This window comes from Chiloscyllium plagiosum, unplaced genomic scaffold (genome assembly GCF_037043375.1).
Source record: "Chiloscyllium plagiosum isolate Xiang-an unplaced genomic scaffold, Cpla_swu_hap1 HiC_scaffold_37, whole genome shotgun sequence".
NCBI classification, from domain to species: Eukaryota; Metazoa; Chordata; class Chondrichthyes; order Orectolobiformes; family Hemiscylliidae; genus Chiloscyllium; species Chiloscyllium plagiosum.
The window spans coordinates 6,417,238-6,539,499 of record NW_028270175.1 but is presented as its reverse complement, the minus strand read 5'-3'; the positions used below and the strand labels follow the sequence as shown (position 1 = coordinate 6,539,499).

The 122,262-nt window shown below is 40.8% G+C and overlaps 2 protein-coding genes across 31 annotated transcripts in view; both read left to right on the top strand.

Moving 5' to 3' along the window:
• The first annotated feature begins 1,264 nt into the window (after positions 1-1,264).
• On the top strand, positions 1,265-85,021 carry ube4b (ubiquitination factor E4B, UFD2 homolog (S. cerevisiae)). 2 transcript variants are annotated; one of them, XM_043676206.2, is made up of 29 exons: positions 1,265-1,508; positions 15,931-16,111; positions 25,693-25,828; positions 28,011-28,098; positions 29,561-29,705; positions 30,207-30,435; positions 35,995-36,411; positions 37,493-37,624; positions 41,413-41,548; positions 43,431-43,531; positions 46,618-46,732; positions 47,319-47,402; positions 48,625-48,681; positions 49,612-49,728; positions 50,937-51,035; positions 56,353-56,466; positions 56,968-57,166; positions 57,308-57,443; positions 57,764-57,863; positions 62,664-62,791; positions 63,876-63,974; positions 65,843-66,078; positions 67,411-67,537; positions 67,947-68,091; positions 69,248-69,382; positions 70,118-70,309; positions 74,883-75,057; positions 79,741-79,887; positions 80,687-85,021. In XM_043676206.2, exons 1-29 carry the CDS (start codon positions 1,485-1,487, stop codon positions 80,755-80,757), a joined length of 4,065 nt encoding a protein of 1,354 aa, XP_043532141.1. In that variant the 5' UTR covers positions 1,265-1,484; the 3' UTR covers positions 80,758-85,021. The 2 variants fall into 2 exon arrangements, with proteins under 2 accessions (XP_043532141.1, XP_043532143.1); XM_043676208.2 differs by lacking the exons at positions 35,995-36,411; positions 37,493-37,624 and having other exon boundaries at positions 1,266-1,508.
• A 26,204-nt stretch (positions 85,022-111,225) lies between these two features.
• Positions 111,226-122,262, top strand: part of kif1b (kinesin family member 1B) — a 216,768-nt gene continuing 205,731 nt past the window's right edge. For 14 of the 29 annotated variants that reach the window (XR_015753427.1, XM_043676220.2, XM_043676210.2 and 11 more), the window contains exons 1-2: positions 111,226-111,589; positions 112,849-112,996. Coding sequence is in view for 28 of the 29 variants with exons in the window: in XM_043676220.2 (XP_043532155.2) it covers positions 112,891-112,996 (106 nt within the window). In the remaining variant the exon portion in view is untranslated. The remainder of the gene's footprint in view (positions 111,590-112,848; positions 112,997-122,262) is intronic. The other 15 variants (XM_087980270.1, XM_043676224.2, XM_087980268.1 and 12 more) reach the window with 2 other exon arrangements.

The following is a 122,262-nucleotide window of genomic DNA, read 5'->3' as shown; positions in this document are numbered from 1 at the left end:
GCAGTAGGAGGAGGTATCTGCGAGCTGGCGTTTGGCCTCAGCAGTGTAGATACAAGATAATCCTCAGCATTGTTTAATTCCTCACACTAGCAAAGATGATCATGAAGATTTCAACTTTTCCCCTCAGCTGAGGCACAATGACTCTCCAGTTAAGCCACCAACAGCTATCTGTCTCTACTGAGGGTGCAGGACTATGACGACTTTACATTTTACTTTGGTGGAGGGGGCTGTGGCGGTGTTGGTTGTGATTATTCTTTGCTACCTACAAAAAAAAGACTTGCATTCATGAGGCACCTTTCATTACCACACAAAATCTTACCAAATTTTACAGCCAATTAAATTATTTTGAAGAACACAACAAGCTCTTTCACACAGCAATTTTAAAAGAGCCCAAATAATTTGTCTTGGTGATGTTTATTGAGGGATAAATATTCAGAACTAAGAGCAAATTACTGCAGATGCCAGAATCTGTGCTGAAAAACTAAAAATGCTGGAAGTCACAGCTGGTCAGGCACCACCAGTGGAGAGCAAGCTAACACTGGGTCTCAATGACTCTTCACTAGCTCTGACCAAGAGTCCTCTAGACTCATTACATTAGCTTGCTCTAGGTGCATGGATGCTGCCTGACCCACCGTAATTTCAGATTTTTTAAACTTAGAATTGGATCAGACAAACTTTTGTGTGCACTGTAAAGGCTCGAAGCATTTTAGTTCTCATTTCGTCTGAAAGTGGGCATCTCTAACAATGCAGCACTCCCTCAGCGTACAGGGTGCACTCAACTCTCTAGGAGACTTCCAACGAGTCATTAGACTCGAAACGTTAGCTATTTGTCTATCTCTTTCTCTCCATAGATCTGTGTATCTCTAGCACTTCCTCGAGAGAAAAAGAGCCGGGACTGAGGCCGTTACCCACCTAAGCCATAGCTGTACAAACAAAAAGGGGGAAAAGAGATGCTGAGAAGTCATGGCAAATTAGAAGGTGCATGGATGCTGCCTGTATCACCACTAGAAGCTGCCTGCTCCAAACCTCAATATTCAACCAACAACACTCCTCCCCTCCACCAGCGCGTCCCACTCCGGGGACTCTGGCGAGGTTCCTGTCACGCTCCTCGTCTTTAGCCCATTTCTGATCCAATCGGAGCCCGGCGCGAGCGGCGCCCCCTCCTGATTGGCCCGGGTGGCGAAGGCGCGCCCTCGCGGGGCCGGCCATTGGCTGTTGCCGCCGGGGGCGCGCGCCGCGTCACGTGATCGATTCAAAATGGCGCCGGTGTTGTTTTGATGAATAAGAGACTTTGTGTCAAAGGCAGGGCCTCCCTCATAGAGGCCACGGGACATTGGGGAAAATAAAAGAAAAGCATCTCCCTTCCCCACTTTCCCTGATCCGAAGTAACGTTTATTTATGTTTGTTAAAATAGTTTGAGATAAACTATGCACTTTTGTTGAAAAAAGTAAGGTTTTAACGAAAAGGAACAATATACTGAAAGAATGGAAGAACTTAGTGCTGATGAGGTGAGGAGAGACCTTGTGTTGTCCTGTTTCTCATCTGTGTAACGTGCTGTTTTGGTTTTATTTTAAGGAAACGTACTTTTTTTATTTTAAGAAAAAGAACTAAACTCATTGCATGCCCTTTTGCTGAAAGCTCGTCAGCCTCATTGAAGTAGTCGACTTGTGTAGGCCATTCTTGCTAGTTCCATGGTTTAAATGTTTATTAGACTCTTATTTATTAATGTTGCTTTACAGCTTTCTGTTCAGTAATTTGTGCGCGAAGTTGCTTGTAAGCCCGGTAATTGCGAAAGTGCGTGCTCCTCAAAAGTGGGATAAAATGCGGTTTTTGAATGTATGTAACTGATTTCTGTTTCTGTATGTGTGTATTTCTTATAAAAGAAGAATCTGATTCTAAGAAACGCTTTCTGAGTCCAGAATTTTGTACCTCCTCCAAAATAATTTATGCATTTCCTGCAGTATGTTGTTAAAGCTAATGACACTTTTTGGCTTTTACACTGGGGGTGTAGGCCTCTACTTTTCTTTCAGGGAGTGTGGGTAGGAGAGGAAAAGAGCATAAAAAGAAGTTTCTTTCAATTAGGAATTGGTTGCATGTGCAAATATGTGTATGATTTTTCTCACTTCTATAATTGATTCATAATGCTCTCTGTCAATAAATGAACTGAACATTATTGGATAATTTTCAGTTAATTGTGCTAATTTTGATACTGCCTGCAGGTTATCGTTAGTGAACATCAACTTACTTAATTTTGCAGATTGAAGCTTGGCATTTTTTTAATGCTTGGGTTTTTATTTTTTGAGGTATGAGAAAATCAAAGTTTATGTGCATAATAACATCTGATAATTACCATGTTTAACCACAAATAGTCCTGGTTTATCTGGTTGATAATATTTAGTTTTAACTGCTTTGGTGGTTAATTTTGTTTCATTAACTCTTTTTGTTTAAAGAACCCAACATTATTTTTTGAAATAAGCATCTTGCATTCGATCTCGGTTTATTTCTAATCTGTGGTGACTCTTGCAAAACTAAAGTTCTGAAATCTCAGACTTTGAATAAAATTGAACTGGCTGAGGAGAAGGATGTCAGGTAGGAGAAAGTGAGGACTGCAGATCAGAGTCAAAAAGTATGGTGCTGGAAAAGCACAGCTGGTCAGGCAGCATCCGAGGAGCAGGAGGGTTGACGTTTTGAGCGTAAGCTCTTCACGTGCAAAACGTCGACTCTCCTGCTCCTTGGATGCTGCCTGACTGGCTGTGCTTTTCCAGTGCCACACTTTTGATTGAGAAAGATGTCAGTTCAATCTAGCAGTTGCAGCAGACATTGCAGTAGGGTCAGTACAGTGTTCTCATTAGTGTGAAAATTTTGTGTGACTTTGACCAACTAATTTTTGAATTACAGCAGCATTCCATCCTATACTTGTACAGAATGGTATAATCATAATTTTCCTCAAATCATTTCCATTTGACTTTCTGCTCTGCTTACAAACAATTGGTGTGAATGCTTCTGACGGAAACCCATTGCATCATCAGCGTCTATTAGAGAAAGGATGATTGATTTCAAAGATGTGCGTTTTTCATCTAGGGAAATTGATTAAACTTAACTAATATAGTTTTGACTTATATTGCTCATTCATCCATGCCAAAATCCTGGTTTATAAATTTGTAACTGGTTATACTTAGAATGCCAACTGGCTGACCTGCCATTGTACCTTTTCCAGTTTATTGCAATCCTGTTCAGCTTTATTGGACACTGTAATGCATCAAATTTACTCAGGAAAAGTACCATAATGCTGACCTCTGGCAACAATATTGCAAAATCAGTGCATTTTTGCATTGTTGACTGTGAAAGGTGCAGGTCTCTCAGATTTACTGGTGATTCTATTTACTTACCACTTTAAACTTTTGAGGTAAATATTTTGAAATTCCCAACTCCTCTGTCAATGCCCCCCTGCCCCGCCCACCAGTTACTTGCAATATGAATTATTTATTTGTTTTTTTTCTTCTTGTAAATTTTCAGAATTTGCTTAAACATTCAAGTTCCCTGTCCCCTATTTTTAAATTATCCACTCTATCCTAAACTATTCTGGTTTTGTTTCCCACACAAGGTTTATAAGTTTTTGCTGTTGATGCTCAAGGAAGCTTTTGCTAATGTTCAGTTTTCATTGAGTAGGAAATAATCTTTCGTAAGCCTAGTTGACTGAACTGATTTTACTGTGACTGTCAGCGTGATTACATTAGAAATGTTTGTGTGTAAATGGGAAAAAGTTTTTGTTTCCAGTTGTATTTCAGTTATTTGTAAATGTACTGCTAGCATCACTCTCTGCTGCAGTTGATTATAGTTCTATAGAAAAAGTGAAAAGTGCAACTTCCATGGTTGTTCTTGTTCAGTGATGATGCCCCTATCTCTGAGGCAGGAGGCCTGGGTTTAAGACATACCTGTTCTCGAAGTATGTAATAGGTTGACTAGGAATATAATGAACGTTGCCATTCCATAGATGAGAGTGAAAATAGCCTTTTTCATGCATCTAAGACTCTTGCAATTTGCCTACAACAGTCAAAAACTTTGGAGCAGTGAAATTTCCAGCTGAATTCCAGATTACAGTCTGACCAATTTGTGGGTAACACTTTGCAGTGAGTCCCAATATTAATTTATTAATTGTATCTGTAAGTTATCTGTGATTTTAGTTTTCATTCTACTTACTTACTCTTAGTGTTGAGGAAAAAGGAATTAAAGAAGATCTGAATGATCTCTTTTTTGAATGATTTGAGTTGTTCCTGGTACTTGCTACTTAATGACTATAAATAGTAGATTTGAGTGGGGAGGAATAAATTGCTGAGATTTCTCTTGTATGCTGATACTATAGTGGCAGTTACTGACTGAACAACCTTTGCGTTCTCATTTCACACAACTCTTTAACTCATTAAACATGAACCAATCATTTAATTTGACAGTTATATTACACTGATGCAGAATGCATAATGATAGTTAACTTCAAGCATTTTAGTCAGCAACATGCATTTAATAAATTGAATTCTGTGCTTTGAGAAGGAATGCTTTAAACCAGCAACCTAAGCCTACCCTCTATAGTGAATAAAATTGTGGGTATGGATGAAACGTATTCAGACAGTTAGAATCTAACTTTTATTTATGTAATCTTGTTTTATTCCTGAATTCATTAAATGTTTTGTTTCTGACTAGGATGTATCTACAAAATATGGATCAGAGCATTGAGGGGAAAATAGAGGACAAGGGATTGAGATAAATGTAATGAAATGTAATAAAGGAATACATGCAATAACTAAAATGTATATTATTATGATGCTGTAAGCATAGGAAAACATCCAAGGCTTTTCATGGGCAACAATAAAGAAAAGTTGACATGGCTTAAGGAGAAAATATTTAGTGTGATGCTTGAATGATTGGCTGAAGGCTAAGGATTCAGGGATTAAATTCTAGAGGATAAGGCCTAGGAAACTAAAGGCATGGCTGCTGGGCTTGGAGCAAAAGGAAGAAAGGATACATAAGAGTGGGGTTCTATAGAGCTGGAATGGTAGTGAGGAGCAAAACCACCCAGGCAAATGTTTATTTAAAATTATATGCCCACTTCCCATTTGAAGTTTGTTATTTAATCCATTTCCAACATCCAGTGTGAGCAAGATCAAACAAATAGTGCTGAGAAAATTTGATCAAAACTGCCACTGTGGTATGTGTAAGGAATAGTTGTCTTCCATTGGTACCTGGAAAAATAATGGTTTTTTAAAAAAAAATTTGCCTTCATATTGTCAAATGCACGTAGGTACAGTGAAAAGTTTTTTTGTTTCATATGCAGTACAGGCAGATCATACCATACAAAGTGAATTAGGGTAAGAGAACAGCACGAAAAATACAATATTAAGGCTGCAGAGAAGATGCATGAAGCACAAGATGACCATTTAATTGAAAATTTGAAAGGTCCATTCAGATCTCGTGGACTATAGAGAGAACTAGCCATTTGGATACAGAACTGGCTCAAAGGTAGAAGACAGAGGGTGGTGGTGGTGGAGGGTTGTTTTTCAGACTGGAGACCTGTGACCAGTGGAGTGCCACAAGGATCGGTGCTGGCTCCACTACTTTTCATCACTTACATAGATGATTTGAATGTGAGAATAAGAGGTATAGTTAGTAAGTTTGCAGATGACACCAAAATTGTAGGTGTAGTGAACAGCGAAGAAGGTTACCTCCAATTACAACAGGATCTTGATCAGCTGGGCCAATGGGCTGAGGAGTGGCAATTTAGGTAAATGCAAGGTGCTGCATTTTGGGAAAGCAAATCTTAGCAGGACTTGTACATTTAATGGTAAGGTCCGAGGCAGTGTTGCTGAGCAAAGTGACCTTGGAGTGCAGGTTCATAGCTCCTTGAAAGTGGAGTCACAGATAGATAAGATTGTGAAGAAGGTGTTTGGTATGCTTTCTTTTATTGGTCAGAGTATTGAGTACAGGAGTTGGGAGGTCATGTTGCGGTTGTACAGGATATTGATTAGGCCACTGTTGGAATATTGCATGCAGTTCTGGTCTTCCTATCGGAAGGATATTGTGAAACTTGAAAGGGTTCAGAAAAGATGTACAAGGATGTTGCCAGGGTTGGAGGGTTTGAGCTACAGGGAGAGGCTGAATAGGCTGGGGCTGTTTTCCTTGGAGTGTCAGAGGCTGAGGGGTGACCTTATAGAGGTTTATAAAAACATGAGGGGCATGGATAGGGTAAATAGACAAAGTCTTGTCCCTGGGATGGGGGAGTCCAGAACTGGAGGGCATAGGTTTAGGGTGAGAGGGAAAAGATTTAAAAGGAACCTAAGAGGCAACTCTTTCACACAGAGGGTGGTATGTGTATGGAATGTGCTTCCAGAGGAAGTGGTGGAGGCTGGCACAATTGCAACATTTAAAAGGCACATGGATGCGTATATGAATAGGAAGTGTTTGGAGGAATATGGGCTGGGTGTTGGCAAGTGGGATTAGATTATGTTGGGATATCTGGTCGGCATGGATGAGTTGGACCAAAGCGTTTGTTTCCATGCTGTACGTCTCTGACTCCAGGTCTAATAAAGTATGGAAAACGCTGTTCTTGAGTCTGTTGGAACATGTGTTTAAGCTTTTGTACCTTTCTTTCATATTGGATAGCCTAGATGTTTTTTGTGACCTTTAATTTAAAAGAAAATCTGCAGTCAAAGCCTAAGTGTGGATTTTTGTAAATGAGATTTGTAATTTGGTGCCTTAGCGTACAGGCTTTATCAACAGCTGGGAAGTAATTTTACATTTGCTGTCAAAATTACTTTTAACTTGGGGTGCATAGGACATTTTTTTCAAAGTTCTGAGTGCTTTATAGATAAGCTTTGTGTCAAATCACTTTCCAGTATTGTGTCCAGATGGCTATCCTTTGTGCATATCGAGGTGGAGAATTTTGTAGAGGATTTACCTACAAAGGTTGTCCTTGGTGAACCTGTTCTGCTGTCAGTTAATGTCTATATGTTCATTATTTCTCTCTTTTGTAGGGAACACTGGATAGCCATCTGGAGTTGAAATCTTTGCAGTTTGTTTTATGTTGTCTCTGAGAACAATTACAGCGCCTCTGCAGTTCTCCGATCCATTAGCTCAGTGTAGACAGACGTTGTAACCCAGCGCCACTCGGGATGAATATTGGGTGCAGTAACTGAGCTATTGGAGAGCTCTTTTTTTAATCTTAAAAAGAAACTTCTTTAAAATTGTTTCCAACCTGCCATGTTTTACAGATGTGCAATAGGCCCATAATGGGCTCCTCTAATAGCTTTTATTGGATAAATGAAGCAATGGTGATGTGGTGGTAATGTAAGTGGAAGTGTAATCCAGAAGCTGAAGCTAATGCCCTTGTGACAAAGGCCATATCCCATCGTGGCACCTTAAATTGGATTGCTTAAAAAGTCTGGAATTCAAAGCTTTTAGTCACTATGACCCTATCATTAAGGTCGTAAACAACCACCCTGGTTCACTAATGTCCCTTACGGAAGGAAATCTGCCGTCCTTATGTGACTCTATACCCACAGCAATGTGGTTGACTCTTGATGGTCTTCTGAAATGGGCTATAAGCCACTGACTTCATGGGCAATTAGAGATGGGCAACAAATTCTGTCCTTACCAGGTGAGAGACCCTCATCCTGTGAAGTAGTAATAAAATTGTGGCCTTTGGGTGAGACTGAAATCAGAATTGTTTGTGCAAGCCACTGCAGTTGAATTATACACCAAAACTCTGTCAAGTGAGGTATGAAAGAATGACCAGCGCCAGTGTAATTATTACTTGTTGCAAGAGAAATGTTAAAGCTGGGTGGGGTAATTAAGTGTTAGTAGTCAGTGTTCCTCTGTGGGTGTTTTGTGTTCCCAATAACAAGACGTGAATGCCATTCCATCTTTAGCTAGCTGAATTAACTAATTTGGTCTTTATCTTTTCAGATGGACAATTAAACCTTTTGAAGGGGTGGTTTCTTAGCCGTGGCTGGAGATTTGGGGAAGGGAGGAGTACACAGGAAAAGCTTGTCTGAGATCAAAATTACTAAGGCAAATGGTTCTTCTGCTGGAGATGAATAATGTAGATCACTAATGTACGGAAAGGGATAAAATTGCAAAACAAAGTTTGTAATTATTTTGTTGGTACTCGTTGCAGATTAAAAATATGTTTGAAAAGTTAAATGTATAAAAATTTCATGCACAGTTCTTTCAAGGGGAAAGGGAAATAATTTCAGTTTCTGGGAAATTTAATTGCAGGTTCATTTTATTCTGTCTTAAATGAATATTTGTTTTATAGAGTCATAGTATAGAGTACAGTATGGAAACAGACCCTTCAGCCCAGCTTATTCATGCCGATCAGATATCCTAAATTAATCTAGTCCCATTTGCCAGCATTTGGCCCATATCCCCCTCAACCCTTCCTATTCATTTACCCATTCATATGCCTTTCAAATGTTGTAATTGTACCAGCCTCCACCACTCCTCTGGCAGCTCATTCCATACACACAGCTTCTCTATGGAAAAAGTTACCACTTGGGTCCCTTTTTAAATATTTCCCCCCCTCACGTCAAACCTATGGCCTCTAGTTTTGAGCTCTGTTACTTTGGGGAAAAGACCTTGTCTATTTATCCTATCCATGCCCCTTATGATTTTATAAACCTCCTATAAGGTCACCTCTCAGCCTCTGACGCTCCAGAGAAAATAGCTCCAGCCTATTCAGTCTCTCCCTATATCTCAAATCCTCCAACTCTGGCAACATTCTTGTAAATATTTTCTGAACACTTCAAATTTGTGGAAGACCTGTACATGGTTAGGAAGTAGTGAGGATAATAAAGGGTCTGTTGAAGGGTATGGATAGGTTATAAGGAATGGGCATAAATCTGGCAGATAGCATACTATGTGGGGAAATGTGAGGTTTTGCAATTTGGCAGGAAAAATAGAGGAGCTGAATATTACTTAAATGGAGAAAGACAGCGGAAAGTACAGGACAGGAACTTGGGAGTCCTCTTCTGTGAATCGCAAAAAGCTAATGTCCAATTTCAGCAGGTCTGGGGGAAGGCAAATGGCCTTTATTTCGAAGGGAATAGAGTATCAATGTCAAGAGGTTTTGCTAAATCAGTATAAGGCAATAGTCAGACCACAGCTGGGAAACATTTAACAGTTTGGGGCTCTGTATCTAAGGAAAGGTAGGGCATTGGAGGCAGTCCAGAGGAGGTTCACTCAGCTGATCCTGGGTATGGAGGGATTGTCTAATGAAGGAGGTTGAGTAAATTGGGCCTGTCCTCACTGGGGTTTAGAAAAATGAGAAGATCCTTAGAGAAACTTGACAGGGGAGATGTGGAGAGAGGTTGTTTCCCCTTGTGTGGGAGAGTCTAGGACCACAGGGGCATCGTTTCAGAATAAGGGGGAGTCGTCCATTGAAGATAGATGAGGAATTTCTTCTGAGGGGAGTGAATGTGTGGAATTCTTTACCACAGAGGGCAGTCAAGACAAGGTTATTAAGTGAATTCACGGCTGGGGTTGAGCGATTTTTAATCAGAGAGATTGAGGAATAAAAAGCAAAGAAATTGGAGTTGAGGATTATTGGATTGTCTATGATCTCATTGAATAAGGGCTGAATGGCCTACTTTTTGCTACGTCTTACGGTCTTGCAGTCTGTCAAAAATAATCTGAACCTCTCAGGATGAAGTAATATCCTTAAATAAGGTGTCTCATACGATACATAGTACTGTTGATGGTTTCCTGATGGTCCCATGTGTAATTGAAGTATTAAACCAGATTGCCCCCATCCTTTCGATAATCTTGGCGTTGATTAATAATGTTTGATTAGGTAGTGGCTTGTACTGTCAGATTCTCTGAAGTGAAAGAGCATGAGACATGGACTGACAGGGACATGAAGAGGGTAAACTGATGGCATTTGCATTGTACCCATCCCAGGATTCCCGAAAACCACGAGAGTTATATCTTTCACAACATCCTTCCTATATTAGGGAGACCAGCACAAAAGTGACCTAACCAATATCCTGTACCATCGCAACTTGACCTCCCAACTCCTCTACTCAATGCACTCACTTTGATTCTATCTCTCAACAGAACATTAGTAAGAAGAGCTGCACTCACTTTTATTTTCCCTTCAGTAAATGTAAACTACAGATAAATAAGATGGCAGCAATCAAACAAGCTGTTGAATTTAAATAAAACTTTGGAAATTAATTTCTTTTCATAGAAAAGTAACTAAATATGTAATACAATGAAAATTAATTGCTAAATTTTGCTCAAGTTATAGAATGGCATTCTTTTATACCATAATAATTTGGCTCATTGAACCTGTTGACTTTGAAAGAACAACTTGGCTTGCCCCACCCCAACCCCCCCAACTCACTGTGTCCTTTCTCTATAGTCCTACAAATTTTTTTTTCTTCTTATGCTTATTCAGTACCTTTTTGCAAGTCATGGTGAAATCTGCCATCACTACCCTTTAACGTAATGCTTTTAAACATGGAACACATCCACTATTCAATGTGATCACGGCTGATCATTGAACTCAGTATCCTAATTCCACACTCCTTGACCCCTTTAGCCACAAGGGCTATATCTACAAACTTCTGAAAACCCACTTTCAGTGGTACTGAATTTCACAGGCTCACTACTCTCTGGGTGAAGAAATTCTTCTTATTTCGGTCCTGTAAGGTTTACCCATTATCCTTAAACTCTGACTGATTGTTCTGAAGCCCTGCTTTCCCCCCCCACCCCCCATCAGAAACATCCTTCCTGTATCTAACTTGTTCAGTCTTGTTAAAAACAAAATTGCAGGTTTCTTATAGATTTCCTGTCATTCTTCTGAAGTCTAAACTTTTGCGATGTACCACTTATTGTTGTAAATACATTTTTTCTCTTGTTTGAAATTTCTTTTTCGAATAACTGATTCTTCAAATGTTAATTATTCAGTCTAATAGCGATCTCAATGCATGGAGTTTGTTCAAAGAAGCATTTTAGTATTACAATGCAGAAAGATTGAACCTGGATCAGTAAGATGTGAGCATCCTTATTGTGTCATAGCCACTGTTTTAAAAAAAACTTTTTATATAAAAGCAGTATATTTATGCAACACAGAGCAGCCGTAAAGTTCTTCACTAAGTAGACTGACCATTTGCCCATCATTCAGAAGTTTAGAATCAATCGCCTGTCACGATAAAACTTGTGTGCACATTTTAAAATAAAGCATGAATTCAGATTATTGTTTTTATCGCAGTGGGATAAAAAGGGGTTACAAATTTCAAGTGAATCTTCTGAATGAATATACAGAGGCTTTGCAAAGCGGTGGCAGATGTTAATTGAATTGACATTCTTTCAGTGATGATTGGATTTGGACTTTCAGTTTTACTGCTTTGTCTTGTTCAGCTATGTTATTTATTGCAAATGTCAAAAAAATCACATTGTACTGCTTGGTGTCTACCAACATAACCTGTTTGGGAATTATTAGACAGGGCACTATTTTTAATCTTGTATGCATCTGTTGCTGAAAGCTTGAAAACTGATTGTTAGAACCCGCAACAGCTTTGACAATCTCTAATTTTGAATGGAAGCTAAGTTTAATTGAAATAAACTGAACCTTAAATACTAATGTCTAAAAATAGATAGTTGCTTTCTATAAAAATAACTTGTTGCCTTGCTGCTGAGGAATTATGTGAACCAATCACTGTCTCTCTTCAGCTGACATATTTTGATTCTTGGAAGATTATTGTAACTTCTTCAAGCGGTTGTTTTTATTAGAAATATTAGTAGAGGAGCAAATGAGTTAATAAAAACTGAGAGGTTATACTGTGCACAGAAATCCTGTAAGATTTAAGATTGCTATTTACAGACTTAATAACATGTTATTTTCTTTTTAAAAGATGTTCCATGTGGAGCACAACATAGTGGCTTTGATTTTTATCCCTTTGCCCCCTTCCCTTTCTCACCAGCATACAGGAAAGAGTTGGGTGAAGTGTTAAACATTTGGGAAAAATGAAATTTTGTCTTCAGTCGTCTGATCCACTTAAAGCAAAGTGGATCCACTTAAGGCGGCATGGTGGCTCGGTGGTTAGCACTGCTGCCTCACAGCGCCAGAGACCCGGGTTCAATTCCCGCCTCAGGCGACTGACTGTGTGGAGTTTGCACGTTCTCCCCATGTCTGCGTGGGTTTCCTCCGGGTGCTCCGGTTTCCTCCCACAGTCCAAAGATGTGCAGGGTCAGGTGAATTGGCCATACTAAATTGCCTGTAGTGTTAGGTAAGGGGTAAATGTATGGGTGGGTTTCGCTTCGGCGGGTCGGTGTGGACTTGTTGGGCCAAAGGGCCTGTTTCCACACTGTAATCTAATCTAATCTAATCAAAGTGTGCATCTACTCGAGATGTTTAAAAAGTCATGAGCTGATGTTGTCTAATTTGATGTTAACAGCAAGCTAGGGGAATTCCACACTCCGCTTTCTGCCAAGAGAACCATGGGGGGGAGGGGGAAAGAGGAGGGGAGGAGCCAACTGTCCAGAAGAGAACAAGATAAATGTGCAAAATATATTTTTCATTCAGAACCCTTTTTTATTTCTGTTGTGCAAAAGCGGAAGAGCTCACTCCAGACACTTCAGGGAACCTGGGGCTTCCGTGCGTATTTCCCCTGCTCCACTTACCCAGAACGTGAATGAGATATCACTTTCTTTGAGTTATGCTACCTGTAACTCTCGTTACTGTTGCCTTCCTCTGTTTTGTGCACAGCAATTCATGGAGTCAGGCTGGGTGAAAGATTAAGAACATTGTTTCTTACTGGGAGTGAGTTTCAGAATTTGTGGTTTAAATTTGAAAGTTTATATTAAAAAACTCACTCCAGGCTTTTGAATGAGAGAGGAAATTCAATTTGTCTTGCTGTTATGACACGCATTTCTTGAGTTGTTTTGCCAGTGTTGCCACTGTTATTTACCAAAAAAAGAGAAAATATCTCATTGAGAGGAGGTAGCACTAATGCTGGAGACCAGGATTTAAATTACTTCCCTTTTCTCGAAGGGATACCTGAGCTAGGGAATCTCCTGGGCTGGGAATAAAATATTAATGTTTGAAGTGTCTAGACTTTGATGACTGATATAATTGAATGTAAAATTGTCAGGTGTCAGAAACAACCTTGTTGACATCTCTATCCTTTTCTACCACTCTGCTATTTTCAGTTGGTAACATTGAGTATTTGTTGTGTTTGCTGAAATTTCACCATTTCTGTTCCTCATGACTTCAATTATACTCTGGTAAAGTTATTTTTAAATTTGTTGTGATATATATTTGATTTTCATATGCAATGCTCATGTATGACTGTTGAAGTTACAGAAGGCTATTCAGCCCATTGTGCCTGAGCTGCTGCAAGATCTTTAATTTCCAATTCATTATTTTCAAAGTATTCGCCAACCTTCAAGTCATTTTACTTGACCTTCATTGACCATCCTCCATGTGGACTAGTCAACATATTGATGAACAAATTAGTCCTGCATGCATTCTAAGAACTTTTCTTCATTTTAACCACTGACCCTTGTCATAGAATCATCTAACTTCGATAGTTATGGTCCTCATTGCTAATATTTCAAGAGCATTTTGCCTACATATCTCATTTTTGATTTCTTTGCCATCCCCTTGTATTTTGCATTCTTGTATATGCTTCTTCTATTGAAAGGTCTTCTCAATTTTCATTGCAACATCACAAAAAAAGCTTATTTGTCTTTATCACATTGCTGTTTGTGAAATCTTGCCAAGTACAAAATGACAAAAGAATTTAATCAACTTTAACATGAGTTGGGAAATCTTGATCATAGAATCCCTACAGTGTGGAAGTTATTCAACCTATCGAGTCCACACCGACTCTCCAAACATTATCCCACCTACACCCATCCTCCTGTCTTAACCCTGCATTTCCCATGGCTAATCCACCTAGCCTCAGCATTATGGGTCAACTTAGCATGGCCAATCCACCCAACCTGCATATCTTTGGACTGTGGGAGGAAACCTGACCATCCGGAGATAACCTGCACAAACTGGGAGAATGTGCAAACTCCACACGCATTTGCCTGAGGCTGGAATTGAACCCAGGTTCCTGGTGCTGAGAGTCAGCAGTGCTAACCACTGAGCCACCAAGAATTGTCATTATAAATCTCTGTTCGTAAACTATCCCTCTAGTGTTAGAGTCCTTATCTCATCTTTAAATCTTTATATTTTGACCGTTGTAATTCTGCTTCATTTGTGTTCATTAATTTGTTGTCCGTCTATATTATTCTTCCCTTCAGTGGATATCCTTTGATCTTCTCCCTTATTTACCAAACATGATGTTCCTCTGCTTTATGCATTGATGTGTATATTTTAGAAAATGTTGCAATGGAAGAAACTTATTTTAGATCACACTTAATCTCATCTCAACCATTGGTATGAGGTCCCTTGGTGTAGAAATTGCTGTGTACAAACAGGATTCTACAGCTTAAAAGATTTAATTTTTCTTTTTTTTTGGAAAAGTAGCGTTTGATGCAAATGTTACAAAATGACTTGTAGAAATGCAGTAGTCTGTGCTGTTTTCTATTGTAATCAGTTGGAAATGGAGTTGTAATGGATTTTAATCAATCATGTCTTGAATGGCTATGTCATGATAGACTATTTAGTTGACCAATATAGACCAAGAAATCGAACACTATCTCTTTGAAATTAGATGCAAAAAGTAGTTTTCGACAGCAATAATCTTAATGAGTAGAGGCAATCTTGTAGTGTATACCATTATTTGCATGCTGAGATTAAATTAAAGCTTTGAAATTTCACTTCATACTATCTATTAGAATTGGTGCATTATGATCTTGTTTATTCTGCACATGTGCCAACCATAACTGCTAGTTATTGAGCTAGAAGATACAACCTTTGGTCCATGCTGCAAAAATCCCTGTCTTAACCACTGAGCATTGAATCTGAGCTGAAAAATGTGTTGCTGGAAAAGCGCAGCAGGTCAGGCAGCATCAAAGGAGCAGGAGAATCGACGTTTCAGGCATATTCCTTTCTTCAGGAATCTGAGCCAAGCATTTCCCATTGACCCTGAGCTGAGCTCCTAATCTTGTATCTCCTCCTTCACCAAAACCATCAACTTCCACTTCTGTAGTGTTGCCTCTCTCAATTCTCTTGTCAGTAAATGAGCTCAAAAAATCCTCTTACAGTGTCTTTATCACCAAAAGGCTCAACTATCTAGTACTCTTCTGGTCAGTCTCCTGCTTTCTGTAATCTTGAGTATATTCAAAACCTTTCTGTCTGTATGCTAACTTGCATCATCCATCATCTCTTAGATGTTCTGGTCCAGCAGAATGTCTGTTATTCTTAAACTCTGATCCCTGTTTTCAAATCTCTTCAAGGTCTCATCCTTCCCTATTTCTAAGTAACCTTTTCCAGCCTGGCAATCCTCTGATAAATTCACTTACCCTCATGAGTATCCCAGTTTTGGTTGATCCATCAGAGATGATCATGCCTTTTGGCTGCAGAAATTCTAACCTCTAAATTATCTTTCTCAATCCCACTGCCTCTCCTGTACTTCCTATAAAATGCTCCTTACAAACCTATTTTTTTGACAATATTTATCATCTGCCCTATAATTTACTTTTGCATTTGTCAAATTTTGTTTGAAAATGCTCATTTCAAGCAATTATAGTTGTTCTATATCCAAAGTTATTATTTGCTCTGTGCCCTTAATGCATGGTGAAATTTATGGAAAAGGGGTTTATTATCTAAAATGTCACTACAGTTTTATCAAATCTGCAGCTGATTGCTTAGAACTTTTCAGACATCCGTGCTGTGTTTTGAGTTGTTTTGGCAAGATCTGCAAACTGATGTTTCAGCACTGGTACCATTTTGAGCAGTAACATTTTCTGTCTTTTTGAATGTAGATTCGTAGAAGACGTCTGGCACGGCTGGCTGGTGGACTGACTTCACAACCCAGCACTCCGCTTACCTCCCCACAGCGAGAAAATCCACCCGGAGTGTCTGCAGCAACACCAGGCATATCTCAAAATATGGCCCTGAGTGTACAGAGCATGACTCCTGCCACATCCCCTATTGGAGCAACAGGTATGACTGTGTGAAGTGGTTGGATCTGATTGAGCTAGATTGCAAGCAGTTTTGCATTTGGCTTGTGGGGTTTAATCTTGATGTTCATTCTGTAAAAGCAATACAGAGAAGATGGAAACTTTTTTTCCCCCGTTTATCTCAAGGTTGTAAGCTGATGGGTTATTCTGGTAATCAAGTATACATTTTGTTTATGGTCAAGTTATAAATTTTCCTATCTGATCCAAATTGAGGCAGCAAGCATACTCAAGTGCTGTGTTTAGTATGTCACTATGTATGGGAGAAACTGGGGAGTTTCAAACATGGATTGTAGAAAACCTGTTGTGATCTGAAGTAATTGAAGTTTTACAGGGGCACAAGGGTTTTCCATCATTTCAAATGCTTTATTTTAAATATTGCTTCAGTTTACTGATAATGTTTACTTCATTGTCACCCTTTTAATGCTTCATTTTTTTCATTAAATAATTTGGTTTTCTGTGTGTACAATGAAATCTGTATAAATGCATGCTCCCAAAAGCATAATCACTCCTAACTGTTCCAAATAGCTTGTATTGTCAAATAAACAAGTGACGTTTTATGGTTCTGGATATCTGCAGAGTCTGGATTGCAGCAAATGAAAGTTTAGAACTTGACCATAAATGTACAAAAACGGGAAATTTCTATAGCACTTTTTGTGATTGTGAGGTCCCTAGGTGCTATGCCCCCAGACGTTGCAACCTAAAAGTGTAGGACATGACTCGATAGCACCATTTGAAACCTACAGACTGTATATATGATTCTGAAGCTCATTCTTTCCAATGGATGGATGCTGCTGAATCGCTCTTATGCCTCTTTTGGTATCCAGAGTTTGAATCTGTCACACTCCCTTCAATTATGATGTCCGCAAGTGTCCCAAGGTTTGTATTTCCCCTGCCAAACGTTTTATCAGCATATAAACCCTTCCCCTCCAAATATAACATTCTTGCTACAGTTGCTGTCCCTGTTGTTAGCAGTTTTGAATCCCCCTTGCAGTTGCTATTACTATCACTATACAGTGACCATATTGAAAAGAGGAATGCCCGTATTAATGAAAAAGACGTGGTCACGAACTATCCTTGGATGTTCACACTTTATAGGTTTGATTGTGCTTTAATTCACTTCTTGATTTTTGAATCTTTTCTCTATTTAGATTTTTTTTAAAAATCCAACTGTTTAAATGGGTTCTTACCAAGGGTCTAGCTATTTTTATGGTTCAAAGTTTGTGAGAAGATTTGTAGCTCGGGTGCTCGTTGTTGTGGTTCTGTTCGCTGAGCTGGGAATTTGTGTTGCAGACGTTTCGTCCCCTGCCTAGGTGACATCCTCAGTGCTTGGGAGCCTCCTGTGAAGCGCTTCTGTGATGTTTCCTCCGGCATTTATAGTGGTTTGTCTCTGCCGCTTCCGGTTGTCAGTTCCAGCTGTCCGCTGCAGTGGTCGGTATATTGGGTCCAGGTTGATGTGCTTATTGATTGAATCAATAAGCACATCGACCTGGACCCAATATACCGGCCACTGCAGCGGACAGCTGGAACTGACAACCGGAAGCGGTAGAGACAAACCACTATAAATGCCGGAGGAAACATCACAGAAGCGCTTCACAGGAGGCTCCCAAGCACTGAGGATGTCACCTAGACAGGGGATGAAACGTCTGCAACACAAATTATTTTTATGGTACTGGTGTTAACAGCTGACAGTAGATGGGAATTTTTCTCTTTCAAAAATCAGGTCGCTGATAACTTAACAAATTGGTACATGAACCTACAACTAGTCAAGTGTTGAAATGAAAAGGTTTAAGTTGGTGTTTATCCTTGACTAAGATCTGTCTTAGGAGCTGTGGTACCTGGCATGTAGAACTTGTTCAACTGACTGCAATCCAATATTAAACGTATTTTGGTTTATTGGAACCAATGGCTGGTAATAAGATAAAAACAAGATTAAAAAATCATTTTGATTCAAAATGTTGATACTTTTGTCAAAATGATGTAGCCAACTCCACAATTTTGATGTCTTGAAGCTGGTTTAAATCATTCTAGTAGTTCAAGTTGCCATAGAGCCCAACCATTACAATTATTTGTTTTTAAGCTGACGTGAAATGAAAATGCATGCAATAAGGCCTGTCTAAATAACATAATTTGAGCCACTGCATCAACTAATTTTCATGAATTTAGGTGAATAAGATTTTTTCTTATCAAGAAATGAGTGGAATGTCTTTTTGCTCTGTAACTTGTTGCCACTTGACTTAGCCACGTCAACATGCTTGTGTTTACCTTCGACACATCGCCTTCCAGAATTTTCCACCACCTGTGATTGCTCTTTCATTGAAGTTTTATAAGATGCAAGTTTGATAAAACAAATGTTTGAATAAGTTCTCCTCTCTCAGTGCAACTGGCAAAGCATGAAACTTTTGCAGGTCGTCTGATTTACTTCTTTAAAATCCCAGTGACTATATGAATTGCTGGACTTTGTTGGCTTTGACTTCCTAACACTGAGGAGATTTGTTACGACACTGAAGAGAAGTGAGTGTTTGGAATCGAGTACTGCTACTCCCCAACCATGAGCTGTTGAAAGTGTAACTACTTTATTTACCAAAGCAGTCAGTTTGTTTCTCTTTACCCATTATATCCAGAACAAAAGAGGCTTGCAGCTGGTTTCTTCAATAAACACAAAAATAACTTGTTTATTTTAAGTAAACTTATTCTTTCAAAACTAATGACTACATAACTATTTGGAATTGATCTGTATACTCTTAATTTCAGACATGTGCATTCACATATCTGACGTGACCGTACAATTCTGTAGAAGTGATACGGGTCATTTCTTAAGGCCAGTGGGTAGTTGATGAAATACCCTGGTGCATTAAGCATTTGAACCCAAACATTACAAAAATCGGAGACTCGTCACAGGCCAAGTCAATTTCCTGTCATTGAGATAGCAATTGGATCGACGTAGAATCGACACGATTTCCAGAACAGATTTCAGTTCAAATGAGAGTCAGTTAGAAGTAACCAATCAGCTTCCAGAGGGAGTTAAAGGTAGTGATTTCTGGAAACATGGGTTCCTGGAGATTCTTTGCCGAGAGAGATTTGAACAGCTTGTCCTGTTGTACAGTTTCTTCTTTTCCAGGTGGGAGAAAGATCTCTGTTTGCTGCCAGCTTGGAGGGTTTCTTTCCTTCAATTGACCTAGGTGTGTAGTGAAACAGCAACTTCAGTTCAGAGGCTAGATAACCTTCAGCACAGGGCTTCCCAAATGCGTCTGTCCACAATTAATATCTTAAAACCCACCTTTATATATTTTTTAAAAGCTTTGCTGTATCATTTCTAAGTTTTTTGATTTTGAGCAAAAAGAAGCTGGCTAACAGTCCACATTCGACTTTTAACACAACTTCTAGAAATCGCAAGTTTTTTCAAACCCATTTCAGTCGGGACTGTCCAAACAGTTCATGCTTCATTTCTTCGTAGATCTTCAATATAAATATGTATTCTCAACAGAGTTTCCTTTGTAACTTTTCAGCTGCTGTACATGTGTGAAATTCAAAAGTGCTGATGTATCTAGAAGTTGGTATGCTTACTGATTTGGAAAACTGGAAGTTCTTGTTTTCACTTTGCCACCTTAAGTTTGTTGAATTTGGAGTCTTTTAAGCTCTGGAGCATTTAATATCACCTGTGGTAATTCAATTCTTGGCAAGATTTTATATAAAATATCATCTGTTACTTAATTTGACTTAGAATATAGAATTTTTAAAAATGTATTTTGTTTTCAGTATCTGAAATATGGTGGGAAGTATTCTTTGTAAATCCATTCAAACAATGGTACTAGATTATCAATTTCTTCATTCACACTGAGACAGAGACTGAATGCGTGTTACTAAATATGGGCTACTATTTGTTGTAAACGTCTGAGCAAATGCAGAATGGGTACAATGTTTGGCAGACTTTTTTTTGCGATGTGGTACAATTTAGTTTTCAATGTAATTATTCAGGTTGTAAATTTTCTTGTTGAGCTTGTAGATTTGTCCTAAGATGTTTGGTCATCATTCCAGGTAAGATCATCAAACTGCCTCCGTTGAAGCGCTGGTGTTTAGTCCCGCTATTTAAGTGTCTTGGTCTGTTGTGGTGGGTGATAATAACTTCCAGTTCTGTTTCTGAGGTTGGAAAATCAATGTGTTTGTTGTTGGAATTCCGGTTTGAATGCCAGGCCTCTAGGAATTCCCGTGTGTGTCTTTGTTTAACCTGTCCCAGGATGGATGTGTTGTCCCAGGCGAACTGGTGTTCTTCATTGTCTGTCTGGATACTAGTGATAGTCGGTCGTGTTGTTTGGTGACTAGTTGGTGCTCTCCAAAGAGGAAGAGAACAACAACAGACTCCCTTCCTAGATGTCACAGTAGAACGAAAAGCCACTAGAGAACTGCAGGCCAGTGTCTACAGGAAAGCGACACACACAGACCAAATACTCAAATACAGGGGCAATCATCCCAACACCCAGAAACGGAGCTGTATCAGGATATTATTTAAACAAGCCACAACACACTGCAGCACCCAGGGGCTATGAGAAGCCTAAGGAAAACACCAATAAAATGTATTCAACAATGATGAATATCTGAGAAACACGGTCTGTTGATTCTTTAAAGAAAAAACCTAAACAAGAAGACAACACGCCCAGAGACTTTAGCCACACTACCATACATTAGTATGAGATGACGACCAGAGTACTCTGGACCCTTAGCATTATGGTAGCCCACAAACCTACCGCCACACTGAAACAGCTACTGATGAACATAAAGGACCCTGTACCAACAACCAGCAGAACAAATGTTGTATACAAAATACTCTGCAAGGTCTGTAACAAACATTGCGTTGGGCAGAGGGGCAGGAAACTAGCCACCGTGAGCACCAACTAGCCACCAAAAGACACTACCAACTATCACTAGTATCCTTACACACACATTGAGGGACACCAGTACGACTGGAGCAATACATCCATCCTGGGACAGGCTAAACAAAGACTCTGGAACTCTGGAAGGCCTAGCATTCAAACCAGAACTCCATCAACAAACACATCGATTTGAACCCCATTTACTAACCTCTGAGAAACAGAAACAGAACCCACCACAACAGAGCAAAACACAAATAAAAAGCGGAACAGAACACCAGTGCTTCAATGTAGACTCACTGATGATCTTACCTAGCTTGGTGTTGAAACGTCTGAGAACAAATCTTCCAGCTCAGCAAGCAAACTTACAACCTGAGCTACAAATCCTCTTGAAAATTCATTCGATATTGCTAAATTTATAAGGAATATGAGCTATAAACCTGAAGGATGGATCCCAGAGGATTGGTAGGTGAGGACCATTGGGGCCCCGCCCCTCCAATCGCCACCGGGCCGGGGCCCCACTGGTCCTCACCTACCACCCTGCCGACCTCCATATACATCGTATCATCCGTCGTCATTTCTGCCACCTCCAAACGGACCCCACCACCAGGGATATATTTCCCGCCCCTCCCCTATCAGCGTTTCGAAAAGACCACTCCGTCCGTGACTCCCTAGTCAGGTCCACACCCCCCCACCAATCCAACCTCCACATCCGGCACCTTCCCCTGCAACCGCAAGAAATGCAAAACTTGTGCCCACACCTCCCCCCTTACTTCCCTCCAAGGGATCCTTCCTTCCATATCCACCACAAATTCACCTGCACCTCCACACACACCATTTACTGCATCCGCTGCACCCGATGTGGCCTCCTCTATATTGGGGAGACAGGCCGCCTACTTGCGGAACATTTCAGAGAACACCTCTGGGACACCCAGACCAACCGACCCAACCACCCCGTGGCTCAACACTTCAACTCCCCTTCCCACTCCACCAAGGACATTCAGGTCCTTGGACTCCTCCATCGCCAGACCATAGCAACATGACGGCTGGAGGAAGAGCGCCTCATCTTCCGCCTAGGAACCCTCGAACCATAAGGGATGAACTCCGAATTCTCTAGTTTCCTCATTTCACCCCCCCAACCTTGTCTCAGTCCCAACCCTCGAACTCAGCACCACCTTCCTAACCTGCAATCTTCTTCTTCCTGACTTCTCCGCCCCCACCCCCAATCCGGCCTATCGCCCTCACCTTACCACCCTCACCTTAATCTCCTTCCACCTATCACACTTCCAACGCCCCTCCCCCAAGTCCCCCCTCCCTACCTTTTTATCTTAGCCTGCTTGGCACACTTTCCTCATTCCTGAAGAAGGGCTCATGCCTGAAACGTCGATTCTCCTGCTCCTTAGATGCTACCTGACCTGCTGCGCTTTTCCAGCAACACATTTTCAGCTAAAGGTTACCTACTCCTTGTTTCAGCTTGACTGAAAGTCTCATCCCCATCAGTGCCTCATAACTGGTCTTTGAAATAGTTACCCCAAGCAAATGGTAGTATAAATGATATAAACATGTATAACTTGCCAAGGACCCCCACTTTCTTAGATTGAATTAAAGGCAAATGTATCCTCCATCTATGACATATCAAGCACTAAACAAATTGTGTATTGTCAAATCATTGCTTGCATATACTACATGCTAGACATTAAAAACAATGCCACAGGAGATTGACTGTCTGGCATGGAATACAAGATGAAATGTTAAAAATGTTGCTTTATGAAGAATCGGGAGACATTTTGCAGTGTTTTCTGCCAGGAAATTATTTTGATTTTGCATGTTGCAGGACAAACAGTACAAGATCTGTAGAAGAAATGTGCAAATTTTTATTTTGTTTTTTTAAACTGTGTGCCCCACATACTTGCTGACTAGGTTGAGTACCAGCTTTTACCAAAAGTGTTTGGAGTTTCTTGGATGTACAGCTCTGTCTTTTTATTTTTTCCTATATTTTTACTTCACTGACCTGCTGCCCTTTTGTCATTTACCTGACTCTCAATTAGTTCAAAGCTGTGAGGGGAATAAACCCAAGGTGCTCCTGACAGATCCACATACTTTCTGTTTGTCTCTTGAGAAATGCATTCAACCTTATAAACACAGTTCAGAGTTTAGCTGAGTCGGACGTGAGGGTGAAGAGGATGGCTCCAATGTTAGCAACGTACTGTTGCTTATTCAGCTAAAAGCTACGCATCTGGAGGCAAATATTTGGAAACCCATCTCCAGAGGAGGAGTTGGCTGTTCAACCTTCAATTGTCTCCTAAAGCATTACAGGTATATCTGAATCTGCTGTTATGAATTAACTCGATTTTGACCATAAGACATAGGAGTGGAAGTAAGGCCATTTGGCCCATCGAGTCCACTCTGCCATTCAAGCAGGGCTGATGGGCATTTCAACTCCACTTACCTGCATTCTCCCCGTAGCCCTTAATTCCTTGTGACATCAAGAATTTATCAATCAATATATTAACCTTCCATTTCCAGGCATATCAGTCAAAGCCAACTTTGCTGCCTTGATTCTGGCCATTCCATCGAGGGAGGATAGTCATTAGGAAAGTGACAAATGTGGGTTTGGGCCCTTAAGTGAGCAGCAGGTACATGAAACTGCATAGTGAGTATCACAGTCCCACACCATGTACACACCAAAGTTTCAGAATGAGCTGGTAACTTCTCTGAAATCTAATCAAGGTAACTACTGAATGCTATATACATGGATATAGTTTCATATCCACCCTCCATGCTGGAATCTGGAACAGTGGCTATACCAAACCATTTTTTTTTCCTCTCTCTCCTCTTGAATAGTGTGTTTGCCATTAGCATACTGGAAGGTGGTTGCGCTGGGTAACTTGATGTCGAAATGTTTGAAGTACACTTCTGCATATCAGCATTACCCCAGATGGCTTGAGGATTTTTGATAGAGGTGTGCCTGCTGCAAGACTGATTTGCCTTCTAGGGTGCTAAATGACAGGACAATAGAGGAGACTGCTCAACTAAAAACAAAGTACTGCATAATGTTGGAAATCTGAAATAAGAACAAAGTCCTGGAAAATTCAGGTCTGGCAACATCTGCAGAGAGAAATGGAGTTAATGTTTCAAGTCCAATATGACTTTTCCTCAGACCCGGCTCTTTCTGTCTCCACAGATCTAAACAGCACTGGAGAAGCTGTGCAGGTCTGGCAGTGTTAGACCCCTTTTTGCTTAAAACATTTCCTCATTCGTCCATCTCTAACTTGGGTCCTGCAGATTGCAAATAGGCTTGGTAAAGGAAGTCCTTCTTTTGAATATCTAGGAATTCTAAAACATTGATCAGAACAGTTTGCCTGCATTAAAAACAGCAGGGGGAGGGCCAAAGACCAAACCACCATTTGCAGTTACCTGTAACTCGATAGCTGCATGGTTTAGAGTTGCTGCATCTCTGAAACTTGACACTGGAATGTCACTGTAATGCATAGTCATTGGGCCTGATTTTAATCCATTTGAAACACTTGCATAGATATAGCCCCTAAGGACACAAGTTCAATAGCATCCAGAAGAAAGCCGTCTGATTGGTTAACACCAAATCCATCACCTTAAGCATTCACTCCATTGACTCATGGCGCACAGTAGCAGCAGAGTGTGCCATCTGCAAGAAGCATTGCAACCACTTGGAAGGCTCATTTTGATAGCACCTTCCAAATCACCACATCAACCACCAAGAATGGCAGCAGACGCACAGATGCATAAGAGCCCTTACATACCCATTCCAAGTCTTATGCCATCCTGACTTGGAATCAAGATTGCCAATCTGTCATTATTGCTGGGTAAAACCCTGTAACAGCACTAAGTGTGCCTACACTGTGGACTGCAGCAGTGCCCTCCTGTTGTCCTGCATGCTCATTCAGATGAATTACCATAGCCAAAACTTACAAATCCCAGGGTATCTCATTCCAGTAAAATATTTTTTCCTTCACTTGTTGGGAAATACTACACACTGACCTTTACTCTGAGCCTCTTTGCCCAAACAGCTTACCTGACTAAAGCCAATATATCCATTTAGTAAGTCGAAGGTGAATAAACCCCCAGTCCACAGTGATTTCCTGATTTTTCAAATATCACATATTGACCAAATTTGAAGTGATTTATCAATAATAACTCCAAACATCAATGTCTGGAGTTCAACTAAAATTTAAACTGTCTAGCAGTGGAATTGACATTTTATAATGAAAGCAGAAGGTGGTGGAGTACGATTCTATCCAGCTCCACATGAAGGAATTATGTGGTGTTGTCACAGTGCACCACTGTTAGTATTCTGGTCTCCCAGTTGGGAGTAAAAGAATGATTATAACATTGCATTTAATGAAATAAAATGCTTCTATTTTAAGATGTAAGGTGTAATTTCTTCTGTGGGTCATTAGTGTTTGAATTCTGCCTGTCTAGCAAGCAGTGGAGGCTATGCTGTTGAATATATTCAAGACTGCGTTACCTGAGGGATCCTTTGATCAACAATAAAGTCAAGGGCTATAAGAGATGGGCAGGAAAATGGAGTTCAAAGCACATCAGAACAGCCATGATCTTATTAAATGTTAAAACCGGTTTGAGAGGCCAAATGGCCAATTGCTGTTGTGTCCTTTTTCCGGTGTTGGATAGGTCCGTCACTGATTATCAACTATTTTATTAGGTGTTGCACATAGGAGCCAGAGCAGTGAAGGGGTGAGCTCACTCAGCAGTTCACCGTCAAATAGTCTTGAAAACCAGTCTCAGAGTCTCTCCCGATCTCAGAGTATGGATATCGATGGTGTGTCCTGTGAGAAAAGGTAATCAACCTGTACATTGACAGACTTCAAATTTGTATATGTCTTCTGTGCAGTAATCCATCTAAGGTCAATTTAAAGAAGTAATGATTGAACAGGATAGTTAGAAAATTAAAAGCTGCTTTCTTAAAGCAAAACACTTTTGCCCATGAGAGTCTTGGCAAATAGAGTTAAGGGGAATCCAAAGAGATTCATTAAGTACATTAAGGGCAAAAGAGTAACTAAGGACAAAATAAGGCCTCTTAAAGATCAACGTGGCCCACGTGAGGTTGTAAGATAATAAATGAATATTTTATGTCAATATTTACTGTGGAGAAGGATGTGGAAGCTAAGGACCTTGGGGAAATAAATAGTGATATCTTGAAAAGCATTTATATTACAGAAGGAGTGGTGTTAGAGGTCTTAAAATGCATAAAGCCCTGGGACCTGATCATGTTTCCCAGAACTTTATGGGAAGCTAGAGAAGAGTTTGCTGGGTGCCTTGCTGAAATATTTGTACCATCGACAACCATGGGTGAGGTGCCGGAAGACTGGAGATTAGCTAATATGTTGCCATCACTTAAGAAAGTGGTAAGGAAAAGCCAAGGAACTGTAGACTGGTGAGCTTTACGTTATTGGTGGGTAGATTGTTAAAGAGGATTCTGAGGAACAGGATTGATCTGCATTTGGAAAGGCAGGGACTGATTAGGGCTAGTCACATGGCTTTGTGCGTGGGAAATTGTCTTGCTGACTTAATTGAGTTTTTTGAAGACGTGACAAAGATGATTGAAGGCAGAGCGATAGATGGTGTCTGTGTCGACTTCTTCAGCAAAGTGTTTGACAAGATTCTGCATAGTAGACTGTTAGTAAGGTTAATCACATGGAATCCAGGGAGACCTAGCCAATGGGGCACACAATTGATTTGAAGGTAGGAGACTGGTGGTAGAGGATTTCTTTTTGGACTGGATGTCTGTGACTGGTGATGTTCCACAAGGATTGGTGCTGTATCCACTATTTTTCATCATATGTATAAACGATCTGGATGTGAATATAGGAGGTATGGTTAGTAAATTTGCAGATGATGCCATAATAGTTGTAGTGGGCAGCAAAGATTATCTGTGTGTACAATGGGACCTTGATCAGATTGGCAGATGGAGTTTAATTTATGTAAATGCTGCATTTTGGTAGGCAACCATGGCAGGACTTGTATATTTAATGCTAGAACCCTGGGGAGTGTTGCTGAATGAAGAGACCTAGAGGTGCAAAGAGATCCAGTTCCTTGAAAGTGGAGTCACAGGTAGACAGGGTTGTAAAAAAGGCATTTGACACGCTTGCCTTCATTGGTCAAAGCTTTGAGTCTAGACGTTGGGGAGTCATGTTGTAGCTGAACTGGATGTTGGTGATGCCATTTTTTTTTAACACTGTATTTGGGTTATAAGGAGAAGTGAATAGGCTGGGCCAATTTTCCCTGGAGCTTTAGAGGCTGAGGAGTGATCTTATGGAATTGTAAGGGGCATGGATAGGGCGATAGCCAAGGTCTTTTTCCTGGGATGGGGGAGTCCAAAACTAGAGGGCATAAATTTAAGGTGAGAGGAGAAAAATTTAAAAGGGATCTGAGGGATAACTTTTTCACACAGTGGGTTGTGTGTATGGAATGAGCTGCCAGAGGAAGTGGTGGAGGCTAGTACAATTGCAACATGTAAAAGACATCTGAATGGGTATATGAATAGGAAGGATTTAGAGGGCTGTGGGCAAATGCTGTCAAAAGGAACTAAGTTAGATTGGGAAGACTGGCGCAGAAAAGTTCAATTAAAGGGTCTGTTTCTGTGCTGCATCACTCAGTGAGCCCGAAGATTTTTGTTCATAAATGATCTGCTAAATATTAATGCTTCCTTACTGCAGATGATTTGAATGTTTATTGTTGAAGATCTTGAGGTAAATGTGTAAATGATAAATTTTAATAGTTACATGAATCCATGATTTGACATAATTGAAGAACTTGAATATTATGTGGTAAATGTAATAACATTGGAACAAATGGCAGTTGCAGTCTTTGGAGGACATTAATATCATCAATGGATCTACTTACTGCAATAAAAAAGGGAAAATTGAGCTGTACAGAGTGGTTTCTAAGTTAAAGTTACAGCAAATTAATATAATAGTTAATTACTACATGGATGAAATAATATGTTTCTCCTCTAAATAGCATGTCTCAAGTGGATGTAGACTCAGGAATTGAAAATATGGAAGTTGATGAGGGTGATCGACGGGAAAAAAGGAGTTTAACTGATAAGGTACAGTTTATGAATTTTGTGTCTAATTTTGCAAGGGGTTGATATTAATGGCTAAATTTTAATGTGTTTAAAGCTATGATGTCAAATTCTTTTCCTTGAGTCTCAGATTTGAGTATGGCTCAGAAGACTAACAAACTAACAAAGGGCGGCACGGTGGCTCAGTGGTTAGCACTGCTGTCTCACAGTACCAGCATCCCAGGTTCGATGCTAGCCTTGGTAACTGTCTGTGTGGAGTTTGCGTGTCTCCCCATGTCTGTGTGGGTTTCCTCCGGGTGCTCCGGTTTCCTCCCACAGTCCAAGGGTGTGCAGGTCAGGTAATTGGCTATGCTAAATTGCCCATAGTGTTAGGTGCATCAGTCAGAGGGAAATTGGTTTGGGTGGGTTACTTTTTGGAGGGTTGGTGTGGACTGGTTGGGCCGAAGGGCCTGTTTCCACACTGTAGGGAATCTAAACATATAAACTCTGTGAAAAATTGCTAATGAATAATGAAAACATTTGAGTTTAACACTCAGTTTACACTTTTGAGTTTTATCTGTCTGTGAAGAGTTTTGTGGTCCTGACTGCTCTGTTTAGTAAAAAAGCAAATAAATGATTGTCAGTTGGATGTGGGAGAATTAACACTTGCTTTTCATTGAATCCCTACAGTGGGGAAACAGGCCATTAGGCCCAACAAGTCCACACTGTCATTCTGAAAAGTATCCCACCCAGAACCATTCCCCTACCCTATTACACTACAGTTCCCCTGAATGACGCACCTAACCTCCACATCCCTGAATACTATGGGCAATTTAGGATGGTCAATTCACCTGACCTACGCATCTTCGGATTGTGGGAGGAAATCCACGCAGACACAGGGAGAATGTGCAAACTCCACACAGACTGTCGCCTGAGGCTGGAATCGAACCTGGGATGCTGGTGCTGTGAGGCAACAGTGCTAACTACTGAGCCACCGTGTCTCTTAAAAAAAACCAAACACTGCTGATCTTGAGGCAGAGCATATTTTGAATAGGCACATTTTATACCAGGAATTTCTATAGAAATGTTTACCTTTGAGATCATAAATTTATGGTGAATAAACTTCAACTGTATTACTCATGACAGGTTTAACATACAAGACATATCATAATGAAATATTGAAGGAAAACATTGGCTTATTAGTTTGTAATTGAACTCTGGACATATTAAATACCTGATGTACCAATAGATTACATTTCATGGCAAGTTTATCCCAACTCCTGTGCAATTAAAGTTCTTGTACCTGATTGTTACCCCATCAAATGTTTTTGGCCAAGGTGGAAGGGGGAAAATACAATTGAGATCAATTCTTTTTATTAAAATATTGGGTTCTGGCACCTTCTTTCTATCTAATGATCTACATTTCAACTTCTGAGTGAGCAACTCTGCTATTGTGGGTACTTGCTAACTGCACTAGTCAATTCATGATCATTACTTTTGTTTTTAGGAACCCTCATTGGGCTCAGATGTGTCAGAAGAACAAGCACTTTTGCTAATATGTAAAATCTTCCGGGTCTCTTGGAAGGAGCGTGATAGGGATGTAATCTTCTTACCTGGTTTGGCTGCAGAGTTTAAACAGAATGCAAAAGAAGGTGAGAACTAGCAGCATTAGTGATATGACTTCACAAAACCTTTATCAGCCAAGGTCAGCATTCAAGGGATATTGGAAAAGTCACACTCTTCCTTTTTATTTGTATTTTGCCTCTCATACCAACTCTCTGTTCTGATGTTAGATTTCATGTTGGAGCTGTGCTCTCCTGCATCTCCTTGTTTCGATAAATGTTTGGGAGTGTTTTTGCTGTTCACACATCTGCAATAGAACATGTCTTGTGGGCCTCTCTAGTCTCGGGGTAAATATGGACTTGTAACTGGATTCCCAGCTAGCTAGTAATAAAATAAATTGTGTTGTCCATTTGTAGAGGGGGGAAGATATCTCCGCTATTTTCCCTGTAGGATTAAATAATAGGATTACTATCTCTAGCTCGAGAGGCGTGAAGTCGTAAAGCAACTGAGCAAATGAGGTGTGAGATATATACTATCCTAACAGGAAACATATTCAACCTTGCCTGCTTGTTGACTTTTTGCTGCTTTAGTTTTTTCAGATTGGAAAGACTTGATTGGCCAGATTCTAATGGAGGTTCTGATGCTGTCCACTCAAATGCCCGAAGACAACCCTTTTGCCAGTCTGACTGCCACCTCTCGACCTATTGCTGCAGCTGCAAGGTCACCCGACCGGAATTTGCCTCTTAACCCTCCATCAAGTCATGGAACAAGTCCCATGTTTTGCAGCCCAGGTTCTTTTGGTGCCAGTTCTTTATCAAGGTACGTGTACTAAGAGTCCAGATGTTTTCTGGTCTGTTCAAATATTTACCAGTAAATTAAAGATATATATCTCATCGGTATTTAAAAATTAGAATAAAAATGTCAGTGACAAAATGTGGGAGATGGTGTAGTGAATTAACCAATCACAATTTTCAAATCCCTTGTTGGTCTCTACAAGTCTTCTGTGGATGGCTATTCATGATATGGGCCATTTTTATAATTTGAAATATGATTTGCAGAAGAATTTTAAAACTTTTGAAAAAAGAATGCTTGTGTATTCCATTTGAATTGAATTTATTGTCACGTGTACTGAGGCACAGTGAAAAGCTTTGTCTTGCAAGCAATACAGGCAGACCACAGAGTTAAGTAACATAGATAAGTAAATAATAGATAAATAGCAGCAAAAACAAAAGCACCGGTACAGGCGAATTTGAGAGTTCGTGAGTCCATTCATTTTTCTAACAGCAGTAGGGTAGAAACTGTTACGAAACTGACTGGTGCATGTGTTCTGGCTTCTGTACCTTCTCCCCGATGGTAGAGGTTATAGAAAAACATTACCAGGGTGGGATGGATCTTTGAGAATGCTGGTGGCCTTTCCTTGACAGCAGGCCTAGTAGATGGATTCTATAGGTGGGAGGTTGGCCTTTGTGAGTGTCTGGGCCGAGTTCACCACTCTCTGTAACCGTCTCTGATCTCGAATGGCACAGTTACCATATCAGGTAGTGATACATCCAGACAGAATGTTCTCGATGGTGCATCTATAAAAGTTGGCAAGGGTATTCTATGTCATGCCAAATTTCCTCACCTGCTTGAGGAAGAAGAGATATTGTTGGGCCTCTGTAACCAGTGCATCCACATGAAGAGTCCAAGAAAGGTGGTTGTGGATGACCAGTCCCAGGAGCTTGACACTCTCCACTCATTCCACCTCTGTACTGTTAATGTGTAGGGAGGCATGAGTAACATCCTGCCGAAAGTCAATAATGAGTTCCTTAGTTTTTCTGGCATTGAGAACTAGGTTGTTCTCCGTGCACCATTTTTCCAGGTCTTTCACCTCACGTTTGTAGTCTTTTTTTGTTGCCATCTGAGATTCGACCAACTATGATGGTGTCATCAGCAAACTTGTAAATGGCATTAGTCCGGTAGTTGGCAGCACAGTCATTGGTATACAGTGAATACAGTAGGGGGCTGAGTATGCACTCCTGAGGGGCTCCAGTGTTGAGTGTTAGTGAGGATGAAATATTGTCCGCAATCTTCACTGATTGTGGCTTGTGGGTCAGGAAACTGAGGATCTAGTTGCAGAGAGTAGGACTTAGTCCGAGATCACTAAGTTTAGTAATCAGTCTTGAGAGGATAATGGTGTTGAAAGCTGAACTGTAGTCAATGAGTAGGATTCTTACAAGCTGTTCTTGGTGTCAAGATGTTCTAGGGAGGAGTGATATGACATCTGACGTGGATCGGTCGGCCTGATAGGCAAATTAGATTGGGTCAAGTGTTGTGGGGAGGCTGGAGTTGGTTAGTACCAAAATGAGGCAGATGTGGGTACTGCAGATGCTAGAAATGAGAGTCTAGATTAGGGTGGTGCTGGAAATGCACAGCAGGTCAGGCAGCATCCGAGGAGCAGGAAAATCGATGTTTCGGGCAAAAGCCCTTTATCAGGAATGAAGGCGGCGGTGGGGGGTGGGGCGCGAGGAGAGGTGTCAGGGAAGGGAAAGGAGGAATGAGGAAACTGGTGAAGTCCACATTGATTGCCTTGGGTTGAAGGATTCAGAGACTGAATGTGAGGGAGTGGCGGTGGAGGAGACCCAGGACCTGCATGTTCTCTGCAGAGTGGGGGGGGGGAGTTGAAATGTTGGGCCACAGGGCAAAATGGTTGATTTGGTGCAGGTGTCCTGGAGATGTTCGCCAAAGCGCTCTGCCCCCTCCCTCCCCAAACCACTTATCCCAGTTCCAACCTTCCAGCTCAGCACCATCCTCATGGCCTGCCCTACCTGCCAATCTTCCTTCCCACCTATCTGCTTCACCCTCCTCTCCGATCTATCACCTTCATCCCTACCTCCATCCACCTATTGTACTCTTGGCTACCTTCTCCCCAGCCCCACTCCCCTCCCATTTATCTCTCCACCCCAGAGGCACCCTGCCTTCATTCCTGCCCGAAACATCGATTTTCCTGATCCTCTGATGCTGCATGACCTGCTGTGCTTTTCCAGCACCACTCTAATCTTGTTCCAAGACCAGCCTTTCAAAGCACTTCATGACCACCAAAGGTAGGGCCATTGGGCAGTGGTCATGAGACATGTTGCATGAGCCTTCTTAGGCACAGGGGTGATGTTGACCCTCTTGAAACAGGCAGGGACAGTGGCTTCCTGCAGGGAGAGGTTGAAGATATCTGAGAAGACCTCTGCCAGTTGATCTGCACATGCTCTGAGTGCACAGCCTGGTACTGTGTCTGGTCCCATCAGCTTTCCTTGGATTCACACGAAGGAAAACTGATCTGACCTCTGATACAGTGTCTGCTGGGATAGGTTCATCAGGACCTGTCGGAATAGGTGTCAACCTCTCCTTTGAAATTCTGCTCAAAGCGAGTATAGAATGCGTTGAGACGATCTGGGAGGGATATGTCTTCATCTGCTATCTTGCACTGTCTCCTTTTAGAATCTGTGATGTCGTTCAGTCCTTGCCATAGTCGCCGGCTGTCTGTCTGGGTCTCTAGTTTGGACCGGTATTCGTCCTTGGCTGTCTTACTGGCAACGTGAAAGTCATACTTGGATTCCTTATATTTGAGTGGGTGTCCTGATCTGAAGGCATCACACCTGGTTTTTAGCAGGTTCTCTATGTACTGATTCATCCAGGGTTTCCTGTTGGGGAACACTCGGATTGACTTCTTCAATATGCAGTCCTCCACACACTTGCTGATAAAGTCTGTGACAGTGATGGTGTACTTGTCCAAGGTACCTGCGGCCTGTTTGAACATGGCCCAATCAGCCAATACCAGACAGCACTGGAGTTGATCCTCTGCCTCCACTGACCAGCACTGGACCTGTATCCGTGAGGGGTTCTCCTGCTTGAGCTTTTGCCTGTAAGCTGGGAGAAGAAGCATGGCATTGAGATCGGAGTTCCCAAAATGAGGGTCGGGGATGGAGCGGTTTGCATCATTCACAGTGGTGTAGCTGTGATCTAAAATGTTCGGGCGCCTGGTGGGGCAGGTGGTCCTGGTTTTTAGCAGGTTCTGGTGGTACTTGGGCAACATCTTCCTTAGATTGGCTTGATTGAACAACAAACAGGGCACCTGGGTGTTCTGTCTCGAGGGTGTTAGTGATGGAGTACAGCACATCCAGAGCTTCCTCAACCTTAGCTTGTGGCAGTTTGTACACAGCAGTGAGTATAGCAGCAGTAAATTCTCATGGTAGATAGAAGGGCTACACTTGATGGTGAGGAATTCAAGGTTTGGAGAGCATTGTCTGCCCAGGGTTTCAATGTCCATGCACCGCAAATTTTCATCTTTCTGATCAACTTTATAATTAAATTCAATGAATCTGCCTTTGATGTGTCACTTATGTTTAACATATTGTCATCCCATTCATTGACTGTCATGTGACTACTTTTTTTTCTAATAGCTCAAGAAGCTGGTGTGATTAATAATTGTCTGTTGGAAAAACCTCTTATCAACTCACTGCTGGACTTTTTTCTCCTGATTAATATTTCCCATGTAATGGTGCCCTTCTTCATTTACCAAAGTGTTAACTCAAAGAACTTTTGGAGAATGTGGGTATATGGTCAAGTGCTCACGTTCCGAATTTGCTTCAAGAATGGTGATGCAATACTTGTACCAATTGGCACCAGTAATTGGCAGTTGAAACTTTATTGCTGGAACAGCACAGCAGGTCAGGCAGCATCCAGGGAACAGGAGATTCGACGTTTCGGGCACAGGCCCTTCTTCAGGCCCTTCTTCATTCCTGAAGAAGGGCCTGTGCCCGAAACGTCGAATCTCCTGTTCCCTGGATGCTGCCTGACCTGCTGTGCTGTTCCAGCAATAAAGTTTCAACTTTGATCTCCAGCATCTGCAGACCTCACTTTCACCAGTAATTGGCAAAATTACTATATACAATAAGTGTGTATCCCTGATTTAAATGTAGATATTTGCATGGCAGTTAGCTGAGATTTTAACATTGCTACAGGTAATTGCCCAGCAATTATAGGTTTGCATGGGATTGCTTGCTATGTTTATATTTTTAGAAAATGATGAGTAAACCACTACATAACAAGTAATTGGGGTATGATGGTCATGTCCTAGTGATTTTTACTTTTCAGAATTTATTTATAAGAATAATTTAAATTTTGTTTGAGTGCAAAGGAGGAACAGATTTATTTTTCACGTATTTTTGTCTACAATAGTTTCAGCAACTGATAAACTAGTTCTTGTGATGTCTGCTAGCCATGTATCATCCTGTTTCTGTAGTCCACGCTGACAGGAGGAACCTATGACACAACTAAGATTCATGGTAGGAGAGAGGCTTATCCTGATTGCAGTTTGTAAAAATCCATAAATAAGTCACTGTTCTAAACTAAATTTGTGTTATGAATATCATCATAAAGGGATCAGTTAGCTTCATTGGCTGAATGGCTGATTTGTGATGCAGAGTCATTGCCAACAGTTTCCATGCCAGCTGAGGTTACTGTGAAAGACTCTTCTTATCAATTCCTCCCCTTTCCTGAGGCATGGTACCTCAGGTTAAACCACCACCAGTCATCTCTGACCAATGAGAAAGCAACCCTATGCTCCTCTGAGACTATGGCAACTTTACCCGTTAACCTTTATATTTTGTTCTCATGGAATTGGAATTAATGTGTCACTCTCCATTTTGGTCTTCAATTGAGGGGATGCAACAGGTTAATGTAAAAGAGATTTGTAAAACTGTAGTTATTTTCAGTAACATTAAACATCTTTAAATTCTCCCTGCTAATCAATTCCCAGACCTCTGAGTTCTGGGCAACACGTTTCTTTGAATATACTTGAGGCAGAGTTGAGAACTTTTTTCTGATAATGTAGACACTGATTAGCCTAGAATGGGACTACTCTTATGTGAAACAATATTTCTTCTCCATAACATTACTGCAATTTAATATAAAGTATTATCAAAAATGTCTTGATGTGAACCATTAATTACTTACTTGTTGACGTAGTGAAGGGGCAAAAAATGCAACTTGTCAATGGTTCTAATGGTTGAAATCTACTTCATTGGTGTCTGTGTACCTGTAAAGGTGTAGAAGTCAAGTGTAAGCTGTTATTGAATATGAGCAAGCTATTCGTGACTACTCTCAAATTAGCTTATTTTGTGAATGCCTGTGTATTATAAGAACTTCTCTAAATTCAGAGGGGCATCTATTTGCAGAGCTAATTGGGATTAAATGCTTCCGCTGTAGTTGAATTTCAATATGTCGAAAAGTAAATGCAGAGCTTTTCTAGTGAAATTCTAATGTTACAAACTTGGTAATCTCTTTTCCATGTTTTCATTTTTCTCTCTTCTTTCTTTCTAATTTCTCTCTATCTCAATACTCTAGTCTGTATGGAACCAGCCCAAGTTCTCGATCCTTTGCAGCAAATCATCCTTCCAAGATTGCAGGCAGTGCGAATCAGCAGCCTAAGTTTGCAAGCCCTGTTTCAGTGACGCCCAGTTCTCCATGCCAACGTACAATGGCTCCTCGTTCATCCTCCATTCAGGCCAGCTCTTCAAGACAACCATCATTGGCCATGAGCTCCCCACCCTTATTCGCAACTTCTCCCAGGCTAAGAAATGTTGGTACAAATCCGTTGCCAATCACACCTGTCACTTCTAGTGCACAAACTGTGGCCAGTAGCCCTTCTTCGATCCAAATGAGTTCTCCAAGGCAACAACCCACCGTAATGGGTCCACCATTATTTCCAGTCACTTCTCCAGCAACTTCCCGTTCTTCTGCACTGAGCCCGCTGCCACTTAGGTATTGTCAACTTATAAAAAATAATATTGTGAGCTCTTTTAAATATCTTGACATTATAAATTTAAAGTAAATGTTCCAGTTTTATTTATGCAGGAGTGCAAATTTAAGTTACTTAGAGAAGGTTGCCAATTAAATTTTCAATGCACTTGAACTTTGTTCTGGTGTGAGAAATTTAAAATAAGACTTTAAACTGTTTTTCTAACAAGGGCCTCTTGTTTGGAGCATCCCCATTTTGACAGCTTCCAAATTAAATTCACTTAATGAATGAATTTTGCTACCTCTATGCAGCCTACAGAATATAGCATTTCAAAAAAAATTTAAAATGCTTGGAGAGTAGATGTGTATCAGCGAATTATCAGCAATTCTGTATTCCATTGAAACCCAACTTATGCAAATGACAAGATTGAATAATTCTATTTTCAGCTCAGGAAGCCAGTAAACATTTTACTTTTAGCATTCTGCATTGATAATATTCGAAAATGCACAAGATGAATGGGATACATTTTAAGTTTATGTTGGAGCATACAAGACAGCAATAATCAATTGTGAAAGATGTGTGAATGAGGAAGACTGAGAGGGCAGCCAGTAAAGTAACTGGTGGGGGAATGAGAGGAGCTTTCATGTATAAATCTTTCGATAAATAGGGACAGGTTCGTAGAGCAAGGTTAAGAAACTACTTGAACATTTTTTTTTAATAGAAAACATCATTAAGACATGAGGAATATAAAGTATATCATGCAAGGAGTCTCCAGTATGTACAACTGCTTTTCTTCCTTCAAGTTAAATTGCATAAAATAATATTTGTTATAATGGGTTGGCTATTAGTTATACAACATCAGACCCCAATCCCTTCAGTAATGCTGAAAGTTACAGCATGTAGAATTCATTAATAATGAATTTCATTGTTCTTTAGCTTATTATAGGACTTGATTTTTAATACATTTGTGCATTATATTTAAACACAATACATCAGAAACAAATTAGTTAATCTTCATGTTTTAACTTGATGTCTCCTTTTCTACCCCCACCCTCCAAGCAATCTTGGTTTGTGTGCTAAATATCTCAATTTTCCCTCTGGTAGTATCTACAGCAATCCCTTTTCCCTTCTCCTCTTCGCTCTTTCTGATTTACCTGAGGACAGCAGTGACGATGATGATGACAGTGATGATGAGGAAGATGATGTTGATTTGTCTAGTGTCCAGTTTGGTTCCAGGTATTGGTTGTACATGCCTGGCAGCTTTTACTGCAATGGGCATGGGTTAAGCATTTGAGCGTGCAACTAACAACAGTGTGTTTTATTTTGGTTTTATAGGTAGCTCCATTAGGTACTTGTATTACCTTCACTTCTCAGTTCATTATCAAACATTCTATCACTTTTCCCTCATATGTACACTGTGTTTTGTTTGAGTTTTGAGCTTTTGCTTCATGCTGTAACTGCTGTGCTGGGAAAAAACTGGAGAGTAAACCCTGTTGGTGTAACACAGTTGAAAATACATAAATAGACTTCTCAGTAAACACTGAAATTCCTTCCCACTTAGATGGTAAACCAGATGCAAGGATGTGTACAGCTGCAATTTCAAATAATACCACCTCCTTTGTTGTTTGTTAAATGTTGAGTGCTTAATGGTGTGGATTATGACTGCAACACAATGACATTTCATTCACGATGCTGCATGCTGGGTCTCTAATTTACCACGCTGGTATTTTGCCCTTGCACTCAAGTAATTCTTGCCACTTTGAATAAAACTGAAATATTGCGGTGACAGACATTCATCTACAGTCATAGGTATTAATGACCCTACTATTGATTTCCCCTATTGAAGGTTAAGAAGCAATTAAATGGTATTGTCTAAATGCATCCTCAGTGCCAATACGAAGTTGCAAATATAATTAGTTACCATAATTAGATAACTTTCTGCAAACTTAATACCCAGTGGTATTGAAGATTCATATGTTGATTGTGATAACTGTGGAAATATAATGTGGTTTAAAGAGGTGGTTGTTTCATTCACGATATAATTGGGCACATTTTAATCATTATATTCCCTTGCTGATAATATTGGAAAGTACTCTTGGATGCCAGGGATTACCTTCTCAATAAATGAGAAGAAAGCTGAAAATACACTTTGAAGCTATGACAGAGGACTTCTTGCATGCCAAGACAACAAAAGTAGCATGCAATTGACAGCTAAGTGATGCCACAATCTATAGACTGGATCTCAGCTCTGTAACCCTGTCCCATGCAGTTCTGACTGGTGGGCACTTAACCAATTAACTGCAAATGAAGATTCCGCAAATATCCCCATTCTCTAATGAAAGGAGCCCAGGAAATGAATGAAAAGACGAGGCTGGAATATCCTCATCCAATTTCAGGTAGAAATGCTAAGTGAATGACACCCAAGTGATTCCACTCTTTGGCCATTTTGATTTACACCATGTGCTTTCAACAGTTTATTGATTTCATTGGGTACTGCAAAAGCTGTGGTTAAGACATTCCAGCAATAGTTCTGAAGACTTGGGCTCCAGAATGAGCTTTTCTCTAGCTAAACTGTCCCAGTATTGCTACAACACTGGCACCTACCCAACAATGTAGAAATTGCTCAGATGTCCTGTCCATGCACAAGCAAAACAGATTCAAGCTGACCAATTACTGCTTTAATTGCATAGTGATGGAAGATGTCATCGGCACTGCTATCAAGCAGCACTTGCTTAACAATGACTTGTTCATGGCTCACTTTTTGGATTCCAATGGATCCACTCAGCTCCTGACACTTCCAGCCTTTGTCCAATCATGGACAAAAGAGCTGAACTCTAGGAAAAGTGAGTGACTGCCCATGATGTTAACAGTATTTGACAGCGTGAGACATGTGTTTAGGCTTCCAGGAGTGGATTCAGTGGCAATTAGGGTACAAATATTTGCTGATTGGAGTGCTATCTAACTCAAAGGAATATTATTTCTGGTTGATGGAATCCAGTTGTCTCCGTTGTGAAACATTGCTGCAGATATTTCTTGGATAGTGTCTCAGTCTCAACTGTCTTCAGCCGTTTCAGTGATCTTCTGTCCATCGTAAGGTCAGCACTGGGAAAGGTGTTCAGCACCATTTGTGATTTCTCCGATATAGAAGCAGCCTGTGTCCACATACACTAACATTCAAGCTTGAACAGATGTGTGCCAAGTACCAAATGTGACACATGTGCCAGGCAATGACCATCTGCAACACGACAGAATCTAGCTGTCTCCCCTTAACATTGTGGCATTACCATCACTGAATTCTCTACTGCCAGCATCCTGGGGACTACCATTGACTAAAAACTGAATTACATCTGCTAGCTAAATACTGTACTTTAAAATGACGGATCAGAACCTAGGAATCCTATGGCAAATAGCTCTCCTCCTGTCTTCCCAGTGCCTGTCCACCATCTATGAGGGATAGATCAGTGTGATGAAATACTCTCTGTATACCTGGCTGGCTGTCGCTTGATAGCATCCAGCACAAAGCCGCTTGTCTGATTTGGCACCAGTTTCAAAATTCATTCCCTGTAACACCATGCAGTAATAGTGGTGTGTACCATTTAAGAAGACTCCCTTTGACAGCTGTCATCTATTTAAAATAAGTATAGCAGATAGGTGGGAATGATACCACCTTCAAATTCTGCTCCAAACAATGTCCATCCTAACTTAGAACCACTGTTCTTTCACAAATTCCTACAAATTCTTACAGCACTATGGATTTATCTGCAACAAATGGACTAGAGTTCACCACCACCAAGGGTAATTGGGAATGGGCAATAAATGCTGGCCTAGTCAGCTGTGTCCATGCTCGTGAAAGGAAAAAAGAAACAAAAGACAAGACCACAAACTGTATCTAAGAGAAATCGATTATAATTCACTAATGCTAATTAAATTAACCATCTTTTTGAACCAAGATGCATGTACTTCACTACTTCAGGAAAATTTGGAGGATTGTCTGCATTCTAACACTGCTGTTGCACCTTTGGACTTGCGTTGGTAATGCTGATTAAATGCAAGTCTGCTGAGCTGTTAGTATCCTACATATAGCAAGTTTGAGTTACTTAAGTGATTTTGTAGTACAACATTGCTTTAATTTTGTACTAATCTTTGTAAGTTTAGAGAGTTATCATATTCTGATTTGGGAGATGTTGAGGTTAATGGCATACTGCTGTCTAACCTTGGATAAGAAATGTCTCGATTCAAAATGTGAAATGAATGGCAACATACTGACATTTAATTTAGTTTTTCAAGCTTGTTTTAGGTTGGCGTATGTTGTTCAGTTGAATAAGTGATACTGCACAAGTAATATGGTAGTTATGTTTTTGAAGTGGTGGTGGTGGTAAAATAAGGTCAATCGCAAAGATTGGTTGAAAAACCAACTGTGGTCTGGCATGTTTCTGTCTGGCGCAGCCAATTTGGTTTATTTATTTTACTGTTTAAATACTGTTATGCCTTTAGTCAGCGTGCATTGAAAACTTGACCTTTTTTAATATCAATAACTGGATGCATGCATGTTTGCTAACTTGATGCCGTCATACAAATTGTACAATTAATATGAAGTATACAGATATGCATGTTTGGTTTGATCACCCTGTGAAAGGCTAACCAGTTGACTGGTTTATACATGTTGTTTGTCCTATGATTAAATGTCTGTTGTTAGTCTTTTTGCCAAAGGAACCAAAGTCCATTTTAAAATGGATTCAGGCTTTGTAAGTCAGTTGCTTTATTGTAGCTTTTTCAAGATGCTAACCCTAAACACTCGTGACCACCACTTTGATAATTGCATTTAAAGTGTATTTTAGAGAATACACTGTTATACAAAGATGTAGATTTGAAGTACTACAAGAAGTTATTGGTTCAACATAACGATTGAATATTATCTGTATCGTGGATAATACATGAATGTTCTCATCACCACAGTATTATATTTACTACTTGGAAATGCTTGATGTTTATTTCTTTTCCATTGCTTCCTGTCCCCAAACCAGTCTAGGCACGAGTGGTTCTTGTGCAGAATCTGGCAGTGATCGTTTCACAATTGAAGCATGTAAGGAGACTGAAATGTTGAACTACCTCATAGAGTGTTTTGACAGAGTTGGAATAGAAGAAAGAAAAGCTCCAAAGGTAAAATAATAAACAGCTTCTTTAATTAGTCCAGCCAGAAATGAACATGCAGTCTTGCTGTTCAGTCAGTACAAATCCTAACTGTTATGCTGACCATTACAATGTAAAATATCAAATGGGGCAGAACTGTTTAGCATATTAAGCTTAGACCTTTTTATAGACCATATGGAATCCATTCAATAAAGGACTCAACCCAATCATTTGATCTCTCAATGAGCTTTACACCCACACATGAAGTAATTGAGCAAAATCCAAATATTTATCTGTATTTCCATCTTTACTGTTCAATCCTTCATTGCTGGCCTCCAGATACGTAATTCTTTGTTTTTCCTTCTTTCCTCCTGGGAAAAGAGCACCGTTTGCGGATAATACGAGTTTTGATCCACATTGTTCATTTCTGCAGTCTAGCTGCAAAATAATATTTATTCAAGTCATCCAAAGCTCTTGCTTTTGGTGGGGGGGGTGGTATCTTTTTTTAGGATTTATTCATTTTGATTGTATTCTTCAGTGAAGCTGCTTTATTGTTATTGGACATGGTGTTAGTATTACGAGATTCCAACACTGCGTGTTTCTTGACCAGCTGTACTTTGAATAAATCTGCTGAGTTCATTAGAACAGATCATCAGGACAGGCCTGACAATAACGCCCTCCCAGAAATGCTTTCTAGAATTCATCAGCGATGTACCTTTTTTGTTTCTGCAGCTAGCTTGGTAAATTGATGTATCTGGAGCTGGTAGTGCTAACTGAAGACAGCTCAGGTGAAGTCAATGAATATTCTATGTCAATAAGATTAATTCGTATATTATTTTGATGGAGTCACGGACAGAGGAATTCGCTGAGGAAAGGAGTAAAGTGAGCTGTGGATCAGCTGATAGCGGAAACATTAACTGAAGCTACTGCTTGTTAAATTGACAGATATTTTGCCAGTAGCATTTTCGTTTCAACTATTTCTAAACCATGCAAATAGGAGTTGCATAGCAGCTTCAAATTTCAAATGAGCTTGTGTATCGTTCTCAATTGGCTTGAATTGGTCAACATTGTTCCTTAATTTAAATTCATATGTCACAGTTGTTACAGTGCAGAAGGAGGCCATTCAACCCATCAGGTCTAATTGACAAAGCTCTATCACTTTGTCCATTTCTTTAACTTCCCCTTATTAGTGCCTACAGGAAAGGATGAGATTCTTTAACCTATTTAGAGTAATTGAAGTAAGCTCAATTTGCAGATCAGTGTTTGGGAGCAGAGTAATTGTTCTTGTGGATATTGAGAGTGGCCAAGAAACGAATATGCTGCATTTTGTTAACTGTGAAGGTATTTTTACATTGTGCTGAGTTCTGGGCCAGCATTGGCAGTTTGGTAATTGGGACCCCTCAGGCAGTAAATCTGCGTTCTTACAAGCCTTTGCCATTTCACTGTACCATGATGGGGCGGTTGATACTTCGAGTGCTGGAACACTGCTCGTGACTTCACAACTGGTGGCTAAAAATATATTTCAAATCAGTAAACATGTTGATTATGTCCAGTGTGATGTCACTTACATTTTGGATAGAAAAGCAGTGTAGTAGTACTGTGCCATGTGATGTTTTGAACTGGAAAGTAGATCCATTTTCTTCATTCCTCTCCTGAAGAAAATACAAATATGTCTTGGTGTTGAGTAGCACTGACATTTGTGAGAAAATAGCTGCTCAGTAGATATGTTATCCGAATAGTAGAAAGGATGATTGACATACTGTTTGTGAATTTGGTGGGATGAGGTGATTTAATATTACTCTACCTTTACCTCTGTCATCTTTTGAAGAATATGCTCCTTTTCCTGAATTTTGTGCACACTAAGTGATTGCAGAATGTCAAGTGTAACCAAAAATGTCTCAAATGTTTTCAGATGTGCAGTCAACCATCTGTTAGTCAGCTGCTCAGCAACATCCGATCCCAGTGTATCTCCCATACAGCTCTTGTGTTGCAGGGGGCCCTCACACAGCCAAGGTTAGTTTTTGTTGCTTATAACTGTACTTCAGTTTACTTACTAATGTGATTAACATTGCGGGAAGAACACAAACACCAAATCAAAACTTGCCCTGCCAGTTAACCTGATTTCTATTTTTAATCAATTGCCAATTATTTCTTTAAGCTTTTAAAGAAATAGGGAATGCTTTCATTAAAATCTTTGTAGAACTGGAGTAATATCACTTTTTTAAGATTGTATTCACTGGTTTAAATCGCAGCATTGCTTAATGTATTTCAGTTACGAACAGAAGGCACTCACTAACTTCACTGTGGGAAAGGAGATGGTTTTAAACAGGAGATGTTGGCATCATGATCATGTCATTGGATGAGTAATCCAAAGGCCTGGGAATAATCTCTGGAAATGGGTCTCCTATAGCAGCAGATGGAATTTCATTTCATAAATCTAGAACATAAGATCCTACCAGAACCTTAACCCTATCAAAAAAGAAAACCCTAAGGTTAACTAATGTCCTTTAGGAGCATTTGTCCAGTCATCCTTACTGGTCTGGACTACATGAGACACCATCCCCACAACAATGTGTGGTTAACTCTTAACCAGCCTCTGAAATGACCTAGAAAGCCATAAGAGAAATGCAAGCTTTGCCAGCAGCACCAACATCCCATAAGAGAACAAGAAAAAACTACATGCAAGGCAGAACAAATCTAAAAACAGTATTTGAGTCCAATCTGCTCCTTGTTACTTTTAACTGCCAGATCAGGAAATGATGCATCTTTTTTTTTAAAAACGTGACTTCTAATCACTATCCTGTTTCCTCAATGGGTCTCATATATATGATTTTCTTTTATCTTTAATGAGTGTAAGTATTTGACAGTGATTTGAATCAACTTGTAGATCTTTTGAATGTAACTTTGTTTATGGAATCTTGTTTGTGCTCTTAACAGCTGAGTCTGTAGATGACTGCTTTTAGTATAATTGCATTATACTGATGGAGAAGAGAAAGCAATAAGACTATGAGCAGCATAAATTGTGCAGAAAGGCAAACTTTTATATGTCAAGAAACTAGGACCAAAATACATCTCTGCATCTATCCTCTTGTACAAGCTTGCTTATTGATTCTACAAGATTTTTGAAGAATTAACACTCTTGATTTTCTTTTTAAACACTGTTCATTTGTTTGACTTTCATATCTAAGGAAAATATCAAATATTTGATGTACATAGAAATGTTAAAGTGTGTTAGTTCCGGCTGACAGAAAAAAATGTCTTATGAATATTGCCAGGGAAGAAGTCTCTTAGCTATCATCTATTTGGATTTCCCTATCCTGCATTTTGCCCTTGTGTCTAGAAAGTCTGCAGTTATTTCAACCTTTGCATGAAGGTTTTGAAGAGTAATCTCAGCCATAAACTTTTAGTTCCTTTACTCCATGGATTCTACAGCGTGTTTATCACATGTTTCATTTTTGTTTCCCATTTCCAACAATTGCATTTTTCTTCAGAAATTCTGTTGCTTTGTTCCCTTTGTCTATCTACCTTCATTTAAATCCTGCATGTCATCTTATTTATCCACAACCAAAACTGTCTTACCCTTTCCATTTGATGATCCACAGATTTTCACAAATATTACAACAAATCTCATTGTTTGTTACCAGATCTGACTTGGTCATTAAAACAACATTGCACTTGGCCTCCATGACCAAATATTAGCATCATTCCAGTTTGTACTTGATGGTAATGACAATCTAGGAGTCTGCTTCTTAGCCATTTAAAATTTCTTCCCTCTGTTTCTCAACTCCATTGCCAAAAGGGACGACCTAATGAATTCAGGTTGATTATTTGCCTTAAAAATTGTAATTTCACCCCATTATCAAAATATACATCATCAGGAATTGAATGGGATTTCCATAATGTTTCTCATCAGTCACAAGGCAGAAGAATTGAAGACTAAATCCAGTTAATATGAGAGAAAACTATTGATTTGTTTACAGCTAGATCAGTCTAAGGAGCTAACAGTAGAAATTTTTTTCATACAATGAATGTCTACAAAGATCTATGAGCATTTCATAGAAGCTTGTTCATTTTGAAATATTTACAATCGGGAGATGCACAAACCCAACTAAAATGTCTGATAAGGTCTACTTGATTCTGGATTCTTCCACTTTGTGTAAATTTGTGATCCATGGCACAAGTCGGGAATGTGATGGAAGTCTCTCCAGTTGTCCGTCTGAGTGCACCTTCAGCAACGTTTGCTGTGTTCACTGGTGACATCAGTGTGTACCATCTACAGTGTATGTTGCAGCAACTCACCAAGGCTACTTTGACGGACATCTTTTAAGGATGCGACCTCTATCATGCACAAGGATGAGTGTAGCAGATGCATGTAAACATTACTTCCTGCAAGTTCCTCTCCAAACCACAGATAATGTGTTCTGAAGATCACTGGACCCAAAACATTAACCTGCTTTCTCTTCACAGATGCTGCCAGGCTGAAATTTTCCAGCAATTTCTGTTTTTGTTTCTGATTTCCAGCATCTGCAATTCTTTAGTAGTCTTGTTTCATATGTCATTCTGACTAGAAGTATATCATTGTCTCTTAACTTGCATTGAAACGAAATCCTGGAAACTCCCTGCCTAACAGCATGTGCGTGTATCTACACAGATGAACTGTAGCATTTCAGGAATACAGTTCAATACCATCTTTTCAAGAGCAATTAGGGATGGGCAGTAAATACTGTCCCAGCCAGTAACATCCTATGAAGGAATAATAAACGATGTTTGTCCTTTAATGCAATGCACTTCCTTTTTGTGCACTCTGCTTCACAAAGACCCTGATGAGCTGATGGGGTTATTTAATGGATAGGGCTGTTATGACACAGTAAAATGGTCAGTATTCCAAAGGTTTATTGATAGCTTTCAGTTTGTTCTTAACATTTTAAAAGAATGCCTCTGCCTCTGTCTCTAGGCTACTTCTTAACCAAAAAAATGCCATGGCTTTGTCACACATGTTGTCGGTAGACAGCTACTTCATGTTTGTGTAGTGAGTGGCTTCATCTAAGATTGGGCAGCTATAATGAGTTTAATGAAACAAATGCATTTATATTGTACAGGTCCTTGTTGCAGCAGTCATTGCTAGTACCATATATGTTGTGTAGGAATCTTCCGTATGGCTTCATTCAAGAGCTAGTTAGAATGACCCATCAGGACTCTGAGGTATTCAAACAGGTGAGAAATTTTGCAGATATTTCTCCAATTCATTCTTTCCTATTTAAAGATGTTGGTTTTCCTTCAAGGTGTCAATCTCATCTGACTTTTATGTTATCAAACTGTGAGAGAGTCTCTAGGGATAGACTTCAAATACACTGATTTCTGACAACATAAAAGCCATTTTGCCTTTTAGTCCTGTTCAGTGGGAATATAACTGATCAGGATCTCATTCCAAATACCAGCTGTTATCCCATTCTCTCTCTTGCCCTCTCTGTCTGTCCCCCTCACTCTCTCTATCTGTCTGTTTTCCCTCCCCCCATCTGTGTCTCTGTCTTCCCCCTCTGTCCGTCTTATACTCCCCCCCCCCCCCCCCCCCCCTTTCCTGCCTCCATCCAAAATTAGAGCTGGGACAATTGAAAATTGCACATTTCAGCACATCATGCCTTTCCTCCCATGTCGCATACTTTCAAATGCATTTTTCACTCCGTGTATCAAATGGACGGTCCTGATGAAAACATTTGCTATGAAGTTTGACTTTTGAGTACTTGGAAATATTAATTCTGGTGATAATCTGAACTTGAAATTTTCATCTTCTGTCCAACAGATCTTTATTCCAATCATACAAGGTCTTGCACAGGCTGTGAAAGAATGTTCTTTAGATGGTGATAATTTCAAGTATCCACTTGTGGTAAGAAAGGGGGAAACGTGACGTTTCCTTTGTTCTAGACTGAATATTCTTGCACTCAATGTAAAGAATTTATACATTTGTTTTATATGAACTCTATTTAATACACTAGTTAACATGATTCACGAGCTGCTAATTGTTCAAATAACTCTGTTTTATTTATTGTGACTGTTATTCTGACCTATGAATATACAAGAATGCTAAACACAAATGCATGTATTTCCTCAATTATTTATAACAACATGGGTTCTTATTTCAGCATCTCGTTCTCATGTGCTACATTAGTTCAGAAATTCATCTTTAGATGAACATGTATCTGTTAGTTTGCAATCTGGTTTAACTTTTACTGTGCATATCTTGAAAACCAAATACAAATTAAATTAATTCTCTTAATCACGGGTATGATTGTGCACAGAAAAAGTTAAAATCGCACCCGTGATTAAGAGAATTAATTTAATTTGTATTTAGTTTTCAATATGTGCACAGAAAAGTTTAAACCAAATAAAAATTAAACTAATTCTCTTAATCATTGGTATGATGCATTTCACAGCAACCATAAAGTCTAGGTTCTGAGCTGTTAACACTCAGAATGTTAGTCGTAGTAAATGATGCCAACTAGCACTGGCATCCATTAAATTACACAGAACAATTTTGTTTCAAAGAATCACAAAATTGGTTCTCTTGCTGTCACTTGCTTTTACAAGCTGTTTTGATTTGTGAAATGAATGTGGCTGCTGCAAGTTGGCCATGTGGTTTTGCCAGGACGACGCAAGTTTGAAAATTGACAGATCCTGCTTCAAGCCCTGGGTTGTGGGAGTGCGCCTTTTCCTCCTCACGTTGCCAAGAAACAGTGGGGTTTTGAAAAAACCTTTTTATGACTCTATAAGTGCCTTCGTATTATCTTCAAGGAAGGAATTCAGAATATTTACCCACACTAGAGAGGGAACATATTGAAGACAGACAGAATGTTGTCCTGGGAGTGATGTGAGGTGGAAAATGGGTGCACAAAGATGTCACTGGTACTTAGAATCAGGTCAGCTATTTGAATTCACAAATAACATCAAAATCCTACATGGATAGACGTTGAAGTAAAACCCTTAAACATAGGTTGAATGGATCCTTACAATGTAGTTATCAAAACTGAATTAAATTTGTGAGCTTGTTTTTTCTTAGTTCTGTAATCTATTAGTCAATTAAACTGAATAATACACTTATTTTGTTCCAGGCTTTACAAGAATTATGTGAAATTAAATTTGGGAAGACACATCCTGTGTGCACTTTGGTAAGTTCATCTCTTTCTGTGTTGATATTGTTTTATGGTTTATTACATCAAACAGTGTTTTCAAGAGATAACAATTAATCAAAAGTAACTTCATATAGAAAGCAAACTAATATTATTTTTCTGCAGTAGTTTGATGACCAACCTCTCCTCAATTTGACTGGGGTGGGAAAAGCTTAGTAAAATTGTATGAAGGATATCTGGTGTTTTGTGTATAAAATATTTTTACAAATGTTCATTTTAAACATTAAACTTTAAATCTGTTTACTGGCTATAATAGTAGCTTGGGGAGTTTATCCAGCCTATAGTTGACCCAGTCAGACAGGTAAGGACTTGCAGCCAGTCTGTGATTTGTGTTGAATTTGTTGATTTTAGCATGGGCAGCATTTTGGATGTGATCTAGCACTCCTGAGTTAGAGTGGGAGCTTTCAAACTGCATTCTTAATCTGTTATCCAACAATCCTGCTGGGAACTGATAAATGTTGATTTCAGTTGCAATAGAGTGACTTGGCTAGGATAAAATTAAGTATCTCACAACACCAGGTTATAGTACAACAGGTTTATTTGGAAGTGCTGGCTTTTAGAGCACTGCTCCTTCATCAGGTAGCAGTGGTCCTGAAAGCTAATGCTTCCAAATAAACTTGTTGGACCATAACCTTGTGTTGTGTGATATTTAAGTTTGTCTACCCCAGCCCAACACCAGCACCTCCTCATCTTGGCTAGGATAAGCAATTTAAGGTGCCACAGGGAGTCAGTGTCAGCATAGCTATATACAAGCAAAAATAAAAATCTGTGCTTTCAGGACAGACAAAAGTTGGAACAAATCATTATAGGCAGGTGCAGGGTGGGGGAGGAGTTGAGCCTTATTTACTGATGGTGGTTGTTCAAAAAAAAGAATCCATTGATTCACTGTACATTCTTTTGTCTTCCCAGGTGATCTCACTTCCTTTGTTTTTGCCTGATCCTTTAAGTCAAGGAACCGGCAGAGAGTTGCAGAGACTGTCAGTCCTTGGCTCCTTCTTCAGCCTGTCTGTGTTTGCAGAGGATGATGTAAGTACTGTAGAACATTTAATTACCCATCTGTGTGCATCTTGGGTAATGCAAAGGCCAACATGACCATAATAATAAATGCACGGGGAGGAAACTGCTGTCTGGTGGAGTTGAAGAGTAACAGATGTAATAATATGTCTTTTATTTGTCTGAAAAACTACACCGTTCAACTGACTTAGGTGGAAAAAAAAATGCCTTTAAAGGCTTTGTGGATGCTCGAGATCTGAAACAAAAGCAGCAGTTGCTGGAAATTCCCAGCAAGTCTGATAGCATCAGTCAGGAGAAAATAGAGTCAATGTTTCGAGTCTGGTGACTCTTCATCAGAACTATTTTTTGTTTTTGTTTCGTTTTCTTGTTTTTGCATCTGCAGTTCTTTGGATGTAACTGTGTTCATATAACTGTTTTATCACCACCCCTCTGCCTCATTTCACCCAACCTCTAAAGAATATATTTTTATCCAAAATCCCAGAAAGACAAGGCATTGGTCAGCAAAATTGTAACACAGATGATAAGTCATAAAGTCACACAACATGGAAACAGACCCTTTGGTCCAACCAGTCCCACTTGCATGCATTTGGTCCATATCCCTCCAAACCCTTCCTATTAGCTTGTTTGACTTAGTTATGGGAAACAGTGTGTCAAACATGCGTATTTGTGCAATGCAGTGCATTGTCAAGTAACACTGAAGTGCAGAAGGCATTTTTAAACTTAATGGTGAACTGGCTGTCCTGTTACATCATTACAGTATAGTTTGTATGCAGACCCAAGTTGGAAGAAGATACTTTAGGGGAGCAAGGGAAGGGTGCCTATTGTGAAGTTGAGGAGAAAAATGATGCTTTAACAAATGTATTTGGGCTGTGGGGAGAAAAGTGGAACCTAAGTTATCTTGTTACTCTTCATGGATCCATTGTTCCTTCTCAAAATGCTCTTGTACTTTCATTTTTGGTCTAAAACATTATGACAGGGTGATGGTTATTGTTCATTTCTTTAAGATTCCTCAGATATTCTTTTGTAACTGTTCCACAGGCTTGCATAAAAGAAAAGTGGATGCATACCTGGCCAACTGAATGAATCTTGAAATAATAAATATTAGTTTCCTAAGTACAGTATGCAATCTTTACAAAAAACTTTGTTTCCATCTTAATAGTGTACTTCTCAGTGTAATTTGACAGTGTTCTGTTTGACAATAACCATGTGTTTTGTTTTAGACAAGAGTTGTTGAGAAATATTTCTCTGGACCTACACTTACACTTGAAAATACTAGAGTTGTTAGTCAGTCCTTGCAACACCATCTAGAATCAGCCAGGGTAAGTAAATGAATGAGATTTACTAGATCAGTGATAATTGCAGAAGATTCTTAATTTCTTGTTTGCCCAGATGTTCTTTTCTTGCACAGCCTCCAGCTGTCACTGTCTTCTAAATGCCATCGGTAGTTAATACCGGACAATTTTATGGTCATGAAGACAAAAGCATTAACTGAAGCATCACTATTTAGCCAGGAAATCATAGTAAGATATTGATTTGTTCCCCTCAAACTTTCATTTAAAATTTGCAAAATAATAAGAAACTTGGATTTACATAACGCCTTTCACAGTCACTGACTCAAAACACTCTATTGCTGATAACTCTTTATAAGAATGCTATCAAAATAGCAGTAGAGGAGAAAATGAAGATGCTGGAGAATCTGAGTCAAAAGTTTGGCGTTGGAAAAGCACAGCAGGCCAGGCAGCATCCGAGGAGCAGGAAAGTTGATGTTTCGGGCATTTAGACCTTCCTCAGGAATGTGGGCGGGGTGGAAGGGGGCTGAGAGATAAATAGGAAGGTGGGGGTGGGGGTGAAGGTAGCTGAGAAGGCAATAAGTAGATAGGTCGGAAGGTGGGAAAGAAGATGGATAGGTAGGACAGTTAGAGTGTGGTGCCGAGTTGGAGGGGTGGACCTGGGATGAGGTGGGGGGAGGGGAGATTAGGAAACTGCTGAAGTTGATGTACTTGGTGGAGTGGGAAGGGGAGTTAGGCGATGCCAAGACTGGAGGAAGAAAGCCTTACCTTCAACCTTGGGATCCTTCAACCACACGGCATCAACATCGACTTCACTAGTTTCCTAATCTCCCCTCCCCCACCTCATCCTAGATCCAACCCTCCAACATGGCATTGCCCTCTTGAACTGTCCACCTGTCCATTTTCCTACCCACCTGTCTGCTTCGTCCTCCCCTCCAATCTATCACTATCACCCATTCCCCCCCCACTTACATCTACCTATAGCCTTCCCAGCTACCTCATTCCCACCCTCCTATTTAACTGTCAGCCCCCTCCCGCCAATAATGATGAAGAGCTTCTGCTCAAAACATTGACTCTCCTGCTCCTCGGATGCTGCCTGACCTGCTGTGCTTTTCCAGCATCGCACTTTTCGACAATACCAGTGTTGGCAATGCAGCAGCCAATTTTAATTGAAATATCCACAAACAAATATGTGATGATTTAAGCAGCAACTGAAATTGATGGGGAACTCAACAGATCTTCTGTGGAGAGAAAGCAGACTTAATGTCCAATAACCTTCTTTGGAACTGTGATAATGACTGGTTAATCTCCTAATATTCATTTGGTGATTAATCTTGGCCAGAATGCACAGAATAACCCCTCTGAAATAATGTCACGGGGTCTTTTACATTCACCCAAGAGGACAAATGCTGCTTGACTTCCTAAGTGTTGTGTATTGCACTGAGTAATACTAGCAGGTGCCCAACTGGAGGTATCTATTATTGAACTAGCATCATCTACACTTCCTCAGCAGAGGGCAGCAGAGAGAAGGGGATCGAAATGCTGAGATCTTGTAATACAGGGGAACCTCGATTATCCGATCGTGATGGACGGGCACTATTTCGTTCAGATAAACGATTATTCGGTTAATTGATTAAATGTCTTTCCTCTGCGACTTGGAAATTTTAAAGTCTGCTCCCTGTTCAGGAGACTGCAACATCACATAGCGCGAGGCCCCGCCCTCAGCCCAGCACGCACCCCCCAATCGCGTCCAATACCTCCCCTGCCCCCCAACACAGCCTCCCGCCCGCAACCCGTCCAACCCCAGCCTCCCGCCCCCTCAACACTACCTCCAGCCCCAAACCCCTCCAACACCGGTGCCCCCCCCAACTCCCCAACACTGCCTCCCGCCTGCAACCCGTCCAACACCGGCCCCAACACTGCCTCCCACCTGCAACCTGTCCAACACCCCCCCCCCCCCCCCCAACACTGCCTCCCGCCCCAAACCCCTCCAACACCGGCGCCCCCCCCCCCCCAACTCCCCAACACTGCTTCCCGCCTGCAACCCGTCCAACACCGGCCCCACCCCCTCCAACACTGCCTCCTGCCTGCAACCCGTCCAACACCGGCCCCACCTCCCCCAACACTGCCTCCTGCCTGCAACCCGTCCAACACCGGCCCCACCCCCCCAACACTGCAACCCGTCCAACACCAGCCCCACCCCCCCCAACACTGCTTCCCGCCTGCAACCCGTCCAACACCGGCCCCACCTCCCCCAACACTGCCTCCTGCCTGCAACCCGTCCAACACCGGCCCCACCCCCCCAATACTGCCTCCTGCCTGTAACCCATCCAACAACACCCTCCAACCCCAGTCTCCCGCCCCAAACCCGTCCAACACCACCCCTCTCCTGCCCCACAGTCGTACAACACTGGCCCCCTCCTGCCCCAAACCAGTCCGACACCATCCCCTGCCCCCAACATCCTTCGCCTCCCGGTCCAACTCAAACCCCGTCCAACACCGCCTGCTGCCCGCTCCCCAACCCCGTACACACCTGCCCCCTCTCTGGGGCAGCTGGACTAGACACCAACAACAAGACTGCTGCTGCCTTTGTGGGGTAAGTCTCCAAATAGACCACAACACACACAGCCACACACACATGCACACAACCTTTTACTGCAATCTTTTGACAGGTTCCACCTTTGCCCTGTACAGGACAATGTTAGTGAGATTAATCTGGGGGTTGGTTTAGGGTACACCACTGTGTAGAACTCCAGGGAAAGTGTGGGGAGAGAGGGTGGAAGGTTATTCATTTGGAGACGGTGCCTGTTTAATCACTGTTTTTTAAAAAAAAGATGCGATCACTGTTGGCAACACATCTTTGATGTAATGTTTCCATTGGGACCTTGAGATGTCCTTCGGATAATCCGATATTCGGATAATTGGTATTCGGATAATTGAGGTTCCCCTGTATACTGCACTGCAGAATTTTGTTTTTATTTATAAAGTCATACAGCATAAAAACAGAAGCTTTGATCCAACTTGATCACGCCAACCAGACATCCTAATCTGACCTAGTCCCATCTGCCAGCATATGGCCCATATCCTTCTAAACCCTTCCTATTCATCTGCCTATCCAGATGCTTTTTAAATGTTGTAACTGTACCTGCTTCCAACACTTCCTCTGGCAGCTTGTTCCACACACATATTACCCTCTGCGTGGAAAAAGTTACCCCTCAGGTCCTTTTAAAATCTTTCCCCTTTCACTTTAAACCTAAGTCACAAATCTCCACAAACCTGAAAAGCAACCCTCTACCACCACCCTCGTTTCCCTCCTCCAAGCTACTTTAGAATCTTCTCTTTGATTCCGTGCGATCTAACCATACTAATCAGTGCAGAACGTTGAAACAATGTTTGCTGAGTCCATATAGACAGCATCCACTGCTCTGCCTTCAATAATTATCTTTGTCACCTCTTCAGAAAGCTGAATCAAGTCAGTGAGATATGATTTCCTGTGCACAAAGCCATGTTGACTATCCTTAATCAGTCCTTGCCTTTCAAAATGCTTTTAAATACTGCCCTGCGGAATCCCCTTCAACAACTTGCCACCACTGATGTTAGGCTCATTGGTCTAAAGCTCCCTGGCTTTTTTTTAAATAATGGCACCACATAATGGCCAGCTCCGGTCTTCCAGCACCTCACCAGAATATCTCTAATCTCTTCACTTGCCTTCCATAATGTCATGGGATACACCTGATCAGATCCTGGGATTTTTCTGCCTTTGTGTTTAAGACCTCTCGCACCACCTCTTCTGTAACATGAACTCTTTTCAAGGCATTACTATTTCCCCAAGTTCCCCAGCTACCATGTCCTTCTCCACAGTAAATAGCGATGTGAAATGTTCATTGAGTATCTTGACCATCTCTTGTGGTTCCACACATAGGTGGCCATGTTGAACTTTAAGGGGCCCTCTTCTCTCCCTAGCAACTCTTTTGCCCCTTGATGTACATATAGAATCTCTTAGTTCTATTTTCCAAAGCTATCTCATATCCCCTTTTTGCCCTCCTAATTTCCCTGCAAGTATACTTCTACTGCTCTTATATTGTAGGGATTCACTCAATACCAGCTGTCTAAACTTAGCATATGCTTTTACTTGACCAGAGCCTCAATTTCTCTAGTCATCTAAAATTTTCTACAACTACCAACCTTGCCCTTCACACTAACAGGAACATACTGTCTCTGAGCTCTTGTTATCTAATTTTTCAAGATCTCCCACTTCCCAACTATCCCTTTAGCTGCAAATAGCCTCCCCAATCAATTTTTGAATGTCCCTATCTAATACTGTCAAAATTGGCCTTACTCCAATTTAAACTTTAACTTTTTGATCAGTTTGATCATTCTTTTTAAAACTAGAAGTATTATGATTATTTGCCCCAAAGTGTGTTTCCACTTACAACTCAGTCATTTGCCCTGGCTTATTTCCCTCCACAAGCTCAAATATTGCTCCTTCTGTAGTTGGTACGTCCACCTATTCAATAAGAGAGTTTTATTGTACACACTTAACAAATTCCTCCTTAACACTGTGCAAGTCCAGTCTATGTTGGGAAAGTTAAAACCCCCTACCATTGCAACCCCATTATTTTTACAGACACCTGAGATCTCCTTACATATTTGCTTCTCAGTTTCCTGCTGACTATTGGGTCTATCACGCAATCCCAGAAAGGTGATCATCTCACTTCCACCCAAATAACTTTGTGGACAATCTCCCAGGAATGTTCTCTCTCAGTACAGCTGTATTGTTATCCCTAACCAAAAATGCTGCTTCCCTCCTCTCTTGTCTCCCTTTCTATCTTTCCAATAGCATATATACCCTGGAACATGAAATTGCCAGTCCTGTTCATCCCTAAGCCACATTTCTGGAATAGCTATGATATCCCAGATCCACATTCCCAACCATGATTTATGTTCATCCGCTTTGCGTGTCAGACATTTTAAGAATGCCCAGCTGAATAATGTTTAGTTCAAGGCAAGGCCACTAAATAAATGATGTGCTGGGTGAGCACAGTTGATTCTGGCAACCATTTCAAGTTCATCAGCATTAACATCAGAAGCATCCACATTTTGAAGTTTGAATTCCAGAATTCAGTGTTTTCCAATTGGTCATGTGCAATTGCTTTCTGAACCAACATTTAAGTTTTTACACCTGTAGCTTTTGAATTGAGGATATCTGCTGATGCAGTTTCAAACAAGTGACAAGTATACTCCTTTACTCCTGCATCTTGGTTTTATTTAACTACTGAGGTTCACTGAATGTGGATTGAATGACACCTTCCAACTTTGTAATATCCTTTTGCATTTTGATTTGCAGACTGATCTCTTCAAAATTTTGCACAATATTTTACTTAACGGTGAGACTAGAGAGTCTGCATTAAATTACATGGCAGCAGTGGTAAATCGCAATATGAAGAAAGCACAAATGCAGGTAGGTGTGCGATCAATGGACATGGCACTTGTCAGGTTGCCTTATTAGTGAGATAATATAAAACCACTTACTGGTGTTAATGACATCGTCTGTCGATCTCTGGATGCCTGAAATTTGGTGCACTATTGTCATTTTCCCTGGGACTTCCACAGACCTCTTGCAGAAATTGCAGCAGAGAAATCTGCCTCTTCAATTTTTTTCAGTTGATTTTCAGAAAGTTGAGGTGCAATTTTATATTGTGACATGCATCTTCAATCGAACACCTGAGATTTAGAAAATGAGAGTGTAGTATTTTGAAGCTTTTTATCAGAATCCTGTTCTCGAGATTGATTTTGGATGAACAATAAACACCGGCCTTGTCAGCGATGCTCATGTCCCACAAAAGAATTTAAAAATATTTAGAGTATTTTGCCCATTTAAAAAGTATCTAATTTCATAATTGTAATCGAAAACTCAATGATAAGTACAGTATTTTTACAATGTAAAAATTATTTTAAATAGACAGATGACCGACTGGTATCAACGGATGGGTTCATGTTGAATTTTTTGTGGGTGCTGCAGCAACTGAGCACAAAGATCAAGCTAGAAACTGTTGACCCAATGTACATTTTCCACCCAAAGTGTCGCATCAACATACTGTCTGATGAGACACGTGTGAAAGCCTCAATGGAAGACATTAAAAGCTGGCTTTCTGAACTCAGTAAGTACATTAGAAATATTTAGTGTGCAACTTTTCTTTTCCCCTTCTGCAACTGTCTATCTTAGGTGTGTATTTTAAGCTGCGTTCTTTAACTTAACTTATTTTCACAATCTTTACATATTTTCTTTTTAATCTAAACAGATGATCAGTCTAAGTTTGCTGAGCCAAAGTTCCCTACAGAATGCTTCTTCCTGACCTTACATGCACACCATCTTGCTATCTTGCCAAGTTGCCGCCGATATATAAGAAGATTACGAGCTATTCGAGATCTCAACCGGTAGGAAGGGATTGCAAAAGTGGATTATATTTTTGCCTTTCGTGGAGCTTTATGGAGAAGTAGACAGTTTGATAATCTATTAGTCTGCTCGTGGAAGTTTTAAGTGCATAAAAATATGTGGTTTGAGAGAGACTAGTGTAAGCTCATCGTTTAGCATGGTTCCCATTTAGAGACTGTAGAGGCAAGCTGAAACCATAAATGTGATACAATGTTCTGCTAATAATGTGTAATAATACTTGTTGATCTCCTTGGGTCAGTGAGCTTTTTTTCTAGTTCAGTTAAGGTTTATATTGACTTTTTTTTCTTTTCCTATTTTATAGGACTGTGGAGGAACTGAAAAATAGTGAAAGTCAGTGGAAGGATTCTCCATTGGCAAGCAGACACAGGGAGATGTTGAAACGATGCAAGACTCAATTGAAGGTGTGTAAGAATTATTGCAGGTAATGATGCAATCTTGGCACCAATTATTTTGTTTTCTAGCCTGTTTGGATTCCACATAAAGAAATGATGAATCTATCTACTTCTTGCTCTTGCATCAACATAACTTTGGAGGCTGATTTGGCTTGCTTGGCTGAATAGTGCCAAGGGCAGGGACTTGGTGGTTGGTCTGGCTCAGGTACATTTGAAATCTGCTGCCTCTTCCTGCAACTGAGAATGAAAAGCAATGGTGAACCACCATTGACAAAAACGGCCAATAAAATGGCTCAGGATGAAGCCTCAGGACATGTTGAGGCAAGGACAAGCCTTTGTTTAGAACACGTGCCATGTTGTCATAAAAGTTAAGGACCTTTTGAAAGACAAATCATACTTTACTCATTTCCAGTTACGTATTCTAGGAGTTCTTTTGGTGATGAATTGGTAGAAAGTGATTTTTCTCTTGACTTTGAAAACAGTCCCTCCCTTTCCATCACCCACTGCCAACCCTGAAGTTTGATTTTCCTTTCGAAAATTCAAGTCCTGAAATGTGCATGCATTGCACCCGTAATGTTGAGTGGCGTTTTATAGGGATTTGAGAGTGACTACAGCCATGAAGAAAATCTATGCATTGCATGCCATTTACCATTGACAGCATGTACTATTAATTTAAACGTAACACCAACAATTATAGAGTGAATTCAGACATTTAAAAAAATAGTCAGAGTATGGTGCCAGAAAAGCACAGCCAGTCAGGCAGCATCCAAGGAGCAGGAGAATCTATGTTTCGGGCGTAAGCCCTTCACCAGGAATTCCTGATTCTTGATGAAGAGCTTTTGTCCGAAATGTCGATTCTCCTGCTCCGATGCTGTCTGACCGGCTGTGCTTTTCCAGCACCACACTCTTTGACTCTGATCGACAGTCCTCACTTTCTCCCAATAAAAAATGGTGTATATTTCATGTTGGTGATCAGTCCATTCGTATTTTTTTGTAGCTAAATTAGCTTGGCAGTATTTCATGATCTTGAAAACTGTTATTATAAATTTTGGAACATCCGTTGAATAAACCCTTAAGTGGAGCCTGGTAAAAGAAGTTATTGAATTGTCATTAAGAGTAACATTAAAGTGCTGTGGTGAGCTGTGTTGTGTAACAAAATCCTCTATTTGTGTTTTGTTGGTACGAAACAAGCCAGCAATCTATGACTAGTAACGTTTATGGAACAAGCAATTCCAAGAGTTGCTGGAAGGCAACATTCAGTTCTATCTAGCAATAAGCAAAGGACTTATTGCAAGGCCATTGGGAATATTGCAGGACAGTTTGGGAGTCGCTGAAGAGAGGTTCAATGGTTGGTTAGTTGAAGGATACAGACAAGAACAGAAGCAATACTGTTGTTAACTGTGTTGCACATGACAACTGAACTGCATGGGTTTTGTGTACTGAGGGGTCAAAGGTCTTAGAGTAGTTGGATAGCTCTGTTTATTGAGGGCTCAGGAAGACTTGTAATCGGTGGTTCTCAGAAGAAGCTGTGTGACACAAATGGTTCAGTCCTGCTGAACCATTGTGCAGTGACATGAATGGACTGATCATCAACATGAAATACACCATTTGAGAGTAGGGTTGAAAAGCCAGGAGGCTGCATTTGCTGGATGCAATTGAACAAGAGTAGAATTCAAAGAAAACCAAGGAGCAGTTTTAGGTTAGTGCAGCTGCTTGTGAATGAATAGTTGGTACTTGTACTTGTGAATGAGTACTAGTGTAGTGTTGGAGTCCATGGGATTGGAGAGGAGTGGGGGTGGTGAGGGGATGGTGGTTGGAGATGCAGCGGAGAAAAGACATTGATCAGAATGGGAGGAGTCATTGAGGTAGTTTATGATGGAACGTCTCTTGAAAAGGAGATTCAAGGCCTTATTGACACAAGTGAAGTTAAATGAGATTTGATGACCTATTAAGACAGGAAGAGTTGCTGAGACGTCTGAGAGACTTGAAACTTTATTGCTGGAACAGCACAGCAGGTCAGGCAGCATCCAGGGAACAGGAGATTCGATGCTTCGGGCACAGGCCCTTCTTCAGGAATGAAGAATCTCCTGTTCCCTGGATGCTGCCTGACCTGCTGTGCTGTTCCAGCAATAAAGTTTCAACTTTGATCTCCAGCATCTGCAGACCTCACTTTCTCCTCGTCTGAGAGACTGCCTTGATCACATTGCCTGTCAGATGTTCAATCAGTCTGTTTCTCATTGACCAAGTTAATGATTGTGTTAGTTGTATTGTAAGTTATATTACTGTTCTAATTTTGGATAGTAAAATTTACTATTCAAAACCATGGAATCTTTTGCCTTTAGGTTTTAACCAAGTTCTCTAGGTCTGAAATGTCTATTTTGATTTTGAAAAAAAAGGATTCTGTCAGTCCAGTGCTAAATGGCAGCACACAATCTTAAAATGAAGTACATGTTGATGCTGGTTTCTTGGATTTTTAACATTTTAATTCTGACTTTGTCCTACTTTTTGACATTGGAGATAAACCTGAGATTGAACCATTAAAACAGATTAAAAAGCTTCTTAATAAATGTGTGTGTATGGCAGTATCATAACAAAATTTTGAGGTCAGTCTTGTGTTTGACTCTGTAAATGTGTAGTATTAAAATTTGTTGGTTGCATGGGGGCAGTCATAAGAAGACAAATACTTGAATTGGTTTGCTTCCAAAATGCAAAGTACAAAACTGCAAATTTCAAATAATTTAACAGTTAAACCAGATTCTCATTTCACTGTTATTTGCACTGCATAATTAAAACATTAAGTAAATCCATTTGTAATTCGTAAGCAACTTTTGAACTATCATTTTGAACTATTCATTGTTGTTTGTAAGTTCAGTTACTGTAGTTGCATACTGTAGTATTACTGTTTCACAGCACAGGCACTCCTGTTCGATTCCAGCGTTGTCTATATGGAGTTTGCACATTCTCCCTGTGTCTGCAGGCCTTTCTACCATTTGCTCCAGTTTAGTGTCTCAGTCCCACAGGTGGAGGGTCGGTGCCAACTAGATGGGCCAAATGGCCTCTTTCTGCACTATAGGGTTTCCATAATATTCTGCAATATCGTTATATTTAAATAACACAATACATCACACTAACTCCCAATTACAGAAGATCTCCATTTTAATGTAGAATCTTTTACAGCTATTGAACTCCCAAAATGCTTCACAGTAGAAAATGTATATTTTAGCTATAGTCAGTGTTGAAATTCAGCAAACAATTTTTGTACGGTGTGGTCCCTGGTCCCAAAAACAGTAAATGGCCAGATGATCTGTGACTTAGTGTTGGCAAAAATTTGTCTGTCCATTGAGAATTCAGCTATTAAGATCTAGTCTAATAGCTAGCATGCCTAATAATGTAGTACTCAATCAGTACTGCACTGAAAAGTGACCTGAAATTGTATTCGCTATTGTATAGACAACATTTTTTCTTTGTTTTGTAGTTGAATAGTTCAAAATTAAGTTATTGTTTTAAACCAGAGACTGAACAAATAGATGGCTGCTGTTTTAAAAATTATGTTCACTGAAACACTTGTTATATACAAATGTTGGCTTTTCCCAGAACAAAGAACAAAAGCAGAAAAACAATGTTTTAACCAGCTCCTGATCAGGTTTGGCTTGTGTACAACAGCAAAATCTATTTGGAAAGAGAGCACCAAAACACACACACCCTCACCTGTGTGGAAGTATCGGAAAGTCTCCAGTAATGCTCAATCCCTTTCACCTTGATCAGCAAATCCCCAGTTGAAAGAGGAATAAAATATCGTTCAGATATCGGGATGGCCTGGTCACTCAGTGGTTAGCACTGCTGCCTCACAGCACCAGAGACCTGGGTTCAATTCCTGCCTCAGGCAACTGTCTGTGTGGAGTTTGCACATTCTCCCCGTGTCTGCGTGGGTCCCCTCCAGGTGCTTCAGTTTCCTCCGGTGAATTGGCCATGCTAAATTGCCCGTAGTGTTAGGTGTAGGGGAATGTGTCTGGGTGGGTTGCTCTTCGGAGGGTCGGTGTGGACTTGTTGGGCTGAAGGGCCTGTTTCCACACTGTAAGTAATCTAACTTAGCTATTGAAATAATGAATTTTCAACTAATGAGTGAAAGGTTGAATATCGACTGAACCTTTTTGTCAACATCAAAGAATCAAAGCAAAAGGAAGCAACCCATTGTATTTTGACTGGCGCTATTGTGTTTCCCTGTATTTTTAAACCTTGAGATTTTAAGTTGTAGAGTTAGCATTTTTTTTAAACTTGAAGGCAATTTGTTTGCAATGAATAGTTTTTTTTCTTTTTTAAAAAAAACCTGGTAAGCATTTTCGTTTAACCTGGGTTTGTCAGTCACGTAAATTGGGGACTTCAGATAGTTACACTAAATTTTTTCACATTGATTCCAGGGATAATGGGACTTGATCTCTAGTGTGCTAACTCAGTGGATCTTCATCCTACCAGAACATTAAATGCCAAATTCAAAACCCACATCATTTTAATGCATGAATTCTCCAGTGAGAAATGTATTCTTTTGGAGCAGATCATCAGCTTGTGTGGACCTTTCACACTGTTCCACCTAGTGAATTCTTCAAGTACCATTCCATATTTAACTATTTATTAATCCCATATAAACAAACATTTGGTAGCAAAAGGGTGTACATGCTGCACATGTAGTGTATAAGATGATATCTGACTCAAACATTAAAACATTGCCTACTTTTTGCTTTTGACTGAAAAGGCATTTTAGTTGGGGATGATTTTCCGTTTGTATTGATCTATTCTCTATTTTACACCTAGAAATTGGTGCGGAGCAAAGCATGTGCTGATGCTGGTTTATTAGATGAGAATCTGTTGAGAAGATGCCTCCAGTTTTATGGCACATTAATTCAACTGATCTTTCGTCTGGTTGATCCACGCTACCCAGAGTAAGTGTTCTACTTTTCTTTTACACTATCATCACAGATTGCAAGAATATTTCTATCTGTTAGACATTAGAATGGCTTTGATCCATTATCTTCCTGGATGTAGGTGTGCAAAGAAAGTATAATTTATTCATGTGTACCCTCCTCTGATGTATAACTCGAATGCAGGTTTATATGCTTGTTTTCAGAGAGAAGAAATTGTGATGTGGATCACTTTATAAACCTAATACCTAATCATTCCTGGTAATGATTCCTGGTCCCAATATTCTGGTTAATGTTTCTAATGTTTGCTCCCATCATTTATTGAAGTTGTAGAACTTATATTGGCAAACTATTAATTTAAATAATGGAGAACAAGAGAAGAATACCTGAGCCACTGTGTCTCTTGTCTAAAATGGGAAGAGTAGGAATTTGTGTTACAATCCTGCACAGGAGTCCTTGCTGATTTGTTTTTTTTTGTTCCCTTTTATTCCATTTGCAGAGAATTTGATTATTTTACTTGTTAATGTGATTTGTATCCCCTTTATATAAAAATACTGTGACACATGTAGCACAAGCAAATTGTCTTTGTGCACTGACTGTTACATAGACAAACTACTAAATTCTAATGCTAAAATCCAAAAAATACTGTTAATCCATTGCAGTCATAAAGAGAAATTCACATGATATGCTAACACTTAATTCTGTTAGTTTTGAGTTGGCTGGTGTATGAATTTGTCAACTTTTACCCACATCAGCCATTCCTCCTTGTCAATTACTTTCGAATAGCTTCATGGCCATTAAGAATTGGTCGAGATGACCATTTTTATTTCCAGTTAGAAATGCAGGTGGTTTGCATTCCAGCAGTCTTTGGATTTGGACCATGTTATCACTATATCACCTATTTTTCTGTTCCTACACTATTCACTTTGAGATCCGTGAATGAAGCAACCTAGCTGTAATATTGCTTTTTTTGAAACCACATTAACTCCGGTCAGTTTTATTCTAACAATCAAACTAATACTAATCAGATAAGTGTTGACTTCTATGGTTTCTTTTACTGTTGACTAACTACAGGATTGCTGAATGTTTTTCTTTCTCCTCACAGCATGACACTGCCCCTTAATCCAGAGATCCCCAAGGTGTTTGCAGCATTGCCTGAATTCTATTTAGAAGATATTGCAGAATTTTTGCTGTTTATTGTACAGTAAGTAAAAGTAATTTCAACAGGAGTAGCGATACGTTAATCCTTGGCTGATTTATCATCACCTGGGCACGGATTAAAACAAACTCTTTTCATGCAAGGTTGATAAACCTAAAGTGCGAAGCACTAACACTGATCTAGGAGCATTTGGCCCAACACTGTTCTCAACTAAACTAAGTTTGTATGATTGAGAAGATTAGTAGCTCAGTTTGAGGTTTTAGATGTAGGTTTGCTCACTGGGCTGGAAAATTTGTTTTCAGACATTTTGTCACCATACTAGGTAACATCATCAGTGAACCTCTAGATGAAGCACTGGTGGTATGGCCTGCTTTTTGTGTTTAGTTTTCCTTGGGTTTGTGACATTTCCTGTAGTGATGACAGTTCCTGCAGTGATGTCATTTCCTGTTCTTTTTCTTATGGGGTGGTAAATGGAATTCATGTCAGTGTGTATGATTCTCTCTGTACAAGTCAAAATCTTGAATTTAGTGCATATCATTGTCAAAAGTAGTTGTTTTTGAAGGTGGCAGAAATGCCAATTATTTTAAAGCATGTTTTCAGATTGTGATGGTGTGAGCTGTTCCCCTGGTTGTGAGAAGAGTTATCTTCAAATTGACTCAGGGTGTTCCTATTTATACAGTTTGCCAGCAGAGTACTAGTACATGTGATCTTAATGGGGCAAAGTTGCTTACACATGGTTCCACTTTGAAGCAAGGCATAGCGATTGTGCTTCCCCACCCCACCTACCCTAAAGATGTGCTGTTCGAATTTATTTAGGGGTACTAAATGCTATTGTTCAGTTAAGTTTTTTTTTGTTAGGATTTATCTAAATCACATTTGAAACATGTCAGGAGTCAGGATTTTGTCTCTCAGTACTGTTTAACGTAGCCCTAAGATTTTGCCTGTTAGTTACATTATTGCGTTGGCATTGGCACAAAATCTTTGAAAGTTATATTTCTTTAATGAGTAGTAACTGTAATCGATCAATTTGTTGTAAAGCCTGAATGTAACTTGTTTTGTTCTGTCTGTATACTGTAACTTGTATACTAATTGAAATTTGAACAGCCACCAGCCAATATTGTTTCTGGCCACTCTTAAACCACAGAGCCCAAGGTAATTTGTTATGCTCACTGTATCCTGGTAAATTCAGCACATGGCAGCATTCTTTCTGGAACTACCTTCACTTGTTTCGCTGACTGTCTTGCAACAAAACACACCACCCCACTGCAGCATTGGATTTTATCTGCTTTATTGTTGTCATCTCCCTGTAAGTCAACAAGTGACCATGAGCATCAGTGACATAAGCATCTTGTTCTCAATTCCACTTTCTGGTTGCTGCTTTCATGCTGCAGAGTGAAAAGGTTAATTTAAAATTTTCTTCTGATGTGATCTTATCAAAACATGCAAAATCCTGGGAGGACTTCACAATATGGATTCTCAAAGCACTTTTGCCCTATATGGGGATACAGTTTAAAGATAAGGAGTCTCCTGGTTAAGACTGAAATGAGGAGGATTTTATTCTGAGGGTTGGGAGACTTTGGAACTCTTTTTTTTTCTCCCGATAGTGGTGGAGGCTGAGTCATTGTACACTTTTAAGGGGCAAGTAAATTCTTTATTAACAAAGGAGTCAATGGGTTTTGGGGAGTAAGTGGAAATGTGGAGTTAAAGCTACAATTATATCAACCGTGATCATCTTGAGTAGTGGAATAGGCCAGACAGGCTGAATGGCCTGCCCGTCATAATATGTTTGCATTTGCTGGGAACATTGTGCCTCTAGCAAATAATATTATATTGCTGTTTGTGAAAACACTATGTGCCAGCTTTTACAAGTGATGGTTTTCTTGCAATTTATTTTATTGCTTATTCTTCTACAGATATTCCCCTCAGGTTTTATATGAACCTTGTACTCAGGACGTTGTGACCTTCCTTGTTGTATTTATCTGTAGTCAGAACTATATCCGAAATCCTTACTTGATTGCCAAGCTGGTAGAAGTCATGTTTGTAACAAATCCAGCAGTTCAGCCTCGAACACAGAAATTCTATGAGATAATGGAGAACCATCCATTGGCTACGAAACAGCTTGTGCCTGCGTTAATGAAGTTTTACACAGGTATGTTGTTCATCCTATTTATTAATTAACTTGGAGATCATATAGTACCTGGTTGATGTACAATGGACTTACTTTGGATGATCTGCATAAAGGAGCTAAGAATGGGTCATGAGTTACATAAGAAATTCCTGTATGACATTTTGATATGATGATGAAGAGGGAAGGTTTGGAGGGAAATGGGCCAGGAGCAGGCAGGTGGGATTAGTTTAGTTTGGGATTATGTTTGGCATGGACTGGTTGGACCGAAGGGTCTATTCGATGCTCTGTGACTCTGTGATGTGTGTTTCTAAATTCTCCTTGCTTTGTTTATTGAGGAAACAATCATTAGTGGTAGATCAGCTAATAACCATAGACAGCATTTCACTGCAAGATGGGTTGATTATATCTTTTCCAGTTTACTAAAAGGCTAAAGAATGCTGTTTTTTCAAGTATTGTTAATTCTTTAGTGATGGGAAATCGAGCACTGAAGCCAAAGATTAATATCTGGCTTTGTAGTGGAAAGTTGATGGAGAACACCAGTGTTGAGAAAGGATTGATCCTATCACAATAGAAATGTTTGTTTGTTCTGATCTTTTTTCAAACACCCCCCTCGATTCCTTTCCTGGAGCATGGGCTCCTGCTGTGATCTGGTTGCTCAGGTGCTGGTGACCCTCTAGTACCTTAAACAAATAGGCATCCTTAGTAAATATAGTGCTGTGTTGTGGGTCTGTTTGGGTGGAGTGGGATATATACAATAAAGTCGACAGAGTCCCACCAGACAGTACAGACTGTTATGTTAGAGAGAAAGAGTGGAGGGGAGAAGTTGAGAAGAAGAATTCTTCATGGGTCATGAAGTGTGGGACATGCACCCATGCTGTTGGCTTCATTCTGCACCTCAAACCAGCTGACCAGCCAACTGATCTAAACTAGCCCCTTTTTTTTATGGAGTAGAGGCAGGTTACAATATCAGTGTTATTATCACAGTGCAGATGCCAGGAATTGTTCAAATAACTTTTTGAAATTTTCATTTAATTTGCACTTCATTTTCAGTGCATATTTTTTAAATGATATGGAAAAATTGATGTTTATCTTAATTGTCAGAATTTATTCTAATTTAATATTTGGAAGGTAACACAGCATTTTAGCTACTGCATTTTGGAAAATGAAATTTATTTTCTTTGGAACTTTGTAAACTACTTGTGCTGTTTAAGCATCACCAGTTGCACTCATTTTAATCAGGTTATCTTTTGCCTGGGCTTTGTTTATAACATTACTGTTATTGTGTTACTGAAGCAGATAGTATCTTCAGTATTTTGGATGCAGCAGCAAAAAGTGCTGTTATTTGTTTCTCAGATGTTGAACATACTGGAGCAACCAGTGAATTCTATGACAAGTTCACTATCCGTTACCACATCAGCACAATCTTTAAGAGCCTATGGCAGAATGTGGCACATCAAGGTACCTTCATGGAAGAGTTTAAGTAAGTTGATGCAATCTAACATTCCTTTTTTTTTGAAAAAATAACTAGTTTTATGTGTAATATTATGTTAGTATGAGAATACTCTGCAATTACAACTTAAAAGGCATCTGGCTGGGTATATGATTAGGAAGGATTTAGAGGAATTGGGACAAATGCTGGCAAATGGGACTAGATTAATTAAGGATATGTGGTTGTCATGGACAAGTTGGACCAAAGGGTCTGTTTCCGTGCTGTACATCTCTTTTGACTCTATGACCTAAAGAACCATAGATTCATTGTAACCACCAAGTACCATGTAAAAAGGCAATTATTTGTGGTGGTGTTCACAAAACCTGATTTAAATTTAAAGTTTTCCTGCTTGCATCTGTTTTGTAGCCTGATTTACACTGCATACATTTTATACTTGCAGTTCAGGAAAGCAGTTTGTTCGTTACATCAATATGCTCATAAATGACACCACCTATCTGCTGGATGAAAGTCTGGATTCTCTCAAACGCATCCATGAGGTACAAGAAGAAATGAAGAACAAAGAGCGCTGGGACTCATTGCCCAGGGTGAGTGTGCATCTTGCTTAATGTGCTCTCTAGTTACTTTGAAGAAGTACTGGTATTGGATCCGGTCTGCTGGCCAGAGAAAGATGAGACAAAATAAAAGCAAATTACTGCGGATGCTGGAATCTGAAACTAAAAGAGAAAATGCTGGAAAATCTCAGCAGTGCTGGCAGCATCTATAAGGAGACAAAAGAACTGACGTTTCGAGTCTAACTGACCCTTTGTTAAAGCTAAAAAAAAAAGGGAGAAATAGGGATGAGACAAAAGCCATCTGTAATTCCAGGATGCTTAAAAGCAGCATCTCGAAATTCAAGAATAAGGTAACAATCTGTATTTGCATAGCTGGATGCCCATTATTTGTGCAACTATATGCAAGTAACAAACCCTTTTCTGGTAGAAAACCAAAAATACTTTTGGGTAATAAAATGTCCCAAACTATGTGCATAACACACGTTTCCGAATCACTGCAGATCTGTAAAAACTTATAAACTCTCAAATGTTTTTAGATTAGATTAGATGACTTAGTGTGGAAACAGGCCCTTCGGCCCAACAAGTCCACACTAACCCACCAAAGCGCAACCCACCCAGACCCATTCCCCTATATTTACCCCTTCACCTAACACTACGGGCAATTTAGCATGGCCAATTCACCTAACCTGCACATTTTTGGACTGTGTGAGGAAACCAGAGCACCCAGAGGAAACCCACGCAGCCACGGGGAGAATGTGCAAACTCCACATAGTCAATTGCCTGAGGCGGGAATTGAACCCGGGTCTCTGGCACTGTGAGGCAGCAGTGCTAACCACTGTGCCACCGTGCCGCAAAACTGGAATTTTGCTGCTTTTCAGGATTGCTGTCATATAGAAAAAGGAACATGCAGAGTCTTTGGGCTAAATGGCCAGTGTTTGGGCTGTTTGATTCTCCTTCCTCATCAGTCCACTGTTGGTCTGCATGATTTTTTTTTACGCTGAGAGTTAATAATGGGCTATTATTTTATTTTTATTTTTCACACAATTCCAAATTAGCTATTAAAATGAGCTTCTAATTTTTCTGAAGAATTGAGTGAGTACTGTTGTTCATGTAGATGATATACTGAAATAAAATAAATTCCACAGTTTAATGGACCTCTCAAGTTATTCAATGTTTTTTATTTTCAAAGGATCAGCAACAAAGCCGGCAGTCACAGCTGACACAGGATGAGCGTGTCTCCCGCTCGTACCTTGCTCTAGGCGCAGAAACAGTGGATATGTTTCATTATCTCACCAAACAAGTACAAAAACCTTTCCTTAGACCTGTGAGTACATTATCTAGTGATTCTTCCACCTTTTTAATCTGCCATTGCTAATAAATGTTTTGTGGGTCTTAGTTGTATCTCACTTCTGAGTAGTGGTCAAGATTTACTTTGCTTCAGGCAAACTGTTGTCCATTTGTGTGTGTCTCTCTGTGTGTGTCTCTCTGTGTGTGTCTCTCTGTGTGTGTCTCTCTGTGTGTGTCTCTCTGTGTGTGTCTCTCTGTGTGTGTCTCTCTGTGTGTGTCTCTGTGTGTGTGTTTGAATTTGCTAGATGCTAAACATGATCATTCAGATTTGAAAAGAGGGTGCATGGGCAAATAGAATGTCTTGAGATTACACTCAATCCCATTGTATTTGCTTTCCTGCTAGATCAAACATGGATGTTGTAAACCTGTTTTAGCAGATCACTTTCGTGAAGGATAAAATTATGCAGGTTCCATGATCGAGGTAACAAAAACATCTGTGTTTAGGAGTGAAAGAGGCAACTGTCTTAACCAGGATCTGATTTTTTTTTTTGTCTCTGTGCAGGGTGATAACTAAAATTACCATTTTTATCGGTGCTCACTAGTGCACTTTTATTTTCTTTTGTTCATTGTTTCTCTTGCTTTTGGCAGGAAGTGTAAGATATACAGAAAATTGTTTGATCATTGATGAGATTTCATTGGAATCTCTCTATTAAGCTTTGCAAAACAGTATTTCAGGAACATGCTGTTGATTTTTTTTTCTTGTTCATTGCAGGAACTTGGCCCGCGCCTAGCTGCCATGTTAAACTTTAACCTGCAACAACTGTGTGGACCTAAGTGTCGTGACCTAAAGGTAGAGAATCCAGAAAAATATGGTTTTGAACCAAAGAAGCTTTTGGATCAACTGACTGATATTTACCTGCATTTAGACTGTCCCCGGTTTGCAAAAGCCATTGCTGATGACCAGGTTTGTGTGCATCATTTCTGAATGCTTTCCTATTGCCCATTTTATACATAAAGTTTAAGAATAATTTCTAACTAAGTACGTGTTTTCTGAAGGGAATTGATTTTATGTTATGCCTTTGCTGCTTAATGCTCCTTTTCTGTAGTTTCATGCTACATCATGTGCTGCATGGAACAGTGGGTCCTGCTGTTCTAAAGAATAATTGAATGCAATGCTGTAACATTTTTTCTAACTGTTTTCCATGCACTGTACTAGACTAAGTTGCTTCACTATGGGTTGGGCAGTTATCTCTCAGCTGCCTAGGAGTATCTATTAATGTGACGATTTCTTAAAAGTGTTCAAAGTTTGTGAGAAGATTTGTAGCTCGGGTGCTCGTTGTTGTGGTTCTGTTCGCCGAACTGGGAATTTGTGTTGCAGCCGTTTTGTCCCCTGTCTAGGTGACATCCTCAGTGCTTGGGAGCCTCCTGTGAAGCGCTTCTGTGATCTTTCCTCCAGCATTTGTAGTGGTTTGAATCTGCCACTTCCGGTTGTCAGTTCCAGCTGTCCGCTGCAGTGGCCGGTATGTTGGGTCCAGATCGATGTGCTTATTGATTGATTGATTGAATCTGTGGATGAATGCCATGCCTCTAGGAATTCCCTGGCTGTTCTCTGTTTGGCTTGTCCTATAATAGTAGTGTTATCCCAGTCGAATTCATGTTGCTTGTCATCTGCGTGTGTGGCTACTAAGGATAGATGGTCGTGTTGTTTCGTGGCTAGTTGGTGTTCATGGATGTGGACCGTTAGCTATCTTCCTGTTTGTCCTATGTAGTGTTTTGTACTGTCCTTCCATGGGATTTTGTACACTACATTGGTTTTGCTCATGCTGGGTATCGGGTCCTTCGTTCTGGTGAGTTGTTGACTGAGAGTGGCTGTTGGTTTGTGTGCTGTTATGAGTCCTAGTGGTCGCAGTAGTCTGGCTGTCAGTTCGGAAATGCTCTTGATGTATGGTAGTGTGGCTAGTCCTTTGGGTTGTGGCATGTCCTCATTCCGTTGTCTTTCCCTTAGGCATCTGTTGATGAAATTGCAGGGGTATCCGTTTTTGGCGAATACACTATATAGGTGTTCTTCTTCCTCTTTTTGCAGTTCTGGTGTGCTGCAGTGTGTTGTGGCTCTTTTGAATAGTGTCTTGATGCAACTTCTTTTGTATGTGTTGGTGTCCCTGGAGTGCACAAACCAGACATCCCACTCAGATCCATAGTATCACTACCAGGGACACCATCTCACAAACTGGCTAAAGAACTACAGCAGAAACTGAAACACCTGATCAGCGGATCCAGACACTCTATACAGTCAACACAGGAATTCTTGGACATCATCAGAAATATACACATAGACAAGGAAGAAACCATGGTCTCATTCGATGTAACAGCACTGTTCACCTCTATCGACAAAACCCTAGCCAGAGAAACAATAGCCAACCTGCTGGACATACAGAACAGACAACAGGACATTGAACCTATCAACAAAGACGGCATACTCAAACTACTGGACCTTTGCCTCACAACACACTTCACATTCAACAACCAAATATATGAACAAATCAACGGCATACCCATGGGCTCACCCATCTCTGGACTCACAGCACAAGCGGTAGTACAAAGGTTAGAACAAACAGTCTTACCACAAATTCAACCCAAACTCTGGGTCAGATATGTGGATGACACCTTTGTAATCATTAAAAACACAGAAATAGAGAACACACACTCAGGAATCCGATTCACTAGAGAGGAAGAAAAGGACAACCAACTCCCATTCCTAGACGTGATGGTACAGAGAACACTGAACGGAGAATTCACCACAAAGGTACACAGGAAAGCCACACACACAGACCAAGTCCTAAACTACGAAAGCAACCACCCCAACACACACAAAAGAAGTTGCATCAAGACACTATTCAAAAGAGCCACAACACACTGCAGTACACCAGAACTGCAAAAAGAGGAAGAAGAACACCTATACAGTGTATTCGCCAAAAACGGATACCCCCGCAATTTCATCAACAGATGCCTAAGGAAAAGACAACGGAATGAGGACATGCCACAACCCAAAGGACTAGCCACACTACCATACATCAAGAACATTTCCGAACTGACAGCCAGACTACTGCGACCACTAGGACTCATAACAGCACACAAACCAACAGCCACTCTCAGACAACAACTCACCAGGACGAAGGACCCGATACCCAGCATGAGCAAAACCAATGTAGTGTACAAAATCCCATGCAAGGACAGTACAAAACACTACATAGGACAAACAGGAAGACAGCTAACGATCCGTATCCATGAACACCAACTAGCCACGAAACGACACGACCGGCTATCCTTAGTAACCACACACGCAGATGACCAGCAACATGAATTCGACTGGGATAACACTACTATTATAGGACAAGCCAAACAGAACAGCCAGGGAATTCCTAGAGGCATGGCATTCATCCACAGATTCAATCAATAAGCACATCGATCTGGACCCAACATACCGGCCACTGCAACGGACAGCTGGAACTGACAACTGGAAGTGGCAGATTCAAACCACTACAAATGCCGGAGGAAAGATCACAGAAACGCTTCGAGCCTGTTGAGCCCCTAGGAGACTCCCAAGCACTGAGGATGTCACCTAGACAGGGGACGAAACATCTGCAACACAAATTCCCAGCTTAAAAGTGTTTGTAATGAAATGCAGTGAATGATGAGTTTCACATGAGCTGAGAGAGAATTTGCAGTGCAGCACCAGCTCCAGGCAAATTGACACGTCAGTGACCAATTTTTAATCAACCATCAGAGAAAAGGCCTATTGACTTCAAGCATGTGCCTCTTCCTGGCCTCAGACAGTTAGCATTCACATCAGTCCTGCAGAGGATTATTGAGATCTGGAGTGCACCACCTAAAAAGGTGGTAGAATCAGATTCCTTAGGATCTTCCAGAAAGTAATTGGATATGGCAGTGAAGAGGACTGATTTACAAGACTGTTTGATGTTTTTCAGTTTGGTCATACGAATAGGAAAGCAGAATGCATTTTAAAAGTATTTATTGATTTCAAAGGCACATGCTATGCTTGTAAAGGAATGCAAGAAATTGGCATGGAGATACAATAAGCAATTAAGAATTTGTCTTTATTGCAAGGGGGTGGACTTGCTACAATTGTGCAGGTGAGTTCACACCTGAACTATTGCATGCCAATTTGGTCACCATATTTAAAGTAATACATAGTCACCTTGATGGCAGAACTGCAAAGCCTCACTCTAGGTTGTCCCCTTGGGTGGAAATGTTATGTTATGATGAGAGGCTGATCAAATTGGTTAGATATTCTTTGGAATTCAGAAGCATGAGAGTAGACCTCAGTGAAACATACATGTTTCTGAAGGGGCTCAACAGGGTAGGTGCTGAGAGGTTCCTTCAGCTGGTCAGGGAATTTAAAACATGCCACTGCTGTTTCGAGGACTGAGGTTAATCAGTTCTTAACTGAAACCAGTTGAGTGTCTTTGAAATTATCCATCCCAGAGTGTTGTGCATGTTTTATTGTTGAAAATATTCAAGGCAGAGATCCTCAGATTTTTGGTGTCTGAGGAATTGAAGCCCAAGATCAACCAAGGTGGCAAAACAGGCTTGACAAGCTGTTTCTGGTCTACTTGTGTTCCTATTTACTTTATTCTTGGAGGAAGCCGAGGCATGGAACTAAATTGGATCAAAGAGATGTCACAGTTAAATGGCTTCCTCCTGTGTTATAGGAGTCTTTGTTTCTAACATTCATTCCCTTCCAATAAAATAACAGATCAGCTGTTGCTATCCTAAATAAACTGACACTAATGATATTGTAGCTGACAAGTTGGAAATTAATCATTGCTGTTGGTTTAAGTTGGAAAGTGTGCAGATGCATAGAATCATAGAATCTCTGCAGTGCAGAAAGAGACCATGTGACCTGTTGAATCTGCAACGGCCCTCCCGAGAGCATCCCACCCTGTCTCTGTAACACGTAGCGTTTACCATAGTTAATCCACCTAATCTGCACATCCCTGGATGCTATAGGGCAATTTACCATGGCCAACTCACCTAACCTGTACATTTGGTCTGTGGGAGAAAACCGGAGTACCCAGCAGAAACTGGGAGAGGGTGCAAACTCCACACAAAGTTGCCCTAGGCCTGTCCCCCAGGGACTGCTGTGAGGCAGCAGTGCTAACCGCAGTGACATTGTGCTGCCCACAGCTTGAAATTAATTGCTATTTTTCTAACATGGCCCATGCTCATTCTGGTAACACTAAATTACTGAGGGTAAAGTTGCATTCTGCTACCCTGTTGGTCGCTACTTTGTCATTTAACAAACTGGGTCACCAGAACTTGGATGAGCACTTGAAGTGTCATTACAATGAAGGCTGTGGGACAAATGTAGATAAGTGAATCTTTTTTTCCACTGCTTATTGGGCGATTAGGCCTCATCTGTAATTGTCACCTCAAAATCCCTTTGTTAATGATTATTGGTTGATAGATGTTTTGTCATTTTATCTGCAATATCCTAATACCTTTTTCTTTTGGAACAGCGATCATACAGTAAAGAATTATTTGATGAGGTGATTTCAAAAATGAGGAAAGCGGGAATTAAATCGACAATAGCTATTGAAAAGTTTAGACTTCTGGCAGAAAAGGTGGAAGAAATAGTCACAAAGAATGCCCGTGCAGAAATTGACTATGGAGACGCACCAGATGAATTTAGAGGTGAACTAATTTGGAAAATTTTAATGTATAATTAGAATGGAAAATATTGTAGTGACTCATTACAATAACCTTGTAAAATGCTCTGAATTTTGTGTCAGTTCTGGTATGTTATCTGATAATCATTTAGTCAGGCTGACAAAACATTTGTTTTGAATATCTCTTCATCTAAGCTACCAATACCTGGAGTAGCATTACAAATTCATTTATATACGTTACAGTTTCTTGACCAAAACTAACAAAGCTAACTAAATTGCACTAACTTAGCACATATTTACAATGTTGTGAAAGAATGGTCTGTTATGTACTGCAGCAACCTTTAATTACCAAGGTCTGCAGTAGCACCCCTTTCTTCACAGTTTATTATTGTTGGAACCCACTTAGCTAATTTGTTACAGTTAGCAATCTCATCTCTGGGTGATGTCAAGTTATCTGTAGATGCTATATCAGGATATGACCACAGAAACTGCACTGAAATTAGAGTGAAAAAGTCAGTGGCAGCTACATTATTTCATCACGCGCTAAACTGTGTTTAGCATCCACCTCTGTTTTATGATCGGATTCCGTTGTTAGGTCAATATTTTTAATGGGCAGACTTAATTTCAAATTTTAATAATTTGCACAGGTTTAAGGTTTTGGGCAAGGGATACAGTAAATATAAGACCATAAAACATAGGAGTGGAAGGAAGGCCATTCGGCCTATCGAATCCACTCCGCCATTCAATTGTGGCTCAGGTCCCGGCCTCCACTGCACTCATTACGAGTCATAGAACTTTTCAGATCCTTAAGGACAGCATCTCAGCACAGGTCACAACTTAACAAGCTCAAATGCTTGGAAGTCGAAGCTCATGACTAGAAAGATTATAGCTGTCACTTTTGATACTGGAGGCCAAGTCTCCATCTGTTTCCTGAAGAAAATAAAGGTTCCTATCGCACTCACTATTGAAGACCTTCCATCATGTTTGTCACAACTGGATTTTAGTCCCTTAGTTTCCAGATTTCAGCCTAATCATACTTGTCCAGAAAACAAGCCTGTATTTCAGTGTGTGAAGAAGAACATATTTGCACAATAATGACTTGGAACCCACTGCCTATGCGGATGGTGGTGGAGGAAACTGGATGGGCACTTGAAGGAAATAACTAAACCTGCCCAGCTGTAGGGATTGAATGAGCAAGTGGGACTGACTGGATTGTTCCCGGCAGCTGCATAGATTTGATGAGTCCAGTGGCCTCCTGAAATGTAAATGACTCTTTGGAAAAGAAATTCTAATGCATTACTGCACAAGAGTTGGTGAAATTCACACAAGCAGGTTATAAGTTGGCTTAATGAGCCAGTCAATTTGTTCTCTGACGTTTTGTCACCATGCTAGGTAACATTAGTAAGCTTCCGATGAAGTGCTGGCATTATGTCCTGCTTTCTATTTGTGTCTTGGTCTATTGTGGTGGGTGATATCGCTTCTGGTCTTTTTCTGAAAGGTTGGTAAATGGGGTTCAAATTGATGTATGTCGATGGAGTTCCGGTTTGAATGCCAGGCCTCTAGGAATTCCCATGCATGTCTTGGTTTAGCCTGTGTGTAAGGATACTAACGATAGCAAGTCATGTCTTTTGGTGGCTAGTTGGTGCCCATGTAATCCGGTGGCTAGTTCCCTGCCCGATGTAATGTTTGTTGCAGTCCTTGCAGGGTGTGTCTGACGTTCATTCTGCTGGTTGTTGGTATGGGCTCCTTTTAAATTCATCAGGAGCTGTTTCAGTGTGGTGGTAGGTTTATGGGTTAGCAGTTGATGTTGAATCATGCCTGGTTTGATGACTGTATGAGGAGAAAGTGAGGACTGCAGATGCTGGAGATCAGAGCTGAAAATGTGTTGCTGGAAAAGCGCAGCGGGTCAGGCAGCATCCAAGGAGCAGGAGAATCGACGTTTCGGGCATAAGCCCGAAAAGTCGATTCTCCTGTTCCTTGGACGCTGCCTGACCTGCTGCACTTTTCCAGCAACACATTTTCAGCTCTGATGACTGTATGAGCACTGTTTCATTCCCAACAGTGAACATTACAAATTCAAGTCTTTTTTTTTCCAATTACAGCAGATCAGTATATTAAAAATCTTTACAAAAACAAGAGTTGACTTTCACTGTTAGTTGCATTTTCCATTTAGTCTATAAGTGTCATTTTGAAATATAAATCAAAAACAATAGTTCACATTAAATCAATGTGATGTGGTTTATTAACTGAATTAATAGATATCCTTTGTAGAATTGAAATGTGTTAAAAACCATCAAGTTCATTGTCTTTGGTATCTGATGCAAAGTAACTTTGGCATCAGGCCTTTTGGTATACTCAGCCATTTTGGTCTTGGGCCAGATCAGACCTTTTCATTCCATAAAGCTTTGTAGGACTTTTTGATTTGGCCCAATTGGATGTATATAAATATGTGGCATTTCTGGTGACTATGTTATTGTCTGGTTTTTGAGGATTTATTCTGATGCATGATTCTGAAGCTCTAGTCAGTGACTGGTCTCTATTTTTACAATGTATTCAGGCTTGGGAATCTTCAGAAAGGATTCGTCTTACATTCTCATGTGCTGAATTCCCTTGCTGCATTGCAATTATTCCATGATTTGGAAGCCATCCTTTTTGTTTTAAGTTGTCTGTCAGGTTTGAATGGAGTTTCTTCTGCTGGACACCCATTTCCAGTCATCATTTTGTACACTTGGTCCGCTCTCTGTGCATCTTAAACTCCTGCAGGCGTCGCCTTTGGCAAGTTAGCCTGTATTACCTGTTTGATCGTGTGCTTGTTTGTAAGGTGAATAAAATATGCACTTTGAAGGTGAAAAATTGAGGTTGACCCCAAACACAAATCTATTTCTTAAAAGAACGGAGGTGGGGTTTACACTTTTAAGGATAGGCTTAAACATAATCTTTGGTGTCACAGTCATAGTGATCTGCATCGCAGTAAAAGACCAGTGTCAATCTGCACCAGTCAAAGATGGCCAACTAACTATTCTAATTCTGTTTTCCAGCACTTTGCTCCTAGCCTTGTACACCATGGCATTGCAAATGTGCATCTAAATACTACTGAAAAGTTTTGAGGGTTTTCACCTCTGTTGCCCTTAGAGGCAGAGGGTTCCAGATTCCCAACATACTCTAGATGAGAGTTTGTCCTTGCACCTTTGAACCACCTGTACCCGGGTCATTGATCCCTCCATCAAGGGGAAAGGTTTCTTCCTGTCTACCCTATCCATGCCCCTCATAATTTTTGTACATCTCCATCATGTACCCCTCAGTATCCTCTGACTAAGAAAAGTAACCCCAGTCAGTCCAATCTCTATTCATTACTGAAACTCTCTAGCACAGGCATAAACATCCTGGTAAATCTCCTCCTGCACCGTTTCCAGTGCTGTCACATTCTTCCGATAACGTGGATTCCAGAACTGCACACGATACTCTAGCTGTGGTCTAACAGACTTCTTGTACTGTTAGGGACTTTCCTGCTCTTAAAATCTATGCCTTGACTGATAAAGGCACATATACCATATGCTGCCTTAACCCTGTTTTTCACCTGTCCTGATACCTTAAGGGACCAGTATACATGAACACCAAGGTCCCAGTGATCTTTAATGTTTCCCAGGATCTTACCACTCATCATGTATTCCTTTTTTTTGTCTTGCCCAAGTGCATCATCTCTCACTTAGCTGGATCGATTCTATTTCCTGTTGATCAGCTCAGCTATATCCTCCTGTAATTGAAGGCTCCCCTCCTCACTATTTACCACCCCACCAATGTTTGTAGCACCTGCAAACTTACTGCTACTGAAAAATAAGATTGTCTTGTATCCTGTGGTGTACATTAAAAGTTGAATTACTCTTAGATACAGGGTTGAAGAAATTACTAATGTTGTAGGAACAGGAGTAGACCATCTAGATCATAACTGATCATCTCAATGCCATCTTCTCATACTATCTCCATATTTCTTTGTCATTAGTCTCCAGAAATGTATATGTTTCTGGCTTGAACATGTGCAAATATTGAGCTTCTATTTTCCTGAGGTAGAGAATTCCAAAATTTCATCGCCCTCGGAGTGAAGAAATTCCTCCTTTAAATTAGTCTTTAACGGCCGATCCCTTATCCTGGTTCCTAGTTCTCAACTCCCCAACCAGGCTAAACAATTTATCCATATTCACCCTGTCTTACCTTGTGAGAATTTGGAAGTTTCAATAAGGTCATCTCTCATTCGTCTAAACTCTGGAGTCAGGATTTGACTAAATGGATGGAAAAAAAATGCACAAAAGCTGAAAAGCCAACAAAACAATGTGAAAACCAGGTAAGGTTTGTAACATCCTGATTTCTGATCAGCATACGTGGGATGGCAATGCTCTTGCCAAGTGAACAGGAGCTCGTGATTTTTCGCAGTCTCCTCTATAAACAGCAATACTGTCAGCAACAGATGCCACAGTCCATGGGTAGGCTGGGTACTGCTGGTTTCAACTAGCTGCATTATGACCACTGCCTGTCATTGCTTTCCTGCTGCTCATATTGTGGAACCTCTCTGCATTTTTAATACATCGCACATGCTCAGTTGTTTCAAATAGAAAATTATACCAGCAGAGTTCAGGGTGTTTAATTAGATAAATGTTTAATACAACATCGTAATACCTATTAGAGTTGCTGAATTATAAGGCCTCTGTTACAGATCCATTGATGGATACTCTGATGAATGATCCTGTGAAATTACCCTCTGGGACCATAATGGACCGTTCCATTATTTTAAGACACTTGCTGAATTCACCAACAGATCCATTTAACCGTCAACATCTGACTGAGAATATGTTGGAGCCAGGTAATGAATGTTACTTTGAACCTGCATTACTTTTATTATGCAAGTTAATGGCTTCTTCCAATGGTAGATGAGGTAAAGGCATTGCCCAGTATGCTGATGTCCATAGACCAGCAAAGCTGTAGGTTTAGTCTACAGTCAAGTATTGGTAGGGATGGGCGCTAGTTATGCTCAGTGTGTTGAAACTCATTATGGAAGGAGAAAGTGAGGTCTGCAGATGCTGGAGATCAGTGCTGAAAATGTGTTGCTGGAAAAGCGCAGCAGGTCAGGCAGCATCCAGGGAACAGGAGAATCGACGTTTCGGGCATAAGCCCTTCTTCAGGAATGGAAGTCAGACATTTTGGAGATACACCAGAAGGCTACTGTCATCTGAAAAAAACTGTACCCCAACATAAGTCATTTTCTTTCTTTAAATAAAGTCAGTGCAGCACTTCTCACTTTGCAACAAACTGGCAGGGTTGCAGCTTACACAGCCTCGCCATGCCATTTGCCTGATCTGAGCTGTTGGTTATGTTGCAAAAACCAGAGACAAAAGAAAAATCATTCTCTTCCCAACAAAATTCCAAAAAAGCAGAGCCTGTCCATCTCCCCAAAAGATTCAATAGCACGACCATCATCACCATTCACCAACACAACACTGTCAACTCAATTGGACCAGCTACATGCATTCTCCAGCATGGCACCAGGGTGTAATCTACCCATATGTTAGGAGTGTGATGGAATACATTAAATGCAATGAAGGGAGCTCCTTGCTAAGTAACTTCCATTCAGTTCTCAGTTTGTGTTACTTTCTATGTTGCAGTGCCTGAACTGAAGGAAAAGATCCATGCTTGGATGAAAGAGAAGCAACATGCAAATCGTTCTTCACAGTGAAGTGTTACTTATGTGGGATACAATGAGAAAAATGTGTAGTTGTGAACTTAGACCACCAGATTATTAAGACCCAAACGCAAATCTGCTCAACACTGAGGCTGTGCAGGCTACGTCTGCTGCACTGATGTTAAAAAGGGTGAACTGAACGCATTAGGAAAATGTAATGTCTCTGTAAATAAATCTAATTTAAAGAACAAAAATAGCTAAAAGGAGAGAAGTTCAGAGGTATTGGGTACAATTTAGAATACCTTTTTCAGTACAGCTACATGTGACCAATTCCCTTGTAGCAATTTTGAAACAAAAAGGGTCTGAGCAAACAAAGTTTTTTAAAATGACTGTATTAACAGAAGATGGTCTGTATTTTAGGTTGACGTTATTACTGTACCTTGCGACCAGTCGCTGCTAAAGGGACTGTTTTGTTTGCTGCACTAAATGTTTCTCAAAACCAAAGTAATGCACAGGCCCTTTCCCTAAAACCTGATGTTTTAATTATGAGACATAATCAGTTGGCTCACAGGATTAATGGTGAGACTGTTGAATTCTATTTGTTTACCATTAACTTATATTTTTGTCTCTAGCTTTTCTCCCCCACCCGCCCCCTGACACCAGTGCTTTTGTGCAAACTCTGTAGCAAGCAAGCGAGGTTATGGAGTTCATCCATTTCTGCTGAACCATGTTCTATGACCATCGTTTTTTCCACAGTATGATCTGCATTATTGAAATATTTTGATTGCAATAAGGCTTTTTTTTTAAAAGAGGGATTTTCTCCAAGAAATTACTTCAGTCCAACTGCTGTTGGATTGCCTTCCTCTCCCTGAGGACCTTTTACTGCTACAGCACACTAGAGGGCACTCTTGTTTGCCAGGAGTTCCTTCAGCCTTATATCAATGTGTTTTAACTAGTATATGTTGGGTGCCACTTCAGTGACTACCTAATAAGTGAACAAAAATGAAAACTCCAAATTCTTTTTTTTCTATTGGCCCTGTTGTATTCACTCCTGTTACATTAATTTGAGCTTTTAATTCTTTGTAAGTTGACTACATTTTCTACATTCTCTGTAATTTGCTGCGAAGCTTGTTATTTCAACAGTCCTGAATTGCAGCAAGCTGAGGTAATGTGAAGTTACTTTGCATTATGGAAAATCTTCTTTGAAAATTAAATAAAGTATGCAAGAAAACTCCCAAATTACAAGTGATTTCCAAATAACTGAGTCGCTCACAGTTCCACAAAAATGCTTCAACTGAAGAATTGACTCTGCTGCCATTTCTGCATCTGATAGTTTAGAAATCATCCAGTATCACTGGAATATCTTGATATTCTTTTAAACTGCAGCACTGTGACATCTGCAATTCTGCATGCATCCAGTTACAGTGACAAAACTGAGCTAGCCACCATTTCCTTTCAGTGCAGCAACATCTGTGTTAACCGGGAAAGGAAATCCAGTTATCAGGTTTAGTATGTGGGCATATTGCTCCATTTATATAGTGACCAGTGTTATGCAGCTATACATCAGTTGTAGGCCTTTGCTGTAACTGTGAATGATGACTGCTCTGCTGCATAACGCTTTTAGTCTCAGAATTTGGGGCAGCACGGTGGCTCAGTGGTTAGCACTGCTGCCTCACAGCACAGAGTCCCAGGTTCCATTCCAGCCTCGGACAACTGTCTGTGTGGAGTTTGCACATTCTCCCCGTATCTGTGTGGGTTTCCTCCCAAAGACATGCAGGTCAGGTGAATTGACCGTGCTAAATTGCCCATAGTGTTAAGTGCATTAGTCAGAAGGAAATGGGTCTGGGTGGGTTACTCTTTGGAGGGTAGGTGTGGACTGGTTGGGCCGAAGGGCCTGTTTCCACACTGTAGGGAATCTAATCAATTGTAATAGTCTAGCTTAATTCTTTTGCAGTAAAATCTGTAAATGTGCAAAATCATTACAGGAACAGCAATAAGTGGAAGCTGCAATATGAAATGCTGTCAAAGGAAATTGGAATTTTATTATAACTTTAAACAGATTGTCAAGACTTAACTCTTATCCCTACCATTTTCTGCACTTTGAGTGCCTCTATTCCTGCAAATTTTTGTCAAGATGTCTGTTTCATTTCCGCTGCCAGTAGATCGATACTTCAAATTCATATCTGGTGTAAATTTTTCCATTAAATATTTTACAATGCTCTTAGTTTTCAAATCAGTTTTACACTTTTTTTTTAATTGTTCCGATTCTTAATCGTAATGGTATGTTCTTTTTATGCAATGTCCTTGAGGAAGATAGCCGATGAGTTAATTGAAGATGTTTTCAAATTGCTGGCTATAAACTGAGGTGATTTTCACTGCAAAGCTCCAGCAAGCATATTTCTAACGTGATTTAATCCTGTGCAAGCAATTTTAAAATTCCGGGCCCGTTTCTGTACTTAACATCTGTGTACTTCCACCCTAATTCTAGATTAAATAAATGTTGTCACATCAAATGCTGGTCATTTACATCTCACCATTATACAATTAATATCTGTTGATAATTCTGTGCAAAATTTGAAAATGTATACTAAATAATCTGTACATTGAAAGTCTATAAAATATTTGGTCTTAAAAGAGAAACTGGAATTCAGCAATAAAAGTGCAAAATGATGGGAGTGCACAGTCAGCTCAGGGATGTTAGTAAAGTGATAAGACAGGCCAATGTTTGAGGTGTCTATTCTGCTAAAATACCCAGGGATTTGAATCTGCCATGTCTCTAAATACTGGCTGGCCAGCTGTGCATTTCTACCCCTTTTATATTTGTTTTATCCGACTCCTAAATTTAATTTGACTATTGTCAAATCCAGCTTCATAAATGTCTAATCCAATCAGCATTAATGACTCTTTTTTTTTGAATTGTTAAACTGGTATTCTAGCTGTTTTAGTGGAGTGTCTTGCTCGACGTGTTGCAAATAACAGTTCAACAAGAAAAACCAGTGTGTTCTCCTGAATAGAGCTTTTACACATCATGGTTCAGGGTAGCGCACACTCCTCTGAGTCAGGTGATTGTGGGTTCAAGTCACATTTCAGAGACTTAGACGCAACAGCAACACCAGCAGCAGAGTCGTTAGAAGTGCTGCCCATTGAGATGTTAAACTGACTTTGTCAAGTGCCTAAAATGTAGAATATAAACAGTAAATGTTTAACTAGCTACTGGTCTTGTACCTGCCCACATCCCTGCAGTTTAGAATATTTAAATATAAAATGCTGTTGCTAAAGTATGGACATTTTCTACAACAGCAGTGTTACATGCAATAGGAGTAGATCATTTAAATAAATAAATTCAGACTAAATATTTTAATAAGTGAATCTTGTGCATTTTTTCATTTGTCCTTTTCAGAATCCTCCCTGTTTAATCTTTTGAGCCAAAATTCATTGGTATGGCCAGATATTGTTGGATTTTGTTTTCTCTTGAAACAGGAAGGATGCAGATAACGAACATTTGAGGTGCCTCTCTGTAAGTTGTACAACCTATCATAGAGCTGCCACTGATTATAATGTAGTTATGAGCAGTATGTGAGGCATAGTCTATCCTTTTCCAGTTCAGATGTGTAACATGCACATCAGTCTGTTAATTTTATCTGAACTTTGAAATTCATTTTTGCTGCTTATGTAAAATTTGAGGAGACCTGGTGAAAAAAATAGATGACCCTTTCTAATCCAGAGCCTTTCTCAAGACAAAGCAATTCAAATTTACGATTTCAAGTAATGTCCCGGTATTAGCATTTTGAGCAAATATAGACATTCTCAGATTTCTCACTGACGCCCCCTTTAAATTCAAGGCCTTAACTATTTTAGCATTTGTGATGCTGTTGTTGCAAAAAGGATAATTGAGACCATTCTGGACTAGAAAGAATCCAAGATTCAGATCTGTTGCATAAGGTAATTTGAAGGTCTTTAGCCAATTACTACAATACCCTGATAATGTGATTGAACTCACCTATCCTTTTTATCCCAGTACTATTGAACTGGACTTCTGGCTCTGCAATGAGAAAATGAGGAAATTAACAGCTACATTGTCCAATAAAATTTGCATTTTTGGTAATGTCGTACTGCCCCTTGCTGTAGGTACTTGAATTTCTGGTTTATTTTTTATTTTAAAAAGCTGGGAGTTTTCTTTGTTTTCTAATAAATGCTGTTGTAATCAGAGAACTGTTTTTAATGATAAACCTGCTCAGAATGGTGATTCCTCGAACTTTGCCTGATTGCCTCGAACTTTGAATTCCAATAAATGGTGGTATACGTCTCAAATACAAAATGGTATTATTGTCTTCTACTGGGTTAGCGAGTCATCATTTTCTGTTTGAAGCCAAATGTATTTGCACTTTAGTGACCTTTTACTCTGAACTGGATTCCACTCCGTTATCTGTTCTGTATAATTCTTGTTTTCATCATTCTGTAAACTATTGAAGCATCGACTACACATGCTACTATATTTCTTCTTGAGCTTGGGGCATTTTTTACACCACGCTCATGTCTCAACTTAGAACGGTTGTGGAATCTATTAGATTTTACCTTCCTCTACAAAATTACCTGTTTCCAGGATCAATCTAATTTGAGCTCTGGCAGGTAATTTAAATGCGACAGATTCTCCCACATTTGTGTTTTTTTGGCATGGTTACTTAGTACTGAAGTAAAAGATGCAATAACTTGTCCAACTCTTATCTTAAGTTCTGGCAAGGATGAGTAATTCCTTGATTATTTAAAAGATGCTCAAGTATGCAACATTGTTATACAAATATAATGCATGAATGTTCACTAGGTAAGCTTTGAATGTACAAAAATGACATCTGGTACACATTGTAATCCAAAGTTTCCAAATGTTACTTTGAACATACCTGATAACTAACCAGATTAACTTGGTCATGAGCTTGCAGTTGTCAACTGAAGACAGTTAAAGTAGCTGGTGGAATTGTTGAGAATTCTGTGTTACGCCAGTTGAATTATAAATGATTGCAGTAAGCATATCAATGATGTGTGTTTTGACTCTTCAGTTGCAGTGATATTGTTCCTACATCTGGGCCAGAAGGTCCAGTTTCAAGTCCCACCTGCCTGGTGATACATTTTAATATGGTTGAACGGGTTGATTTAAAAAATATAACAAAATATATAACACCTGGCAAAGGAAAAGCATCCTTTTTTGAACAGGAAAATGTGTTTGAAGAGGAAGGTACGGACTGAGGACAATTGAGGGTGACTCATTATCCTCAAGAATTTTAACTCGTTTCCTTAGTTTGTGTGAGCCTGTTTAGAAAATGTACCTGACTAATCTCTGTTTAACTGCATTAATTTTAAATTTATATTCCACCTGCCCTTATGCAGATGTTGCAAAATGTTTTGTCAAGAATTACCCGGATGCTGTTCTGTATAGAGCTTTAGCACATCATGTCGGCTGTGGTTCTGTAGGTAGCATACTTGCCTCTGAGTCAGAAAGTTGTGGATTTAAGGGCATTTCAGAGACTTGAGCACAATAATTTCAGGTTGTCAGTCTTGTGCTGTACTGAGTGCTCCATTTGAATGAGATGTCAAACTGGGGCCATGTCTGGGTGGATAAAAGATCCTGTGGTACTGGCCAAAGAAGAGCATGAAAGATATCCTTATACTATGGCCAATGTTTACAACACAATCCAAATCCATGAAGTGCATTATTCTGTCACTATTTCTTTGAATCTTGATCTGTGAACAACAAACTGGGGCAATTCTTGATAATATAACAGTGACTACGCTCGCACTTAATTGGCCAAGGAAAATGCTTTGGGGAGACCTGAGGCCATGAGGGTTATAATAGAAACTTCTTTTATGACAAATCAGATAATGTAATAGAACATTACAGCGCAGTACAGGCCCTTCAGCCCTCGATGTTGCGCCGACCAATCTGAAGCCCATCTAACCTACACTATTCCATGTACGTCCATATGCTTGTCCAATGACGACTTTAATGTTTGTAGATACTAGTAAGTTCATATATATTCTCTTCACAGGGATCAGTGAACATTGAATATTTTGCAGCACAAGGAATTTAATTCTAAAATAAAGTGCAATAAATATATTGCCATTGTGTGACTCACTTGTTTATTGTGATTATTTATGGGATCATCTAATACCATAACAAAATCCACAGTTTTAGGGAAGAATAGTCTTTTCTTACCCATTGATTTCCTGAAGGTAGCCATGATAGCGAGTTTTGAGAAGATTTGTAGTGCAGGTTGAGGTTCTGGATGTAGGCTTGCTCACTGAGCTGGAAGGTTCATTTCCAGATGTTACGTCACCATGTTAGGTAACCTCTTCAGTGAGCCTCCAGACAAAGCACTGCTGGTGATTCCTGCTCTCTATTTATTATTGTATTCTTATTTGTAGTCATTGTAGCAGCATGGCATTCATACTTCCCCTGTGACCGCTGTACTCCATGCTGTTGGAAAACTTGCAATTCTTTATTCAAAATGCTTTTACAGGGATTCTAGATCCAAGTTATGTTAGAATTCAGCTTTGACTAATAGCATAGGTATTGTACGTTGCTGATCCCAAAGCTTTTCATGAGACTGGCTTTGATGAGCCTTCACATGGAATAGTCATGGAGCCATTTATAATTATTCTCAATTCAGATTTAAATAGGTGAATATAGAAAGGAATCAATTATTTTGACACTACTGCATCTAATAGTAAATGTTCAAGATTATGAAAAGGACTGTAGCCATTTAATCTCCTTTTGTAAAATAAGATGTTATGATACAGCAATGAAGGAGCAGCTAGGTGGAGGCGAAACATTTTCTAACAATCTAGAAGGGAAGTCAGTCTAGTTGTCCTCCTGGGCCACTCATGTCCATGGGTACTTTAACAGTGCAATTACCAGTATCAGGTTACCTGCTTAGTGTCTCAGCCGCAATGCATGGTAATCCAATGAAATACATAATTCACAACAAAACAATTAAGCTTATTGATACTGTTCCTTGTGTGTAGGGTCTCCATCTGAGCTGTTTGGATATTCGTGCAAATGCAGGCCAGATTTCCAGGGAGTTATTAAACAATATCTCAATAAATTGTAAGTGATAGTATGGCTACAGACCACCATACCATGAGCTGTACAGTTTCCAGTCTCCCAATAGAGTCCCAAACATGCCTACTAAGGTCACAATAGTATAGCTACATTGTCATTGCATCTTACTTTTGCACAAAGCTTCATTAAACTTTTTCAGCTCTGTCCATTTCTCCAAGAAGTTTGAGTTCCTGATGTCTTTCAGAGTTGACATACTCCTCGCTAAATAGAATTTGATTATCCTGTAACTGCGAAAATATGGAGGTGTTGGGGGACAATTCTCTGCAGATAAAACTACCAGATGTGCTCCTTTTATTTTCTGCACCACACCTGCCCAAATACAATTCAACAGTGGCTCCAGTTTTACAGGTTGGAGGAGAGAGTAAGTACATACCAGAATATTTGTTTCATGCCTGGGTTTCCCATTTCAAAGTATACTTTTAGAGTAAAGGGAATTACGTCAGTAACTATGCTGAGAAGTATAATATATTAGTGAGGTCAGAACACCAGATTTATTTAAACAATTCTGTAATAAAGTCCCTTTCAAGATTTATTGAAGAGTTGAGTGAAAACAAATGAGTCCTAAGTGAATTGGTTGCAATGAAAAGTTGGAGACAGAAAAGCACTTATTATTGCTTTATGCTCCACTGATGTAGAATATATCCCTTGTTTTATATAAGGGGTGCGAGTAAGAACCATTCTAATGTTGCCAATCCTTTCATGATTCTGAAGCTGGGGAAAACAGAGATCCAAATCCCCAGGTGGTGTGTTCGGTGCACTGGTTGGAAGGTTTGAGTTATAAAGAAAAATGGATATGCTGGGACCTTTTCCACTGGAGCAATTGCTTCACTTTCTTCAGCGGCAGTTGGAGTAGGAGGAGCGACAGCTGGGACCAGAGGCCTGATAGGAAGGTAAATTATAAAAGATGTAAATGTTTATCTCGTGTATAGGCAGCAAACACACTGAGCAGGAGCAGACATGGGACTGCTGGGTAAGTGAGGCTTTATATTTGGGTGGTTGCTTTACCTGAAACACCACATGGGTAGTGTCTCCCACCTGTCATCGTCCTCTAACCTCAAAAAAAAGGTTCTGTGCGCCAACTGGTAAGTTGACTTTTAGTTTTTCAGTAGTCTCTGTAATTTAGAATAGAGGGAATGGAGGTTAGGGCAGTTGAATGTTCCTCCTGCAGAATGTGGAAAGGGTCACCACTAGTGTCCCTGCTGACTGCATCTGTGGGAAGTGCACCCAACTCCAGCTCCTCAAACCACGTTGGGGAACTGGAGCTGGACCTGGATAAAGTTCGGATCATTTGGGAGGCGGAGGGGGTTATTGAGAGGAGTTACAGGGAGGTAGTCTCACCTCGGGTAAAAGAAGGTTTTTTTTTTAGATTACAGTGTGGAAACAGGCCCTTCGGCCCAACAAGTCCACACCGACCCGCCGAAGCGCAAACCACCCATACCCCTACATTTACCCCTTACCTAACATTACGGGCAATTTAGCATGGCCAATTCACCTGACCTGCACATCTTTGGACTGTGGGAGGAAACCGGAGCACCCGGAGGAAACCCACGCAGACACGGGGAGAATGTGCAAACTCCACACAGTCAGTCGCCTGAGGTGGGAATTGAACCCAGGTCTCTGGCGCTGCGAGGTAGTGCAGGGATCCCCTGTGGCCATTCCCCTCAACAACAAGTTTGCCATTTTAGATACTGTGGGGGGAGGGGGGCAACTTACCAGGAGTAAGCCATGGGCCACAGGTCTCTGGCACAGAGTTTGTCCGTATTACTCTTGGAAAGGGGGAAGAGGAGCAGAGCATTTGTTATTGGGGACTCCATAGTTAGGGGGACAGAGGTTCTATGGGAACAAGAGAGACTCGTGATTATTGAATTACCTCCCAGGTGCTGGGGTTTGTGATGTCTCTAATCGTGTTTTCAAGATTCTTGCGGGGGAGGGAGAGTAGCCCCAAGTCATAGAATCATAGAGATGTACAGCATGGAAACAGACCCTTCGGTCCAACCTGTCATGGTCCCCATAGGCACCAGTGATGTAGGTAGAAAGAAAAGTGGGCATTTAAAGCAGAAATTCAGGGAGCTAGGGTGGAAGGTTAGAGCTAGAACAAAGAGTTATCTCTGGTTTATTACCTGTGCCATGTGCTAGTGAAGTAAGGAATAGGGAGAGAGGAGTTGAACACGTGGCTACAGGGATGGTGCAGGAGGGAGGGTTTTGGATTCCTGGATAATTGGGGCTCTTTCTGGGGAAGGTGGGACCTCTCCAAACAGGATGGTGTTTACCTGAACCAGACGGGTGCCAATATCCTGGGAATTGTCGGGGGGTGGGGTGGATTTGCTAATGTTCTTCAGGTAGGTTTAAACTAATTCAGTAGGGGGATAGGAACTGGAATTGTAGTTCAAGTATATGGGAGGTTGAGAGTCGTGAAGTCAGATCTAAGATTTCAAGATTGCAAGAAGGCAAGAAGTTGTTTTGAAGTGTGCCTACTTCAGTACCAGGAGCATCCAGAGTAAGATGGGTGAAATTGCAGCATGGGTTGGTACCTGGAATTTCGATGTTGGGCCATTTCAGAGACATGGGTAGAGCAGGGACAGGAATATTTTGTGAAGGTTCCGGGAATTAGACGTTTCAGTAAGAACAGAAAATGGTAAAAGGGGGTGGTGGTGTGGCACTGTTAGTCAAGGGCCATATTATAGTTGCAGAAACGACGTTTGAGGACTCTACTGAGCTAGTATGGGCTGAGATTAGAAACCAGAAAGGAGAGGTTACCCTGTTGGGAGTTTTCTATAGGCCTCCGAATAGTTCGAGGTGTAGAGGAAAGGACAGCAAACATGGTCCTCGATATGGTACAGGGTAGTTATGGGGGAATTTAACTTTCCAAATATTGACTGGGAATACTGTAGTTCAAGTAGTTTAGATGAGTTGGTTTTTGTCCAATGTGTGCAGAAAGGTTTCCTGACAAGTATGTAGACAGGCCAACAAGGGTCAAGGCCACATTAGATTTGGTACTGGGTAATGAACCAGGCCAGGTGTTAGATTTGGAGGTAGGTGAGCACTTTGGTGACAGTGACCATAATTCAGTTATGTTTACTTTAGCAGTGGAAAGGGATAGGTATATACTGCAAGGCAAGAGTTATTGCTGGGGGAAAGGCAATTATGATGTGATTCGGCAAGATTTAGGACGCATAGGATGGGGAAAGAAACTGCAGGGGGTGGGCACAATAGAAATGTGGAGTTATTCAAGGAACAGCTACTGTGGATCCTTGATAAGTATGTACCTGTCAGACAAGGAAGACGTTGTCGAACACAGGAGCTATGGTTTACTAAGGAAGTTGAATCCCTTGTCAAGAGGAAGGAGGCAGCTTATGTTAGGATGAGATGTGATGGCTCAGTTAGAGCACTTGAGAGTTACAAGTTAGCTAGGAAAGACCGAAAGAGAGCTAAGAAGACCCAGGAGGTGATAAGAGAAGTCTTTGGCAGATAGGATCAAGGAAAACCCTAAGGCCTTCTATAGTTACATCAGGAATAAAAAAAATGACTAGAATAAGATTAGGGCTAATCAAGCATAGTAGTGGGAAGTTGTGTGTGGAATCAGAAGGGAAGCATTAAATGAATACTTTTCATCAGTATTCACACTAAAAAAAAAAGACAATGTGGTAGAGGAGAATATTGGGATACAGGTTACGAGACTAGATGGGATTGAGGTGCATAAGGAAGCGGTGTTAGCAATTCTGGAAAGTGTGAAACACGTCCCCTGGGCCAGATGGGATTGTCCTAGGATTCTCTGGGAAGCCAGGGAGGAGATTGCTGAGGCTTTGGCTTTGATCTCTGTCGTCATTGTCAACAGGAATCGTGCCAGAAGACTGGAGGATTGCAAATGTTCCCTTGTTCAAGAAGGGGAGTAGAGACAACTCTGGAAATTTATAGACCTGTGAGCCTTATTTCAGTTGTGGGTAAAGTGTAGGAAAGGGTTATAAGAGATCGGGTTTATAATTATCTAGAGAGGAATAAGTTGATTAGGGATAGTCAACACGGTTTTGTGAAGGATAGGTCATACCTCCCAAACATGGAGTTCTTTGAGATGGTGACCAAACAGGTGGATGAGGGAAAAGCGGTTGATGTGCTGTATATGGATTTCAGTGAGGTGTTTGATAAGTTCCCCACCATAGGCTATTGCACAAAATATGGAGGCATGGGATTGAGGGTACTTTAGCAGTTTGGATCAGAAATTGGTTAAGTGAACGAAGACAGAGGATGGTGGTTTATGGAAATATTCATCCTGGAGTTCAGTTACTAGTGGGGTATCGCAAGGATCTGTTTTAGGTCCACTGTTGTTTGTCATTTATCTAAATGACCTGGATCAGGGCCTAGAAGGATGGGTTAGTAAAATTGCCGGATGATACTTCAGGTACGTAGAGTTGTGGATAGTGCTGAAGGATGTTGTAGGTTACAGAGAGACATAATTAGGCTGCAGAGCTGCGCGGAGAGGTGGCAAATGGAGTTTAATGTGGGACGGTTTGGACCGAAGGGTCTGTTTCCATGCTGTACATCTCTAGGACTCTAAGTGTGAGGTGATTCATTTTGGAAGGAGTAACAAGAATGCAGAGTACTGGGCTAATGGTAAGATTCTTGATAGTGTCGATGAGCAAAGAGATCTTGGTGTCCAGGTACATAGATCCTTGAAAGTTGCCACCCAGGTTGATTGGTTATAAAGAAGGCATGCATTATGTTGGCTTTTATTGGTAGAGGAATTGAGTTTCAGAATCATGTGATCATGCTGCAGCTGTACAAAACTCTGGTGCGGCCGCATTTGGAGTATTGTGTACAGTTCTGGATGTGGAAGCTTTGGAAAGGGTTCAAAGGAGATTTACAAGGATGTTACCTAGTATGGAGGGAAGGTCTTATGAGGAAAGGCTAAGAGACTTGAGGCTGTTTTTGTAGAGAGAAGAAAATTGAGAGGCGACTTATTTAAGACATATATAAGATAATCAGAGGGTTAGATAGGTTGGACAGTGAGAGCCTTTTTCCTCTGATGGTGATGGCTCCCACGAGGGGACATAGCTTTAAACTGAGGTGTAATAGATATAGGACAGATGTCAGAGTTTCTTTACTCAGAGTAGTAGGGGTGTGGAATGTAGTGTCTGCAACAGTAGTGGACTCGCCAACTTTAAGGGCATTTAAATGATCAGTGGATAGGCAAATGGACGAGAATGGAATAGTGTAGGATAGATGGGCTTCAGATTGGTTCCACAGGTCGGTGCAACATTGAGGGTCGAAGGGACATGTACTGCGCTGTAGTGTGCAATGTTCATAGGTTGAGAGGCGACCTTACAGAAGTTTTATAAAATAATGAGTTTGGATACAGTTAATGGTAGTTGCCTTTTCCCTTGGACAGGGAATTTCAAGACGGGGGGTGGGGTCACATTTTTATGGTGAGCGGAGAGAGATTTTAAAAAAGATACGAGGGGTAAATTTTAACACAGAACGTCTTGAGGCAGCGGTGGGTGGGGTACGATTACAACATTTAAAAGACATTTGGATAAGTACATGGATAGGAATGATTTGGAGGGATAAGGGCCAAGAGCAGGCAGTGGGAATAGTTTAGTTTGGGATTATGTTTGGCATGGACTGGTTGGACCGAAGTCTGTTTCCATGCTGTATGACTTTGGTTTTTCCCTAGATATCATACTAGTGTGGTATCTAATTATCAGAAAGCTGCTTTTTTGAAATTGTTCAAACATGAATGTTGACACAATGCCAAGGAATTTTTCTCTCTTTTAAGAGCGTAACTTTTTGTTTTGGAAGGGTTACATTATTGAGCCCCCAACAAACAAGGAACAAGATAGATCACTCACTCCTCTGAACCTCTCTGCCATTCAATAATTTCATGATGGCTGATAACTATTTTAGCCTCTACTCTACATTCCTGCACATCTCCAGATGATCTTTCATCTCCTTGGTAACCTACAATTTATCTCCCTCTGCCTTAAAAATAGTTAAAGGTTCTGGATCCACTGTCTTTTGAGGAAGGGGCTTCTAAAAGACATTCAACCCTCTGAGATTTTCTTTTCCTCATCTGCCTTAAACAGGCAGCCTATTATTTTTTGAGCTATGATTCCTTGTTCTAGATTCTCCCACAAGAGGAAACATCCTCTCCACATTCACCTGGTCAAGTCCCTTAGCATTCCTCATGTAAGGCTGTGTGAGTTCTGATTGCTTTTTCATTCTTATTTTGAAAACCCTCCTAGCCTGAATTCCCCATAGATGTCACTCTTAATGATGACTGGAGCATGTTGCTGACTCACAGCAGAGCATGTCAGCAGTTTGACAAGAATTATGATCAAAGCATGAATCACCTGTTCACTGTGACTTGCTGGCTGGGTGTAGCTTTCTGTAATAATCTTATTGCTGTCTGTGAGGTGAAGGTGTTTGACTCCTCATGGAAGGTATCACGCATAGCCTTTGTCCATTATTGGATCAATATTGCTGCTACACTTTCAGGACCTTGCAATAAAATCATGAGGTGCTGAAAAAGCACGATAGGTCTGGCAACAACTGAGGAGTAAAAAAGTTAAATGGTAATATCACTGGTATAATAATCTGGAACCTTTGGCTAATGTTCTGATTGAACATTCCTGATGAAGAGCTTAGGTTTGAAACATCCTCTCCTGCTCCTCGGATGCTACCTGACTGGCTGTACATTTTTTCAAGTCTGACCTCCAGCAGCTGCAGTCCTCACTTTTTCCTATGTTGTGAGAGCAAGAGTTTGAATCCTACCATGGCAAGCAGTAAAATTGAAGGAAGTTGTCTAATGACAGCCATGTAATTGTTGTCAATCATTAATGTTCTTTAGGGAAGGAAATCTGTCCTGAATTGGTCTGGCCTCCATGTAACTCCAGACCCACAGCAAGGATGAAGCCCACATCACATGACCGAATAAAAGAGAAACTCTATTTCTAAGGCATGGATTGCAGGAGAAGGAAAAATGTGCACCTTTAGCAAACTGCTCGCCTCATTTTAAAAACTGGTACCTGTGGATTTCGCAAAGGACAAGTATGAGGATATTAGATATTCCCCCAGGTATCTGGGAATGGGACTAATTGGATTGTGTGAAGAGCTGGTCCAGAGTGGATGGGCTGAATGGCATTATGGACTATTTATAATATAGAAGAAAGTCATTTGGTCTATTGATTCTGTGCTGATTCACCTTGTATCACTCTTCTGCTTTTGTCCCATCTCCCTCACCATGTTCCGTCTCAGATATTGATCCGATTCCGTCTTCCCAGCTTCAATCAAACCTGTCTCTACAATGCTCTTAGGCAGTACATTCCAGCTCCTGCCTACTTGCTGTGTGAGAAAGCTTTCTCTTGCCTTGTCATTGCTGCTTTTGCCAATTAACCTAAATCTCAGGCCTTTTGTTCATGGTCACTCCAGGATTGGGAACAGTTTCTCTTTACCTACTCTGTCCAGACCCCTCGTGATTTTGAGCATCTCTATCAAAACTCCTTCAGACCTTATGGTCTAAGGGTATCTTCTCAACTTTCTCCGCTCCACAGGAATTTTCTGCTGAAGTGCTTTTAATGCCATGACCAGCCGTTCATCAACTCCAGCCACCCCACTACTCTTGACCAACACCAATTTGCTTATCAGACCAACAGATCCATGTTAGATGCCATATCACTTGCCCTTCACTCTCCCCTAGAACAGCTATGTAAGAATCCTACTCATTGACTACAGTTCAGCCTTCAATGCTATCATCTCCTTGAGACTGGATTACTAAACTTGGTGATCTCGGACTGAGCCCCACTCTCTGCAACTGCTTCCTCAGTTTCCTGACCCACAGGCCACAATCAGTGAAGATTAGGGACAATATTTCATCCTCACTAACACTCAACACTGGAGCCCCTCAGAGGTATGTAGTCAGCCCCCTACTGTACTCACTGTATACCCATGACTGCATTGCCAAATACCAGACTAATGCCATTTACAAGTTCGCTGATGACACCACCATAGTCGTTCGAATCTCCGATAGCGATGAAACAGACTACAGACGGGAAGTGGAAGAGCTGGAAAAATGGTGCACTGACAACAACCGAGCTCTCAATGCCAGCAAAACCATGGAACTCATTATTGACTTTCGGCAGGATGTTACTCATGCCTCCCTACACATTAACAGCACAGAGGGGGAATGAGTGGAGAGTGTCAAGCTCCTGGGATTGGTCATCCACAACAAGCTTTCTTGGACTCTTCATGTGGACGCACTGGTTACAAAACTCCAACAACGTCTCTTCCTCAGACAGCTGAGGAAATTTGGCATGACAGCGAATACCCTTGCCAACTTTTATAGATGCGCCATTGAGAGCATTGTCTGGATATATCACTACCTGGTATGGCAACTGTACCATTCAAGATCGGAGACGATTACAGAGAGTGGTGAACTCGGCCCAGACACTCACAAAGGCCAACCTCCCATCTATAGAATCCACCTACCAGGCCCGCTGTCAAGGAAAGGCCCCATCATTCTCAAAGATCTATCCCACCCTGGTAATGTTTTTCTACAAACTCTACCATCAGGGAGAAGATACAGAAGCCTGAACACGCACGCCAACTGGTTTCACAACAATTTCTACTCTACTGTTAGAATACTGAATGGACTCTCAAACTCTTAACATTCGCCTTTATCTGTGTTTTTGTTTTTGCCGCTGTTTACCTATTTATTACTATCTATGCTACTTAACTCTGTGATCTGCCTGTATTGCTCGTAAGACAAAGCTTTTCATTGTGCCTCGGTACACGTGACAATAAATTCAATTTAAATCAATTCTATTCTTCAAGGAGTCACGATTTCTCCTGCCTACCAACATGACTGAAATTTATTATCCTTGGACCATTCTCACAATCTTTTCTCCCTCCTCACATCCTGGTTGCAACATTCCAGTTGAGGCCAAACCGATGTTTCTACAGGTTTCATATTACTTTCCTGCTTTTGTGCTCTGTTGCTATTGACAAACCTTAAGATGCTGTTTGCTCTATTAACCAGCCCCTCTAACCTGTCCACCCATCTTTAATGATTTATATACCAGATCCCTTGTTCACACATATTTTTCCCTTAAATTCCTAGCTTCATGTTTTCTCCCCATCCATTATTATTTCAATTTTCAAGCCAAACCCCCCAAAATTTAGATCCTGAACCTTCTTGAGTAATTTCCTCACATGATATTTAATGGGGCATTTTTCTAATCGACCAGTTCAGAGATGTTATTATACACCTGGTAGGACTTGAACCCAGGCCTCCTGACTCAGAGGTACGGTCACTATCACTGTTCCACACAAGCACCCTGCACCCATCTTTGAATTCTACCTTTGTTTTATACTGTCTCTCTATGTCCTACCCACCAAAATGAGTTCTTAACTTCCCTACATTAAGTTTCATCTGCGACCTGTTTCCATTTCCATCAACCATTCTATGACCTTTATAATTATTATGCTACCCTCCTTACATTTCACAATACTTTCATATTTTGTATATACTGCAAATTGTGTCATGAGCACCAGGAATCTGGGCTTTGATCTGTATCAGGAATAGCAGGGATCCTCACACAAACACCTAAAGGAACTTTATAGAAATCTTGCTCCAACTGTTAATATTTTCTGTCATTTAACCAGTTTTGCACCCGTGTTGCTACTGTCCAGTGCTGTAGTATTCTATAATATTTGCTGCTGTATCAGCAAGACATTTTTTATTCTGACTTTTAGTTAGCCTCCAGTCTTTCTTTTCCAGGTGACTTCCCTGCTTCATGTTGTTTCAGAAATTCATAAATACTTACAGCACAGAAACAGACAGTCCATCCCATCATATCTGTACTAGTCAACAAAGATCTGACTACACTAATTCCTTTTTCCAGCTCTTGACCTATAGTCCTGGAGGCTATGGCCATGAAAGTAAGTATTGTTTAAATGTTATGAGTTCCTGCCTCAGTCACCCTTTCAGGTAGTGAGGTCTGGACTGCTACCACCCTCTAACTGAAAATAAATTTCCTCAAATCTCCTTTTGCCCCTTACTGTAACGCCATGTCCCTCGGTTTTTGTCTTTTTTGATGAAAAATGTGAGTAGAAAGAGTTAGGATTGAGTTGCACCTTACTTATATGTAAATTAAACAGCCTTGTAAAATAGCAACGTTTGACATTAATTCAAGTTGTGCATTTTCAATTACATACCACATATCTAGGGTGTTACAAATGTCTTGAGAGCAGCTACGGTAATAACTTAAATTTATATAGCAGCAGTTTATGTATAACTTATATGATGTTTTGATGCAGTGCCCCAAGGTTCTTTCACAACAACAATATAAAACAAAATTTGCCACTGAGCTATGTCAGGAGATATTAGAGGCTCGTGTGGTACAGCAGTAGTGTCCCAAGCTCTGAGCCAGAAGGCCCCTGTCCAAATCCCACCCACCTCCGATGTGTGTCATAACATCTCTGAAGAGGTTAATTTAAAAATTACTATGAGGGGATATTGGATCAGATGGAAACAAGACAGACCAAAGGACAGGTATAGAGAGTGTGTTGGATGAGTAATAAGGATGGGCTGGTTTAAGGAGGAATACCCAGAGCTTAGAGTCTAGGCAGTCACTAATGGTGGCTGATTAAGAGTGGGGGTACTCAGGAGTGGGGGTAAACCGAGTTTCTGTGATATCCTGGAGGATTGTGGGGCTGGAGGATATCAGAATTGGGGAGGGAGGATGATGTGGAGTGCTTTGAAAACAAGGATGCAAATTATGAAATGAAGATATTGCTTAGTTGACAACCAATTTAAGACTGACTGATTAATAGAATTCCGTGACTGAGACCAGTGTTTTTGATCAGGAGAAATTTGTAGAATGTGGGAGCTGGAGCACAGGGTGCATTAGAATAGTTAAGTCTCAACGTAGCAAAGCCATGGATGAGGGTTTTTGAGGCATATGAGCTAAGATAATAACCAGAAGTAGGCCATTCAAGCCCCTCAGCTGTTCTACCGTTCAGTGAGTGGCTGACTTGTGGCTTAATTTGGCACATATTCCTTAATACTGTACCTTTGCTTAAAAAAAAAATCTCTCAGGTTTAAAATTAACAACATCCGCTGGGGCGTTTATGGAAGAGAGTTCCAAACATCCTCCACCCTTTGTGTGTGGCAGTGCTCCCTAACATCTCTCCTGAATGGTCTGGCCCTGATTCTCAGCCTATACCCCCTAGTTCTAGAATCCCCAACCAATGGGAATAGTTTATCAACTCTGCCTTTTCCTGTTAATATCTTTGATCAGATCACCTTTAACCTCCTAAATTCGAGAGAAAACAGGCCTAATTTGTTATAGTCTGTTCTTGTAATTCAGAACCTGCATTGCTCCCTCTCCAAGGCCAAGATCTCCTCCCTAAGATAGAGTACCCAGATCTGCACACTACTCCAAGTGGGGTCTAACCAAGGTTTTGTATAAAATCTGCATCGCTGGGGAAGAGTCGGCCAGTGTTACAAAGTGGAAATGGGCAGTCTTAGTAAAGTCACAGCTATCTGGCCTGAAGCCTGCCTCAGGGTCAAATATCATATCAAAGTTGTAAACTGTCTAATGCAGCCTCGGTGAGTTGCCAAAGAATAATTGTGGCTGACAGAGGAAAAAAAAATTGTATGGCAAAGGCGAAGCCTGTTCCCAGCCTTAGAGCATTGGGACTTGGAAATTACTTCAGTAGTTTGAAAGGCTTATCAAAGTTATAGTTATGATTTGGAGGTGCTGGCGTTGGACTAGGGTGGACAAAGTTAAAAATCGCACAATACCAGATTATAGTCCAACAGGTTTATTAAGAAGTACTTGCTTTCGGAGCACTGCTCCTTCATCTTTCTGAAGCAACAGCGCTCCGAAAGCTCGTAGTTCCAAATAAACCTGTTGGATTATAACGTGGCGTTGTGTGATTTTTAACAAAGTTACAAGGAAGATTTAAACTGAGGATTAAGACTTGGAATCTAGCTTTGTCGATTGAAAGTGTCCCTGTGAATCAGGGAAAGTGCATTCTTTACATATTGAGTGTAAAGTGGAGAATTTAGCTTTGCCATTGTGATATGTTGAATATTAATTCAATCATTTTGTACAGCAGCCTTGTCAATGTTTCCAAAGTCAGTCCAAGTAAGAGAACTTCAAACAAAATATTAGCAGATACAAAGTGCAGTTTATAAATTAAAATATTTCTGCACGTGCTTTATTTCTTTTTCAGAATCTGCATTCTTAGAACCAACCCTTGTGAGGGAGTGACAGAATTCTCAGACTCTTTACCTGTTATGTTGTAATTTCCCCTGCTAAATACATTTCTGCTTTTGGCTTTGTAACATCCAGGGATCTACGGGTAAAAGTCAGTTCATCCCATAACAATGCAGCATATGTAATTTCTGCATACCGCTTGTCATTGCAAGATGCCATGTGTCCATATCTGAAATCTGCAGGATTCTACATGAGCTAAAGTTCAATGAGACTTCAGACGGAGAATTCGACATTGGGCTTTTCCATGCTGGGTGTTTAATTATTTTGGTTACAGTTCAGATCGTAATGTTATAATCAAGTTTGTGACAGTTACATTACATTCTATACTGTAGATAAATGGATAAAAACAATTTTATATATGAAATGAGTGACACTTATTGGTAAAATATTTATCCCTGCAACACTGCTGTTATTTGCTGTTCATAATACTAAACTTCACTAAACTGTGATCTTTAACAACAAAATTGTCAAGAAATGGGTTAAAAAATAAAAAAGATTTCCTTCACATGCATCTATGATCTTGTTTCTTTCATATTCATTCATGGTGTGTGTGCCATGATCGCTGGGCCCTGCATTTATTGGCTGTCCCTAGTTGCCCCTTGTGAAGATGAGGGTGAGCCACTCTCTTGAATTGCTGCAGTCCATGTGCCCACAATGTTGTTTGGGATGAAGTCCCAGGATTTTGACCCAGTGACACTGAAGGAACGGAGTTGTATTTTCAAGTCAGCTTGGAGGGGAACTTGTAAGGGATGGTGTTACCACGCACAGTTTGCTTTGATATAATGCGATAGTTCTCCTCTTGTACGATCTCACTTTATAAGAAAATCACACAATAGCCGCACTATTTAAACTAATGGGGCCGGAATTGTGTTATAGCCAAAACAGGTAAGGGAGAGTTGCATTCTACAGATAACTGCTTTAATTCTTCAATCACTTAAAAGCTAATTTGTGTTGAAAAAACATACTTTTTAGCAAAACTGATTGCATTTGCTATTATGGATGGTGACAGCTGAGGATGTGGAAGGTTCTGTTAAAGAAAATTGTAACTAAATGGTGAAGTAGACTGGAGGCCCCAATGGTCTAATACTGCTCCCTATGATAATAATGATGCAACTCCTGAGATTCATTACTATTGGCTTGAAACATCCAAAGGCATTTTACAGTTTTGAAGAATTGCCAGATTTTTCTGTGCTAGTGACCATGAATGTTACAGATTTGTTAAAACCCTGGTTTCCTCTCATTTGTTTCACATAGTTTCCTATCTCTGTATCTTTTTGAGTGACCAACCTTTTTCAGAATTAAATGACCCGAGATGCTGACTGTCTGGAAGGGTGTTGTGAAACTTGAAAGAGTTTAGAAAAGGTTTACAAGGATGTTGTCAGGGTTGGAGGGTTTGGGCTATAGGGAGAGGCTGATTAGGCTGGGGCTGTTTTCCCGGGAATTTGGGAGGCTAAGGGGTGACCTTGTAGAGTTTTATAAAATCATGAGGGGCATGGATAGGTTTTTTCCATGAGGTGAGGGAGTCCAGAACTAGAGGGCATAAGCTTAAGGTGAGAGGGGAAAGATTTAAAAGAGGCCTAAAGAGCAACTTTTTCATGCAGAAGGTGGTGTGTGTATGGAATGAGCTGGCTGAGGAAGTGGTGGAGGCTGGTACAATTCCAACGTTTAAAAGGCATCTGAATGGGGGCATGAAGAGGAAGGGTTTAGAGGGATATGGGCTAAATGCTGACAAATCGGACTAGATTAATTTAGGATATCTGGTTGGCATGAACGGGTTGGACCAAAGGGTCTGTTTCCGTGCTGTACATCTCTGTGACTCTAGAACTGACTGCCTGAAGGAATGAAAAACACAAAAATCCAAATTGCTTTTGAAAATAAAGCAACACCTGTATATGCATTTAGTGGTCTATCAATTAATAAAGGAGCTATAGTCCCAGATGGTTGCTCTCTCATTAAGGAGGGTTTACTGGTGGTGGTTTAACCTGGGGGTCACCACATCTCAGGCAAGGGGGCAGGTTGAGAAGGAGAGTCCTTCATGGTGACCTCTGCCAGTACAGGAATTGAACCCACGCTGTTGGTATCACTCTTCATTGCAAGCCAGCTAACTGACACTCAGTTCTTACAGATTATGGTCTGCTGGAAGGTGGACTTGGCTGGTGGTCTCTTTTGTTTTTGGTTAGCACAGAGCTGATGGGTGGACTGGCCTTCCTCTGTAACAAACAAAAACGGATGTTGCTGGAGAAACTCAACAGGTCTGGTAGCATTTGTAAAGAGAAAATAGTTAACATTTCAAGTCCAATCTGAAGAAAGACTACTGGACTCAAGGCATTAACACTGTTTCTCTTCATAGAGGCTGAGTGGATAAAGAGTGGAGCTGGAAAAAGCACAGCAGCTCAAGTAACATCAGAGGACAGGGGGAGTTGATGTTTCAGGTCAGAATCTTTCATCAGGACTTTCCCCTTCTCCTCTGATGCTGCTTGACCTGCTGTGCTTTTACCAGCCCCACTCTTTATTCACTCTGACTCTCCAGTATCTGCAGTTCTCACTATCTCCACTCTCTTCATAGAAGCTTGTATTTCCAAATTAAACCTGTTGGACTATAACCTGGTGGTGTGCGATTTTTAGCTTTGTACGCCCCAGTCCAACACCAGCACCTCCACTTCATGGATGCTGCCTGACCTGCCGAGTTTCTTCAGCATCTACACTTCTTTGTTTTATTTTAGACTTCTTGGAGTTGTAAAAAGTCCTATATTTTTTAAAGTTACAAAAGTTTTTTTTAATGTTCACTTTTCAACATTGGATTCAACTTTTTTATGATTCTTTCCCAAGTTGATCAACATTAAGCCATAAAAATCTTTTTACTCTGTGTTCACAAGGGGACTGAAAAATAAAGTGTGCAGATGGTATAGTAATACTGAACCTCAGCTTGAGTGTGATGGGGAAAATCCTTATGGAGCTATTAAAGTCACTTTCCATGACAACCTGATGTATCCTGTGGAAATTGATGTGGAAACTTTTCACAGGTTAATTCACAGAAGCACAGAACTGTTAGAGTGCAGGGAGTGTTTATTTAACCCGTCATGTGTGCACCAACATCCCAAATGAACGTTCACTTAGTGCCATTCTCCTGCCTTCTTCCTGTAACACTGTGCATTGTACCTTTTCAGACAACAGTGTGATTTTTAACTTTGTACACCCCAGTCCAACACCGGCATCTCCGAATCATACTTCCCTCTTGACAGCCTCAAGTGAATCTGTCTCCCCCACACACTGTCACACAGTACATTCCAGACCCTAACCCCTCGAGTGAACCTGCCTGCCCCCTCACACTCTCAGACAGGACATTCCAGACCCTAACTGCTTGAGTGAACATCGTCCTCCACCCCCACACTCTCAGACAGTACATTCCAAACCCTAACCCCTTGAGTGAACCTCCCCTCGCCCATACTGTCAGACAGTACATTCCAGACCCTAACCCCTCAAGTGAACCTCCCCTTGCCCACCCTGTCAGACAGTACATTCCAGACCCTAATCCCTTGAGTGAACCTGCGCCCTCCCACACTCAGTTGGGACATTCCAGACCCTAACCTCTCGGGTGAACCTGCCTCCCCACCCCACACACTCCGATAGGACATTCCAGACCCTAACCCCTTGAGTGAATCTGTCTCCCCCACACTCTCAGACAGTACATTTTAGACCCTAAACCCTTGAGTGAACCTGCCTCTCCCCACTCTCTCAGACAGTACATTCCAGACCCTAACCCCTCGAGTGAACCTGCCTCCCCCTCCACACTCTCAGACGGTACATGCTAGGCCCTAACCCCTCAAGTGAATCTGTCTCCCCCACACACTGTCACACAGTACATTCCAGACCCTAACCCTTCGAGTGAACCTGACCCCCCCCACTCTCTCAGACAAGTATGTTATAGACCCTAACCCCTCGAGTGAACCTGCCTGCCCCCTCACGCTCTCAGACAGGACATTCCAGACCCTAACCCCTTGAGTGAACCTCCCCTCGCCCACACTGTCAGACAGTACATTCCAGACCCTAACCCCTTGAGTGAACCTGTGCCCTCCCACACTCTCTGATAGGACATTCCAGACCCTAAACCCTCGAGTGAATCTGCCTCTCCCCACTCTCTCAGACAGAACATTCCAGACCCTAATCCCTTGAGTGAACCTGTGCCCCCCACAATCTCAGGACATTCCAAACCCTAACCATTTGCCGTGTGAAATGTTTTTCATCTTATTTCTGCTTCTTTTACCAATTACTTCAAACCTGTCCCTTCTTGTTTTCAGTTCTTTTACAAGCAGGAAGTACTAACCTGTACTTACTTGACAAGGTAGTGTGATGTAGGACTTTGTGCATTTAAAGATGCTTTGTGAAAAACAAAAACAGAGCATGTTGAAGGCACTTAGCCAGGAGATGATGGGTAAAATAATATTTTTCATGTAGGCCTTCTTCAGAACTTGGTTCTTATCTGGTCTTTGACTCAGTGAATCAGGACATGTGTTTAAATGTAGAGTAAATGGTCTTGGGGATTTTAGAAACAGTTGATGAACTTGTTTGTTTGAAAATGAGCCACATCCAAGTTACACTCAGACCAGTTTGGGTTCTGCAGGATGAAGTTACTTGGCACGAACCTCACAGCTCACCCTGCATCTCACCAAAGCATTTTGTAATAGTCAAATGCTGAGATGCTACCTTCAACCAAAACCAGAAAACTACACTGGTTGGATAGCTGCAGCTAAAATACAGTCAGCTTGCCATGATGGGCGAGACTGGCTTTCATGGTAAACGTTTGGTAATCTTTGGGCAAATAGTAGTCCTCTGACCACAGTTGGACGGGGCTGTTCCACCACTGAGCCTGTGACCTACCCATCTGAGAGAAGTGTGGGAAAGTTAAGGACTCTTTGCGGCTTGGTCTTGAAGCTTGAAAGATGCCAATTTCCAGTCTCCGTTTGTCCAATAGGAATTTGAGAATGGGAGTAGTGTCGGGTGCTACTCTGCCATCCTGCCTCCCTGGCTGGTGCAAAAGAGACCGTGTGTGGGAGTCCACTGGAGGCTCTCTGTAACTGGTGGACATCACAGGCAGGCAGGTGCACTGGCCATTCAGAAAAGAATCCTTGCTTCTGAGTTTCCTGTGCAAAACCCAAAGTGTTCTGAGTGTAACCTGGATGCGAATCACGTAGAGATATAATAATCACTTAATTGTGATTCATTTTTATGGCTGGACTTCAGAAGGTTGTGGATCAAGGTCGTACACTGAGACATCAGCACAGGAAGGAAAGCTGACAGTGTGGTGTAGTGCTGAGAGAATGCTACATTGTCAGAAAATGCTGTCTCTTGGGTGAAATATAAACCATTAAATTGGAGTTTGAAGAAGATCAGGGAAGCTATCCCTAGACTCACAGTTTACAGTCAATTCTGTATAATGTGGTAATTCTATTCTCATGCAATCCCATGTTATAAGAACATTGTGTAATAGGAGCACCATTTAAACTAATCGGACCAGAATCGCGCTATAACCAATCACACTTAAAGAGTTCATGAATTAGAAACAGTGTTCCTAATTCATCAATTATGTTATAGCAAATTTGCATTAATGAAACACGTTATACCAGAACGACCTGTTTATTTATCCTTCACCCAACATGATAAAAACAGATTAATTGGTCAATATAGCATTACTGTTTGTCAGAGCTTGCTACAATTTCCCTCCAAACAACATTGACTATACTTTAAAAAGTATTTATTTGGCTTTAAAGCACTTTGAATGGACTTTATTATTACATTTCCGCTTTATTACTTTTGCCCTTCTTAAGAATGGGATCATTTTGCTGAAACAGACAGATTGAAATCTTATCTTTGGGTTTATTTTGAAAAAGCATCTGTGGAGTATACAGAAGATAATCAAGCTGTGAGCTTTTTCATCTCACATTAATCTTTCTCATAGTGTCAGTAGCTCACTATCTGGGGATCAGTGAGCTCAGTTGGCTGGATTTGTTTGGAGCATCTTGTGGTAGAGTCCAATAGGAACAGGCAACTTTGGATACAGTGATGTTTAATAAGGCAGACTTGATTAGGGACCTTGGGTTGAAGGCCCACCCCCACAGGGCAGTGATCATATGATAGAAATGATAGACACTTCAGAAAATCCGATCACAGTGCTGTGTTCCTCCTCCCAGCTTACAAGCAGAAGCTGAAACGGGAGGACTCTTCACAGAAAGAAATACAATGCTGGTCCAAGGCTTTGAAAGCATCTCTGGGACTGCTTGGAATTGATGGACCAGACCATATTCAAGTACTCAGCGGAAAACCTCAATGGGAACCGCCATCATCACAAATGGACTGTGTGCCAAAGAAGTCAATCCAGGTGTTCCCCAACCGGAAACCGTGGATGAACTAGAAAATCCACTCTCTAAGAAGACCAGGCGTGCAGCATTCAAGTCGGATGACCCAGATCCATACACGAATCCAGATGTGACCTCCGCAAAGCCATTGGGATGCCAAGAGCCAGTACTGGACCAGGTTAGTTGCCCATACCTACCATATGGACTCCTGCTGCCTATGGCAAGGCCTACACAATGTAACAGGATACAAAATGAAGCAGGAAAAAGAAGCATCCCTCCCTGATGCGCTCAATGCTTTCTATGCTCGGTTCGAGCAGAATACCAGTGGTGTGATGTCACTTGCCCTGACAGTCCTGACCTGTTCCCTTGGTCACCGCTGCAGACATCAGATTGGTCTTCCTGGGAATCACCAAGGAAAGTGATGGGCCCAGACAGTGTCCCCAACTGAACATTTAGATCCTGTGTGGAGCAGCTGGTGGAGGTATTCATCAATATCTTCAACCTCTCCTTACTATAAGCCAAAGTCCCCACCTGCTTCAAGAAGACCACCTTTATCCTTGCTCCTGATAAAGTACATGCAATGTGCCTTAATGACTACTGCCCAGTGGCTCTGACCTCCATAATCATGAAGTGCTTAGAGAGGTTGGTGATGGCCCACATCAACACCAGCCTCCTAGCCTGCCTTGGTCTGCTGCAATTTGCCTACCAATATCACAGGTCCACAGTGGATGCCATGTCCCTAGCCCTGCACTCATCTCTGGAACATCTGGACAACAAGGACCTACGTCAGACTCCTGCTCACCGACTAGAACTCATCTTCAACACCATTATCCCGTCCAGACGGATCTCAAAACTCCGTGACCTTGGTCTCGGCTCTGCCCTCAGCAACTGGATCCTCAGCTTCCTAACCCACAGACCGCAATCAGTGAAGATAGACAACTGCACCTCCTCCACGATTACCCTCAACATTGGAGACCCCCCCTCCCCCACGGATGAGTTCTCAGCTCCTACCATACTCCCTGCAAATCCACAACTGTGTTGCTAAATTCTGAATGAAGGCCATCTACCAGTTTGCTGATGACACTACCATGGTAGGATGGATATCTAATGACGATGATCAGAATACAGAAAGGAGATTGTTATGGATTAGGCAAGACCCCCTCAAAACATTTCAAGAAGGAAGCCCAGGCCCTAACTTTGCTAGTTGTATTAAGCAGGTGTAAGGTGGATATTCCAATAGAGATGCAGCTGGTCAAACCACTCAGTTTTAAACAAAACAGAATTTATTTATAAGATTACTGAATGAAACACAAACAACAGAAAACAGAATGCCGAATAACCTATCCTATCCGAAAACAACAGATCATCCCAACTTAACGATGCTGTTCCAAATACTTGCAACAATTCCCATAAACACAACTTGGCACAAGAGCTAAAATCAAACACAGGTTCTTACTAGATAGAGGTCAGAGAGAGAGCACCAGCCTGACCTGCTTCTGTGGGTTAAGCAGCTTTTCTTCATACCTGCTGGATAAAACCCAAACCAGAGAAACCCTGAGCTGGAAGAACTGGCCAATCCCTTTCATGGTACAAGTGTTTTCTTTTAAAACTTGAAAGCCTCTGTCTGAGGCAGTATCTGTTAGCTATTATCAAATTGGCCCTAAAACCATTTGTTAATGTTGACCTTGCCTCTTGCATATCCTGTATGCCTCACTCTGTCCAAGTTTTTTTCATCCTGTGACCTGTTTGTCCTCACTTACTATGATCAGCCTGTACTGCTCACAAATAAAGCTTTTCATTATACTTAGATACACATGACAATAAATTAAATCAAATCAGAATTCACCCTGCAGTTTGAGAGGGAAAAGCTGGAATCAGATGTAACAATATTACAGTCGAGTGAGGGTAACTACAAAAGCATGGTGGAGGAGTTGATGGAGGTGTGCTCTTCCTGATGAAGAGCTTATGCTCAAAACGTCGACTCTCCTCCTCCTCGGATGCTGCCTGACTGGCTGTGCTTTTCCAGCACTACACTCTTTGACTCTGATCTCCAGCATCTTCAGCCCTCACTTCCCCACTGATTGGAAGGGGAAGCCCAGCAGGGAAGACAGAGGATCAGCAATGGAGGGAATCCCTGATGATAATTTGGGAGGCACAGCAGAAATTCACCCCAGGGAAGAAGGAACATACCAAAGGGCAGATGAAATGACCATGGCTGAGAAAGGAAATTAGGGGTAGCATAAAAGCAACAGAAAAAGCATTCATTGCGGTGAAGGTTAGCGGGAAGCCAGAGACTTTAAAAACCAGCAGAGGATAACTAAAAAAACAATAGTGGTGGAAAAGATGAAATACGAGAGTAAGCTAACTAGTAACATAAAAGAAGATAACAAGAGGATTTTTAAAAAGAAAACTGATAAGTAAGAGTGGTTATTGGACCATTGGAAAATGAGGCCGGAGAAGTAGTACTGGGGAACAAACAAATGGAGGAACTGAATAGGTACTTTGCATCAGTTTGCACAGTGGAAGACACTAGCAGCATAGCAGAACTTCAAGAGAGCCAGGGGTCAGAGTTGAAAGCAATGGCCATCATTAAGGTGAAGGTACTGGGAAGCTGAAAGGTCCAAAGGTGGATAAATCACCTGGACCAGATGGACTACAGCCCAGAGTTCTGAAGGAGCTCGCTGAGAAGATTGTGGAGGCATTGGTGGTGATCTATCAGGAATGCTCAGGACCATCACTCCTACCTGAAATTTATATATCACTGGGACCTGACTTCATGTCAACCATATCTCTTATTCATGCAGGGCCATTCCTGTGGTTCCTCCAACAAACTTCATCCCCTGATGTAAACTGTTTTTAACACTGAGCGGAGTCTTGTGTCCAGCATTGATGTTCCTGATGCTCCAAGATCTGGGAAGATTAGATTTAACTTGGTGTGGGGTCATATCCCATTCGCAGCCCTCCTGGAGCTATCCCTGCAGTTCCATGAGAACTGGAGCAGTTTGGTATCTGGTGAAGCAATAGGCTTTATCTTTAAGGTTCCCTTCAAAGTTTGAACTACTTAATCTGCCAGCCCATTGGATGATGGATGGTATGGAGCTGTCCTTAAATGATGACTACCATTCTATTTTGGGAAATATCTGAGGAGAAAGTGAGGTCTCCAGATGCTGGAGATCAGAGCTGAAAATGTGTTGCTGGAAAAGCGCAGCAGGTCAGGCAGCATCCAGGGAACAGGAGAATCGACGTTTCAGGCATAAGCCCTTCTTCAGGAATGAGGAAAGTTTGTCCAGCAGGCTAAGATAAAAGGTAGGGAGGAGGGACTTGGGGGAGGGGTGTCGGAAATGAGATAGGTGGAAAGAGGTCAAGGTGAAGGTTAGGTAGACTGGGGTGGGGGCGGAGAGGTCGGAAAGAAGATTGCAGGTTAGGAAGGCGGTGCTGAATTTGATGGATTAGACTGAGACAAAGTGGGGGGAGGGGAAATGAGGAAACTAGTGAAATCCGAGTTCATCCCTTGTAGTTGGAGGGTTCCTAGGCGGAAGATGAGGCGCTTTTCCTCCAACCGTCGTTTTGTTGTGGTCTGGCGCTGGAGGAGTCCAAAGACCTGCATATCCTTGGTGGAGTAGGAGGGGGAATTGAAATGTTGAGCCACAGGGTGGTTGGGTTGGTTGGTCCGGGTGTCCCAGAGGTGTTCTCTGAAACGCTCCGCAAGTAGCCGGCCTGTCTCCCCAATATAGAGGAGGCCACATCAGGTGCAGAGGATGCAATAGATGATGTGTGTGGAGGTGCAGGTGAATCTGTGGCGGATATGTAAGTTTTCTTTGGGGCCTTGGAGGGAGGTGAGGGGGGAGGTGTGGGCGCAAGTCTTGCACCTCCTGCGGTTGCAGGGGAAGGTGCCGGGAGTGGAGGTTGGGTTGGTGGGGGGTATGGACCTGACGAGGGAAATACTCAATTTTGGGAAATACTCAAAATTCCCTGCTGGTAAATGATGATCGTTATCTGCGACCAACACTTTCCGGGAGTCTGTGTATTGCAAAAGATGTGCACAGATTTTCTACCACCATCCCTGTGTTTGCTGAATGAACTCCTGCACGTCCAATCATTTTGCTTGGGCATCCACAATGACTAATAAATAATAAGTTGGCAGTGCAATATTACAAGACTATTGATAAATCTTGAGCTTTTCAAGTTTGTGGAGTTTTAGAAACAAAAATAGAAATTGCTGGGAAAGCTCAGCAGGTCTGGCAACATCTGTGGAGTTAAATCAGCGTAATGTTTTGGGTTCAGTGAACTTCAGAATGCTGTTAACATTCCTCAGAAACGTTAACTTTGATTTCTCTCCACAGACCTGATGAGCTTTTCTGACAATTTCTGTTTCTGATTCACAGCATCCGCAGTTCTTTCGGTTTTTATTTTTGATTTTGGTTTTAGGTTTGACTTCTTCTTGCTTTGTCTGCCCCTGTTTCTCCTTCCTTTCTCCGAAGGATTTGGCCTTTCTCAGATACTGGACAGCTACACCTTCTCTCCATCACCCCGCCCTCGCTGAAGCAAGGCGGCTCTCTGCTGTTCGACCTCCGGGGGCCAGGGGGCACTGCAGCCCCTCCCTGGAGCTGTCTGAAACCGCATCGTTACGTCATTGGCGAGCTCTGGCCCCGCCTTAAGAATGTCCCTATTGGCTGAGCCTATAAGGGTGGAGCGGCCGCTGACATTCCGATAGGCCTAACGTGCTGTCAATCATAGGTGGTGATGTAATGCTGTGTGTGTGGGGTTGGTGTTGGCACTTTGCTCCTCCTGCGGGGTAGTTGCTGCTGCTGTTTTTTTTAAGAAAGAGGGGGGGGAAAGGTCGAAAGGGGCAAAGCTTCAGGACTTTTTGATGGTTGTCTTTATTTGCGAAGGGCGGAATTTGCTGCAGTAGCCAGGGCTCCTGAGACGCAGTGTATCCTCGGGGATGAAGTCGATACAAAGTAGCGGCGGGCGCGGCTGGCGCTGGCTATGAGTTGGGAGAGATTGGTTACAATTGTATCCCCGCGCAGGCAGCGGTAACATTGTATCCAGGCGCCCACTAGCTCGCACTCTCTGTCCCTCCCGCATCTCAGCCGTCTGCACTCCAACCGACTGTCCGCCCTGCCGCCTGCTTCCTCAGCAGGGTAAGTGTTTGATCCAGCTCGGGCTGTTTGGAGGGCCCACATCAGCTATCGCTTCCCGCTCCCACTCCCCCCGACTCCCATCATCCAGCTATCCCCTAACCCCCACCCAGGTCATCCACCTCCCGCCTATCCTCATCCACCTTCCTGTACCCCCATCTACACATACCCTCTAGCACCTCCACTCCTACACTCGACAATTCCTTCTCCAACCCCAATACCATCCAACATTCATACCATTTCCCTTACCCCCCATACCTTCTGCCTCTCGCCCCCACATCATCCACCTTTCGCCCCCCACACCATCTGCCTCTCGACCCCCCCCCACACCATCTGCCTCTCGACCCCCCCACACCATCTGCCTCTCGACCCCCCCCACACCATCTGCCCCTCACCCCCAAAACTATCCATCTTTCACCAACCCCCACCCACACCATCCAGCTCCCTCACCCCCATCCCATGCCATTCAACTCTACCCTGACGCCCACGTCATCTACAATGTAAATGCCCCTGACACCATTCATCTCCCCTGCCCCCATTCCAAAACCCCTCTTCCTTCCTTCCTCCTATGTTTCCCAGTTTCTTTGCACCCATCACTGTTTCACTGTGGGAATGCACTTTGCGCCCCTTCCTTCCAACTGTTCCCCACTCAACCAGGTCACCCACCAGAATCTGACTTGTTAGCTGCCTGGATCCATCCTGAAGTTAAATTTTATCTTTTTTGTTTTTATTTCAAAAACTTCAAAAGCTGAAGTTTTATACCTCTATATGTATTGAATGTATTTCCTTTGCAGCTTGAATCTAGCTATTTTTTGTTTTCTTGTCATGCATTAGAAGGCTGTCAGGGATATAATGGGCGAATGCATTTTATTTTTTATAAAGCTACCCCCCACCCCCAACCTTCCAGATAGCCAGTTGGTATTACGTGTTTGCAATACAGCATTTAAAAAAAAAATCTGAAGGAGGGAATATTGAATGTTGTCTACATGATCTGCCTGTACTTGCGTTTAAGAAGGAAATGGGTTTGTGAAGGTTTAGTCTTGTTTTATTTTCATTCCCCTTGGAAATCCTTTCGGAATATCCACGAGACAGACTGCAGCCCCTGAGCTGGCAGCCATGTTAGAGATGGAACAACTGGTAAAGTCAGCAAAACATCAGAGTGGCTACGCAGCAACCCCACTTCCCCCTGTTTTGGGAGTGTGGCTGTGTGTGTGTAAAGGAGAGCTTTTGTGAATTAACTCTCCTTATGATCTTTGATACAGGGACTATTTGCTGTAAAGTGAGAGAGCAACACAAGGAGCAAGATGTCTGGAGCATCTGTCAAAGTCGCTGTGCGGGTTAGACCCTTCAACTCCAGAGAGAGTGGCAAGGATTCTAAATGCATCATTCAGATGCAGGGCAGCTCCACCAGTAAGTAAAACCAGCATTTAGATGCTTGTACCAAAGGCAGCACCCACCCCATCCCCCCTCCCAACCTCACCATCTCCTCTCCCTGCACTTAAACACCACTGCGTCAGTCGTTCTGTACATCACTGCAGATTTCTATTGCTACACAGATTTCACAAGGCATTATCTTGATTTAATATACAGAGGCAGCAAAACACTTGCCACCTTTTTTGTAAAAATATTGACAAACCAATCCTGTTGCAGAAAAGGGCTGATTTATTTTTTGTTCAGAATGTATCCTATGATTGTTGTAAAACGTCCTTTTGAGATATTTTAGTATCCATGCACATCTGTAAAAAAGTGAAGTTACCCCAATCTAACAGACTTTAATAATTACTTTGTACTTTTGATACTTAAAATACCATACAAAACTGCTAGAAATTGAAACTTAATTTGTCTGAGGTGTTGAAACAAGTTAAGGTGTTGAAGTATTTGGTAAACCCCAGAGTTGCCTGCCAAGGGTTCATTTCTATTTTGTCAACTGTTTAAAATAGAAGAATATATATGTTGTAGTTAAGCAAAAATAAGTTGTATATATCTTTACAAATTTGTATTTCTGATCATTGAAATTTGTTTTCATTCAATTATATTTTAAGTTGTAGCCAGAAAATAGTTTGTTTCTGTATTTCACATGTTTGTTTACAAATAGTGCACATTCTCTTGCTTTATGGTGGCAACGTTTTAAAACTGGCTAGTATTTAACACATAGGAAAATATGCTTTGTAAAGATGTTTATTTTTCTTTGTGCCATTTAGATATATATAGTTAATGTTGAAACTGTATTTTGACGGGGCAAGCTTGCATCTACAGTCTGGCTTAGCCTAGATTTTCAAGCTGCATATTGGTTTTTTAGTTGTTTGCTGTTCTAAAACTTCGATAATTTTTTTTGTGTTCTATGTTGAGTATTGATGCTTTGATTTGGTTTCATTTTAGTTTCTAAGTGTCCTTTAAGCTGACTGGTCTTCTGGTGAAGTTTTGGGGGAGGAAATGATGCTTGAAGTCTAGTTTTGCTGTTTTCATTCTGTTCCGTCTTTTCGAGATTTTTTTCCCCCAGCCCCCATGGATTGGATCAAACATCAATAAAATTTTTGTTCAAAGTGGCAACTTTTTAAAAACCCACATGTGGCAAAGTACGTTTGTATTATTTATATAGGGGAATCATTGTCACAGTGCAGAATGAAAAGATGGCATCTTGGCATACAGCCCAGTCTGCACACATGGTCAGATTTGACTGCATATGGTGCAGACTGGTGCAAATAATCAGCACATGATGCATTGTTGGGATAGATCAGGTGTACTAGACAGAACTTTGCATGTTTTGTTGATAACAATTTTAATAATTTATTTTTGTGTCCTGTTTTAGTTCAATTTCTATTTTGGGTTTCCATACAGTATAACCTGCAATCTAAGAATTGTAAGATTAGATCTTATTTGTTTTTTTTTCTGCTGAAGTGTCTTGATATACTGCAGGGTAAATTTTTTTAATGAATTATGTTAAATGCAATTTATATTTTTGCTTGCTTCTTGTGATGTGGACTGGAGTTTACCAGCTTGATAATTTTTGATGATAAATTTGAAAGTTCATTTTAATAGTAAATTGATTTGCATATATTTTCAATTTCAAAATGTATAGCTGTGAGCAAGTAGTTAATCACGCTATAAGCAACAATTGCATTTATAAGGCAATTTTAACATCCTAAAATGTCACACAATGATTCATTAGCAGCATGATAAAACAGCATATGATAGAGTAACCTAAGGAGATATTAGGGATGGAGCCAAAAAGATTGCTTAGTGTTCTTGGAGGAATTAGGAGAGGCTTTAGTGCCTGGCTGGCTGAAGGCATGGCTGCTGCTGGTGGAATGAAGAATAATTTCAGTGATGCTCAACACATCAGTGTTGAGATGCCAAAGGTTGTAGGTCAGCAGCAAGGAATGTTGACATGATGGATTCAAAAGCAAGGCTGGCCGTCTCTTTTTCAAAATTAGGTGCTGATGATGGCGGCCTCTCTATGGTCACAAAGCTCATAGTTTAGCCAGATCCTGGTGTGAGCTTGGGTATAGGCAGCAGTGACCTTTTGGATGACCTTAAGTTAATGAAGGATAGGTCTCTGGCCCAGAAATGCATTAGAGCGGAGAGGTCCAAATATGTTGAAGCTGGTTAATTGATAGGGATTAGAAAACACTCCAACTGAGGAAACCTCGCTGTCAGATCTGCTGATGAAAATATAGAAACACAGCAAGTAGGAGTAGGCCATGTAGCCCTCTGAGGCTGCTCTGCTATTCAGTATAATCACAGCTGATTATCCAATTCACTACCTTGTTGCTACTTTCTCCCCATAACCTTTGATTTCTTTTGCACTAAGGGCTATACCTAACTCCTTCTTGGAAACATGCAACATGTTGGCCTCAACTGCTTTCCTTGGGTGAGGTTCACCACTGTCTGGGCAGAGAAATTTCACCTGATCTTAGTCCTAAATGGCCAACCCTGTATCCTTGGACTGTTACCCCTGGTTCTGGGCACTCTAGTCATCAGGAACATCATTCCAATGTTTACCCTGTCCAGTCCTTCTAGACGTTTATAGGTTTCTATGCAATCCTCTCTCATTCATGTGAAGTGAGTAGAGTCTGGATCGATCCACACTCATGTAACAACTAGTGGACAAGGACAAACGTGGTCTTGTACCCCACCCCCTGCCAAAGATGTTAATCATTTAGATAATAATCTGCATTTCTGTTGCAGACAAACTGGGTAACCTGACATTTTTCCGCATTGTAATTCATTTGCCATGCATTTACCCACTTACCCAACTTATCAAAATTACACTGAAACATCTCTGTCCTCCTCACAGCTCACTCTATCAACCAGCTCTGTGTAATCTGCAAACTTGGAGATACCACACTTAATTTCTTCATCTAAACCTCTAATGCATTTATAAATAGCTGGGATTCAAGCACTGATGTCTGTGGTACCCCACTAGTTACTACCTGCTACTTGATAAAGAGAGATATTCCTTCCTACTCTTAATTTCCTGATTGTCAACCAATTCTGAATCCATGTCAGTGCACTCTCCCAGGCCCGTGCACTTTAATTTTGCGTACTAATCTCTTATATGAGGCCTGACTAAAAGCCTTCTGAAAGTTCAAGTAAACCCCATCCACTGGCTACCCCTTAACTCTAAAATAACTTGGTGTGATGTAAACTGAGATTTATATATGACTTTAATATAATTTCTGCTAAGTTTGGATTTTGGGATCTTGAAATAGTGACATGCAGATTTTTGTGTCTGAAGGAAATATAATTGAGTATTTCTGTAGCCATGGTGAATTCAGTTTTAAGTAGTTTATAAGGGTCAGCATTTGGAATTAATGGTTTCTATTTACTATAGGAGGATTTTGACCTTGCAAGGTAAACAATTGTACCTCAAAATTTCAGTTGGAAATTTCTGAACTTTATAAGCTTAGGGGGAATTATGCATCGCTTATAGAGGCAGACTTGTTGAGTTTTACTTTGTTCTGGGGTAGAAACTGTCCAGTGTGAAGTTGCTCTTGAGAAATGGAAAAAATGGGTTTGTTAATATAGATTACATTGGAGTAAGTAGATAGTGGTTGTCCCAGACCAGAAATGTTTGGATAAAACTCTGATGAGGTTATTTGAAACTGAGTATGTTTAAGCTGAGGTGTGTCATAGCTCCAGGGACAAACTGTCAGATTCTCTAGACTTGGATTATTTTTTGATTTCTAAAATTTCAAAATTCATGGATTATATTTCACTGTGCTTTACAAAATCTTCAATTTGCTCACTTATTTTGCTTATTAGATGTTTATTTTGCTGTTGAGAAGAAATCTGCAGCATTGTGTGTTTATGTTTCAGTGAGAGACCACCTTATTGATATTAAAATTAAACAAAATATGATCCAACAAGTCAGATTTCAGTCTGGGATTTGACTTGTCAGTAATAACATTAGCTGGGATCATGACTCTAGTTACAAATATTGTCCAACCTTTCACTAAGTGTCATTTCCTTGAACAAATTTGCTGTATTGCAATTTATCCAAAAATAAACATCATTTGGTTTTTGGGTGCTAAGTATTATAAAGAGAAACTGAAAGCATTTGAATCATAGAACAATTGATTACATTATATTCTCTGAACAAATCAAAGCTTTTGATAAAATTTTATTGATAATATATAAAAGGTTTCACGATGATGCATTTGACAGAAAGAGAGATCTAATTATTGACTCAGAATGGTACTGATCCTATATTTTGTACATTGCGATGCACAGTAACTGGTCTGGTGGCTACACCTCATAACTGCATTAATTTTCATTCACATAATGTTCTCAGATCCTACTAAAGCACCATTTGCTGAGCTGGCACAAAGTTGTGTTGAGTAGAAGGTTCTAGATTGGGTGATGATCTCTTGAGCAAAGAGATGTTGGCTGAAGTTAGCAATAGGCTTGGAGAGTGGGGAAGGACAATCAGCTGGAGGTGCAGATGATGGCTGTCCAGGAACTTCCAATTGAAAGGCACTTAGAGTCATAGAGATGTACAGCACGGAAGCAGACCCTTTGGTCCAACTCATCAACCCCAACTAGAGATCCCACCCCAATCCAGTCCCACCTGGCAGCAACTGGCCCATATCCCTCCAAACCCTTCCTATTCATGTATCTATCCAGATGCCTTTTAAATGTTGCAATTATACCAGCCTCCACCACTTCCTCTGGCAGCTCATTCCATACACACACCACCCACTGTGTGAAAAAGTTGCCCCTTAAGTCTCTTTTATATCTTTCCCCTCTCACCCTAAACCTAAGTCCTCTAGTTCTGGACTTCCCCACTCCAGGGAAAAGACTTTGTCTATTTACCCTCTCTATGCCCCTCATGATTTTATAAACCTCCATAAGGTCACCCCTCAGCCTCTGCTCCAGGGAAAACAGTCCCAGCCTGTTCAGCCTCTCGCTGTAGCTCAAATCCTCCAACCCTGGCAACATCCTTGTAAATATTTTCTGAACCCTTTCAAGTTTCACAAAATCCTTCTGATAGGAAGGAAACCAGAATTGCATGGAAGTGGCCCCTAACCAATGTCCTGTACGGCCGCAACATGACCTCCCAACTCCTGTACTCAATACTCTGACCAATAAAGGAAAGCATACCAAATGCCTTCTTCACTTTCCTATCTACCTGCGACTCCACTTTCAAGGAGCTATGAACCTGCACTCCAAGGTCTGTTTGTTCAGCAACACTCCCTAGGACCTTACCATTAAGTGTATAAGTCCTGCTAAGATTTGCTTTCCCAAAATGCAAAACCTCGTATTTATCTGAATTAAACTAATCTGCCACTTTCTCAGCCCATTGTCCCATCTGGTCAAGATCCTGTTGTCATCTGAGGTAATCTTCTTCGCTGTCCACTACACCTTCAATTTTGGGATCATCTGTAAACTTACTGACTATACTTCTGGGTGGATGTTTGGTGAATGGTAGCTGCTGTCTGGCTGTGAGACTCTCTTCACTTGGTGTTCCTTAACTTCATACTGCAAGGGTAATTTGCGGAAAGGGGAGGGTAGGGGACACTGCATAGGTGCACCCGGCAGGTGTTAGCATGTTCAAGAAGGGTTCAGGAACTAAAAACCTGTACTTTTATGTAAACTGAACTGGGAGTCCAAGTTCCAAAGCTGTTTTTTTTTTGCTATAGTGAATGATTTATTGAGATTTTTATTTAATGGCAACAAATTAATACTGTAGTTGGCTGTCATAGACTCAATTACAGGTTATTTGAGCCAACTTTATTTCCAGGGTGGTGATCTTTGGCAGATTAAATTAGAATTTACTTTAATTGTTTTGAAAAACATACAATTTACTCTGTGAAAAATAAAGATGCTAAGCTGTTAGTTTTACTTCTGAAAAATACCTTTTGTTGTGGAGGGGATGCTGCAGAAGTTTAAAAATAATGACATTTATGAGTAATATGTGAAAATGATCCATCTGTTCAGGATGATACGTTGAATTTAAGTTGTGCTGGCTTTTCTATCCAACTCTATTATTTTACTGACGTTATCACCTTTTTGCCTTTGACTCCACCTGGGTTATTCTCTAGGCTATTACAATTGTCTTTAAATTGTGGAATTGGAATGCATAAATAGACTTCCATTGATATCCAGAATATAAAACCTGAGCTGTTTACTAGGATTCCAGAAGGTATATTATGTCTTTAATCATTTTCCAGGCTAAATCAAGGTCTAAAATTGATGTTATTAGTTAATTATAATAATCAAACAAGATATTGGGGTTTTGATATGTTCAAATAAAGTCATAGAGCTATACAGCACGGAAACAGACCCTTCAGTCCAACTAGTCCATGCAGACCAGATATCCTAAATAAATCTAGGCCAATTTGCTAGCACTTGGCCCATATCCCTCTTAAACCCTTCCTATTCATATACCTATCCAGATGCCTTTTAAATGCTGTAATTGTACCAGCTTCCACCACTTCTTCTGGCAGCTCATTCCATACTCGCACCACCCACTGTTGCCCTTAGCTCCTTTCCCCTCTCGCTTAAACCTATGCCCTCTAGTTTTGGACTCCCCCACCTTGGGTAAAAGACCTTGTCTATTCACCTTATCCATGTCCCTCATAATTTTATAAACCTGTATAAAGTCACCCCTCGCCTTTGACCCTCCAGGGAAAATATCCCTCGCCTATTCTGCCTCTTCCCTATAGTTCAAACCGTCCAACCCTGGCAATATCCTTGTAAATCTTTTCTGAACCCTATTCAAGTTTCATAATATCCGCTCTAGTATATTGCATTTATTTCCTGACTTCTGCCTCACAGAGTGCAGCACAAGGAGGCTCTTTGTGACCATGCAGGCTTTCTGCAAGAGCAACACAGTTCATCCCAATCCCCTGAACTTTCCCAAAGCCTGAAAGTTCATTCTTTTCAGGTGCTTATTCACTTGCCTTTTGGAAAACCGCAATTGCATCTGCCTTCACCACTTGCAGTCAGGCAACACATTCTAAATCCTAACCGATTGTCGCATTAAAACCTTTGCCTCTAACATTATGTTAGGAAAATGTCACTCAAGAAAATGTCTGCAAGTTTGGTGGCTGAGGTTAATGCCATCAACAAGAAGAGTTCAGGTTTAATGTAGGATTGATACCCTTGAAAAGGTGTTTGCGTCTTTCATAGAATAGCCCATTTTGTAATGGTAATTGAGCTCTAATGATTTCCTGATCACTTGTGTCTTGGTCTTGTGGTTTGATCTCCATTGGATACCCTTGAGTGCACAATGCTCTTTTCATGTGCTTCCAGCCGTCATTAGTCATCTGTAGGACATGCATTAACAATATAGGTGACTTAAACAGCAGTACTTAAAATGACGGGAACCCACTCGCAATGTTTTAACACTTGGTTGGTGTTGGACACAGTATTTTTTTTTCCATTACAGTTTATATACTTAGAGCCTGGGGACACTTCTGAGAAGAACAGCTGGTATATAGTGTCATGGATCAGTGTACAATTTCAGCGGCTATGTATGAGAAACTGTTCATGTATATGCTGGAGTGCACTTGTGTGAGAGAGATGGGTATTATGGGAAAGTGTGAGCAAACTGATTTTTCCACAGGAAATAGCTCAAACAATGGAGAACAGATTTTTAAAGAACGATTACATTTTTCCACAGAGCTGCACATGCAGGCATTTTCCTCTTTTTATTATATCAATCCCTTAAAGTTTAAAGGGAGAAACCCACTGGTTATTGGCTCTGAACTTACACAGATTAATTCATTTGATTGAAAGGTGGAAATATTTAAAATACATTTTTTTGCCCTACTGTAGTTTCTTTGACACATTTGTATGTTTGACTTTGCCAGCCTTTCCGAGCTGGTCTCTATCTATCTCTTTGCACTGTTTCACGCTTTCGCTCTAGTGCTCTCATGAACAGACACTATTACAAATGTGCATTCCAGTATACACATGAATGGTCTTTCTGAAAGCTATTGAACTAAAGATATTAAGATTCTCATTCCAATTTCCAAATCCCTCTATGGCCTTTCCTTTCCTTTCCTTTTCTCTACCTTCCGAACCCCCTCCACCCCTTAAAACTAATTCTGGTCTCTAGAGCATCTTTAATTTTAATCACTGCATATTGCACAGTTCCTGCTGTTGATCAAACCCAAAACTCTGGAATTCTCTTATCTGGGAATTGATATCGGCTAACGAACACAGGGTAATGGGTGATTAGGATTTAGGGCAAGATATGGACAGTATTTGGATAACATCCTGTTTATGGAGTTTAGACTGTAGGAGACCAGCCAGGAGTGTGTTGGAAAAGTCAAGTCAAACCTTCTATATTTGTCAAAAAAAACCCTCTATTTTGAAGGGTTTTGATAAGGGAAAGATTTCATTGCTGTTGAATTTAAGTGTTTTCATTTTGCAACCACATGCATTAATGTGTAAACATGTATAATTATTATCACAGAACTCTATCTGTTGAGTGGCAAGAAAAATTGATAGTTTTAGTTTTGTGCTATGCTTTGTGTAATAGTCTTTAAAAGGAAAATTGACAAATGATTATGATGCATAGGTTTAGGGTGAAAGGGGAAAGATATAAAAGAGACCTAAGGGGCAACTTTTTCTCACACACGGTGGTATGGGTATGGAATGAGCTGCCAGAGAAAGTGGTGGAGGCTGGTACAATTGAAACATTTAAGAGGCATTTGGATGGGTATATGAATAGGAAGGGTTTGGAGGGATATGGGCTGGGTGCTGGCAGGTGGGACTAGATTGGGTTGGGATATCTGGTCGGCATGTACGAGTTGGACCAAAGGGTCTGTTTCCATGCTGTACATCTCTATGACTCTGTGTTTAGAATCTTACATTTCAGAGGAGATCACATGGTCTGTTGTTCCTGTGCTAGCATTTTGACAGAGCTATCAAACGGGCCACAAGTCTCTGCTTTCTCACCATTGTCCTATAAATGTATCTTCTTTAAACTATGTATCTAATGAAACATACAACAATTGGATTAGCATTTAACATGGACATGTCACCTATACTTGCAATTGCAATAAAATGTTCAATTATTTCTTTGGAGCTTGGAAATTTATAAACAACTAAAATAGTCTGATCTGGTGACTTTCCCTTTTGGTTCCTTTATCACAGGAAATGATGGTGCAGTAATATTAAAAAGGTGGACCAGATAAATGACTGACTGTTCAAATCTGTGTTCT

Bases quoted from the DNA above. Each gene is read 5' to 3' on its own strand.
- ube4b (XM_043676206.2), top strand. From the start codon at position 1,485: ATGGAAGAACTTAGTGCTGATGAG. The intron at 30,436-35,994 runs GTACGTGTACTA...TCAATACTCTAG, and splicing joins GGTGCCAGTTCTTTATCAAG to TCTGTATGGAACCAGCCCAA. The intron at 67,538-67,946 runs GTAAGTTGATGC...TTATACTTGCAG, and splicing joins ACCTTCATGGAAGAGTTTAA to TTCAGGAAAGCAGTTTGTTC.